A 144,179-nucleotide genomic window follows, 5' to 3' on the forward strand; every position below is an offset into this window, starting at 1 on the left:
GGCAGGAATAATAGATGTTATGGACATTTTCCAGGTTTGCTATAAAGTATGCAACACAATTGTAAAACAATATGAAGTGTACATTAGAGATAATATTTATTAAACTATTTTTCATTATGGTATACATAGGCATATTTATTAGCACAATCATGTCTACTGCCTTTGATCTGTGGCTCCTGATGCCTATGCGTATGCTAGTGTCACCTGTAAGTGTCAACTATGTGCACCAATCCCCTTATAAGCCATGCCACGCAGTAGACAATGATGCATGACTGGTGCAGGATTCATCTTACACACATCTTTTTGCTAGCACAATACCTTGACGCACTAGACAACGTTTATTTTGTTAAACTGAAACTAAATTATGTTGGGGAAAGCTTAATGGAATAATGGAAACATATAGTGGTTTTCCATATACTGTTTTATATATATATATATATATATATATATATATATATATACAATTTTAAAGTATTTGCGGATGATATTAAACTAAGCAGGGCAAAATCTTCTATGCAGGAAGTGGAAACCTTACAAGCAGACCTGAACAAAATAATGGGGTGGGCAACTACATGGAAGATGAGGTTTAATGTTGAAAAATGTAAAGTAATGCACTTGGGTGTCAGAAACACGAAAGCAAGCTACTCACTATGGGGGCAACCTCTGGGTTAATCTAAGATGGAAAAGGACCTGGGGGTCCTAGTGGACAACAGGCTTGACAGTGGCATGCAATGCCAAGCCAATGCAAACAAAGCCAACAAAATACTGGCATGTATAAAAAAGGGGATTCACTCCAGAAATAAAGAGATTATTCTCCCACTCTACAAGACTCTGGTCTGGCCACATCTAGAGTATTCCGTCCAGTTCTGGGCACCGGTTCTCAGAAAGGATGTGCTGGAACTGGAGAGAGTCCAGAGAAGGGCAACAAAAATAATTAGGGGAATGGAGGACATCAACTATGAGGAAAGACTACAAGCACTGAACTTATTCTCTCTGGAGAAGAGACGCTTGAGAGGGGATATGATATCAATGTACAAATACTGTACTGGTGATGACCCTAGCATAAGGAACAAACTTTTCAGAGAAAGGGAATACAATAAGACACGTGGCCACTCACTAAAACTAGAGGAAAACGGTTGAACCTTAAAATACGTAAGGGGTTCTTTACTGTCAGAGCCTTATTTTTTTATCGGTGTACAACTGGGGAAAATTTTCTTCTATAAACACAACAGGAAGAAGAAGACATTTCTTCAAAGTGTGGGAATCTTCCTATCAAATCGTTGTTACCAGAAACCCATTGGAAGATTTCCTTTGTAATCCTTTTTAATTTCAGTACCTGTTACAGTAGTCAGCAGGACAAAGTAAATCTCCCTTTGGGGACACAGACAACAATAAAAACTACATAAGGGCTCTAACCCCCCACCACTCTATCCAAAATGAAAAAAAAAAAATAGTTTGTCATAAGGTAGAAATAGAAGCAAATACTAGCTGGTGGAGTTATTGGATCCCTTGTATTTCCATTGTATATTACAGGCATTGTATATTACAGGCTCTCCCTTACTCCTTGCATTAAAAAAAGACTACTGTTTACAGATCCAAGATAAATAGATAGTAAAGTTGATCCAATGGGAACAATCCTGCCTGTAACATAATCTGTAGGTGGAGGAGAGAATCTGGTGACTGATCAGACTTACCTCCATGCACAATTTTTATTACAGACAGTTAAATCAGTGAAAGAACTTTTCAAAGTAGAGGAAAGGGCAGGAGGCGGCGTGTCCGCATTTGATAATTTTTAGTGCAACTGAGCTTGAAGACTCAAAGCTGTTGGCCCCCACAGCACTGAAAGTTCAGCAGCAGAAAGAGGGCAGGGTAGCCCTGTATTGAAGATTCCTACAGAATTCAGCAGCCTTCAAATTGCGGGACAAAGTTGATTATAGGCAAGTCTTGTAACAAAGCTGTGGAGAAAAAATATTTCTGAGCTAAATTTTAGCTTTATTTTTTATTTTTTGCAGAATAAAGATTGTGCACACATAATAAAAAGATATTAAGAACAGTTTGAAAATTGATAAACATAAAAAACATAACCATATTGCATTGCATGGCCTTTAGATTATGGATAGCAGGTTTAGAGGAAGGATATGAAAAGCTGACAAACTGCTTAGGGAGCAGCAAGGGTCAGGTAGGAATACCTACTTTAGTTCTGATTGCTATCTCTTTAAGCAATCAACCCTTTGCTGCTTTTTTTTTTTTTTTTTTAATTATTAAGGGTTTTTTTACTTTTATTTTATTGTGTGCTTGATATTAGGTAAGTGGTAACTTTTAGCTTCTGTTTTGTCCATAGAAACTTTTTTTTTTTTATTCCGGGGGTGGTATTTTGGGAGTTTAATTTATTTTGTGGTTATATTATTTAGTATTTAATGTTAAAAGGAACTTTATTTTACACTGATTTTTTGCAGCAAGGCTTCCAATAAAAATGGGCATTTTTTTTAGTAGGTATTTTTGGGTTTACATTTTGGGGGGTATATTGTGCTCTCAAGTTCTGATGTTGATGGAATCTTTTTTTTTTTTTTTAATGCTTTTATATCCCTTTACAAAGCTGGCTTTTTCGGGAGGTATTATTTTGGAAATTGCATTTTATTTGGTAGATTTTTATTTTTATTTTATGTTATTAGTCTTTAGTTTAAGTTTTGGGGTGCTCAAAGCACAACATTCATTTGTTACTGATAGGCTGTAGCTGCCTTTGTTCACTGCACCATATTGTAATGCTGCTACTGTATGTAGACTAAACTAATTGCCAGTGTACAGTGTCTCTGAACCTGTCTCAGTGAAAATCGTACTGTTCCATAACACTATGTACAGTACAGTTTAGGGAAATCCCAAATATTTATTTAAGGGTTTTGTATGTTCTCAATGTTGTCTTTGAAGCCACATGAAAAGACTCCCATGGCAGTGCCCAGCTCCCGATGACTTTTTTTTTTTTTTTTTACAAATAGTTTTTCCTAAAAATAGCCATTGTTTAATAATAAGGCTTAAATCCTTTAGACTCATTTGTTTTTAAATAACATACATGTTATACTTACCTCCTCTGTGCAGTGGGTTTTGCACAGAGCAGCCCAGATCCTCCTCTTCTCGGGTCCCTCAATCCTGCTCCTGTCCATTCCCCTCCCTCCTATTGAGTGCCCCCACAGCAAGCAGCTGGGTAACCTGAGCCGAGCTGCAGCTACATGTGTCCATTCAGATACATTCAGCCCCGCCCCTTCTCTTTCCTGATTGGCTCACAGACTTTGACAACTGTGGGAGCCAATGGTGCCGTGGCTGCTTCTCAGCCAATCGGGACGGAAAGTCCCAGGACGGCTGAGGGACTCGTGGACATCACTGGAAAGAGAGAGGGCACAGGTAAGTATTAGAGGCTGTTGGGGGGCTACTAAACACAGAAGGCTTTTTATCTTAATGCATAGAATGCAGTGAATTTTTGAAAATCAGTACATGCACTACTTTATTGTGCAATCCAGTTTCAACCCATTAAAATGAATGGGCTGCAAAATCGCACCACGATGGATCGTACAGGAATTGCATAGGAATGCGGACTGAATTCCTGTGTATTTCAGTTGTGAACTGGCCGTAATGAATATTAGAATAAATATATGTTTCAGCACCCATATGTAGGATATACATAATCTACAACAACGTGGGGAATGAGACATTGCTATTTGGTTGCTGCTCTCCCTCTACTGTGATATTAATGTTATGCTGCCCAGTCCATAGACTTCTATGCACAGTGCTGAGAATCCTAGGAGTTGTAGTTTGAGATGGAAGCCATATAATGGCTACACTATAATAGTTACACTATACATCCCAATAGGCACTGTGCAGTAGAAGTAGACAGATGATTATTTTAAACTGCTCAGAAAAGTTCTTCTTTTTGGAACTGTGGGAGTTAGAGAGAGAGCACCTCTGTCTAAATATTCACTAACCAGCGGGAGACCACACCATCAGAGATCGAGTCTGATACTGGGAGTGAGGATACCCAGGGGATAGGCCACACTGCTCATGTCACAGCAAGATCATCACTGCAGGGAAACTGGAGCATCCACTCATCCTTGACTTCCCACCACTGATCACTGAAGGCTTTTGGAGACAGCCTGAGGGCTCCTCCCCCCCCCCAATCTACAGCGAAATGTCACCACAGCATCTTAGAGACTGGTGAGAGGGTTCTTTGCCCATTGCTGATTCTGCTACCAGGGACTGAGCCACTGAGAGCAGGACACCAAGTGCACCCAATCCATACCTCACCCATACTGCACTCTATATGGAAAAGAAAAAGTTCTTCTGGGGTCGGGACTTTAAAGGCAATTGACCATCGTGAAAGTAAAAGTATATGCACAAATCTAAAAATATATAGATTTATTGAAGACATACAAGTTGGAAAGAACATACAGGAATAAAAAACAGTGCGGTGAGAATACATCACTGGGGAAACATGTAAGGCGAGAGTATATGGAGTCTCCCAAAACTAGATGCGTTTCGGGCAGAACCCTTTATCCGAAGGCCAATTGGGATACAATTCTATGTATGGATGGAAAAAACAAATTAGTTCTATCTCATAGTACAGTGCTTATTATCAGTATTGAGTTATTTAAATCAATGATAGATAATGGAAAAGGGTATGTATATATACGCACTGCTCGCCGAGTTTCCAGATGATTGCAACCGCATACAAAAGACTGCAGCAGTCCAAAGAGTCTGCAGCGCTGAATAGAAGCGCACCAGTCAGAGGGAGGCGAAAAAACCAAGGGGGAGAGGGAAGTAAGAGAACCAGCAGCAAATAGATCAGGTAAAAGTCATGTTGTAGCTTATTTGTTAGTTTTATTATGTTTGGGTCCTCCGTGGCCTATCCCGCGAGGATCTCAAAAGGCAAAGGTCGAGCCACAAAAGAGTATCTGAGTAAAAATTATATAACATTGAAGAATGTTGTTAGATATACATGAGGAAAAGTAAACGTGTATTGAAATGTAAGTGAGAAAAGGAGAGAAGAAAAATAAAAAATAAAAAGGGGGAGAGCTGAGAAGCTGAGAAAGAAGAGGGGAAGGGGGAGGTTGGTTAGTGATGAGAAAGGGGAGGGGGGGTAAAAAGAGTGAAAAAGGGGGAAAGGGAGGAAAACAGGGGGGGGGGGCGGAAAGAAGGAAGGGGAGGGGGGGAGAAAGGGAGGGTGTGGATGGAAAAAGCGGCAGATGAGAAAGGGGTGTGTAGGAAAGGAATGAAGAAGCAGGGAATGGTAAAAGGTGTGTGTGTAAGGTGGTGCCAGAATGGTAGGAAGGAGGTGATGACAAGGAGTGGTGGCTAAGTGGAAAGGGGAACATTGGGGAGGAAAAAAGAGGAGAGGAAAAAGAGAAAAAAGAGAATGACGGGGGGGGGGGGGATAAAGAGAAAGAGAAAGGAAAAGGGAAGGGGGGGGAAAGGGGGGAAGGCAGACAAAGGGAGTACGGAAGGGGAAAGTGTGGGGGAAGAGGCAGCAGATAAAATGACAATTCAAGATAGAGACCATGAATGTGGAGAAACCGCCACCATATGATTGTAAGCTCTTCTGAGCAGGGCCCTCTAAATCCTCTTGTATTTTATTGTATTGTATATGTACTGTCTCCCTCTAATATTGTAAAGCGCTGAGTAAATTGCTGGTGCTATAGAAATCCTTATTAATAATAATAATAATATGTGAAAGAGTGCAAAAACGGAGGGATAATCCAATGAAAAGTGCAAGGGTGGTGTGATGTGAGAATAGAGTCCACACAGAAAGTTGATATTAGAGAAATAATAATGTATACCGACCTACACTATAACGGAAGGCCACGGGAAATAGTGAGGCTGGTGGAAATTTGATATTTGATATATTTTGGAACTTTATATATATCGTATGCTACGGTCCACCTACCATACTCTAAACTCTAACTTAGTACCAAGAGCCTCAAATACTTCAACACCAAAAAATGTCTCTTATCAAATTGTGTGAAACACATTTCAACAGATACCACAGAGATTATATGCGTCATGTAGGTACAAATTAAAAAATAAAAATGTAAAATTAAAGAGGGGATGGGGGAAATTTCAGGTATGGATATTATGGTAGTGTCACGGAACCATGAACCAGACGTACAACAACAGATAAGTGAAAATAAGAAGGCTTTATTGAAAATCAAGCTGTAAAGCAAAAGTCCAAACGGATGGCAAAACCGAAGCAGAGTCTTTGCGAAGCCAGAGGTCAGGAGCCAGGAGGGTAGTCAGACGAAGCCGGGATCAGGAACCAGCAGGGTAGTCAGACGAAGCCAGGATCAGGAACCAGCAGGGTAGTCAGACGAAGCCAGGATCAGGAACCAGCAGGGTAATCAGACGAAGCCAGGATCAGGAACCAGAAGCAGCAGCAGTCTTAGAAGCATGTGAACACAGGAGGACCAAGCAAGGAACTGAAGCCACAGACCTCCTATATATATGAGCTAGGCATCCAGCTCCTCCCAGTGGGAAGGAGGAGCCGCAGAGTGGGAGGCTACAAGAAACCCAGAAACCAAGATGGCCGCCAGCACATGTCAAACGAAGGAGAACAGCAAGAAGGTAAGACCATGACAGTACCTCCCCATCAAGGGCCCCTCCTCCGCGGAGTAAAGAACGGTTTCTGAGGGAAGCGTGCGTGGAAGGCACGGAGCAAGGCAGGAGCATGGACATCTGCGGAGGGAACCCAGGAACGCTCCTCTGGACCATAACCACGCCAATGAACCAAAAACTGCACCCGACCACGGACCAGGCGTGAGTCCAGGATATTGCTCACCTCATACTCCTCACGATTGCCCACTTGGACCGGACGAGGCCGAGGAACCGAGGAAGTGAAACGATTACACACCAGTGGCTTCAACAGGGAGACATGAAACACGTTGGAGATCCGCATGCCAGGAGGAAGCGCAAGGGCATAGGCTACCGGGTTTACCCTGCGAAGCACTCAGAAGGGACCAACAAAGCGAGGCGCCAGCTTGGGAGTGGGCACTCGAAGGTTGAGGTTGCGGGTGGACAACCATACACGGTCTCCGGCCTGGTAGGAAGGAGCAGGCGCTCGTCTGCGATCAGCCTGGAGTTTCTGGCGCTGCGCAGAGACCTCAAGGGACTTCTGGATCTGTACCCAAGAAGCACGTAGGACGGAAAGGTGATCCTCCACAGCCGGAATATCCTGGGGAGAGAATACCTCCGGTAACACGGCAGGTTGGAACCCATAATTGGCCATGAAGGGAGACGTCCCAGAGGAAGAGTTCACCGCCGTGTTCCTGGCAAACTCAGCCCAAGGCAGGAGGTCAACCCAATTGTCTTGGTGATCGGAGACATAGCAACGAAGGAATTGCTCCAAGGCCTGATTGGATCGTTCTGCGGCCCCATTGGACTGAGGGTGGTAGGCAGAGGAGAAGGAGAGATGAATCCCCAACTGGGAGCAAAAGGCGCGCCAGAACCTGGACACAAACTGAATCCCCCGATCCGGCACAATCTCCTTGGGCAAACCGTGCAACCGGAAAACCTCCCTGGCAAAAATCGTGGCCAACTCCTGTGCAGAGGGTAACTTCTTGAGAGGAACACAGTGGCACATTTTGGAAAACCGATCCACAATCATGAGAATGACCGTATGGCCTCGGGATGCAGGGAGGTCCACAATGAAATCCATCCCCAGGTGTGACCATGGGCGCTCCCCGGTGGCTATGGGTTGCAGAAGGCCCAACGGAAGGTGCCGAGGGGACTTACTCTGGGCACAAACGGAGCATGCCGCTACATAAGACAGCTGAAACCTTCTCAGGATCCATGGAGAACCCCTCAGCGGAAATGATGTAACCTAAGAAGGTTACCTGGAATCGGTGAAATTCGCATTTCTCAAGCTTACCGAACAGCTTGTTCTCTCGTAACCGTTGCAACACTCGTCTGACATCCAGAATGTGGGTCTCCATGGATTCAGAATATACCAAGATGTCATCCAAATAGACCACCACACACTGCTGCAACAGGTCACGGAAAACATCGTTGATGAATTCCTGAAAGACTGCGGGCGCATTGCACAACCCAAAGGGCATAACCAAGGATTCATAATGACCGGTCCTGGTGTTAAACGCGGTCTTCCACTCATCGCCCGCCTTGATCCTTACGAGGTTATATGCCACCCTCAGGTCGAGTTTAGTAAAGACCGTGGCCCCTTTAAGGCGATCGAACAGCTCGGAAATCAAGGGTATCGGGTAAGCGTTCTTGATCGTGATGCGATTGAGACCCCTGTAATCGATGCAAGGCCTCAACTCACCGCCCTTCTTTTTCACAAAGAAAAATCCAGCCCCTGCCGGGGACGAGGATTTGCGAATGTGTCCGCGTGAAAGCGCCTCCTTCACGTACTCCTCCATGGCCTCATTCTCCGCTACCGACAGTGGATAGACCTTGCCACGAGGAGGAACGGCACCAGGTTGTAACTCGATGGCACAATCGTATGGGCGGTGCGGAGGTAGGGCAACCGCGCGCACCTTATCGAATACATCCCGGTACTCCTCGTATTCAGGAGGCAACAGAGAGTCCGAGGAAGTACACAGCAACTTGACAGGCCCATGGATGCAACTAGCCCCACACTGTGGTGACCACGAGAGGATCTCGGTCGATCTCCAATCGAAAGTCGGATTATGCTTCTGGAGCCAGGGGTACCCCAAGACCACCGAGTAGTGTGGAGACGAAATAACCTGGAAGCAGACCGACTCTCTGTGAACTGCACCAATGGCTATCCCCACTGGAAGGGTCTTATGAGTCACGTGTGGCGGCAGAAGGGGTCTGCCGTCTATCGCCTCAAGAGCCAGTGGAGAACCTCGGGCCTGCAGAGGAATGGAATTGGCGGCAGCGAACACACTATCAATGAACAAACCACCAGCACCAGAGTCCACCAACGCCTGGGTCGTCACTGAGCCCCCGACCCAGGAGAGGACAACAGTGATCAGTGGTTTGTCAACACGGGAAACCGGGGACGAGGAGACTCCACCCAAGATCTGCCCCGACAGGATCTCAGGTGCGAGCGTTTCCCGGACGGTTCGGACATGCCAACCGAAAATGCCCACCGAGACCACAGTACATGCATCGGCCCTCGCGTCTCCGGAGTACCCTCTCCCCCTCGGACAGGCGAGCAAAGCCCAGCTGCATGGGTTCATCCCCAGCCAAGTCATCCCCAGGAGGCGTGGGAGGAGAGGGAGGCACGGGTGGGACAGCAAAGGTAGGCGCCAATCTGTTAGGAGGCCTCCGCAGACTCTCCTTAAAGGAAGGTCTCTCCCTGAGTCTGGTGTCAATCAAAATCAGGAAAGAAATAAGAGACTCGAGCTCCACTGGTAGGTCCTTAGCTGCAACCTCATCCTTCAAGGCATCCGAGAGACCATGAGAGAAAGCAGCGACCAGAGCCTCATTATTCCAGCCCACCTCTGCTGCCAGGGTACGAAACTCAATGGCGTATTCAGCTACGGATCGTGAACCCTGTCTGATGGACATAAGGAGCTTCGCAGCAGAGGCAGCACGAGCCGGCACATCGAATACCCTCCGAAGAGAAGCAACAAAACCGGAAAACTCGGCAACCAAAACTCAATGGCGTATTCAGCTACGGATCGTGAACCCTGTCTGATGGACATAAGGAGCTTCGCAGCAGAGGCAGCACGAGCCGGCACATCGAATACCCTCCGAAGAGAAGCAACAAAACCGGAAAACTCGGCAACCACCGGATTGTTGTTCTCCCATAAAGGGCTGGCCCAGGCCAAGGCCTTGTCCGAGAGCAGCGAAATTAAGAAGCCCACCTTTGATCTCTCAGTAGGAAAGGCATGTGGCAGCAACTCGAAATAAATGCCCACCTGGTTGAGGAAACCTCGGCACTGAGTTGGCTCTCCCCCAAAGCGCTGTGGAAGGGGGGCAGAACCGGTCATACCCCGAAACACCGCAGGCGCAACAACAGGTGTCGGGGTAGACTCTGGCGCAACAACCGGAGCGGCAGTAGGAGCGGGCCCAGTAGCGACAACCGACCCATCGGCAATGGGAGCGAAATGAGCCGTGCGTTCAAGCAGGATTTGCAACGCCACGGCGAACTGACCCAACAGGTGATCCTGCTGATCAAGTCTGGCAACCAGCGTGGGTAGCGAGGATGGCCCTGTACCGTCAGAATTCATGGCTTGGTCCTAATGTCACAGAACCATGAACCAGACGTACAACAACAGATAAGTGAAAATAAGAAGGCTTTATTGAAAATCAAGCTGTAAAGCAAAAGTCCAAACGGATGGCAAAACCGAAGCAGAGTCTTTGCGAAGCCAGAGGTCAGGAGCCAGGAGGGTAGTCAGACGAAGCCGGGATCAGGAACCAGCAGGGTAGTCAGACGAAGCCAGGATCAGGAACCAGCAGGGTAGTCAGACGAAGCCAGGATCAGGAACCAGCAGGGTAATCAGACGAAGCCAGGATCAGGAACCAGAAGCAGCAGCAGTCTTAGAAGCATGTGAACACAGGAGGACCAAGCAAGGAACTGAAGCCACAGACCTCCTATATATATGAGCTAGGCATCCAGCTCCTCCCAGTGGGAAGGAGGAGCCGCAGAGTGGGAGGCTACAAGAAACCCAGAAACCAAGATGGCCGCCAGCACATGTCAAACGAAGGAGAACAGCAAGAAGGTAAGACCATGACAGGTAGGAGTTTTAAGGTTCCCAACTTCCTGAGGAGAAACCCTCTAGGAATGGTTTGAAACTGATGCTGTCATTAAGGCATGGTGGTATAGTGGCCTGTAGATAGTCAATCCATTTGGATTCCCTTTGAAGAAGGGTCTTGTCCCAATCTCCTCCTCCACTACTGGGGTGCACTCTGTCCAAAATTGTGAAATTAATATATGGAAAAATTCCATCATGAATATCACGGACATGTCTCCCAAGAGGGAGATCCGGGTTACACATCCGCATATTTGAGATATGGCGCTGAGATCTTTTGATGAATTCTTGTTTCGTCTTACCGATGTAAAAGCACCCACAGGAGCAGAGGAGGAGATAGACGACACCTATGGTCCTACAGTTGGCAGTATGCGTTGGTCTGTATTGTTTCCCATTAGGTAACATGATATTGTTGTTGGTATTCATGTACCGACATAAATGACATCCCCCACATCTAAAGGTGCCCGGTCTTTTGCAGGGGTCACATCTGTATCCACCTTCAAATTCACTGGTGACTAGATGGTCTTTGAGGGATCGCGCCTTGCGGTAGGTAATCTGCGGTCTGTCTGCAATGAAGGGGTTCAAATTTGGATCTACTGTAAGAAGATGCCAGTACTTGTTAATGATTTTGTTTATCTGTTTATGTTGTTTGGTGTACTTAGTAATGATGCATGTAGGATGAGGAGTTGGAGTTTGGGAGTCAGATTCCTTTTTTTGTTTTGAAGATGAGGTCCTGTCTAGTTGGTAGGATCGCTCCACGGTAAGCTTTTTTAAGACATGAATTGGAGTAACCACGTTGTAGGAGTCTATTTCTGAGGCCATCCGCTTCAGTCTTAAAAGAGGACTCATTAGAGCAGTTTCTGCGAAGACGCAGGTATTGGCCATACGGTATTGACCTAATTAGAGGTGTGGGGTGCGAGCTTGTGGCATGTAATATGGTGTTAGCTGCCGTAGGTTTGCGGAAAAGGGTAGTCGAGATATGGCCCTCATTGTCCTTCTTGATTGTGACATCCAAGAAGTTTATGCAATGTGTGTCATAGGTCATAGTAAAGCTTAAGTTGTATGCAGTAATATTCATATGTTTAATGCAATTCAGCAGTGTTTGTTTAGTACCCGTCCAAACCATCAGTGCATCGTCAATGTAACGATGCCAAGAAAGTATGTGGCATGTGAATTGGGACAGATGTTCATCCGACAAAAATTAATGCTCCCACTCCCCCAGGTACAGATTGGCGTATGATGGGGCACAGCAAGTCCCCATTGCAATGCCCTGTACCTGGAGGAAGTGGGAGCCATCATAAGAAAAGACATTATGTGTCAGTATATACTCTAAGGTCTGTAGGTTGAAGTTGTGTATTGGTGGTGAGTCGTGGTTGGATTGTAATAGGACTTGGCTGTCCTTGGCAGCCCAGATGCCCTGCTGGTGGGGAATATAGCTATATAGAGCTTCCACATAAATGGCCACCAGCAGGGCATCCGGGGGTACGTACAAGTCCTCAAGTATCTGAAGGAGGTGGATGGTGTCCTTTATGTAGGAGGGTAAACTTTGGACAAAAGGGGACAGTTTATTGTCGAAGTATTTACTCAAATTTTCAGTGATGTTGCCTTTTCCGGACACTATAGGTCTCCCGGGGGGGGGGGTCATGGGTGTTTTTATGTACCTTGGGGAGGCTATAGAAGGTAGAAACCTTAGGGTATTTAATCCTGATAAATTCCCAAGTGGGTTTGTCCAGGATGTTAGCCACATAGGCATTGTCAACCAAGGTATACAATTCGGTGTAGAACTTGTCAATTGTCTGTCTGGAAATGTTTTTGTACCAGCATGTTTTTATACTAATCATTAGACATCACCACAATATTTCCCCCCTTGTCCGAAGGCTTGATAGTAAGGTGAAACTGTTTGGATAGGGTATCAAGGGCAAGTTTCTCTTGGAAATTAAGGTTCGAGAGGGACCACAAGGGTTTTAATCTTTCAATTTCAGCAGAGGTCAGCATTACAAAAGCGACTAAGTTGGAATTTTGATTAAGAGCAGGAAATTTATCAGATTTTTTATGAAAGGTGGTGCCTATTCCTAGAGGTGTGGTAGAATCAATATTTTCCTGTTTGTTGAGCAAGGCCTCTAGATCAATTTTGTCAATGAGGTCCAAGTTTTCCTGTTCCTCTAGTAAGGAAATTAAAGAGTCCAACGCTTTTTATTCCAAGCGTTTGGATTTTGGTTGAAGAGCGCTGGGATTGAACCTCTGTGTGTGCTGGCTCTGAAGGAGCAACTTGCACGCAAAGAGGTTCAGGTCTTTTTTTACTTCAAATTTGTTGAAATTCGTAGCGGGGCAGAAACTCAGGCCCTTGCATAAAAGTGATTTTTTGTACGGTGTTAATCGGTATGTCGAAAGATTAATGATATCACTGTCAGTGTCTTCACATGGCATAGTGGGTTGGTGTGCAAAAGAATGGTCAGTTCATGAGGGATCATCACGAGTTGTCTCCTCAGGGGCCATAGCATGTGTGGTGTCAGTGATATTGGTGTGTTTGCCATCTGATGTTTTTTTATTGTAAGTGTTTGTGCTTACCATTCGACGTGTTTTGTTGGGGGTCGGAAGTATGGGTACTGGTCTATTTGTGATGGAAGGTCATTTTTTTAGAACTGTTAAAGCCCTCTGATGGGGGTGTGTGTTTTGTTTTATAAGATTTGGGTCGTCCATCAACCTGCTGTGAAGAAGAAGACAGTGAAAAGTTTAGAGAGGAGCTGGAACCCAATGATGATTCTGCTCCTTGAAATGCCCTCTGTTGGATTCTACTACGGGGCTGCTGCCACTTATATGCTTTTTTGTCCCTAAAAGCAATCCTGTCGCGGCATAATTTGTGTTCTTTTTACTGATGGTCTCTCTGATATTTTTGTCATGATAACTTTTGATGTTATTTTCCAAAGTTTTACATTTAGGTGACTCCTGAAATGGAGTGAGTTGTTCATATATTTTGTCAATTGTAACATCTAGAGCCTTTATTCTTTTTTGATACTCCTCTGTTAGGAGGAGCATCATGTTCTTAGAACATAACTGTAAATTGGCTTCCCATTTGTTTTTGAATGAGCCGTCAATATCCTCCAAAGTAGGAAAAATTTTAACTCTCAGTCCTAGAGGGTTCAAATTCTCTCTATTGTAGGTTTCAAAATTTTCAATATGTAGATAGAGATTGGTTTTTCTTTCCACCGCTCTTCTAAGTTGGAAGAAAAGAGATTCCATCTCTGTGTCCTGTGCTTCCCTTTTGGTATGTTCCCTATAGGTTAGCATCAAATTGTCAAAGCCAATACCCCTAAACATGATTGCGGTTCAAACAATATATATTAATATAAAGGTGAGAAAATATTCAAAAAAAATATATATATATATTTAAATGGACATTAGTGCATATCCTTAATGGATAAATAGAGTATAGTGAAGAATTGACAGCAAAGTCTGAGCAGCAGCGTGGAGTGGGTATTTATTACCCTAATAAGGTAAATATAGATTATGCTCGGGCGATGGTGTCTTGATGGAAAATTGCCGACATCCCTAATATGCACTGTATACAGCACTTATTCCACCTATACTGCACCTATAAAATCCTATAACACATCATACTGAACCTTTAATGCATTTGATCCACATCTACCTTGCACCTGTACTGAGACTATATCATACCTATGTGCTTATGTTGCATGCAGGTTAACTGGGACTGTCATCAAGTGCAACAACACTCTTAAAGGGCCACAGCAATAACTGGCAGAAAAACATCTTAAAGTACTGCCTTTCCCATAATAAATATTCTGCAAGCCCCCTTATTCCCCTGCCCCCTCCTCTGCCCATTCAGTCTAGGATCAGCATCAATGCCAAAAATGTTCTCTGGCAGTATAGTTCCAACACTCGGTAGATTAAACTGTACTACTGCTGTACTTGAGGTGGCCTTACTACTGTTTATGCTCATCTGGATGCAAAATGTCATCCTATGCCTAGTCCCTAGTGTTAATCAATTTTTATGCTAGATAGTGTTATTACCATTTTTATGCCATTTTATATTTGCCTAGTTACCAACCATATTAGGTGACAGTATATTAAGTTTGCCTAAACTGCCTGATTTGGTGCTTGTTTTTATTATACTACTGCCTATAATACCTGGTTAGGTATTTGTTTTCTTTGACATAGCAGTTCCATTAGGTACTAAGTATTACTTTAAGGCTGGGTTCAACCTTATGCAAATTGGATGCGGTTTTCTCCGCATCCAATTAGCATGACAGGAGATTGTGACCAGCTCTCAATGGAGCTGGTTCACACATCTGCGGGGCAGCTGTGGAGCAAATTGCACAGGGGTCCTGTGCATTTGTGGCTCCATTTCAGGTCCGAATTCAGGCAAATATTTGTCAGCCACGTCCAAATTAGGTGTGAACCCAACATCAGTGATGTCCTGATATTGTATGTTTGTACACTCAACCTGATGTGTCAGAGGGGCTGAGGCTCTTAAGAAGGTTAAAGCAAAGAACAGGGGACCTATCCAGTGGCTCCTACGCGGGTAGCACTACAATTGTAAGCATTAAAATAGATTATTAATAGACCCTTTCTAATACAGAATTATGTGAACTATGAGTTTCTGCCAAATCTATTTCTTTCTTTTACCAAATCACTCTGCCAGCCATTTGCCACCTCAATCAGCAAAGGGACACCACTATTGACAGGCTGACTCCCTAACTGCAACAACCAGCTCAAAAGAGTCACAAAACATCAGTTTAAACATGTCCAGTCAAGCTCCTAGATATTCTGGCCTTTCCAGGTCTACTCGATCACCAGCCACTCCATGTTAGTGTACAAAATTAAGGTTAGCAGATCTATTTTGACTTTAGACTCAAGAATCCCTGACCCATTTTTAGTAACACGTAGGAAGAATATCTTAGTGTTGGATCACCAGGTAAGGGAAAGAAGCCCAAATGGTCATGAGATTCTCCTTGATTATTCTGATAAGGGCTGTCATCTGGGAACAATTTTAATTCTCTGCCTGTATAGGCTGAATACTAAGTGGACTTTACCTTAAAAATGAGTATGTGTCGGGCATGATGTATGCTAAATATTAAGTTTAGAATGCGCAGGAGGATCATTGTTGCCATTCTGGATGCTTTACAATCCAAACAAGCCAAGATACAGCTACTATAGAAAGGATATTGCTAGTGCTGGTATAATCCCATAAAAACTGATAAAAAAAAAAAAAAGATAAATGCCGAAGAATTCCTACAAGTGCTAAGAGAAAGGGGGCAATAAATGCACCTAAAGAGACGAAGGTGCTCTTTATGGTTTTAGGTAACACCACATGTTGTGCTTGACATATGAAAGTACTGGCCTCAACTAAATGCCTTGCAATTGCAGTAGCAGTAGCCACCCTTTCCCCACTTTGCAGCATTGGATCCCCAGTGCTGCAAAGTGGGGTATGCAGATGGCTGTAGCTTACCACCCACACCTGATATCAATTCCTTCTTATTGTCACCATTAAAAAAATGTACACTATACCTGAATCAATTCTCTGGGCATTGCAGAACACTCACCTCTACAGTTCAACAGTTCAGTAACCCCCCCCCCCCCCAGTCTATTTCTTTTAGTTTCCCAACTGCTACTACCATTTATTCACAGATACTGTTAGATGGGATAGCAAGAATAAGATTTAAGATTACTATCAGTGTTTGTGGAAAGTCTCCATAGATGTAAAAGTTGGAAAATAATAGTTATTTCTGTTCTAGAGTATGACTTGTACAACATGCTGTCCAGGAGTTTTCTTTCTGGCCTCAGCAGAAGAGCCGATCAATAAAGAAGTAATTGCCCATTTTATTAGTAGGTAGCTTACCCATGCAGGATAATTCATTATTTACTGTTGACCACTTGTGGAGGAGTAGCCTTCAGATATATGTATTTGACACTGAATAGTAATTTATGGTGGGTTAAAAAAGGAAATGCTGTGTAAATGTGGCTCAGACTGAATAATTTGACTTCATGAACATTTTTTGAAAGGATATGCATTCTTAATCTAAAACTCATGGGAAAAAGACATTTTAGGCAAGGGACATTTTCATAATTATAATTTTTAGGTTCTTTTGTAGAAATGTGACTCTCATACAAACTCTACAAATGCTAGGTTTTGTTCTTTTAATGCAGCAGTAATGGGTATCAAGGTGTGAGAACCACATGTAGGGCCCAAGTTAAAAAGAGGACTTCTACTCTATTTCTACCAGACTGCTACCACTGTCCTGCACCTCCACATATAATTTCTATCCTGATATTTAGTGATGTCGCGAACATAAAATTTAATGTTCGCGAACGGTGAACGCGAACATCGGCAAATGTTCGCGAACCGGCGAACATTGCGAACCGCCATAGACTTCAATAGGCAGGCGAATTTTAAAACCCACAGGGACTCTTTCTGGCCACAATAGTGATGGAAAAGTTGTTTCAAGGGGACTAACACCTGGACTGTGGCATGCTGGAGGGGGATCCATGGCAAAACTCCCATGGAAAATTACGTAGTTGACGCAGAGTCGGGTTTTAATCCATAAAGGGCATAAATCACCTAACATTCCTAAATTGTTTGGAATAACATGCTTTAAAACATCCAGTGTGTGTATACAATCAGGTATGATGTTGTATCGATCAGGTAGTGTAAGGGTTACGCCCGCTTCACAGTGACAGACCAAACTCCCCGTTTAACGCACCGCAAACATCCGCAAACAGACCACAACCGACCAAAATGGGACAGGAACTGGGCTTTAAGGGTTAGGGTTTGGGTTAGGTTTAGTGTTAGGGGATAGGGTTAGGGTTATGGTGAGATACTTAGGGTTAGAGTTAGTAACCCTACCCCTATGCCTCTAACCCTAACCCTCTAACCCTAAGCACTAAAAATAACCCTAACCCTAGCCCTAACCCTAGCCCTAATCCTAACCCTAGCCCTAACCCTAATTCAAATTTTTTTTCTGGTTCTGGACATGCTACAGAGCTGAAACTTCACAGGTACACTTTTTAGACCCCCCCCAGACACCAAATCATACAAAAAAAGTTCTTAAAAATTGTCATTTTTGATAGAGAGCCAATTATTGGAAAAATAAAAAAAATAAAAAAAATGTCTTTGGATTTCGTGTCTGAGTGGTCTAAAAAGTGTACCTGTGAAGTTTCAGCTCTGTAGCATGCCCAGAACTAGAAAAAAATTACGAATTAGGGTTAGGGTTAGTGCTAGGGTTAGGGGGTTAAGTTTAAGGTTAGAGGGTTAGGTTTAGGATTAGGGCTAGGTTTAGGGTTAGGGTTATTTTTATGGCTAGGCTTAGATGGTTAGGGTTAAGGTTAGAGGGTTAGGGTTATGGTTAGAGGGTTAGGGTTAGGTTTAGTGTTAGGGGATAGGGTTAGGGTTACGGTGAGATACTTAGGGTTAGAGTTAGTAACCCTACCCCTCTAACCCTAACCCTCTAACCCTAAGCACTAAAAATAACCCTAACCTTAGCCCTGACCCTAACCCTAGCCCTAGCCCTAACCCTAACCCTAACCCTAGCCCTAATTCTATTTTTTTTTTCTGGTTCTGGACATGCTACAGAGCTGAAACTTCACAGGTACACTTTTTAGACCCCCAGACAATAAATCCAAATACATTTTTTTTTAAATTTTTTTTTAATTTTTCCAATAATTGGCTCTCTATCAAAAATGACAATTTTTAAGAACTTTTTTTTGTGTGTGATTTAGTGTCTGTGGGGTCTAAAAAGTGTACCTGTGAAGTTTCAGCTCTAGAGCAGGGATGGTGGGAACCCTCCTTTTACACCTATATGATCTTTTTTTTCTGGTTCTGGGCATGCTACAGAGCTGAAACTTCCCAGGTACACTTTTTAGACCCCCCCCCCCGACACTAATCCCAAAAAAGTCATGCCTGCCTCCAAAAATGCCTGATAAATATATATAAAAAAAATACTCAAATACCAGCCCTAAAAAGGGCTTTTGGGGACAATATATATATATATATATATATATATATATATATATATATATATAAAAAAAATTACACAAATACCAGCACTAAAAAGGGCTTTTCGGGGACAATATATATATATATATAAATATATATATATATAAAAGAAAACCTCAAATACCATCCCTAAGAAGGGTTTTTTTGGGGTGCTGTCCTTACAGCAGGAGTGTAAGGAGTGTAAGAACACTGACTAACAAGACCGGGAACACTGACTAACAACTGTCCCTAGCTATTAACAGCAGCAGCAGCAGCACTTTCCCTGCTCTCACTAACACACTGCTTCAGAATGATCTAAGATGGATGCTGCCCTTGCTTATTTATAGCAGGTGGGAGGGTGTGGGAGGGAGGTATGCTGATTGGCCTGGAATGTGTCTGCTGACTGTGAGGTTCAGGGTCAAAGTTTGCCTCAATGATGATGTATAGGAGGCGGACCGAACATCGCATATGTTCGCCCACCGAGGCGAACGCGAACATGCGAAGTTCGCCGGGAACTGTTCGCCGGCGAACAGTTCGGGACATCTCTACTGATATTACACTGAACAAAATTATAAATGCAACACTTTTGTTTTTGCCCCCATTTTTCATGAGCTGAACTCAAAGATCTAATACTTTTTCTATGTACACAAAAGGCCTATTTTTCTCAAATATTGTCCACAAATCTGTCTAAAGCTGTGTTAGTGAGCACTTCTCCTTTGCCGAGATAATCCATCCACCTCACAGGTGTGGCATATCAAGATGCTGATTAGACAGCATGATTATTGCACAGGTGTGCCTTAAGATGGCCACAATAAAAGGCTACTCTAAAACGTGCATTTTTCTCACACAGCACAATGCCACAGATGTCTGAAGTTTAGAGGGAACGTGCAATTGGCATGCTGACTCCAGGAAAGTTCACCAGAGCTGTTGTTGCCTGTAAATTGCATGTTAATTTCTCTACCATTGTAACGCTCCTGCGTTTTTGTTATAGGCTGGATTTGCAGCTGCAAAATCTCCACTCAGTAGTCATGTAGAGATGTGTTGAATACCAGATCCAACTCTCCAGGACTCATCACCGTGGGCCTGTCAGCTTCAACATACAGATATATACACACTCAATGAGATGTTCCTGGAGTGATAGGATGTATATGATAGTATGAAGGTGATGTGCTGAAGGGACAGGTGTGAACAGTGACAAGGATGGTAAGCACTTGATAGGTTTGTACAGGAGAGTTCAAGATGGTATTTAGGAATGCAGATAGGTTAGTATCGAGTATGCTAACAGGTGGTGAGGACAGCAGATGACAAATACAGGATAGACTAACCCAGTGCAAGGATAGATAGTAGTAGACAGGAGAGCTAGCAATCTATGCAGCAGTGCAGATGATAGATGGTAGTAGACAGGAGAGCTAGCAATCTATGCAGCAGTGCAGATGATAGATGGTAGTAGTCTCAAGAGCTAGCAATCTATGTAACAGTGCAGATGATAGGATAGTATGGATAGGTAGTAACAGTCCTTAATGCAATAGTAGTAGTGTAAGTTATGGAGGTTTCCCCTGCGGGGTACTTATCACTATAGTATAGTAGTAGAAGGGTCCGGTGATGAGGAAGTGATCCAGTAGCGAGATACAGGGATCAGTAGCGAGGTTCGGGTCTGAGGAAGTGATCCTGGTAGCGAGATACAGGGATCTGTAGCGAGGTTCCACAGCGAGACACGCTTGTAAGCATAGATGCAAGGCAGGTTGAACGAACATGTGAGTGAGAACGCCGGCGGTTGAAATAGCCGCTCTGCGGCGCTCAGTGATGACAGCATCGGTCTTAAAGGTGTATGCGCACCTACCAGAAGAGAATGGTGGGACGCATACACGGAATGGAAAGTGGAATAAGGGTACCAGAGGTACCAGAACATTACAACCATAAGCCGTCTCCAAAGGTGTTTTAGAGAATTTAGCAGTACATCCAACCCACCTCACAACCGCAGACCACGTGTAACCACACCAGCCAAGGACTTCCACATCCAGCATCTTCACCTCCAAGATCGTCTGAGACCAGCCACCCCAACAGCTGCTGCAAAAATCAGTTTGCATAACCAAAGAATTTCTGCACAAACTGTCAGAAACCATCTTAGGGAAGCTCATCTGCATGCTCGCCATCCTTATCGGGGCCTCGACCTGACTGCAGTTCGTTGTTGTATCCGACTTGAGTGGGCAAATGTTCACATTTGATGGCCTCTGCCACTTTGGAGAGGTGTTCTCTTCATGAATGAATCCCAGTTTTCTTAGATCTTTGAGTTCTGCTCATGAAAAATGGGGGCAAAAACAAGTGTTACGTTTATAATTTTTGTTCAGTACATATTCTCCCTGCCACTATAGTTACATAGTTACATAGTAGTTGAGGTTGAATAAAGACAATAGTCCATCCAGTTCAACCTGTGTAGGCACGCGTGGCCGTAATCATCTCTCATACCCCTTAATGTTCTGATCCTTGAGATGTACGTCCAAGAGTCTTTTGGAAGTAGCCATACTCCCCACAGAAACTACCTCTTGTGGTAGAGAATTCCACACTCTTGTAGCCCTAACAGTAAAGAACCCCCTGTGTTGCCTGAGGTCAAAACGCTTCTCCTCTAATTGCATTGTATGTCTTTGAGTCCTCATGCAATCCTTGCAACTGATCACCATTAGGGCATTTATAAATTGCTATCATGTCTCCTCTCAGGCGTCTCTTCTCCAGGGAGAATAAATTAAGCGATTGTAAATGCTCCTCATAGTTAAGGTCCTCCAATCCCCTAATTAGTTTAGTTGCCCTTCTCTGGACATTCTCCAGCTCCAACACATCCCTCCTGAGGACTGGTGACCAGAACTGGACAGAATACTCCAGATGCGGTCGGACCAGAGTTTTGTAAAGTGGTAGGATTATAGTTTTATCTCTGGAATACATCCCTTTCTTTATGCATGCTAATATTCTGCCAGCTTTGGCAGCTGTCGCTTGACATTGCATGCTATTGCTTAGTCTTTCTTCTACCAAGACTCCCAGGTCTTTCTCCATTTTTGATTCCCCCAAAGGTTCCCCCCCTAAAGTGTATTGTGCTTTTATGTTTTTAGGCTCCAAGTGCAAAACCTTACACTTCTCTACATGCAACCTCATTTGCCATGTCGTTGCCCACTCTGTTATTTTGTTCAGGTCATTCTGTAGGATATCTGCCTCATGCTGTGCAGTTATTGCCCTGCCCAATTTTGTGTCATCTGCAAAAACTGATATAGAACTACTGATCTTGTCCTCAATGTTATTTATGAATAAATTGAACAGGGTCGGTCCCAGAACTGAGCCTTGGGGGACCCCACTTACCACCCCAGACCAGTCTGAGTATGCGCTATTTATTACCACCCTTTGGGCACGCCCTTTTAGCCAGTTCCGTATCCAAGAGCAAACCTTGCGGTCGATGCCTGCAGACCTTATTTTATAAATTAAGCGCTTGTGGGGAACTGTATCAAACGCCTTAGCGAAAACCAGGTACACCACACCCACTGGTCTCCCCCTATCTAGCTCACAGCTCACCTCCTCGTAGAATGTTAACAGATTGGTTTGACAAGAATGCTCTTTAGTAAACCCGTGCTGATTTCTGCTGATGATGTTGTTGTCTTTAGCAAACTCTACAATATAGTCCCTTATCATCCCCTCCAGAAGTTTACATACTATCGATGTCAGACTGACTGGCCTATAATTTTCATTCATTTCATTTTCATTTCATGCCTCTGCCCTTTTTTGAATATCAGTATCAGCTTAGCTTTCCTCCAATCCCCCAGTACATTTCCTGTCATAATACTGTCAGCAAAGATCAGGAACAGTGATCTAGATATAGTTTTACAAAGTTCTTTGAGTAATCTCAGATGTACGCCATCTGGGCCTGGTGATTTATTTGTGTTAATTTTATCCAGCCTTTCCATGATTTCACCCTTTCTTAGCCATAGCGGCAAGTCCTGTGAATTACTGCTAACCATACAGTCATGGTAAGTGTACCCCTCCTTTTCCTGTGGTAAAGACTGAGGAGAAAAAAGCATTAGGCACGGTTGCCTTTTCAGTGTCCTCTGTAACCATCCTCCCTTCATCGTTAATTATGTGTGCAACATGCTCTGCCCTTGTTTTTTTGCTGTTGATATACAGTATTTAAAGAATTTCTTAGGGTTCTTTTTACTATCCTCCACTATTTGTCTCTCGAAGTTGATTTTAGCCATTTTGATTTCATATTTTCTTTTCTTATTTGCCTCCTTGTATTGCTGGAAAGCCGATAATGTGCTCTCTGATTTATATTTCTTGAAGGCCATTTTTTTTTCCCCTCATAAGTTTTTTAACATTACGGTTTAGCCAGCCAGGTTTGGCTTTGTCTCTTCTAAATGTATTTCCCATAGGAAAGCACTGCGAGATGCATTTGTTTAATATGTTCCTAAAGCATTCCCATTTTTCCTCCGTGGTCAGTGTTCCTAGGGTTTGGTCCCAGTTTACCCTTTCCATCATTGAGCACAATTTGGGAAAGTTTGCCCTTCTGAAGTTTAGGGTTCTTATGCTCCCCTCTTGCCTTGTTATATTGTTATTTACGCAAAATGTGATCATCCTGTGATCCTCCTAGGTTGTACTGGACTCCTACCTCCGAGATTAGGTTTGGGTCATTAGTGATCAATAGATGCAGCACTGCATTATCTCTAGTAGGAGAATCCATCAACTGAGATATGTAGTTGTCCTGTAAGGTTTTCATGAAGAGAAGGGCCTTCTGTGAGTGTGTAGTCCCCTCTTCCCAGTCAATGTCAGGATAATTAAAGTCCCCTAATATGATGACTGATCCCAGCTTTGCCGCTTTACCCAACAGTGATATAAATTCCAGCTCCACCTCCTCCCCTTGATTGGGTGGCCTATAACAAATCCCCACAATTACTTTTCCCTTTACTTCTTCCCTATGGAGTTCTACCCACACAGATTCTAACTCCGTAATCATCCCCTCCATAATATCATTCCTCTCTATCACCCTTACATTATTCTTGACATAGAGACATACCCCTCCCCCTCTTTTTCCTACCCTGTCCTTCCGGTACACAGAATACCCTTGGATATTGGCCAGCCAGTCATGTGAGGGGTCGAACCAAGTTTCTGTTATTCCCACAAGGTCAATGTCCTCTTCATGTACTAACATTTCCAATTCATCCATTCTATTGGCTAGGCTCCTGGCATTTGCATATACCCCTCTTAGATTTGTGGAAGTTGGTAGTAAATGGTGCTTATTCTTTTTCCTGTTTATATTCTTGTTTGGTCTGAGGTTTGCCTGCACATACCCCCCCCCCCCCCCACTATACCTCACTCCTACCCCTTTGGCATTTATAGAAGTGTGAAAACTTAAAATAAAACAGAGTGAAAACCCCTTGAAGCATTGTGTCAACTACAAAACAATCAAGTACCTCTTTTAAGAGGAGGCCAATATTGCTGCCACAAGCCCCCAACCCCCCCCCCCCTTTAAAAAACAAAACAAATACATAGTTTCTTCTTCAGTCTTTAGTCAAGGTAAACAGGATTCCCAAGAACAAGAAACCAATACAGATATATGCACATGCATGTGGGCACTGAGCTGCCCATACTTTTGGGCAATAGGGCAATGCCATACATACTGTGACAGGTTGGCGAACACTTGTACTTAACAATGGGTATGCACACTTGGTGCTCAATGCCCTATTTAAACTGATGTGTCACTAAGAGATGTTGCTAAATGGTCTTCAGCTTGTTCCTGTGTTTCCTGAGACCTGACCCCTGTATCTGCTTATCTGTATGACCCAGCTTTCCCCATGGGCTTTGCCTCTGCCTCTTGTCTCATTTCTGCTTATCTCATTTCTACTGACCTAAGCCTGTTTTTTGGACTTGCCTCTACCTTCTAAATTGTACTGCATTGCCTAGCTGCTACCTACCTTGGCCTGCTTCGTAGAATTTGCCCTGTTTGCTGAATTGGTCACAAGTTGCCAGGCTGTTGCTGACCTTGGCTTGTTCTGTGGTTTCTTTTTCTGCTCCTGCCCTTTTACCAAGCTGTTGATGTGTCCCATCCCGAGGTCTGTGGGTCCAGATTCTACTCATCTACCATGTGGATTCTGCCAGCCAGCCAATCCAGCTCTCACACTCTCTGTCTCCACTGGCAGGATTGTTGGTTAGGAAGTGCAAGGTAAGCCCCCTCAACTTTCCACTCTCTACCAGGGACATAATATTTGGTTCAGTGATGTGATGGGTCTTTCCTCTTTTCTTGGCAGTGACAGTGAGCGGTCCTTTCTCTCAGACTAAGCAGTGCTCAATTCGTTAATTGTTAGTAGCAATGACCACATTTGTCTGGGTAAGTTGGGCACTGCCATGAGGAACATGTTCCAAAACCAAAAGTAGGAAAAAAAAACAGTATCTCTGTATACAAAGAACTGTCAGCTTAACAGCTTGAACATACACAGACAATAAGGCAGTTATGATCCCACTGAGGAATGGAGTATAATTTCCTTCAATTTCTTGGCTTTTGTTATTTATCGGAGTGGGGAAAAGGCTATGCACTGCATTGTAGTTGTTACTAATAGGCAGAGGCATAGCTACCTGTGGTAGATGTGAACCCAAACTTCAACCATACTTGTGAGCCAGGAGTCATGTGGCTACTACAGATTTTGCAGCTGTGGTGGCAACTCAGCATATGCTCAGCTTTCAGTGAGTTTCTATGATGAGCATTTCTTCCTTATCCCATCTGAGCAGCCCATGTGACTATAGAATCACACATGTGGGCATATACACACCGGTAATTGACAGCCCACTTCCTTCCTCCTCCTACGTGCCCATTAACTAGCTAAACACAATAGGGAATATTACATGTAGATTAATGGAGGCTTCACCCCCTGTTATTCTAAGACACAGGCTGGAGAGAAGTAACGCAGCCTGTAACTGGCAGAAATCTGCTTACACCATGGTATTTTCACAAAGTAATAAAGATTTGATTTTAAATATATGTATATATATATACATATATGCCAGTGTAAAACAGTTTATTGATATTATTTATTTTTACTCTGTATTCTAAAGGCTATTTTTATTTTGAACATGTGACCAGCAGGAGAAGGCTAGAAGATCCTCCTGTTTATGCTTCCCTGCAGACAGGCTAGGAAAGAGCTGGGTCATGTGACAGCTGTATATCAATTAGAAAAAAGGTACTTAGATATTTTCTTTATGTTTTAAATAATTATTTTTAATAATAATTATAATTTTAATAATAATTTATGTATTTAATAATTACAATACCATTATCCACATACAGAAATAGAAAGGACAATGTAAATAAAACAGTGTGTGTTTAGTATCACTTTAGGTTTGCTCAGTTAAGCTTTGGCAAAAAAGAAACCTGGAAGCTGATTGGTTTCAATCCAGAGTTGCACCAGGTTTTGCACTCTCCAGGTTTAGTAAATCAATTCCAAAGTGTGTTTCTGATTTAGACACTGCAAGAAAACAGGTTTTATTCACTGAAGCCTAAAAGTTTCAGTTTATAAGTAAAATGCAATATGTTTTTTTTTCAACATTCAGAAAAAATGAATGTGATCATCATCTGCCAGCCAACAAGAGCACAAATTAGAAAATGTGTGCATTGATGTCAGTCAGTCTTTCAAAAAACAATCTTTAGATATTGGATTCTTCCATGCTCAACTGAACCACACAAAAGCATGAAACTGGCCCCGAATCTCATAACTCATAAACATATACATTTTGTTTTGAGCCTTGCTGTAAACTTTGGATAACCCATAACTCATATGGATAACCCATAACTCACAGCTGATCTTGTTTATTATTTAGTGCCTGTGGTTTGTTTTACAATGGCCATGTCATCAACCATAACTAGAAGAAGTACAGAAAAGTCAAAAGTCTGCAACAGCTAGTAAAGAGCATTGGGACTGTATGGCAAAGTGACAGCTGCCCTATTGAACACTGTATTGCATTGTGTGTGACTGGGGTTAACATGATGATGAATGAGACCAAGGCACTCCCAATGGACACTGTAATATGCATTTGATAAAGGGTGTATGCACCAATAAGACATATCCAGCTTCAAATATGCTATTGCAAATGTACTCCAGCAACACCTTTATATAGAACTGATGTCTAATGTCATCCTTATAGGTATATAGCAAGATCAGAAGATATGAAAAATGTTACAAGACCACATAAAAGGTGAGAAACGACATGGTTTCCCATTGAAAGAAATGAAACAAAACACACCCTGCCACTGCTTATAGAGCCGACTGCTAAGCACCTCTTGTCTTGTTGTTGGCCCATGTTTACCACTTAAATTGTGCCATCATTCTCAGCACAAATGCCATCTCACTCCACCCCATAATACCCAGTAAAAAAAAAAAGTATAGTCACAGCACCACAAACTGAAACCCATGTGACAACCACTAAAGCAAATGCAGCTGTAAAAGACAACAAATAGAGCCCGGTATAAGTTGTAGAAAACAATCAAAGGATATACAGCACAAACCCTCACACTATATTGTGGATGATAAATAACTATTGTAGATGTGTATTCAGATGTAATGACAATAACAATAGCAGTACATCCATGTAAGAGAGTTCATATCTGTAGGTGGAAACTATGGGACACACTAATAGATGGCAGTCTCTGTGTTTCCCTTTGGCTGTGCATCTTCTTTACAGTCTGGCTTTGGTTCCTCTCCCTCTCCCTGGCCAAGAGTAGAGTTGTGGGATTGCTCACCATCCATTTGGGACCTCCTCCCCAGACACATACAACTTAATGTTCATGTAAGTGGACAAAAAATGTTTTTTTTTACTAATAATTTGATCCATCCTGTTTTCAGCTATATACACAGACTATTGTGCACTGTATGACTCCATACAAGTTCCAAAACAGGTTGTAATAGCTCCTCTGAGCTCCCTGACAACTTTTAATGTATCCCATCGTTTCCACTTACAGATATGGACTCTCTTACATGGATGTACTGCTATTGTTATTTTCATTGAGTCTAATTTCAAATCTAAAATTGTTGTTTATCATCCACAATAAAGTGAGGGGGTTTGCGCTGTATATCCTTTGTTTGTTTTCCATAATAGCAAGTATTAATTCTCATTTTCTAACAGTAATAATAGTAATAGCAGTAGTCGATTTTAGCAGAATTATAACTGTTTTGTTCAATTTGCACACAATGATTATATTTCATTTTTGTAATGAGTGGCCATTACTTTTTGCATGAAAAGTAGTTCGTTTTTTTTAAAGATTTCTATTGTATATGAATGGTGCGCTTGTTGTGCAAATAATACTACCAGCCATCAGTGAGTAAATTGTCCGCTCACCTTTCAGATATGACCAAATGGTCCTACTTTCACAATATATTATTCTCCAGGGTTTAATATCCATTTGGATCAATGTATGGTGCCGTAAGCAGAACTCAAGAAAATGTATAAAATACTAACTTAAATAATTAAGTAATTTAAATTATTAAATAAATTGACACTACACTTGCATTGATGAAAACGGCCACAGCCTTTTTATTAAATTATATAAAGATGTTTGTGGCAATGACAACATAACATAGTATAGCTTGGCCATAGAGCCCAAACTAACCACTTTACTAAAACATATATATATATATATATATAAATACTATAGTCCAGCCCAAAAGCTCAGACTACACCAAATATTTGAAAACATCCCACACAAATAAAGACTGTGACAAACACCTACAGAGGGAGGGCGGGAGGGACGAATCTTCTTACTTCTGTATGCTGCTCCCGCTGACTGGATACCAATGGTTATTTCCCTTCCTTATATAGGGAAATTTTACATCCCAATATGATTCACCACTTGAAATTGGACCACTCCCATGTATGGAATTGCACAGACCAATTAAATACTAGGCTTAATAACCAATTGTTATTGTACTATAATAACCAATTAAATAGTGCATTTTACAACCAATAGCACCTTTTCTCTCTTTTTTTTTTTTTTTTAACCGTCATGCCACGTCCCCATAAATGAATGTCAGGTACATTTTGATCTGCCCTTCATTTTTTTGGTGCCGTAAGCAGAACTCAAGAAAATGTATAAAATACTAACTTAAATAATTAAGTAATTTAAATTATTAAATAAATTGACACTACACTTGCATTGATGAAAATGGCCACGGCCTTTTTATTAAATTATATAAAGATGTTTGTGGGAATGACAACATAACATAGTATAGCTTGGCCATAGAGCCCAAACTAACCACTTTACTAAAACATATATATTTATAAATACTATAGTCCAGCCCAAAAGCTCAGACTACACCAAATATTTGAAAACATCCCACAAGCCATGCTCAACAAGAGCATGGCACCACCACCAGGCCTAAGGCCATTTCAGTGCAAGTCTGAAGTCCTAAATTAAAAATATAATTTGCTATATCAGACAAATGAACTAAATCACTCCTATAAAAACCATCCAATAGACCTTCAAGGTCGGAGTGCCTGAAAGACATTCCGCCAATAGAAGGCATAAATTTAGCGATGGACCTATTAATTCGTTTGCGATTCTTCTCCAAAAAAACACGCTTTTCGGAGAACCATAGCAAACGAGAAATAATCTCCAAAAAAACAAGCCTACAGGAGGGGAAAACAGACTGAAAATGTAAGAAATCAGCCCTGACTTGTAAAATTATATCAATGTTTTTCCTAAACCCAAGATCATTTCCACCTGCATGAACAATAATAACATCAGGAACAGGCCATTTTGTACAAAGATCTGAAAAAACTGAATGAACATCAGTCCATGGAAGACCTCTTAAACCAAACCAAAAAAATTTCAGGGTAGCTGAAGAAAATCCTAGATTACTTCCATAATTCCTCAATACAGCTCTTCTGTGGGCCCAAAAAATAAAGGAATGCCCAAAGATCCATATTATCTTAGCACTACCTGAAAATTAAACACAAAGGTTAGGTCTGACATAGGACCGAAATGCATCAGAACGCCATCTGCCAATATTCCGAATTGTGCTGCCAGAAAAACCCGCCTGAGCGGCAGAAGTGGCAGCTTCAATCCTAAAAGAATGGGACGTGATTGGCAAATGGTCCAAATGCAAATACACTAAACATTTTTTCAAAACAGCAGTGAACTAAAAACTTGTAAGAGGGAGACCAGTCTGATGTATAAAAAATTGAGAATAAAACTCAGGCCTAACTCTTAAATACTGTTCTGCCAACCGCACAACACAGAAAGTTGAATCAGCTTGACGCCCCAAAGAAATTAAAAAACCCCTACCCTCCTGGTCAGTTTTACTGCGTCTCAAGCAGATTCTCAAGGAATCACCAACTAAAGATACATCAGCAAAATACAAACCATTAGCAGCTGAAGAAGAAGATGCAAACAATTCGGAGACTCTAAATGCCCCAAAGTAACATGTACAAAAAGCAACCCTGAACAACAATGATTCAAAATCGGTAAAACAGACCGAAGAAGTTGCAGCACACAAATCCAGCAGAAGAGACAAAGAAATGGCAAACCTTCTATCAGGAAGGACATGAGTCTTACGATATCCACGCAAAGCAACTTTCACCGAAAAATGATTAGCACAGGATGGATAACCACTCAACTGTGCAAAAAAAAAAGAGATGCCGGCCAAAGATTTAGATACATGGGCATATGAAAATTGTTTAGCAAATAAGCCATCCAAAAACAAAAGAATGGAAACTTCATCAATGGGAAGAACAGCCCTATCTCTGGATAACCAAAAAGAGGACCACATCCCCCAATGCGGACACATAGGACGTCCAAGTCGAAGGAGCCAAAGAAGCCTTAACAGCTGAAGCAACACTATTCAAACCAAGGTCCATAAATGGCTCGGGCAGGACAGGCCACTGGGATCTGCATCCGGCGCCAGCATACAAAATCTGTCGAACTGAAGGCGAGATAAAGAGTCGGCTATATCGTTAGCAAAACCAGGAATACATTTCGCCTTCAACCAAATATTCAGACGTAAACACTGCAGAACTAAAAAACGCAAGACAGAAATGACAGGCAGTGAACGGGAAGACAGGCAGTTAACAGCAAAGACAACGCCTTTATTATCTGAATGCAAAACAATCCTTTTATTAGCAAAATGATGACCCCACAATTCCAAGGCCACAATCACAGGAAACAATTCCAATAGCACAATGCTAGATGTTAAACCCCTACTAATCCAATCAAGAGGCCATGAATCAGCCGACCAGTGCCCTTCCCAGTAAGCACCAAAACCATTCGCAGCAGACGCATCTGTAAACAGATTAAGAGCAGAAGCAGAACAGAATTCCTCCTGCCAAACAGAAGACCCATTAAAACCATCCAAAAATTTCAACCAAACCACTAAATCCTCAGCAATTGCAGAAAAAATCCTAACAAAGTGAAGAGGAGAAGAAACCCCAGAGATGGCCCTGTACAAACGCTTACAAAAAGCTCTGCCCATAGGAAGAACCCGAGAGGCAAAATTCAGAAGACCCAAAAGTGACTGAATAGTCCTCAATTTAACTTTTTTCTTGCTCAAAATAAACTCCAACAAAAATGTAATCTTGGAAACCTTGGCAGCGGGTAGACGGAACACCATCAATACCGTGTCAATCTCAATACCTAAAATCTCAAGAGTAGTGGTAGGGTAGACAGTCTTCTCAGCAGCCAAAGGGATTCCAAATTCACCACAAAGATTCCTGAACTCGTTAAAAATTGTCAGGCAATCCATAGAATCAGCACTACCGACGAACAAAAAATCATCCAGGTAGTGCAAAATATTACTGGAGGATGTTCTACAAGATACAACCCATTCTAAGAAACAAGAAAAAAGTTCAAAATAAGAGCAGGACAACGAACACCCCATCGGCAAACACTTGTCAAAGAAAAATTGACCACGAAAGAAAAAGCCTAAAGAATTAAATGCGGTGGGGTGTATAGGCAACAGCCTAAACGCAGACTTCACATCAGACTTAGCCAACAAAGCAGAAGCCCCTACACCCCTAATCTTCACCAAGGCGTCCTCAAACGTAGAATAAGACACCGAACAAAGAGAAGGGTCAATCTCATCATTCAGAGATAGCCCATCCGGGTAAGATAAATGATGTATAAGGCGAAATTCTCCGGCCTCCTTTTTAGGGATAAGACCCAATGGAGAAATCCAAAATGCTAAAAAAGGGGGGGGAAGAAAATGGGCCTGCAACCCTATCAGCAGCTATTTCCTTTAGAATTTTTTCATGAACCACCTCAGGAAATTCAGCTACCGAGGGCAAATTGTCAACAACAAGGCAACCTGAACCTGAAAAAGCAGGCAAAGAAAAACCAAACCTAAAGCCATTATATAAAGTAATGGCCTTGCGATCATCTGGGTACTCCAGGAGCCATGGGAGCATTTTTTCCCAGCTCACCGGACTTGCCGCTCTTCTGAAAAAGCTGTTCCTTGGTAGAAGGGACAGAAGGCGGACCCTTTTTCTTAAAGCAATCTTCTTACTTCTGTATGCTGCTCCCGCTGACTGGATACCAACGGTTATTTCCCTTCCTTATACAGTATAGGGAAATTTTACATCCCAATATGATTCACCACTTGAAATTGGACCAATCCCATGTATGGAATTGCACAGACCAATTAAATACTAGGCTTAATAACCAATTGTTATTGTACTATAATAACCAATTAAATAGTGCATTTTACAACCAATAGCACCTTCTCTCTTTTTTTTTTTTTTTTTTTTAACCGTCATGCTACGTCCCCATAAATGAATGTCAGGTACATTTTGACCTGCCCTTCATTTTTTTCCACTAATAATAATCCCTCTGCTGAGTTTGCCTGCATCCACTCCACTCACCTCTAGTTTACTCAAATGAAAGAAAGAACTCATAGCGCAATATTGTTAAAATATATATCCTTTTTTAATGAGATAAAACTATGCACTCACAATAAAAACACTTGAAAATAGCATATGTATAAGACAGAGAGCTTGGCAGAACGCTGCCTTACTGACTGGTACCGGAGACACCGGACGTGATGTCACAGACCCGCCTGATGCATTACGTCATTTGTCACGTGACTTCTTTAGTCATATGGTCATATTTAAAAGGTAAGTTGCCAATTTACTCAATGGTGGCTGGTGGTGGATGTTTTTTCTGCATGAAGGATCACTACAGCACTTTTATTATAGAAGTGGATGTTGTTGGTCTTAGAGGATTATTTGCATACTTGCGGCAGACTTTATGTGCCTATTTGGACTGTTTTTGATTTTCCCTTTTTTAATCACTATATTGGATGTGGGCACATTATGGACTAATTAAGGATTTGTGTATTTTCATATCCAGTTTGAATTTATGTACTTTATGCCTTTATAAGAATTGCCATGTATAAATATTAGGTAGTATTATTTGCACAATTGCAGTATTCAAGTGCACAATTCAAATACAATATATTTCGCGATTTACAGTGTATGAATTCACTTTAGAAATGGTTGCAGCAGTTCACTAATAAGGTAGTTTGGAGTACTAAGGTTGTTTTTTACATAGCAGCACATCCAGTTTTTTACACTCCTTTTTTTTTTTTTTTAAGGTTTTTTACTTTATTCAAACATTGTGTATGTCATACAGTACATGTATGAGATAGCCAAATTTCAGCAAATGAATGTACATATATTTATTGCATGCAAAGTTGTGTTTATGTGAATATTTCTGGGGATGGGGTCCAAAGCTGTCATCAGATTCTTAAAGGTATTCTTGACTCAAAAAGAACCATTGTCCTAATCCACCCATACATGGATCAAAATTCAGCTGGTTCAGTAGGGACTGGTCAAATTTCAATCCATGTATGGGAAGGGTGGTTGTATAGATTTCAATCTATCAACTGACTTCTGTACAACTGTTCGGTTGGATTTTTGCTGCTAGATCAGCACGGCTAGCTACAGCCAGCAGTGCTGATCATTGTATTCAGATGGTGGGGAAGTCTCCCAACTGTTAGAATACAAAGACACAGCCGGGGGCGGACTGACAACTCATAGCGCCCTGGGCAATAGGAGATCATGGGGCCCCCTGTGTCCCCGCCTATACTCAAGCCCCAACCACACAAAGCCCCACCTACATATTGCATTGCCCACATTACATGTGTTCATCACAGAATTTTCCTACAGTATGTACAAAATAAATGTTTAATGAGTTAAGAAAATAAAGAAAGAGGGGCGCATGCGCGGCGCAATGCTGGACGGAAGCTAGGAACTTAGCTCCGCCAGAGGGGACAGAGAGAGGCTGCTTCCTCTGGGCTTTCAACACCAAATTTTAAACTGAAAATACTCCACACCCCTGTAGGAGACTATTGGGCATGCCGTCAGCCAAGAAAGGACAGCGAGGCCGCCCTCCTAAGCGCTCCTTGACCACATACCTGCTCCGGGCCAAAGAATCATCCAGGATGCCTCAAGATGGCGCCGCACCAGCTCCCACGCGCCAGAGCCGGATCCTGCTTCTCCACCAGTCACGCCGGCCACGCCAGCGACACACACGGCTAATCGTGAGTATTCTCAGTTGGTCAGAAAGCCGACTTGGATGCTGGCTTCGCTGCAGTGTACGAGAAGTTAGCAGATAAGTTCCAAACAGTGATTGACAAATCCACTAACACCTTAACGGCCGAAATTGCGGCTCTGGGGGGGCGCACTGACTTGCTCAAGGCCAAACATGATGAGCTTGCCATAGCCCACAATGATCTGCGAAAGGATTTTGAACAACTTTCCGATAATTAATCGATCTTACAATCCCAAGTTGAAGATCTAGATAACCGAAATCGCAGAAATAATCTGCGCCTTAGAGGTCTCCCTGAAACCATAGCAGATTTAACTCCTGCAGTGCTCAAACTGTTTGGGGACCTTTTACCAGACAGACCAGCCTCAGCATTTACATGCGATATGATCCACAGGGCTTTGAGCCCTAAACCCCCCCCAGATAAGCCACCGAGGGACGTTGTCCTATGCCTTAAGGACTTTCTCATCAAGGAAGATATCCTCCGAGCCTCTAGGAATACCCCTAATATTATCTACGAGGGCACAAGGATCCAGATATACCCGGACATTTCCCAAGCTACCCTGGATAAAAGGCGCAGAATGAAAGAGGTCACTTCGGTCCTGCAGGCTGCCAGGATCCGCTTTACATGGGGGTTTCCCTTTAAATTATCAGTCCCACACAATGGCACGACTTATGTGGTCTTTAATCTTGCAGAGGGAAAAGAGCTTCTCATTAAATTGGGCCTCATCATGGCTGAGCCTGTGTCACACCAGCACATCACTCCCAGGCCCTCTCCTATTTGGTCTACCCCTGCCTCCAGAAGAGACAGTCGCCGGAGTCGCAACCCTTTCAGGGATCCATCTGTTTGATCTAACTAGGTTGGAACGATTTGGCTCTACTTGTTTCCAGTTTTTGCTTTAAATATGATCCTAACTAGTGACACAGAGAAATCTCTCAGATGGTCCAAGGCCAGATTCATTTTACATAGCAATTCCCCTTCATCCATGTTCGCCAGAAAACTAGCTCAGAACATTAGGCCCACACATGTTTACAAACTAAGGAGACCAGACGGCAAAGTAGTTTAACAAAGGAGACCAGACGGCAAAGTAGTTTCTCATCCCAAACAGGTACTTAATATCTTCACCAAATTTTACAAAGACCTCTTATCCAAACCTTCATCATTCCCAGCAAATAAATTTGATACCTGGATCAATAAACTACATCTCCCAGCCCTTTCCCAGACAGACAGGGAAAAGATTGATGCTCCTTGTTCAGAGAAGGAGATATTACATATCATCAAATCCCTTAAAACCTCAACTGCCCCAGGTCCAGACGGTTTTTCAGCCACTTATTATAAAACCTTTGCCCAAACTCTCATCCCCAGGCTAACTAAACTTTTTAATGATGTCCTTCGGGGTGGTAGCTTTCCAAATGAGATGCTTCTAGCGAACATGTCCCTTATCCCAAAACCAGAAAAGGATCATACACTGCCACAGAACTTCCGACCCATATCGGTCATGAATAATGACCTCAAACTGTTTGGTAGACTCTTGGCTAACCGGCTGGCAGAACACATAACTAAATTGATTGCCCCAGACCAAACCGGTTTCATACCGGGAAGGCATCTGACAGATAATATAAGGCTCACGGCTAACATTATACAAGATGCGAATCGAAAAAAATCACCGACCTGCATGGTCAGTTTGTTTGGATATTCACAAAGCCTTTGATAATGTCAGCTGGGAATATATGGAAAACCTCATGCCAAAATATGGACTGGGTGAAAATTTTGTTCATGGTTTCAAGGCTTTATATGATTCTCCCCAAACAAGAGTCCGCATACCGGGATGTAATTCTGACTTTTTTTCTATTAACAGGGGCACGCGGCAGGGGTGCCCCCTCTCCCCCCTGTTGTTTGCTCTTGCCATTGAGCCCTTGGCATGCGCAATTAGAGGGAATCAAAAGATTAAAGGTTATAATAAAGAAAATAATGAGTATAAACTTAGTCTATATGCGGATGATGTTCTTTTATATCTGTCAGACCCTCACATCTCTCTACACATGTTCTAATTGAATTAGCGGAATTTCAGACGTTCTCTGGTTTGGGTGTCAACATCTCTAAATGCTCACTGATGCCACTGCACATGCCTCCCTGGATGCAGACATCCATTAGAGAGAGCTTTTCTTTCTCGTGGTGTTCTGGATCCTTTAAATACTTGGGCGTACTGATTACCCCCCACTTTGAATCCCTATACATTACTAATATTCCCCCTGTGTTTAAGAAACTAGGAGCTCTGCTTCAATTTTGGTCCTCTCACCATATCTCGCTACTGGGCAGTGGCGGCGGTGAAGATGGTGATTCTCCCGAAAATCCTTTTTTTTTTTAGAGCACTCCCGGTTTTGGTGCCTAAATCGCACATTTTGAGATTCCAGAGGGAGTTGTCCAGGTTTGTGTGGAACGGAAGGAAACCTAGGCTTGGTAGACAGGTTTCGCATGCACCACAGGATATGGGGGGGGGTTGGGTCTTCCTGACCTGTGGTCCTACTACCTGGCAACAAAGTATATACAGATTGCACATTGGCACTATGATGGGAATGATATACCCTGGTTTCATTTGAAAGGTCCTCTGTTGCGCCATATTCTTTGCCAGCTTGCCTCTGGTCAACATATAATATACTTAAAAACCGCCTTCAATCTAATAAACTCGTGCATAACCTCCTTCAATTATGGCATAAATATAAAGATACATGCTCTATGCTCTCACAAATTTCCCCATTGGCAACCTTTATGTCAGAGGTAGACTCACTGTCTTTCCCCATAGACAGGGACCTTCTTGGACCGTGGATTCGGAAGGGTCTAGTCTCCCTAAAGACTCTTTCCACGGGAAATGTATTCTATTCCTTTGACCAAATCCTAGCGATACATAAATTACCAGAATCCGAACGCGCCCACTATGAGGTCATTAGAGATTTCTTCAACTCAAACCATTCCTTAACATTACTCCCTCCCTTTACTTCTTTTGAAAACATATGTTGCTCATTCCCTAAAGGTAAAGGCCTAATCTCCCTGTTATATAATCATATCAATAACTCTTCTTTACCAGAGAAGCACAAGTACATGCTTAGATGGGAGGAGGAATTGAATACCTCCTTCTCCATTTTGGACTGGAGGTGTATGATAAAAAAACATGAGAGCCGGTACCAGATCATCTACAAGCAGAGAATCACCAATCAAACTGATTACCAGGTGGTATCTTACTCCCGCTCTGCTCCATTCATATTATGACTCAGTCTCCGCTAGGTGTTTTAGAGGATGTTCTGAGGAGGGCACTCTTTTGCACATATTTTGGGGGTGTAACCATCTCCAGCCTATCTGGAAAAATGTAAGCCGACTATTATCAATCATAGCTGATTCTGTTATTTCCCTCACGCCAAGCATGTGCATTCTGTATACCAACATCAGGGGAGCCCCATCCCAAAAAAACAAATTATTCTACACCCTTTTGTCTTCTGTTCAATGGATGGTGGCTTCCAACTGGAGGTCTGATCTGATTTCCTGGAAGCAGGTAGTCTCCAGAATGGAAAACATCAAAATGTCAGAAAAGGTGCTGCATTCAATTCAGGGTAGCATGTCAGTTTTCCACACTAAATGGGATATATGGGATAAATTTAACTGCTATCTACGTCCACAAGTTTATTTTATTTTTCATCCTTTGGATGGTTAACAATTTGAACGGAGATAATCCAGCATGCTTGACTTGTCTTTTTTCATCTATATGACTACCTAATGTCCTTTGTTCTCTGTACAATCTATGCAAATTTGCTTATATATATTGTACTGTTACTACATTGATCTCCATACTGTTGTATTGATCGTTTTGTTATTCTTGTATGACTTTCCAATAAAATATTTTATAAACAAAAAAGAAAATAAAGAAAAATACACTTGCATTACAGAAAGTGCAACTATGGTACATTTCCAAAATGTACCAAAAAGAAAAAAATCTGAGTGATCCATAGGATACTGTATTAAAAAACTGAACACAATTTAGAGCAAATTAGGAACAAAAATAAATATTTGGGGAAAATTTAAATTGCAGATTTTAAAAGAGCAAAAAAAAAACACATCTAAGTCTTTTCAATCTGCAAAACTATATTCCAATGTCCGAAGCATTAGAAAAATATAAACCAAATTACCTTAACCACTCGACCTCCTGAAGATTTTACCCCCTTCATGACTAGGGCATTTTTTGCTATTCAGCACTGCACTACTCTAACTGGTAATTACGTGGTCATGCAAAACTGTACCCAACTGTCATTTATGTCATTACTTTTTGCACAAATAAAGCTTTATTTTGGTGGTATTTGATTACCACTCGGTTTCTTATTTTTGGTAAATAAATAAAAAAGACGGACAATTTTGAAAAAAAAAAACAATATTTTTTTTCTGCTATAAATCATATCCAATAAAATATTAAAGGTACATTTCTTCATGAATTTAGACCAATATGTATTCTGGCACATGTCTTTGGTAAAAAAATAAAAAACCCAATAAGCGTATATATTATTTGATTTGCATGAAAGTTATAGCGTTTTGTATAGATACTGGAATTTTTTATTTATTTATTTTTTTATACTAGCAATGGCCGGTGATCAGCAACTTATAGTGCGACTGTGATAGTGCAGTGAGCAATCTGACACTAACTGGTGCTGGCTGGGGGGTACGCTAACTGACTAAATGCCACTGACATCAATAGGGACACTAATAGAGTGATCTGTGCTAATACTATAGACTGTCACTGTACTAATGACACTGGCTTGGAAGGAGTTCACATCTAGGGGTGATCAAAGGGTTAAATGTGTTCCTAACAATGTGTAATGTGTGTGTTATGCTGTGTTTTACTAAACGATCTTGCTGTTTTTATTTCCCTACTTTGCAGGGAATAAAAAAACAGCTAGATTGCCTGTCAGTGTCAATTACATCATTGGGTTTCCTACTGGCACCGGGCCCTCAGGCAGTATCCAAGTGCCTGAATGGTTAGTCCGCCCCTGGGTCTACCGAACGTCAGCTGCCATGTCCGTGGCATAAAAATGTTTTCTTTCCTGGAGCCAATCAATGGCAGCAAAGTAAACCCAGCTCCTTCCTAGTGTTGTACAGGGAATGGGCTGTAGTGCGGGTGTCAACCAGGGGCGGGATCAACCAGGGGCCCCATGAAAGAAAATGGCGCTGCGCATGGACACAGCAGCTGAGGTTTGGTAGTGACAGATCTCCCTCCTCCCCCTGTTGATGTAGATCCCGGGGCTCTCCCTAACCTGCCCTAACAGCTCATGAGTGGGAGGATGGGAAAGATGGGCTCTCCTCCTCCCTGCTGACAACCAGAGGAACGCAGCGCTGAGCCACAGCCATCACAGCCACCTACCTCCCGCTACCTGGGACATGAGCAGTTGCGACGATCGTAGCGTAGCTCAAGGGAAAAAGAAAGGCTGGGCCCAGAGTGGGGAGGAGAAAGGAACTGGTCAGGTGACACTGGGAGCAGTATTATAGCATGGTAGGGAGGTCAAGAAGAGGAGGAGGAACAGGGAGGGGGTCTCCATCAACTATTAGTGTGCTGTAAAAAAGAGAGAAAAGGAGGTGCAAACACCTGGTGCATTACCATTGGACACCTTTAAAACTTTTATTAAAAAGCCAAAAACATACTCACAGACATGAAGAACATATATTGCATAGAATGAGTCCACACATGTGGAGGTAGTCATCCATATCGTTGGACCGCTGATGCGTTTAGTGCACTGAAGAAGGGAGCGTGTCTCCTGAAACGCATCAGCGGTCCAACTATATGGACGACTACCTCCACATGTGTGGACTCATTCTATGCGATATATGTTCTTCATGTCTGTGAGTATGTTTTTGGCTTTTTAATAAAAGTTTTAAAAGTGTCCAAGGGTAATGCACCAGGTGTTTGCGCCTCCTTTTCTCTCTTTTTATGCACTTCAGATTGGAGTTTCCCGCCTGAGGAGAGAAGCACGCCTGTTATTCCCATTGGAGTGAGCGCTTGGGTGTTAAAGTTATTAGTGTGCTGTATAATATTACAATATGACTGAGACCAAGTTATGAAGGACAGCACACGCAACACTCAGTACTGATGGCACGCCTGCTGTTAGACATCATAGGGCCCAATACAGCCTACCTGTTGGGGCCCTAACCCCACCCCCTGATCCTGCTCATTTGCCTACCTCCAATGCGATCTGCAAAAAAAAACACGGAAGGAGATATGTCCTACGTCTAGGCGGATTTGAGGGTGGTTGAATGTAAACAGACATCAGAGTCCATTTACATCTAACTGCCCATAAAGCAGAGTTGGCTTGATCCTAGTGGACACTGACCTGTCATCCGTCCGCTCTGCTCTGCTCTGATCAATGGGGAATCAGTGGACAGATACCCCGCTGAGCAAAGTGGAGTTCCCCTTGTGTGATAGGGACCTAAGGATGCATTTAACTGTCCTTCAATGATAATCATACTGCCTCACTTATGTCAATCTGAGGAGGACTCATTTGGCATCTACTGTATGTCAGTGGGATGAAGGAGGGGAACTTGGATCTGTTGGAATGCATGAAACTAAGGGGCTCTAGGGGAACTCGAAGGAAGAAAGGGGGGCTAAAAGGACTTTAGGGGTTATTTGGATGGGTGGCTATTGTGGTGTTTGACAAGCAGTGAGGGGGCAATATGTCATTTACTCACCGCCTGTTTTTGCTGTAAAAATGCAGACCCACAATGTCCCAGCCATGTTCATCGAAGGCACTTGCAGGGTAGTTTTGGTGCATCCCATTAATGGTGATATACCATTTAATTTGCGCCATTGAACAGCACTGAGTGGCTGCATCCCCTTTTTCAGATGGGGTGGTCGGGGCTGGTAAAACTTCAGCTCAACTGTCTGCTTGTACTGCCCCATGTAGCTGTGTGAATGAGCTCCTAAGGTCTTCTTTACAAGTGTGGTCTCAGAGCTGGACATTCCTCTCTAGGGGTCCACACACTGACCGCCTGCCTGACACCCTTTCCATCCCAGATTACTTGTTATCTCTTCCAACTGTTCAGCAGTTCAGTTCATTATCTGCAGTCATCAAGGTGGCTGTAGAATAGATGATACATTTTTATTTCATTCCTACTACAGCCACTTTAAATTACTGCAGATAATGAACTGAGCTGCTGAACAGTTGGAAGAGATAACAAGTAATCTGGGATGGAAAGGGTGTCAGTCAGTGCTGGCAAAGGTCACATTTGAGGGAAGAGCAAACAAACAGGAGAAAGTGAAGAGGAGTGGGCGAGGATGGGTGTGATTATCTCATCTTACCCGGAAGATGTAGAGACTTGCACTACACGGAGAGAGGGGAAATAAAGTTGCAGGTGAAAGGTGCTGCTATAGTAGGAGTCATACAGAGCCTCACCTGTAACTTCTGCATCAGGAGGGAGAACATCACTGTGTATGATGTGTGCCCGCTGGCTCCTCCTCCCCTTCCTCTCTCCCTGAGCTCCTCTACTATCGCCGCAACTGCTCATGTCCCAGGTGGCCGGATGTAGGTGGCTGCGCTGGCCAGGGCTCCGCATGCTTTATCTGGCTGTCAGCAGGTGGAAGGAGAGCCGATACATCCCATTGTCCCACTCACTGAGCCTGAGCTTTTCAGTGCAGGCTAGGGAGAGCCCCTATATCAACACCGACCAGAGGAGGAGGATCTGTCACTATCACACCTCAGCCGCTCGTCATAATGGGGCCCCCTACTGGCCCGGCAGTGCCCAAATGGTCAGTCCACCCCTGGACATAGGGGAAGGACTCCCAAATCCACCTCAAAATGTGTGGATGGGGAATCAAGTCATTTATGGGCTTCTTTAGTCCATTGCATACAGTCAGGTCCATAAATATTGGGACATCAACGCAATTCTAATCTTTTTGGCTCTATACACCACCACAATTAATTTAAAATGAAACAAACAAGATGTGCTTTAACTGCAGACTTTCAGCTTTGATTTGAGGGTATTTACATCCAAATCAGGTGAACGGTGTAGGAATTACAACAGTTTGTATACAGTGGGTACGGAAAGTATTCAGACCCCCTTAAATTTTTCACTCTTTGTTATATTGCAGCCATTTGCTAAAATCATTTAAGTTCATTCTTCTTCCTCATGAATGTACACATAGCACCCCATACTGACAGAAAAATACAGAATTGTTGACATTGTTGCAGATTTTTTAAAAAAGAAAAACTGAAATATCACATGGTCCTAAGTATTCAGACCCTTTGCTCAGTATTTAGTAGAAGCCCCCTTTTGATCTAATACAGCCAGGAGTCTTTTTGGGAAAGATTCAACAAGTCTTTCACACCTGGATTTGGGGATCCTCTGCCATTCCTCCTTGCAGATCCTCTCCAGTTCTGTCAGGTTGGATGGTAAACGTTGGTGGACAGCCATTTTTAGGTCTCTCCAGAGATGCTCAATTGGGTTTAAGTCAGGGCTCTGGCTGGGCCATTCAAGAACAGTCACGGTGTTGTTGTGAAGCCACTCCTTCGTTATTTTAGCTGTGTGCTTAGGGTCATTGTCTTGTTGGAAGGTAAACCTTCGGCCCAGTCTGAGGTCCAGAGCACTCTGGAGAAGGTTTTTGTCCAGGATATCCCTGTACTTGGCCACATTCATCTTTCCCTCGATTGCAACCAGTCGTCCTGTCCCTGCAGCTGAAAAACACCCCCACAGCATGATGCTGCCACTACCATGCTTCACTGTTGGGACTGTATTGGACAGGTGATAAGCAGTGCCTGGTTTTCTCCACACATACCGCTTAGAATTAAGGCCAAAAAGTTCTATTTTGGTCTCATCAGACCAGAGAATCTTATTTCTCACCATCTTGGAGTCCTTCAGGTGTTTTTTAGCAAACTCCATGCGGGCTTTCATGTGTCTTACACTGAGGAGAGGCTTCCGTCGGGCCACTCTGCCATAAAGCCCCGACTGGTGGAGGGCTGCAGTGATGGTTGACTTTCTACAACTTTCTCCCATCTCCTGACTGCATCTCTGGAGCTCAGCCACAGTGATCTTTGGGTTCTTCTTTACCTCTCTCACCAAGGCTCTTCTCCCCCGATAGCTCAGTTTGGCCGGACGGCCAGCTCTAGGAAGGGTTCTGGTCATTCCCAAACGTCTTCCATTTGAGGATTATGGAGGCCACTGTGCTCTTAGGAACCTTAAGTGCAGCAGAAATCTTTTTGTAACCTTGGCCAGATCTGTGCCTTGCCACAATTCTGTCTCTGAGCTCTTCAGGCAGTTCCTTTGACCTCATGATTCTCATTTGCTCTGACATGCATTGTGATCTGGAAGGTCTTATATAGACAGGTGTGTAGCTTTCCTAATCAAGTCCAATCAGTATAATCAAACACAGCTGGACTCAAATGAAGGTGTAGAACCATCTCAAGGATGATCAGAAGAAATGGAAAGCACCTGAGTTAAATATATGAGTGTCACAGCAAAGGGTCTGAATACTTAGGACCATGTGATATTTCAGTTTTTCTTTTTTAATAAATCTTCAACAATGTCAACAATTCTGTGTTTTTCTGTCAGTATGGGGTGCTATGTGTACATTCATGAGGAAGAAGAATGAACTTAAATGATTTTAGCAAATGGCTGCAATGTAACAAAGAGTGAAAAATTTAAGGGGGTCTGAATAATTTCCGTACCCCCTGTATGTGCCTCCCACTTTTTAAGGGACCAAAAGTAATGGGACAGATTAACAATCATAAATCAAACTTTGACTTTTTAATACTTGGTTGCAAATCCTTTGCAGTCAATTTACAGCCTGAAGTTTGGAACGCATAGACATCACCAGACGCTGGGTTTCTTCCCTGGGGATGCTCTGCCAGGCCTCTACTGCAACTGTCTTCAATTCCTGCTTGTTCTTGGGGCATTTTCCCTTCAGTTTTGTCTTCAGCAAATTAAATGCATGCTCAATCGGATTCAGGTCAGGTGATTGACTTGGTCATTGCATAACATTCCGCTTCTTTCCCTTAAAAGACTCTTTGGTTGCTTTCGCAGTATGCTTCGGGTCATTGTCCATCTGCACTGTGAAGCGCCATCCAATGAGTTCTGAAGCATTTGGCTGAATATGAGCAGATAATATTGCCCGAAACACTTCAGAATTCATCCTGCTGCATTTGTCAGCAGTCACATCATCAATAAATGCAAGAGAACCAGTTCCATTGGCAGCCATACATGCCCACGCCATGACACTACCACCACCATGCTTCACTGATGAGGTGGTATGCTTTGGATCATGAGCAGTTCCTTTCCTTCTCCTTACTCTTCTCTTCCCATCACTCTGGTACAAGTTGACCTTGGTCTCATCTGTCCGTAAGAATTTGTTCCAGAAATGTGATTTTTAGATGTTGTTTGGCAAACTCTAATCTGGCCTTCCTGTTTTTGAGGCTCACCAATGGTTTACATCTTGTGGTGAACCCTCTGTATTCACTCTGGCAAAGTCTTCTCTTGATTGTTGACTTTGACACACATACACCTACCTCCTGGAGAGTGTTCTTGATCTGGCCAACTGTTGTGAAGGGTGTTTTCTTCACCAGGGAAAGAATTCTTCGGTCATCCACCACAGTTGTTTTCTGTGGTCTTCCGGAGGTTTTGGTTTTGCTGAGCTCACCGGTGCGTTCTTTCTTTTTTAAGGATGTTCCAAACTGTTTATTTGGCCACACCTAATGTTTTTGCTATCTCTCTGATGAGTTTGTTTTGTTTTTTCAGCCTAATGATGGCTTGCTTCACTGATAGTGACAGCTTTTGGATCTCATACTGAGAGTTGACAGCAACAGATTCCAAATGCAAATAGCACACTTGAAATTAACTCTGGACCTTTTATCTGCTCCTTGTAAATGTTATAATGAGTGAATAACACACACCTGGCCATGGAACAGCTGAGCAGCCAATTGTCCCATTACTTTTGGTCCCTTAAAAAGTGGGAGGCACATATACAAACTGTTGTAATTCCTACACCTTCCACCTGATTTGGATGTAAATACCCTCAAATTAAAGCTGAAAGTCTGCAGTTAACCACTTTAAGACCGGAAGATTTTGCTGCTTAATAACCAGGCCCTATTTTGCGATTCGGCACTGCGTTACTTTAACGGACAATTGCGCTGTTGTGCGACGCTGTACCCAAACAAAATTGACATCTTTTTTTCCCACAAATAGAGTTTTCTTTTAGTGGTATTAGATCACCTGCGCAATTTTTATTTTTTGCGCTATAAACAAAAAAATAGCAACAATTTTGAAAAAAAAAAAATATTTTTTTCACTATCTACTATATAACATTCCCCAAAAAAATGTAAAAATCTAAATTTTTTTAACATTGTAGGCCAATTTATTTTCTGCTACATATTTTTTGTTAAACAATCACAATAAGGGTATTTTGATTGGTTTGCGCAAAAGTTATTGCATTTACTAACTACGAGAAAGATTTATGTCATTTTTATTGTTTTTTTTTTATTAGCAATGGCGGCAATCTGCAATTTTTTGTGGCACTGCGACATTTTGGCGGACAGATCGGACTCCTAACTGACATTTTTGACACTTTTGGGGGTACCAGTGACATTACTACAGTAATCAGTGCTAAAAATATGCACTTTTATGTAATAATGACACTGGCAGGGAAGGGGTTAACAGTATTGGTGATCAAGGGGTTAAATGTGACCCTAGGGGCCTGATTCTAACTGTACGGCGGTTGGACTTGTGAAGTCATCACAGAGACATGCGATCCTATATAGCAGGATCACACGACATCTGTGATCACTTCAGGGAGAATGACGGACGGTTGTGTTTACATCAGCCATCCATCCTTTTCTGTAAGCGGGGAGAGATCGCCGGTGTCAAGCGGCCATCGGAGCCACCTGACACATGCACTGGCTTTCCCGCTGACGAGCGGGGGCGGGAGCGTTCTCCCCCTAGCTTCTCCCAGGTGAGCACCGTACATGTACAGGACTTTGCCTGGGAGAGCCAACCTGCCGCCGTACATCTGCAGCAGCTGGTCGGCAAGTGGTTAAAGCACATCTTGTTTGTTTCATTTCAAATCCATTGTGGTGGTGTATAGAGCCAAAAAGATTAGAATTGTGTTGATGTCCCAATATTTATGGACCTGACTGTAATTGGCTCATGTATCTAACCTCCAAGTAAAAAATTCAAACAAAGAACTTACCCATTGTGTGGACTATGCCCATACAGAATGTACCCATGCAATTAATTTGTAGATGATCAGGGTAATGCTACAAAGTACATGTGGCCATAGAATAGTATAAACTGATAAAAAATGTTTAAAATCAACTGGACAGCATTGTGACTGAGTAGTTAGCACCCTTACCTCCCTGTTAAAGATTCTAAGTTAAGATTTATTCAAGGACCATCAGTGTTAAGTTTGTACATTTATTGTGCATGGTTTTTCTCCTGTAAACCATAAACATATTGGTAATTTAACTAGCTAATAGCCCTACTGTGTGCATCAGTATGTTAGGAACATAAGTGAGTTTACTGATACAGAGTCACCGATTAATGTGAATTTGATGTGTACTCTATGAAGTGTTGCATATTATGATGGTGCTGAAATTATGCATAAAATAAATACATTTGCATTTTCTTCCATAAATATGAAATAAAAACAATCCCCACTAGATACATTAAGCATAGGAAATAAACTTTTCTTTTTCAGTTTCAGATAGAATTTGGAATTCTTAGGTTTTCTTTCTCTTTAACACACATTTGGAAATAAAGGCTATATTCAAGAAACCCTTTACAATAATATAATGAAAATTATTATGCAACCACATTCTTAATAATTGGAGGTAACTGTTTCTCTTCATTCAAGCAAAGAAATCTATTGAAAATGCTTAATGAGCACCCAAAAGGTTTTTTGTTGGAAAATATATATTTTTATTTTATATGTACATGCATTTTTGCCTAATAGCTCTGCAACAAAAAAGATTTAACCACTTGCCTATTGGGCACGTTTACCCTCTTCTTGCCCAGGCCAATTTTCAGCTTTTAGCATTGTCACACTTTGACTGAAAATTGCACGGTTATTCAGCACTGTACTCATATGAGATTTTTATCATTTTTTCACACAAATAGAGCTTTCTTTTAGTGGTATTTAATCACCACTGGGTTTTTTATTTTTTTGATAAATAAACCAAAAAACACCAACTTTTTGGGAAAAAAAAAACCCAAAAACCTTGTTCCTCGAGTCTGAATAGCAGACATGATCACTTAGACATAATATATATACATATCTGCATGACCACTATCCCCATTCTTGTGTATCAATACCCTCACCTGCCTCTGGAACATGCATTAGCCTTATAGGTCTAAGAGATGCTATGCCTTCCTGAACCCAAGAGGCAAATGATGGGCACCTATCATAATTCTTACTATTTCACGATTGGGCATCAATACTATTCAATTTAAGATACTTACTTTTAAAGATACACTGAATTCAAACTTTGGCAATAAACCACGGTTGGCCGCGTTGTTACTTTCCACAGGACACAGTTTTGCTCCCAAATGGGGTGTCCGGGATAGGAAGCAGCACCCCTACCATAAGATTAACACTGGTATTACTTTCAGAATTCAAATTTTAATTACTTTTACTCGACTTTAAGTCCACATAAACAATCTTTTGTTATACGTTCCTATGGATCCGGAGTATTCCACCTATGTTATTTGTTTGTACCTCTCTTTATAAAAACTCAATAAAAAAAAAATTTGAAATTAAAAAACCCCAAAAAACTTTTTTCATAGTTCCTATAACATTTTGCAAACAGGTAATTTTTTTCCTTCCCCGATGTGCGCTGATGAGGCTGCACTGATGGGCACTAATAGGCTGCACTGAAGGGCACTGATGAGGCAGCACTGAAGAGGTGGCAATAAAGGACACTGATAGGCAGAACTGATAGGCAGTACTAAGAGGAATTGATGGGCTCTGATGAGTGGCACTAATGGGCATTATAGGCAGCACTGATAGGTGACACTGATAAGGAGGCACTGATTGGCAGCACTGATGGGCGCTGATTGGCAGCACTGATTATCACTTATTGGCAGCACTGGTAGGTATTGATTATTGGCCAAAAAAGAAGCATATGGGGACCTGGATACTGCCGTGGGGGACATGAATCAATGCAAAAAATTTTTTTTTAAAACAATCGTTTTTACAAGAGCAGTGATTTTAGTAATGCTAAAAGTAAAAAACAATAAAAAAGAAAAATTCCTTTAAATATCATTCCCGGGGACCCCCCTTAATGTGCCTGCAAAGTAGCGCATTTGTGCAATGTTTGTAGTCTACTGCAGCAATACTGACATTTCTACAGGAAAAAATGTCATTTAACCACTTGCCTACAGTGCACTTTCACCCCCTTCCTGCCCAGACCGATTTTCAGCTTTCAGCGCTCTCACACTTTGACTGAGAATTACTCAGTCATGCAACACTTTACCCATACAAAAATTGTGTCCTTTTTTTCACACAAATAGAGCTTTCTTTTGATGGTATTTGATCAATACTGGGTTTTTTATTTTTTGTGCTATAAATAAAAAAAGACTGAAAATATCGTGAAAAAACACATTTTTCTTTGTTTCTGTCATAAAATTTTGCAAATTAGTCATTTTTCTTCACAAATTTTGGCCAAAATTTATACTGCTACTTATCTTTGGTAAAAAAAAAACCAAATAAGTGTATATTATTTGGTCTTTGTGAAAGTTATAGAGTCCACAAGTTATGGTGCTATTCATTGAAAATTGATCACACTTGATCACACCTGATGTACTGAAGGCCTATCTCATTTCTTGAGACACTAAAAGGTCAGGAAAGTACAAATACCCCCCAAATGACCCCTTTTTGGAAAGTAGACATTCCAAGGTATTTAATAAGGGGCATGGTGAGTTTTTTGAAGTTGTAATTTTTTCCCACAATGCTTTGCAAAATGAAGATTTTTTTTTTTTTATTTTTTATTTTTTACAAATTGCCGTATTAACAGGTTATTTCTCTCACACAGCACATGTATACTTGCAACTACACCCCAAAACACATTCTACTACTCCTCCTGAGTATGGCGATACCACATGTGTGAGACTTTTTCACAGCCTGGCCACATACAGAGGCCTAACATCCGAGTAGCAGCGTCCGGCATTCTAGGAGCACAAATTACACATATAATTTCCTGACAACCTATCGCACTTTTGAAGGCCCTGGAGCACCAGGACAATGGAAACCCCCATAAAATGACCCCATTTTGGAAAGCAAACAGCCCAACGTATAATTTTTGAGGCATAATGAGTCTTTTGAATATGTCATTTTTTTCCACAAGTTTTTGGAAAATGTGGAAAGAAAATGAAAACACATTTTTTTTTACACAAAGCTGTCCATTTATGCAATATTTCTAACACATCGCATGTACATAGCAAAACTTGCACCCCAAAATACATTCTGCTATTCCTCCTGAGTATGGCGATACCACATGTGTAACACTTTTTCACAGCCTGGCCACATACATAGGCCTCACATCCAAGTAGCGCTTTACACAAAGTTGTCCATTTATCCACTTTAAGACTGGGCCTATTTTTGACACTTGGTGTTTACAAGTTAAAATCATTTTTTTTGCTAGAAAACTACTTGGAACCCCCAAACATTATATATTTTTTTTTAGAAGAGACCCTAGAGAATAAAATGGAGATCGTTGCAATATTTTTTATCACACCATATTTGCGCAGCAGTCTTCCAAATGCGATTTTTTTGAAAAAAATTCACTTTTTTGAACTAAAAAATAAGAAAACAGTAAATTTAGCCCAATTTTTTTTCCATAATGTGAAAGATAATGTTACGCTGAGTAATTAGATACCCAACATGTCATGCTTCAAAATTGCGCATGCTCACAGAATGGCGCCAAACATTGGTACTTAAAAATCCCCATAGGCAACATTTTAAAAATTTCTGCAGGTTACTAGCTTAGAGTTACAGAGGAGTTCTAGGGCTCAAATTATTGCACTCGCTCTAACGATCGCGGCGATACCTCACATGTATGGTTTGAACACCGTTTACATATGTGGGCGGGACTTGCGTATGCGTTTGCTTCTGCGCGCGAGCTAACGGGGACAGGGCGCTTTAATTTTTTTTTTTTTTTTTTTTCCTATTTATTTTATTTATTATTTTTTTATTTTTACACAGTTTAAAAAAAAAAAATGTTTTGATCATTTTTATTCCTATTACAAGGAATGTAAACATCCCTTGTAATAGAAATAGGCATGACAGGTCCTCTTTATTGTGAGATCTGGGGTCAAAAAGACCTCACACCTCACAACTACACTAAAAAAGCAAAAAAAAAAAAAAAAAATTGTTGAAAGAGGAAAAAAAAAAAAAGCAAAAAAAAAAAGCGGCCCTTTAAACCTGTTGCTAGGCAACGTCTTTTGACGTAGCTCCGGTCCTCCAAGACCATAGAGTTGAGTGAGGGCCATCTTGCCCTCACTCGACTTCCTGTCTCTGAGGATCCGGGACCGGATAGTTTTCCCCGCTGCCGGCGGGTCCGGTAAGCTGGGAAAACGTCTGGGACGCGGCAGGAGGGGGGGGGGCACCTCTTCCCCTGCACCGTAAGGGTAATTCCGCGGCGAATCCGCCACTGGGACCACCCTTATCTGAAAGCCGACCGCCCGCCGTTTCAAAAAATACCGGGGTTATGGGGGCTATCTGCTGCCATAACCCCAGTATTTAGCTTTTAATGGCCGACGCATATAGTCGTTAGGCGGTCAGTAAGTGATTGCATGTATATGGCAAACAGGTGACGATGACTGACGGGGTGACAGGTGACGATGACTGATGGGGTGACAGGTGACGATGACTTATGGGGTGACAGGTGACGATGACTGATGGGGTGACAGGTGACGATGACTGATGGGGTGACAGGTGACGATGATTGATGAGGTGACAGGTGATGATGATTGATGAGGTGACAGGTGACGATGATTGATGGGGTGACAGGTGACGATGATTGATGGGGTGACAGGTGACAGTCACTGACGGGGTGACATATGACGATGATTGATGGGGTGACAAGTGACGATCACTGATGGGGTGTCAAGTGACGATGACTGATGGGGTGACAGGTGACGGTGATTGATGGGGTGACAGGTGACGGGCGATGGTCACTGATGGGTGACAGGTGACGGGCGATGGTCACTGATGGGTGACAGGTGACGGGCGATGGTGCACGGCGGTACTGATGGCAGTCTCTGGTGACCGGTGAACTTTCGGGCTACGTTCACATGTGAGCGTAGCGATCACGGGCAGAATCACTGCGATTCTGCCTGTGATCCAGAAATCATTGCAAATTGCGGGGCGCCTGTGCGTTGCCCGTGATTTGCAATAGCACCCCAAATGCTGTGCGATGTTGCTGCGATTTCTGCCTGCCGAATCGCAGTAACATCGCGCAAACAACGCATTACGCTCCAAAGAAGCTCTTGTACCTTTTTTGGGCGTCATGCGATGTTTGCGCGATGTTACCGCGATTCGGCAGGCGGAAATGGCGGCAACATCGCACAGCGTTTGGGGTGCTATTGCAAATCAGGGGCAACGCACAGGCGTCCCGCGATTTGCAATGATTTCCGGATCGCGGGCAGAATCGCAGTGATTCTGCCTGCGATCGCTGCGCTCACATGTGAACGTTATGGGTGTCAATTTCTGGGCACTGATGAGGTGACTGTTGGGTGACAGGTGACATTGGGGGGGGGGGGCTGAGGACTGTGTGGGGACCTTTATTAGTGTGATTTTTACTTTTGACAGGTGTACAGATCAGTAACTCACTATTTCTAGCTCTTCTCCCCTCATACTGGAAACTGTATGAGGGGAGAAGAGCTAGTAACACTGAGTTACTGCTCTTTGTTTACATTTTGTGATCGGCTGTGAATGGATTCACAGCCGATCACATAGTAAACAGTCACTGTCAGTGGGCGGCAAGCGGTTAAACTTGCTCTCGGCTGTAATGTATTGTCAGCCCCTGGCAATACAGATAAAAAAATGGAAAAAACGGTGTGGGGGTCCCCCCTAAAATCTATACCAGGCCCTTCGGGTCTGGTATGGTTTTTAAGGGGAACCCCACGCCAATTTTGTTTTAAAAAATGGCGTGGGGTTCCCCCTAAAATCCATACCAGACCCTTATCTGAGCACACAGCCTGGCTGGTCAGGATGGGGGTGGGGGGGAGCGAGCGCAATTTCCTGAAGCATCCCTTCCTGAACCATACCAGGCCACATGCCCTCAACATGGGGGGGTGGGTGCTTTGGGACAGGGAAGGCTCTGCCCCCCCCACTCCAAAGCCCCTAGCCCCCATGTTAATGGGGACAGGGGTCTCTTCCCAACAACCGTGTGCGGGAGTCTTATCGGAATCTGGAAGGCCCCTTTAATAATGGGGCCCCCAGATCCCGGCCCCTTCCTATGTGAAAGGATATCGGTTATATCATACCCCTGCCCAATCACCAAAAAAGTGTACAAAAAAAATAAAGACAAAAGCCAGTTTTGGAAAAGTCCTTTATTAAAAAATAAAAATAAAAAAAGAGTTAGTTGCACGCCCACCCGAAAAAAAAGAAAAAAAAAAAAAGCTCCTGCTTCTCCGGACACTTCCTGCACTATGAGCTGTTTTGAGTTTGACAGCTCTTTTATAGGGATCTGACATCACAAGCCACCCCACAATGCACTGCTCAGGTGCAGTGAATAAATTACATGATGTCAGTAATTTACTCCTCCTTGTTAAAGGGGGCTTCCAGTTTCCGATAAGCCTCCTCCCCGCAGAGCCCCACAACCACAGCCCATGGTTGTTGCGAAGAGACCCCTGTCCCCATCAACATGGGGGCATGGTGGGGGGACAGAGCCCCCCTTCCCCAAAGCACCCCCCCATGTTGAGGGTGTGTGGTCTGGTATGGTTCAGGGGGGGGTGCTCGCAAGCCCCCACCCCCATCCTGGCCAGCCAGGCTGTGTGCTCGGATAAGGGTCTGGTATGGATTTTTAGGGGGAACCCCACGCTATTTTTTTAAATTTGGGCATGAGGTTACCCTTAAAATCCATGCCACTGAAGTGCCTATATATATATATATATATATATATATATATATATATATATATATATAAAACTTTGTGGTATACACAAAAAATCTCTCTCCCTGCCAGCAATGTATTATTAACTATAGAATTCCACTTATAAATCAACCACTGGCCAAAGGATTTTTACCCACAACCTTGAAGTTGCAAGTCTGGTATTCTACCAGCTACACCACCGTCAAGCACGCTTAGGCTGAACACACTCTCCCTGCCTAACTAACTAACTCCTATCTCACCCTACAAACAGTGGATGAGATAAAAGTTAGGGTGAGTGCGTTCAGCTTAAGAAGGCTTAACAGTGGCGTAGGTGGTAGACTACCAGGCTTGCAATTGAGATGGCTGTGGGTTAGACTCCCCTGTCCAGCAGGTGATTTATTGAAATCAGAGGTCAGAGTCCATGATAATACAGGAAATCAAAGTTCCCGCGAAGAAGCCAATTTTTTCATCATTCGACGAATGAGCAAACAGCCAATGTTCGAGTCGACTCAAACTCGAAGCTCATCCCTAATCACCATACATTTACTTACATAAATTCACTATTGCCAGTGGAAAGTTAGCATTCACAACAGGAAAGTAAGCATATATTGGATTGTCAAAAATAACTGTGATTTGTATTGCTATTACTATGCAGATGTTGTAAAATGAAAGTGCATGCTGTAACCATAGATTTCCTTCAAATAAGCATTGTCAGAATGTCTATGTAACTGAACTTACATCTATTAACATTCTCTTGATATTTCTTTCCAACAGTAGCCTACTCTCTGGAGTGTAGATCATTTTGGACATTATTTATTAAGCCACTGGATCAATGTGAATATGATATACACCACTGATCAGTACACATAAGCATCTGGTTGAAGTGGTTGTCTTTGTTCCTAAGGAGCTGCTGAACAGAGTTTATTGTGGTAAAATAGAACACTTTAGTACTATATAATTATAACTAATTTCAAATCTTTGAATTAAATTTGTTTACATTTTCCCCAGTTTTTCAGCCTTTTTGTAGTAAGGCCAAATTACCCCCAAAAAACATTCAATTTTTTTTCTGGTATTTTAACCACTTAAGCCCCAGAGGATTTGGCTGCTCAAAGACCATGGCCTATTTTGCGATTCGGCACTGCTTGACTTTAACGGACAATTGCGCAGTCGCGCAATGCTGTACATAAAAGAATTTGACGGCCTTTTTTCCCACAAACAGAGCTTTCTTTTGGTGGTATTTGATCACCTGTGCGATTTTTATTTTTTGCGCTATAAACAAAAAAAGAGCGACAATTTTAAAAAAATAACAATATTTTTCACATTTTTTATATGAAATTCCCCCCAAAAAAATATAAAAATCAAAATGTTGTAAAATTTTAGGCCAATTTGTTTTCTGCTACATATTTTTGGTAAAAAAATCGCAATAAGTGTATTTTGATTGATTTGCGCAAAAGTTATTGCGTTTTCTAACTACGGGAAAGATTTATGTAATTTTTATTGTTTTTTTTTTTTAACTAGTAATGGAGGCGATCTGCAATTCTTTTTGCGGGACTGCGACATTGCGGCAGACAGATCGGACTCTTGACTGACATTTTTGACACTTTTGGGGGTACCAGTGACATTACTACAGTAATCAGTGCTATACATATGCACTGTTACTGTAAAAATGACACTGGCAGGGAAGGGGTTAACTTTATTGGTGATCAAGGGGTTAAGTGTGTCCCTAGGGGCGTGATTCTAACTGTCAAGGGGCATGGCTTGTTATATCATAACAGAGACATACGATCCTACATAGCAGGATCGCATAGCCTCTGTCATGATATAAGGGAGAATGACAGACGGCTGTGTTTACATCAGCTGTCTGCCTTTCTCCCTCTCCTGAGCGGGATTGCGAGTGGCCGGCGGACATCGGAGCCACCGGTCACTCGCGCGGGGATGCCCATGAACGAGCGGGGGCAGGAGCGTGCCTCCGACGGCGCGCGCTCGCCCCCTACAGGTGCCTGAGTGAGCAATGTAGTCCTACTTCGGTTTGCCCAGGGGAGGCTGACTGCCGCAGTAAATATACTGTGGGCGGTCGGCAAGTGGTTAAACGAACTTGAACAAACTCAGCTATCATTTACGTGACATGTAAAGGGACAATCAGGCATGATTTAAGAAAACGTGTTTAAAACCATAGCCAAAAAAATAACCAGGTTATTTAATAACCCCCATATCCTTTTTATGGTCAAATACTTGCATATAAGCTTTCAAAATGGGCATTTTTGATTTTTTTTTTTTTGTTCAGCTCCCATACACCTTTCAAGTTAGAACATTTCCCCCATTTGGGAGTTCTGCTGCAAACCAAACAGGGGGGTGTCCGGCCCATCCCTTGTGGCTGCACGTTCACCCCGCAGGGCCCCTGAACTGCTCCGCACACTAAACTGGAGAGCAACAGTTCTGTAAGTGGCTTGACTCAATTAACCCCCCTTACATATTTAAAACCAGGGTGCTATGTTGGTATCTTTGTTCTTACAAACCAGGATTACTTCTTTTATATTTCTATAAAACCACCAATTTTTTGTAGACCCTGCAGGAAAACTTCACATAAGAATTTTAGTATGCTTCTGTCCATGCTGTGTGCTTCATGATAGTGCCAAGCTTAATAATGTAAGGGTGAAATTCAAGTTGAATTCAAGAGCTATTCTCGAGTGGATAATCTGGATTCATTCATTTGCTTCATTAGCAATAGCTAAATTGGTCTTTGAGCTCATCAGCATTGAACAATCTGTTCCTAACAAACAAGGCACTCACAGGGAATACCAATGAAGCAAAATATTGGGTTGATGTAAAAAAAAAGACACTACACCTGATTATATTAAGACACCAAGTATAGATCAAAGATAAATTAGACTTTAGATAAATTGACATTTGCAGTATACAGTTTAGAGCAAGTCTAGTTTTTAACACTGCATACAGTATATTGCAGTGTGTAAATGGGGATTATGGTATTATGTGTATTAATGCACCATTATATAGCTTACATAATAATTCACTCTTTTTAGATTGTTTATTTAACTACTTCAGTACTGGGCACTTTTACCCCCTTCCTGTCCAGGCCAATTTTGAGCTTTAAGTGCTGTCACACTTTGAATGACAATTGCGCTATCATGCAACACTGTATCCATATGACATTTTTATTATTTTTTTCATACAGATAGAGCTTTCTTTTGGTGGTTAATCACCACTGGGTTTTTTATTTTGTAAGTTGTAATTTTTTCTTACATTTTAATTTTTTTTTAATAATGTATTTTACATACTGAGACCAGAGCAATTATACCATATTAAAACTGTACTACTATGGGAAGGTGATCAGGATTTTTTTTTAGTAGCTACAATGGAGGGGGGCAAAGTGGGACTTTAACGGTGCAAAATGATGGAGAAAAATCTGAATTCTCAAAAATTGTACATTTTATTACACATAGGAGGTGAGGACAAGACAGTACATCAATATAAAATGATAAAATCAAGAAAATGCACTCGAAAATATCAACTCACATGTTTCGCCATCTTCATAATAGCTTCTTCAGGAGTTTTCATAGACATTTCTCGAGAGTGAACATTTCTAGGTAACAAAAGGAAAGAACATAAAAGACATAGCATGTGTATATACATAGGGCTTATCTCAATGGTCCTAAAGTTGAGTGCCCAATTGATTTACATATTAGAAAGACAATGATACCAATAAAAGTACCTTAAGATGACCTGAACCCTTTCTTATGCCGAAGGTGGAGGCAATAAAGGTGACGCCACCCAAGCGAGCACAGAGGGGGAGGGGAACCGGGAAATCCAACCTCTTAAAGTTGACCCATAGAGAGGGTGACAGCCAAGCTAGGAATGATGGATAGAAATAATGAGACCAGAGCATGGAAATACACTTCAACCCAAGATTGCTATATCTCCAGTTGTATAGGACTAAATATCAGGTTGAAAAATTGCTAAAATATTCACCTGATTATAATGAATGTGCAGTTGATTCACTAGGTACCCCAATGTAAAAAAGCAGGGAGGGAAAACAAAGTTTCCTTGGTATCCCCAAATGGGAGGTATCCCTTAAAGAGAAAAATGGAGTTTATTAATGACAATGACAAACGCAATGCGGGTCTGTCAAGTTTTGAGGGTATGCATACTTACCCAAAATTGGCAAAATTGGGCACATGGATTCTCATGCAGTATTCAAAAATTCACCGCCATTGTGAATGAACAAATTTTCCAATAGTACGCTCAAAATGAAAGAGACTGCACGGGAGGAGAAAGAAGAGAGAGGCATGGAAGGACATAGTCAGCATCTAATATACAAAAGATGTAAGGAGAGAAGCAGGGTTTAGAAGATTTCATTTACCGCAAATGGTCTCGAAGCTCATATGTCGTTCCCCGGTGGTCTAGTGTGATACTGACCGTATTGCGCCGGCATTTATACACCCTCTCCACTCCCTCGGCGTCTGACGTCACCGAGGGAGTGAGAGCAAGGTACGCCCAGTGGTCCAATGGAGACCGAAGAGGAAGTGCGTCATCAAGACGCGACCGCATCGCATTGTTCCGCCGGAACCGGAAGGTCGGGGATGGCAACATCCGGTCCGGACATAATGTATGCAGAGGAGGTAGCAGATCGCCAGAGACAATCTGAAATGGATCCAAATGAAACTGACAGCATTATTAAAGGCCGGATTTCAAAAGATATATCCACAATGCCTGTATAATGGGGAAAATCTAAAGACACAAAAGGTCATAAAGAAGAAGATTAACCCAAGTAGTAAATCAGTCAGTATTGTGATAGAAATGAAAATTAGAAAGAAGAGGTTTTATGAAACTCCATTGAAGGACATCTGGGAGTTTGAAAGCGGTGCTGCTACTGACCAGGTTGGACCAATTTACCTGGAAAATAAGTGTAGGGCACCGCGGGTGCCCATATGGGCAACAAGGACAGAGGCTGGAAATAGGCTCGGATCCAATGGGTCCCCCAATGTGCTCACCTTAGGGTCTGCAACCCACAGTCGCATCCACATGACGGCAGGGGTCAGGAAAAAATATCCAATGGGCAAATCACAAAATGTTCTTGTTCTTTGAAAGGTAGATAAACTACATCTGAAAAAATAAACATATAATTGTTGTAAGGCAATTTTACCGAAATATATGTTATGTGCCAATATAGGCACCTAGAAAAAGGGGACTTTGTAACAAGGGTTCAAAATCCAAAATGCTGGCCAGCATCAGAAATCCTGTACTGAATCAGCAATAAATACAATTGACATTACCTAGCCAAGAAAGGGTTTGAAACTAATGGATTCATTTATACCAGGATACTGAATAGCCGATAAATTAAATATCCACTTGGTTTCACGTTGCAATAAATTTCTATCTACACTTCCACCTCTTTCATTGAGTGGGATGTGTTCCGATGTGTTCATAAACCCATATGTCGGCTAATGGGACTTTCGAACTTTTTGTTCTTGACAAGTTTGACATGGTCACGAATTCGATTAAAAAAATGCCTTTTTGTTTTGCCTATGTAGAAGGCTTTACAACTGCAATACATTATATAGACAATTCCTACTGTTTGACAGTTTGCATAGAAATTCGGTCTATACAATTTTCCATTGGGAAGAATAATTTCACTTAAATTAGGCAGATATCTGCAGAAATTGCATTTTCTGCAGGAATATGTGCCTGTAAGTGTTTTTTTACATTTATTTGAAGGAGCATAGTGACTATGAACCAATTGGTCCCTTAAGGAGCGAGACCTTTTAAAAGTTATCTGGGGGCGGGCATCAATAAATTTAGATACCTTTTCATCTGCCTCTAAGAGGTACCAAAATTTTTTAAGAATTGACCGTACCTGGTCATGTTGACCTGAATATCGTGTAATTAGACGTACCCCATCAGTATTGGTTTTATTCTTTGTCTTTTTGCCAAAAATCAAGTCAGTCCTGTTCCATTTTTTCGCTCTATGATAAGATTTTTTCAAACAGGCCCTACTATAGCCTCTACATAAAAGTCTCCTCTGTAAGTTTTTGGCTTCTCTCTCAAAATCTTCAGATTTCGTACAATTACGCCGTAATCTTAAATACTGGCTATATGGTATACTGGATACCAAAGGTTGAGGATGGGAACTGTCTGCCCTCAGTATAGTGTTACCTGCGGTGGTTTTACGGAAGAGGGTGGAACCCAAAATGCCATCTTCATCTACATAAATTGTAATATCCAAAAAGTCCAAAGACCTTTGGCTATAAGTGTAGGTAAATTTGAGATTGAAGTCATTGACTTTCAACACCTCAAAAAATCTCAACAGCATGCTTAGAGAACCTGTCCAAATCATAAAAATGTCATCAATAAATCTTCTCCAAAGGAGAAAAAAGGTCACGCTCCCATCCCCCCAGGTGCAGGTTGGCATATGAGGGGGCACACTTGGTTCCCAATAGCCACACCCTGCACCTGGAGGTAATGGGAGCCATTGAACAAGAAGACATTGCTGGACAAAATAAATCTAAGGAGTGAGATGACAAAGGCATTATATTCCACTGAAGAACCTCCTCTTTCTGATAAGAAGCCCTCCACAACTCGAACCCCACAATGATGTGGGATGGAGTTGTAGAGGGCCTCTACATCAATGCCCACTAGCCATGCCTCCTCAGGGACTTGGATGCCATCAATGGCTTTGATGAGATCACTGGTGTCCCTAATGTAGGAAGGCAAAGCCAGTACATGGGGACGCAGGTAATCATCCACTAATTGGCTTGCTCGTTCCGTTAGACAGCCATTGCCAGAGACTATTGGTCTCCCTGAGGTTTTTGTGGACCTTAGGTAAGGCGTACATAGTAGGGGTTTTAGGATCCTTGATATTCAAAAATTCCCAAGTTTTCTTGTCTATCAAGGCTCTAGAATAGGCTTCAAAGATAAGCTGACGATATTTGATGATTATTCTTGCTAGGAAACTTTCAGAAATTTTTCTATACCAATCTTTATTATTCAAAATGTCCAAAACCATAGCTTCATACCCTAATGTGTCCATTACAAGGACATTTCCGCCCTTGTCTGAGGGTTTTATTGTAAGGGAGGAGTCGTTTTGAAGTGATTGAATAGCCCTAATCTGACTATCATTCAGGTTAGAGGAATTCACATCTTTCCACTTAGTCTTCTGAATTTCCCTAATCACTTGTTGGGTAAAGGCCCAAATGTTAGGGTTAGATTGCAATATAGGAAAAAATTGGGATTTGGATTTATATAAGGATGGAGGAGGAAAAATAGGCTCCGCTTCAATTTTCTAGAGTGGCCATCTGATCAATTAATTAATCAGAAAAAGGCCAACCGGATGAGTCTCCTTCTTCCCAGAGTTCCATCAAATCATTGAGTGCCTGCATTTCGGCCAGAGACAGTTCCTGGTCTTGTGCAGGTAAGCAATTAGATTTGGTCAGTTGATCTGCTATGGATTGATTGTCTTTGTCATAATTTACTTTAAACATCAATCTATGGGCAAACAGGTGAACATCCTTAATTAGCTCGAAGATATCGATTTTTTGAGTAGGACAAAAGGTTAGACCAAGAGATAGAACATATATTTGGGTTTCATCAAGTTTTTTACTGGATAAATTAATAACTTTCAAGGCATCAGAATCTGAGGTCTGAAGCTCAGAAGGTAGTTGCTAACTAGATTGATTTTTCAAGGGCTGAAAAATAGGTGCCGTGCGAATTTTATTATTCACCACTGTGCTGTGACTCATCTTAAGAGAATGTGTAGCATTAAGACTTGGGGTAGCTACTGAATTTTCAATGGCTAACTCACCAAGATTTTGTGATAGTTGGGAGGGAGATTGGTGAAATTGCTGGTGATGTTCCGGAGGGAAAAGTGGGGTGCGTTTAGAAAAAGTGTTAGATTCTTTTTTGTTTTCTATTTTGCGCTTGTAGGAACCATTCATTTTTGTGTGACGTTGGGACTTAGTATGGGAAGATGATGTAGATGATTGGGATGATAAGTCCGAATCACTCACATCATTAGTGTTTATTTGTGAATGAAAAGAGCTTGAATGGGGGTTTTTATATGCATTTTTTGTTATACGTTTGTTATTTCTTTCTCTGGTCCAGTGATAAGCTTCATCCTGTTGATATGCTTGCTTATCTCTGGCAAATTTCTTTTCTTTAGTCTTGATCAAATTGCCTACAAAAATTTCTAATTGTTTTTGCATTTTGTTATCTCTCTGAGAGAAGGAGGGATCATTTAATAATGCTACACTGTCTAGATAGAGTTGTTTGATATCATTGTTCACAATTTCCAAATCTTTGGTATATTGTGAGCATAATAAATTCATCATTTTTAGAGAACAGGAATGTAGATTTGATTCCCATTCACTTTTTAATTCAGCGTTGACTGTTTTAATTAGAGGGAAAATCTGAATTCTTGGTCCCCAAGGGACCAGTTTTTCATCAATATACTTCAAAAAATATTTTTTATTCCAAAATATCTTGGATTTTTTTTCCAATAATCTGCGCAATCTCGAAAAGAAGTGGTCAAGGGTAATTCCTCCCACTGATGAACTTTGAGCCTGATGGAACTTGTCCATTAATCCATCGAAATCTTTCCCACAGTAGCCATGCATGGTTACAAGAACCGGGGCCACTGGGGGAGAGGTTTCTAAGTCACAATACCTCACAATAGGATTTTTTTTTCTTCACACTATCATTTCTTTTTACAGTAATTTTCACTGTTAAAAGCAACCATTTGTTTCAGAATGAAATGCTTTCATTCAGTGTTTACTATTGTAATTAGCTGCTGTGATTGGCCCGATCTGTAAGATGTGTCCACTCTGACCAATCACAGCAACACAAATGTACACAACAAGTGGCATTAATGGAAGCCATCAATTGTGTACAATTGTCATGTGAGCTACTGTGATTGGTCACAGCAATCACATGGTATCGGGAAAGAGGGTCGTTACAGTGATCTGTCATCGGCTATGTCCGGTAGACACAGCTGGTGGAAGATCACACCACAGTGCAGCCTGTGTGGCCCACACAAGGCAAATTTTGGGGAGGGCACCATATGATGTCCACCCAGAACAAGAGCACTTTTGCCCAGCTGTCATTTGCCAGATGAATGTTGTTTTTAAGTGTTCTGTGCAACTGTTTTGAAGGCTTTGTTTTTTTCCGCCAGACCAACTGTAAAATTCATCCTTGCTCCCAGTGCTATCTAAGCTATGTAACGGGATTAGCATTAAATTAGAACCCCTACTATGTTTTTAGTTTAGTGTCTACACTTGGTAGATGTACCCTGTCTGTCCTGGTGACCACTTTCACCAAAAGTAGGTTACAGAAAACCCAACATTTTACAAAACCATCACATGTGAGGGTAAATGTTCCAATGTGAAGACTTGTTTTGGTGACAGCTGTGTAAGAGGGAAGTTCCCTTCACTTTATAGAGACTTTCTTCCTTTCCCTTATGGGGCACACATAACAAAATCAAACTCACAGGGGTTTTTACTATTTTCTATTATATCAAAAAGTAAAAAAAAAACTTTTGCCTTGGCATACACTATAAGTCTATTTTTTGAGCTTTTCTTTATTTGGTCTATTTCTAAAGTCATGTCTCAACTCTGTATGTTTTGCCTTTTTGTTTTCTGTGATGCATTAAGTATGAGAGGGTCAATCCTGTTGTTAACATAAACTGCTGAAGTTATCCTGATATGGCCAATTTTAAATATGAATAGGAAAAAAACGACATAAACTGATAGATGGCACTTTTTTAGAGCAGGCTAGAAAGTGAAAGAAATGACTGACTGCTTTAGAAAACACAGAATTTTTCTAAAAGCGGGAGGGAAGAACAGAGCAGCGCCACCTAAGTGTAGTACTAAAACAGTCGTTTATTTCCATAAACAGTAATGCACTCACATAGATGTGTGGAAAACAGGCTTTTAGTCATATATCATCCGATCAGACAGCCTCTTTTATTTTTCTACATATTAGGGATGGAGATGCACGGGAATCCCCCCCTGTGTTTCATTTAAAGTCCCAAAATTCCCCCTTTTTTTAATATTGTATTGGGGATGGAGAGGCATGACCCTAACTGGCAGGTATGTATTTGTTTAATTGCTGATCTTTTTCTTTTTGTCCACGTAGGATGGGTTTTTTTCCCAAAGCCATCAATGTTGTATTAAAAAAAAACCCTTAGATCTGCTGGGGATTGTGTGCAATTACAATTTTTTCATCATGCGTTTATCAGACCTGTGTGCAACTTTGTTTTGCAGTATGTCTTCACCATGCTGCTTTTTTTTTTTATATATATATTCACATTGGCCTGTTGGACTGGTTGACTGTTGTTTTCCGGTCCCAGGAGTAACGATGCGCACCAGGAACCTCCCTCCCTCCCGTTGCTCATCCGACTCGGGGTAGTGGGTGGGCGTTACTGCTGTTCATCAGCGCCATGCCCCTCGCCTGCATGTGCTGTCATTAGTGGCACACCTGTGGCGGCTGTGTGTTCCACTCCCAGTGTGGTTCTGGCATCCCACCGGGCAGTTTCACCTCCTGTGTTCACTCTGGAGATCTTCCCAGCACACTAGTGCCACCCTATTCTGTCTGACGCACAACTATTTTGAGTTCAATGGGCAGTTCTACCTACAGACCCATGGTACAGCTAAGGGGACAAATTTTACCCCTAGCTATGCCAATCTTACCATGGATCTGTGGGAAAACAAATATATTTGGAACAATAACCCTTCCGCCTCCCGGCTGATCTACTATGGTTGCTACATAGATGACATAGTCATCATCTGGGATGGCGCACCATCCACTGTCCAGACGTCCATCGACCATTGTAATAAAAATTATATGGGATTGTTCTTCACGTCCTTCTGTGACCCCCAACACCCTGGCCCTCCTAGACCTTCTCCTATGCCATGATAACCAGATCATATTTGCTCAAAATTACATCTAACCGACAGCAGGGAATTCTTATCTACATTACAAAAGCTGTCACCATCCTCGTTGGATTAAGAACATCCCTAAGAGCCAATTCTGCAGGTTAAAACATAACTGCACTAGAACAACAGATTACATTAAGGATGGACATCACCTAAAAGACAAATTCTTGGAAAAAGGATACCTGGTTGAGGAGGCCTTCATGGTCTACCAACATAATCCACTCACCAGAAAAGAAAGAAGTCAACCAAAACAAAGGCACAGCCTTTGAGGTTTACTATTAACTTTCACACCCATTTCAGGAAAATGGAAGGCATATTCAGGAAGCATTGACCTATTCTTCAAGCTGATCAACACTTAAAATCGAGTATTCCAGACTCCCCTGTAGTGTCCTATAGAAGAGCCCGAAATTTGAAAAAATCAAATCGCACCAAGCAAAATAAAGACCACCTCATCCCTCACATCAAGCATCCCCCTTACCTTCTTCAACATGAAGGGCATGTATCAATGTTGGAAATCTCTTTGTCTCACCTGCAAACATGTCACACATGGCCAGAAAGATTTCCAAACCAAAGGGCCAGACATATATCATCTTTGATTTCCACACTTGCTCTTCGGAGTTTGTGGTCTATTGCTTATCTTGCCCCTTCTGCCTACTTTATGTAGGCCAAACCATACGTACTTTGCGAAAAAGATTTGGGGAACATAAACGCTTTGTTGAAGCTGGTTCTGAAAACATAGCATCCTCAAACATTTTACCAGCACCACCACCAGTCTTCTGTAGAACTGAAAGTATGGGTGATTGAGACCATGCCTAAAAGGTTCCAATGGCTTTGTGCTCGTGAATCTTATTGGATCTATCGTTTGGATACCTTGGCCCTTGGAGGTCTCACCAAAGAATTAGAGGTCAATCCGTTACTATGAACCTTATGATCACTGTATCTACAATTTTCTTTACTAAGTATGGTTTGTCCCACGTCCAATATGTGTATATGTACACGTGTACTAGCATATGCATACACATGTCTATGTATATAATCATACGCGTGTATGTATTAATCGACATCACAGATATATCATACCATTCCTTAGAGTAGTCCCTAATATACCTCCCAGGTCTCCTACCTGGATATCCCTACCAGGGTATTTCTGAATCATAGTCCTAAGATATACGCCTTTCTCCTTGATTTTATTTTATTTATTCATTTATTTTAGTTTACATCATCTTCTCCATCCAGTTTTTTTCTTTTATGAATTTATTTTTACCTCTCTTTCTTCTTCTCTTTTATCTACATCCTAGCTACATCTCCAATGCACCACTTCTGTTCCTCTTAGAACTGTAACATCCTTTGTATACATCTCTTGTAATTCCCCACGCCAACGTCCGAGCCGCCTCTTTGTTTCTATGATAATGAATGATGCTGACGTCGGCTCCCGCTGTACTATATAACCTACTGATTCCCATGGTTACCTGGCAATGCCTGAGGAAGGGGCACGCATGCCAGCACCTCCCTGCTTCCGCTGGATCTGACGAAGGAATAGTTCAGACGGCACCAGGATACCTGGAAGTGCCAGAAGCCACTGACACATGGACCAAGGGCTGTCCTCACCAGCGGATCAGATGACATATGACTAAAAGCCTGTTCCCCCCCCCCCGCTGCCCTCCAGTGCTTCTACTGGCTCGCCCATGTGATCAGCGAGCCAGAGAAGGAATCCGCCAGTGGCAGAAGTTTACCATAGAGCTGACCGAGGACCAGATGGTCCCCGGTCTTCTCTATGACTCTCAGAGGCCGAGAGAGGACTTCACGTTCGGCCCTGGCAGTTGTAAAGCCTCTGACCTCAGCCTAAAGGAGAGATTAAAAAGAAATTAAAGAAAATAAACAATAAAAAAAATTAAAGCTCCCCTGTCCCTTCGTGCTCGCACATAGAAGCGAACGCATACGTAGGTCGCATCCGCATATGTAAACAACGTTCAAACTACACTTTATAAGATTGCTGTGAACGTTATACCGAGAGCAATAATTCGAGCACAAGACCTCCTCTGTAACTCTAAACTGGTAACCTGTAAAAAAATGTTAAAGTCTAGCCTATGGAGAATTTTAGGTAGTTTGACGCCCTTCCACAAGTGTGTGACATGTTAGGTATCAACTTACTCAGTGTAACATCATCTTTGACATTATGCAAAAAATTGGGCTAACTTTACTGTTTTGTTTTTTTTTTATTCATGAAAGTGTTTTTTTTCCCAAAAAATTGCATTTGAAAAATTGCTGCACAAATACCGTGTGACATAAAAATGTGCAATGGCCACCGTTTTATTCCCTAGGGTCTCTGCTAAAAACATGTATATAATGTTTTGGGGTTCTGGGTAATTTTCTAGCAAAAAAAAGATGATTTTTACATTTAGGAGAGGAATGCCAGAATTCGCCTAATATGGAAGTGGCTAAGTGGACAAAAATATTATAAATGTAGACCATTGTTATAGTTCTGCACAAGAGCTTTTGTTTCCTGGTCTGCCTTTTTGTCTAGAGAGCAACAGCAAGAGGAGTTCTCTCAATTGAAAGACTCTTTTATTGTTTGGGACCGTCTCCAAAACTACTGTAGGTACATTCCTGAACAGAATACTAAAAGTGAAGATTTGGCTTCTTTGGGGAGTGAAAAACTTCCAAGTGCAATGCATAGATTGATTGGAATTGAATGATTAGGGGCTCAATGAAACAATAAGGAGTTCCTTTCCTATAAACATCTGAAAAATATGGGGGATTCAGAAGCTCACTGGCTAATGTGTTTTTTTCTATATATCGCTAATAAACAGGAAGACCTGGATGCAACAAAAGATGATTTCCACTTGGATAACCAAGCTAGCTGTAAAATATGAACATTTTAAACAATAAAATCTACAATGACTTGATTTGCAATCATACAATAACAAAGTAAATCAGTAAATGGATGCTGACAAACTTGACCAAATTTGACAAAGTGACTTGAATTAATCTGCAGTTTACACTGTGCTGCATGTCCAAAATTCAGTAGAGCTCAAAACTGCAGGTCAGTTAGTCTAGATATCAGTCAGCTAGATAGCTAGATGTGATCATGGGCCATCAAATACTGGTGGTGCGATCCAGGCTGAAGATACTCAAAAGGGTCCCCTGCTAACCAAGGAATGCCCCACCCCCTTTCATGCTAGACTGGCACTAAAGCTTAATACTTTCTGTGCTAACAGAAATAAAGGGAGTGCATGAATGAGCAGACAAAGCATATGTCCTGTAGTGTAGATTGTTCATCAATGTGTATGTGTTGGTCTTGATATCATTGTGCACCCTTCACTTCCTTACAGCATTATAATTGAGTTTAGATCCTGAACAAGGCCTGTGGGGGTATTACTTTTGTACATGCATGGCCTCCTCATTAACCAAAAGGAACATTTAGCCAGATGGTATCATTTCTAACATTAGCATCAAAGTTTGTCACAGTTTTGGAATATATATACAGCCATAATTTTATGACTACTGAGAGATTAAGTTAATAACATTGATGACCTCATTACAATGGCATTTGAAAATCAGTGGGATATATTAGACAGCAAGTAAACATGTTGTCCCAGAAGGTAATGTCTTGAAATCAGAAAAAAAATGGTATCACAGTTTGCTGTGTATGGGGCTGTGTAACCACAGACAGGTCAAGGTGCCCTTGCTGACCTGTGTCCACAGCCAAAAGCACCTACAATGGGCACGTGAGCATCAGAACTGGACCACAGAGCAGTGAAAGAAGGTGGCCTGGTCTGATGAATCACATTTTCTTTTACATCATGTGGATGGCCAGGTACATGTGCATCACTTACCTGTGGAAAAGATGGAACCAGGATGCAGTATGGGAAGAAAGCAAGCGGGTGGAGGCAGTTTGATCCTTGGGGCAATGTTATACTGGGAAACCTTGTGTCCTGCCGTTCATGTGGATGCTTCTTGACATGTACTGTACCACCTACCTAAACATTGTTTAAAAAAAGTACGCCCTTTCATGGAAATAGTATTTCCTGATGCCAGTGGTCTCTTTCAGCAGGACAATGTACCCTGCCACGCTGCAAAAAAGGTTCAAGAATTGTATGAGGGTCACAACAAGTCAAATGTGTCGACTTGGTCTCCAAATTCTCCAAATCTCAATCGAGCGTCTGTGGGATGTACTGGAAAAACAAGTCTGATGGAGGCCCCACCTCACAACCCACAGGACTTAATGGATCTGCTACTGATGGCTTGGTGCCAGATACTAGAGCATACTTTTAGAGGTGCAATTGTGGCCGTGCTTCAAAGAGGCTGGGCTGTTTTGGCGGCAAAAGGGGGACCTACTCAATATTAGGTGGGTGGTCTTAATCTTATGGCTGATCGATGCATGTGTATATACAGTACATGAATAAGGCTAAAATGCATAGACTTTTATCAGATTGCGACTCTTATGCCCCCCTTCTAATAACCCTACTAGTAAATAAGTAGTAATAGTAAAAAAAAAGATCTACAAACCCTCATTGACAAGGGATATAGAGATGGGAATTTAAACAAAAATGCCATGCGAATGAAGGCGACCTCTTGCACATCTGGTGGAATTGCCCTCTCATAGTAAACTTTTGGAAACAAGTCCACGAAATCATCCAAAATATCACTAACACTCATATAAGTCTCTCCCCCTCCACCTACCTCCTCCATCTACTTCCTACAGCCAATAAAAAACATTGCAAATCACTTAACATGTTTTTAATAAATGCGGCAAAACTTTGTATCCCAAGACATGCGGGGGCCCCCCAGACCCCTTCCATAAAATAATGGTACATTCAAGTCGACAAACTTGCAGAAATGGAAGAACTCATCGCAATATCTCATGACACTCCTACCAAGTTCGCCTCCACATGGAACCCCTGGTCCCTCTATAAAAAATTGAATGCTTACACACGAATTATGAGATAATCCGACTCCCAACCTTACAAAAAGCAGAATATTATTGACACTATCCTTTCTCTCTTCATTAAAATCCGACCTTTATTTACACCCATACAAACAGATCTTGAACCACATCTCACACCACATATATACTCTGCCCCCCCTCATTACCCCTCCCTTCCTTTCCCTCTCTTGTCCCTACCCCCCCCCCCCCCCACAGGGAAGGGCTGGTGCTGGTTGCCAACTCTCCCCACCCCCCCACCCCCCCCATACCCCCCCTTATTATCTAATTCTGGTATAAACAGGAGTTCATACATAATTCTCCACTAACATCATCACTAATATATATCCTCAACCTAAACTATGTGTATCAACTACCGTTACTTAAACATACCAATACCAATATATTGTTATGGAATGTTAAGATAACTTGCAAATTTATACTCATGTTCTTTGACTCATCTGTGTTCACATGTTGATGTTACCATGAACACCGAGAATGTTGATCGGTTTGTTCACCTGTTTGTGTATACTGCCATATTCTTTTATAATTTACAATAAAGACTTTTGGGGGGGGGGGGAAAAAAAAAGGAAAAAATGTTTTTTATTCCTAGTTTTAATTCCTTCCTTTGTAAGAAGAGATATTTTGCGTCTGGAGACCAGATAGATTTATAACCTGAAAACCCATGTCCCTTTTTGATTGAATATCAAATGGAACATTAACAATTGTATTAATAATAAAAGTAAATATACTTGTATATTTGTGTAGCATGCACAAATATGCAAACGTATATTAGCAATAAATGAGAACTGTTACTATTTGTGTGCTTTATTATGTTGATTTTATCTGTTTCTTTGTAGTTTCACATGCTTTACAGCTCCTGAAGAAGCAGGAAAGTGAAACATGTCGAGCAACCATAGGCGTGCGCAGCCTATTGCATTAGGGTGTGCACCCCAAAGCTCAAACACGCATGCGTGTATATATATATATATATATACATACATACACACACACACTTTGTACACATACACACACACTATATATATATATATATATATATATATATATATATATATATATATATATATATATATATACATATACATACACACACTTGTCAAAAGTATTGGGACGCCTGCCTTTACACACACATGAACTTTAATGGCATCCCAGTCTTAGTCCCTAGAGTTCAATATTGAGTTGACCCACCCTTTGCAATTATGCCAGCATCAACTCTTCTGGGAAGGTTGTCCACAAGGTTTAGGAGTGTGTCTATGGGAACGTTTGACCATTCTTCCAGAAGCAAATTAGTGACGTCAGGCACAGATGTTGGACGAGAAGGTCTGGCGCGCAGTCTTTGCTCTAATTCATCCCAAAGGTTTTCTATCGGGTTGAGGTCAGGACTCTGTGCAGGGCAGTCAAGTTCCTCCACCTCAAACTCACTCATCCATGTCTTTATGGACCTTGCTTTGTGCACTGGTCCACATCATTTGGTTGAGGGGGGATTATGGTGTGGGGTGATTTTCAGGGGTTGGGCTTGGCCTCTTAGACTCTTAGGGAGTCAGCATACCAAGACATTTTGGACAATTTCATGCTCCCAAATTTGTGGGAACAGTTTTGGGATGGCCCCTCCCTGTTCCAACGTGACTGCGCACCAGTGCACAAAGCAAGGTCCATAAAGACATGAACTTAGCATGGGTGGTGGAAAATTAACTTCAAGTGCAATCATTTACATTATAATAGTAACTAAAACATATAAAATTATGTGTAACAATCTAAAAAATAAAAATTCCAAAGTGTTCTACTGGTGTGAACCTTCCAACTAAAATGTTTTTGCACTTAAGTTAAATTGTATGGCAAATATCTGTAGAGGGGTTCCACCATCACTGCTGAGTTTTGAAAAAGATGTATGCCTTATTTTCCTTTTGATGTGTATTACAGGTGAAATTACATGTGAGGCACTGATATGGACTGATAGGCAGCACTAATAGGCACTTGTTCTCAGCACTGACTGGCACTGATGAGGCTGCACTGATGGGCACTGATTTGCAGCACTGAGAGGTGGCACTTATTGGCAGCACTGATGGGTACTGATAGGTGGCACTGATAGGCAGCACTTCTGGGCACTAATAGGCATCACTGATGGCTACTGATAGGCGGCTTTGGTGGGCACTGATTGGTGGCACTGATAGGAAGCACTGATAGGCACTGTTAGATGTCACTGATGGGCACTGATGAGGCGGCACTGGTGGGCACTGATAGGTGGCATTGATGAGGTGGCACTGCTGGGCACTGATAGGTGGCACTGATAGGCACTGATGAGGTGGCACTGCTGGGCACTGATAGGCACTATTAGGTGACACTGATGGGCACTGATGAGGCGGCACTGGTGGGCACTGATAGGTGGCACTGATGAGGCGGCACTGCTGGGCACTGATAGGTGGCACTGATTGGCACTGATGAGGTGGCACTGCTGGGCACTGATAGGCACTATTAGGTGACACTGATGGGCACTGATGAGGTGGCACTGATGAGGTGGCACTACTGGGCACTGATAGGTGACACTACCGGGCACCACTTATGGACACTAACAGGGGAGAGGGGGAGTTTCACATTCAGCAGACAGTGAGACTTGCAAGAAGCGCTCAGTCTGCCTGCAGGAAAAATAGGGAAATATGAATTCCTCTATATGCAGCTTCCCCATCCCCCTCTTATCCAGCACACACACTTGGGCAATGGGCACTCACCTTCTTCCCACCGAGGCTCCGCCTCCTTCTTCCCGCCTAGGCTCCGCCCCCTTCTTCCAGCTGAGGCTCCACCCCCTTATTCCCATCGCGGCTCCGCCCCCCGCTAGCAGCACGGACTGAAGGAGCTGCCACTGCAGCTGCCTTCACGCTGCGATGCGGGATCTCAGAGCACGCCGGCTGACACCCCACAGGGCTTGCCCACCCCATTGATACCCCACTGTGTGTGTGACACTTTCATGTATGTGCTGCTTTCAGGGAGAAAGACCAGCTGTAAACTCAGGGTGATGTCAGGGGTGGGCGGGATGAGCAGCTGTCAAACACCAGCCAATGATTGGGCTGCTTAAGAAAGGGGCGGAGCCACATAAACAAAGCGGCCGCCCAGACCCTATCCCATTGGCTGGTGTTTGATAGCTGTTCGGTCCCGCCCACCCCCGACATCACCCCTGAGTTTTGACAGCTCGTCTTTCCCCCTGCAAGCAGTAACATTACCTGACAGTGTCACACACACTGAGCGGCTCTGGCAAGCCTCACTATCTGCTGGAGCCAACAGCACAGCCGCCTCTCCACCGAGTATTTCACTACCCTCAGTGCCAAAGATGGAGATCTGGCCCTACACTAACAGACACAGGGTGATTAGGGTGTGCCCAGGCACACCCGGCACACCCCGTGCGCACGCCTATGCGAGCAACAAGCATTGGGACTGACACCGTTTGTCTATGCATAAGCATGTCTATATTGGATGAAAACATTTTTAATGCTTCATTAGGGAACAACTGTATACCCCATATCTTTTTTACACTTTGTTTTAAATACAAACATTTTTTTAACAATCTCTGTGTTGTGACATCATTAAAATCCCTTTATCTATACTTGTTCAAAAACTCAATCTTTCTGGGATGAAGGTGCCTTTGTTCAATGGATGTATGTGACTTATTCAGAGTCTTTTATTAACAATTAGTTAGGCGTATGTTTGGAAAATATGTATAGGTTTGTTGTAGTGCAGCATTTATTTTAGGAACCTATTTTAGGAACCCATCCTGAAATATTGAGGGTTTGTCTACAGTATATACTGTATATTAGCTACATGTTTTTGAATTATTAAGGAAAATTAATATTGTTTTGCATATTTATTCTTTACAAGTATTATTTGGAATAATATATACATTATTTTAACTAATGTTTATAATTGGCAGGCTGATTGCTTCATTTTTCTTTCTTTTTTTTTTGCATTTTTTATAATTTTATACCTCTCAAATGCGCTTCTGGAAGAATGGTCAAACATGTCCAAAGACACACTCCTTAACCTTGTGGACAGCCTTCCCAGAAGAGTTGAAGCTGTTATAGCTGCACAGGGTGGGCTAACTCAATATTGAACCCTACGGACTAAAACCGGGATGGCATTAAAGTTCATGTGTGTGTAAAGGCAGGCGTCTCAATATTTTTGGTAATATAATGTACTTCACGATGGGAGACGTTGGGATGTTTTTTTTTCATCCATTGGTGACATCGACTATCGAGGGCATTCATTTGCCATGGTGGAGCCATCCTTGGATAAGATGTGCTCAGCTTTTTAAGACCATTTATAACATGATGATCCATCTGATCTGGTAAGAGGCACTTTTAGTTTCAATACATTTTTATTTGGTTTTTACAAGAACCAAGTACAGAAAAAAAATAGCAAGAACATGCAAAACGGTAACAGTGCTTATAACAACAAGCAAACATGACAATATTACAGCCAATGGATATTTGTCAGTACAGACTTGGTAAGTACGTATCAAACGTATAGAGCTAGGTCGCCACTCCCCCTTCTCCCTCCCACGCCCCCCATATGGGATCAAACTGAGACAGAGGCAGGACCAGAGGAGCACTCGGTCCCAAAGTAGCAAGCCAGTTAAGAAACATGATGTGGCCCTTTCAGGCCCCCTTGAGTAACCAACCTGTTATGCTCGCAAAACTGTGCGTGCAAAATAGGAACTTGTTGACAGAAAAAAGAAGAGAGAGGAAGAAAGTAAAGATGGGAAGGGGGGAAATGGGGGTAACACACATGCAAGAGAGAAAGAAAGAAGAAAGAGAAATAGAGACTGTCTAAGTATAGCAGATAGATGTATATACCATTAAATCAAGATACAATTGTCTAGCGGAGCCGGCGAGCGAGGTGAATGGCAGCGTGAGCTCACAGCTCCTCGCTACACAGACAGTCCGGAGCTGATTAGAACGGAGAGGGTCACTCCACACATACCCAGCTGCGATCCGCACACCCGTGGGCACACTCCGGTCATGCATCGGAAGAGGAAGGATCGTGGAAAGCCGGGTAAGATGCTGAATTTCTTCACCCCGCACAACAACAGGCCGCGCAGCCAAGATGGCGCCGGCCCGCCGCGCTCCACACATCCCATGCCCGTACAATCCCCATGCTCGGAGGAGAGAGGGAGTACCTCGGGCACACTAAAAGGAGGTATGGGGACCCCTCCACAGTCTTCCCCGGCATCGCAATCTAACAGCCCCGTGAAGTCAAAGCAAAAGACTGATCACACAGCTGCGGCCTCTCAGCGGGGCCTCACCATAAATGACACCCTAGAATTTCAGGAAACAATGGCTGCTCTCCCTGCAAACGACCAGCCTGTCATGGCTTCTATGCTAAGGGACATGATGCTTTCACTGCGCTCGGCTATCCACTCTGATATGCTGCAGTTGATGTCCCAATGTAATACTGCGGTAGTTGCAGTGACTGACAGGGTGTCCACAATAGAGGACAAAATGGGGGAGTTTGCCACCACGTTCAACGATATGGTCGATGCCCATAACGAGCATGATGATGAAATAACATGGCTGAAATCCAAAGTTGCAGATCTTGAGGACCGTTCCAGACGGAACAATGTCAAGATAAGAGGCATCCCTGAATCTGTTAAGCCCCAAGATCTGGCAGACTACCTCACCTCCATAATGCAGGAGTTGCTACCGAATACAGCCATCTCTGATCTAGCAATAGACAGAATTCACAGGTTGCCTAAACCTAAACATATACCAGATAAGTACCCCAGAGATGCCATCGCTAGGATACATTTCTATACTGTGAAGGAGAGACTGATGGCACGGATGAGAAGGGCTGTGGATCTCCCAGACAGCGTGAAAGGCCTATCCTTCTTTGCAGATCTATCAGCACACACGATGAATCGCAGACGGAACTTAATGACCGTAACGAAACCGCTGAGGAATCATCATATACAGTACCGTTGGAACTACCCAGCTACGCTTTTGGTCACGAAGGGAGACAGGGAATTTAAAATAACGACCTTGGACTATGGAATTACACTGCTCCGCCAATGGGGCATTCTGGACTCTGATGACCCAGAAGATCAGCCCAATCCCCAGGGGTCTGATCACTCTCCTGCTACTTAAACAGTGGATGCTCCACAAATGTGCCCCATTGGCTCACACAGGAGTTGACCCTCCATATTCAAAACATGTCTACCCAACGGTATCCGGCAGTTCTGTTCGGCTTTTTGAAGAGTGTTTTATTCTAGTTGCCCCAAGTTAGCAGATTCCTAGTCTGCTCAGATTTCCATTCGGATATCGTCTAATTTTTACCAACAGGCGCGGCCTCTTTGGGCGCCTCTCGTTTTGTGTGTTTTTGTTTTCTTTTTCCCTGTTCCCCTGTCTACTTTGAAGGTTTAATTTTTTCTCTTCTCCTGCCTTGTCACAAGAGACCTATCACCAGTGATCTTCCATAAGGAGACCTTCGGCTGGCTTACATATACCAAGTCCTCCACGCAGAACCCTAGAATATCCAGCTGCTGAGCTCCTCATCCAAACCAAGGAGTGGGGTAGGGGCCGTCGTTTTTATTTTGCTTTGTACGTTTTTTTTTCCTTTTCCTTTTTCTCTGTAAATTTCTACCGAAGAGTACACATCACTCTTTTCCACCATGGCTTTTAAGCTGACATCTCTGAACGTCCGCGGTCTCAACAGTCCCTTTAAGAGACATATGTTGTGGAGAGAACTCAAGTCGCAAAAATGTGATGTCATACTACTACAGGAAACCCATTTCTGTGCTGCTGCACATCCCCTACTTAGAGCTAAGCAATTCCCTCATGCCTACTATGCTAACAGCCCCAAGAAAAAGGGGGGCGTGGCCATCCTCATCAAAGATACTGTGGTATTTAAATATATCTCACATCAGTCTGACCCAGATGGCCGCTTTCTTCTCCTTACATGTGAAATCAACAATGTTGCCTACTCCATTCTCAATGTGTATGCCCCAAATGTAAACCAAAGTGCCTTCTTGAGAAAATTGTGGAAACGCCTTAAACCTGGTATCAAGGGGTATGTACTTCTTGGGGGAGACCTGAATACGGTTGCAAATACCCGCCAGGACATATCCAGGGACAGCCCGATACACTCCCGCAGATCGGACCTCTCCTATTTTTTAAGAACCTCAGACTTACAAGATGTCTGGAGGTGTCATCATTCTACTGAACGGGACTTTTCATTTTTTTCTAAAGCACATTCCTCCTATTCCAGGATTGATATGATCTTAACAGACAAATTTTTGCTTCAGAAAGTGGTGGACTCGGCCATAGGCCAAATCACGTGGTCGGACCACGCTCCAGTTTCAGTGACTATTGGCCCCCAAGCATGCACGACTAGAGCCAATAGATGGAAAAATGATACCAGTATATTTTGTGATCCGGAGTCTTCCTCTGAAGCCCGTGGGGCTCTGGAGGAATTCTTCCGTATTAATGATGATGGGGATACGTGTCCACTCATAGTTTGGAATGCCCATAAGGCGTTTATGCGGGGATTTCTCATGTCTAAAAGTGCAGCTAAACGGAGGCAGGGGAGGCAGCAGATGGAGGACCTTTTAGCAAGAATCCAACGTTTAGAAACTATTAATAAGCGTGCCCCACTCCCTAACATTAGTGACCAACTATCCCACGCCCAAAATGAATTGCGCCTGCTTTTAATAGGACAATACCAGGCTCAGACCCGTAGACTTAAAGCTAACTTCTTTGTTCATGGGAACAAGGCTGGTAAACTTTTAGCTAACCACTTAAAAGACGAGCGAGCCCGCCATCGCATCTCTAAACTGACTCACCATTCCACTGGAGTGTCTTTAACCAACCCCAAAGACATTGCGGACGCTTTTAGCCACTACTACGGCTCACTTTACAATTTAAAGGACGACCTATCCACTCCCCAACCGTCCCCGGAGGACATAGATGGATTCCTAGCATCTATCTCCCTACCCAAATTGAAATCTTCGGATCTCGACGAACTGAACCTCCCTATATCTGAGGCAGAGATATCCAAAGCAATCCTATCACTACCTCTTAATAAGGCCCCTGGCCCCGACGGGTTTTCTTCAGAATATTATAGGCAATTTGTGCATATTTTGACTCCGAAACTTCAAGGGGTGTTCCACAGGGCTGCCTCGTCTGCCTCCTTTCCTCCAGAGATGTTGGAGGCTACTGTGATAACGTTACCTAAGCCGGGGAAGGTCCCGGACTGTGCGAAGAACTTCAGGCCCATATCCCTATTGAACGTGGACCTGAAGGTCTATGCAAAGATCTTGGCTAATCGAATATCTAGGTTCTTGCCGGACCTTATAAAGCAAGACCAGGTGGGCTTTGTCGTGGGTCGTCAGGCTACTGACGCCACGAGGCGCCTCCTGAATCTTATCCACCATGCCGAATCCACTCAAACGCCCACTGTATTCCTGTCCCTTGACGCCGAAAAGGCTTTTGACAGGATACATTGGGGATATCTACGCAAGGTCCTGCAACGTTTCGGCATGGTGGGTGGGATTTTGGACGCGGTCATGGCTCTATACACTAGACCATCTGCATATGTTTACACAGAAGGCCTGTTCTCCTTGAAATTTGATATTACTAATGGGACCAGGCAGGGATGCCCACTTTCCCCGTTGGTGTTTGCCCTCCTGATGGAACCCCTGGCAGAACGGATTAGAAGTCACCCTGGAATCCGGGGGTTAGACATTAAAAATATACCAAATAAGATCTCATTGTTCGCGGACGATGTTATCCTGTCGTTAACATCCCCCTTAACATCGTTAACAGCGGCTCAGGAAATCCTTCAGGAATTCCACTCTATTTCATACTACAAAGTTAACGATACTAAGTCACACATGCTGGGGGTAGCAATCAACAGCAAATTACAACAAGAGATCCAACACTTAGTGCCTTTCCAATGGGAGAAGGATCATATTGACTACTTAGGCACCAAATTAACTAGTAGCACGAAAGATCTATTCAAATATAATTTTGCACCGTTTCTTGCCACGTTAACTAGCGACTTCAATAAATATGGTAAACACTTTCTCTCTTGGTCAGGCAGAAATGCAGCATTTAAAATGCTGACATTCCCGAAGCTCCTATACTTATTCAGGGCGCTCCCCATCAAGATCCCACTATCGTTTTATCAAACGGTACAATCCATGGTATCCAAATTCCTTTGGGCTGGAAAAAGACCCCGCTGTTCTCACAAGCACCTAGTTAGGCATCCCCGGGTGGGGGGAATGGGTGTCCCAGATGTCAGGGACTACCACATGGCAGCTATTCTAGCTCAATCTCTTCATTGGTTGAATCCAACTCACGCACCCAACTGGAACCAGCTGGAGCAGTCGGTGGTTGCACCTGGAACGCTGGCCGATCTTATACTTAGTATTCCTATATCTAACCATAAATACCCTGTGACGCACCCGACGGTATTAGCCACGATATATGCGTGGCAATACTTTTTCGCCCACAGCACTACAGCAGTTCAGAGAATGGACATCCCTGTCCCTCTGACGGCTCTTTCCTTCCTTTCCCCGAACTTGAATCTAGCACACTGGTCCTCGTTTGGCCTGCATACAATTCAGGACGTCGCACAAACCCCCATGGGTTTTTCATTTAAGGAATGGTGTGATAGATTCCCCTCCTTTGCCAAGGAGTATCTCACATTCCACCGAGCTTCCCATTTAATCTCTGCCCTGGATACAACTAGCTTTTCTGTCCCAGCGCAGATCCACTCCCTATGCTTCGGGACTAACAAACACTTGAAGGGTATAGGCACATTCTACACTGCTCTTCAGGACAAAAATTCATTTAAGAAAAGCACCTACCATCATAAATGGGAGGGCGAACTTAGGCAGGAATTCTCGGAAGAGCAATGGCTGAGGTCTTACAAACTCACCTATGCACATACTAGATGCTCTAACTTTAGGGAAGGGCTTCAGAAAATACACCTCAGGTGGTATAAAACGCCATATACTATAGCCAAATTCTGTCAGGGGGCGTCCAGTCTTTGTTGGAGACAATGTGGGCAAGTGGGCACCTTGCTACATGTGCTGTGGTCGTGTATCTCCTTGAGAGGCTTCTGGACCTCTATATCCAAACTTGTAGCAGGGGTGACTGGGATGCTAAACAGAGTGACAGTGGAGCAGGCCCTTCTAGGAATCAACATTGACAGATACCCTCCCCAATTCAGAACGGTGGTCCAGAATATTCTCTTTGCCGCTAGACTTTCTATAGCTCGTAAGTGGAAAAGTAATGATCTCCCTTCCCAGAGGGAAGTTATCCAACTAGTGGGAGAATCATATATTTATGAAAAAACTTTAGCTATCAATGATTTTAAGATGCGACAATTTCAGGCCAGGTGGTCTATCTGGAATGAATTTATTCAAAAACCAGATTCACACTAGATATAATTGATATCTGGCGAAGTGAGAGGTTGAGCCCGGGTGGGAGGGGGGCCCATGGTGTAGTCGGGGGGCGCAGCATGTTCCCTGTATGGGGCGCCCACCCTATGGTGTTGAAGGATGTGGCTGAGCCCACTGTGTGAAATTGGAAAGTGGCTTCCCCCCTCCTCCCTCGGGCAGATATGCAACTATGTGCAACTTACTGCTTTAGATGACGGTACCTTACGGTGTTCGCTTGAGAAGGTTAAGTAAGTCAGAGGTTTACTCTCTTTGGGCCATATTCGTGGCCATATGCCATACATGTTTGTTTTACTGCATTGATGCTTTCTTTTTCTTTTTCCTTTATTATGTGACATTGCAATCTATGTATTTGTATTCACGTTTGCCTTGTTTATTTTTCTTGAAAACCAAATAAAAAGATTTGACTAAAAAAAAAGATACAATTGTCTAATTGTGCAATGCGTACCAACTTGTCCATGGACTCCACATGTCATTACTGTTTTATATGTGCCATTAGTTGAAGCGAACATGAGTTCATATGTATAGGCTGTTTGTATCGTGGAAATGACTTCTACTACCTGTGGTAGGGCAACCGTCTTCCATTTCCTAGTAATGTGCAATCTCGTGGCCATCAGTATGCTAGAAACCACCCCTCTAATGTGGTGTGGAAAGTCATCTATACCTAGATTTAGTATGGCCAGGCTAGGGGAAAGTTGTGTCCTAATCCCAGATACTTCCGACATGATATGGAAAATTTTTATCCAATAGGTGGCTAGTGTCCGGCAATCCCACATAATATGCCTATCTGGCCACAATTTCTTCAGCAATCATTGGTGGTGAGGGGGTACATTTTTGATAGCCGGTAAGGAGTGAGGTACCAGTGAAGCGTAAGTTTGTGCATCAATTCCCACAGGTTGGCACATTTAGTGGCCCTGTAAGTATAATACATTGCCTTTTTCCCATTGCCTATCAGTGAAGGATTCACCCAAGTCCCTCTTCCAGGCCAAAATATGTTCAGATTTGGTAAAGACATTTTTCCCATGGAGAGTGCCATAAATTAGAGATATACCGCCTTTTGGGGATGTAGATTTATATAGGTAGTTTACAAAATGCTGCGGGATTTCATGAAAGAGTGGGGTGGGTACGTAGCAGGGACCTGATTTGCAGGTATGTGAAATATTCTATGCATGGGAATTGGTATTGAGATTGGAGCACAGGGAAGAGCTTAATACTACCCCGGTGAAAGAAGTCCCTTACAGTTAATGAGAGATTAGGTATCACTGCTTGGCAAGCGGCCAATGAAATGTGCAGTTCCTTGCCTATAGTTGTGGACGTATTCTGAGTAAGCAACCTCCAAGCATGGAGGGAAGCTAAGATCGTAGGTGGTAAGGATTTGCCTATGGTATAATTGAAAGATTGAGTGAGTAGCAGGTCAGATATAGTAGTCCCCGACACCTGGTCAGCTTCCATTTCTGGCCACGTATGAGGGAGGTGTGAGCCATGCCAATGTTGCAGTTGAGCCAGTAAAGTTGCTACGTAATAGTCTTTGATATCCGTGTGACCTATGCCTCCCGCCAGTCTATGTTTGGTCAGTTTGTGAAATGCGCACCTCGCTCTCTTGTTTTGCCATAGATAGTGATTAATTACAGCTTGAAGCAATTTAAGGTATGTGTCAGGCACAAGGACAGGAACCATCCTAAAAATGTAAAGTATTAAGGGTAAAATCAGCATTTTAAATGCTGGCAGGCGGCCGGTCCAAGAAAGCTCAATCTTGCCTATATGGGAAAGAGTTAGCCGGACTCTGTCTAACAAGGGTGGGTGGTTTGCAGAGAACAGGTTTTTTGATTTGCCAGTAAGGGTGGTACTCAAGTAAGAAATACCCTCTTCACTCAATCTACGTATAGGGGAAAGCAGCTTGCATTTTTTGCTTCACCAGAGGGTCGAGGCCTACATTTAGTATAAAATATTTAGAAGAATTTACCTTATAGTATGATATTAACTGGAAAGATTGTAATTATTTTTGGACTGCTGTAAGGGAAGTATCAGGGTCAGTCAGCAATAGGATGATGTCATCCGCAAAGAGACCTATTTTGTGTTCACATTTATCAACTAGTATACCTGAGATGTTGGGGTTTGCACGAATGCGGGATGCAAGGGGTTCAATCAATAGATTGAAAATAAGAGGGGATAAAGGACACCCCTGCCTGGTCTCATTTGTAATAAGGAAAGGCTGGGACAAAACACCATTCATCAGAACTTTGGCAGAAGGGCACGTGTATAAGGCTAGGATAGAAGAAAGGATGTGACTGGAGAATCCAAATTTTTGAAGTACGGCTGTCAGATAGGACCAGTAAATATGGTTGAATGCTTTCTCCGCGTCTAGCACAAGAAGCAGAGAGGGCGCTTGATTGACCTCGGCACTATAAATGACATTGATCACCCTTTTGGTGGCGTCAGAGGTCTGTCTGCCCTTAATAAACTCGGATTGGTCCGAATGCACCAAGTCCGGCAACACCTCCATCAGTCTGAGAGCGATGAGCTTGGCATACAATTTAATGTCATTATTCAGGAGAGAGATTGGCCTAAAGTTCTGTGGATGAGTAGGCTCTTTACCAGGCTTAGGCAGGGTAACAATGGTTGCTGTCAACATCTCCTGTGGGAAGAAAGAGGAGGAGGCGGCTTCACTGAACACCTTCTCAAGTTGAGGAGCCAGGATATGTTCGAAAGTTTTGAAGTAATCCCCAGTATAGCCGTCCTGCCCCGGTGATTTGTTGCTAGGGAAGGTATCTATGGCCTTAGAGATTTCAGGTAACGTAAAAGGAGCATTCAGAATAGCCAATTGGTCTTGAGACAGGGTGGGGAGGTTTGTCTCAGCAAGAAACCTCTGTATATCCATCGAGGATGGTTGTGGAGTGGCAGGATCATCCTTCAGATTATAAAGAGATTTGTAATGGCTACTGAAGGCGTTAGCGATGCCGCAGGGGTCTAAAATTTTCGCATTTGAGTCGGCATGATGGATAAATAGAATTATAGACCTAGTCCTATGTGCCTGAAGCCTCCTAGCTAATAGTTTATTAGCTTTGTTACCACTGGTATAATATACCATTTGCAGACGTTTAGCCCGTTGCTCAAAGGATGTTAGAAGAAGGGTGCAGAGTTCCCTTCTAAGGTTGAGAAGAAGGTTGCCAGTCACCGGGGAGGGAGCTAACATATTAGCCTGCTCATGTGATTTGATATCTGTCAAAAGCTTATCCAATTGTTGCCGCCTTCTCCTCTTAACCCTCGCCCTCAGCTGAATGAAAATCCCACGCATGAATGCTTTGAGGGAATTCCATAAAATAAATGGATCACTAACAGAATTCTCATTCAACTTAAAATATTCAATCAAGTTACGTTCTAGAACCTCTTTAGTGTCTTTGCCCTGAATAAGCATGCCATTTTTCCTCCATATGTAGGAAGATTGAGGCACTAGAGCATCCTCTATCTCAACAGATATTGATGCGTGATCAGACCAAGAGATCAAGTTGATGTGAGAAGACTTAATCTTCGGTAGGAGCCACTTGTCGGCCAAAAACAAGTCAATCCTTGAGTACGTATTGTGTGCTGAAGACAGAAAGGTGTAATCTCTTTCAGATGAATGTAGGCATCTCCACACATCATTGAGGTCATACTGATGAAGGAGATGTTGGAGAGATGGGATTGATCTAGTATGGGACCCCGATGTGTCCATCTTTGGGTCTGGAGTAATGTTGAAGTCTCCGCAAATCAGAAAAGTACCCTGCCGTATTTTAGAACTTTTTTTGAATAACTTATTGAAGTAGCGAACTTGGTGAGTATTGGGGCCGTACACATTCACTAGGGTATATTTAGTAGCATTAAGGTCGATAAGGATCACATATCTGCCCTGTGGGTCCAGGATTTGTTTGTGCAGGTGGAAGGCCACAGAGTCTCGAACAGCTGTCATAACCCCCTTTTTTGACAGGAACAGAGGCCATGAAGACATGAGGGTAAGAGACATGGGTGCATTTGGGTGGATTTATCTGCGACAGATGAGTTTCCTGCACACAAAGAATGTCCGCATTACATGTTTTAGCCTCAGAGAGGATATCTTAGCAGGGTGGTTTAGGCCCTTCCCATTTATAGATAAAACGTTAACAGCCATTTGGGAGAGGCGTGAAAATGCTCCATGTGGGTGGCACAGTACTCACTGTTAGGCGTGTGATCACAGGATATGGATGCATGGTCTGAAGATCCAGAATGATAAAGGATGCAGACGATGTCGCCAGAGGACAGAGGGATGACATGATTTTCATGGTGCGTGACTTAGACTTAGAGACAAAAATAAAAAAAGTAATAGAAAGACACATTAAACTTGAAAACAAAATGTCAAGGATAAAACGGTGGACCGTACGATCCATGTGCAGTGAAACTGCAAATCTATAGGGGTGAAAGTTCGCTAGCAGAGATGGTGCCCCAAGCATGGGATCCAGGTTACAATTATGTGGTCAGAGTTGAAACCTTGTATTCATGTTGGTGTTGATTTGGACGCAGGTACCTCCTGCCATTCAGGAGTTAGACGGGTTGGTGAAGGGCCCCCTCGGCCAGCAGAGGTGGACGGGTCTAGTAATCTCTAGGATTTGAGAAGCTGAAAGTCTTTTTCCAACGAATGGATAAGGTGGGTTTCTCCATTGCTGTAAACGAGGAGTTTGGTGGGGTTGCCCCATTTGTACCTGATTCGGTGGTTCTGTAGGGATTTGGTGATTGTGTTAAGCTTCTTTTGCAGCTACATGGTGTGCTGAGACAGGTCTGCAAAGAATTGAAGCGTCTCATACGGTTGAGGAAAAGTGGGCATATTACAGGAAGTATGTAGGAGTCGCTCCTTAACGTGGAAAAAGTGCACCCGTAGCAATACATCCCTAGGAACATGTTCAGGTATAAAGGATAGCTTGGGTATATGGTGTATTCTATCGATAAACAGATCTGTCTCAGAAAGTGTTGGTATTAGAACACGAAACAAATCATTGGCATATTGCCGGAGGTTTTGGGGTTGCACAGACTCAGGGACCCCCCCCCCCCCGTATTTTCAAGTTATTTCTTCTGGAACGATCCTCCAGATCTGCCAATTTAGCTTTGAACCATGCATGTTCATCAGTATTGTCGTCATGAGCTTCCACCAGGTCATTGATGGTGTGGGCGAATTCATCCATTTTGGATTTAACATGGTGAACTCTGTTGGTGCCGTAAGCAGAACTCTTTCAATAAGGAATGAATAATTAAAATAACCCATACATTAGCTTTAAATATATAAAATTATGACACTACAAACTTACATTGGTACAAACGGCCACGGCCTTTATTAAATATTTTTAAAATACCATGTGGGATTTAAACAAAGGTATAGCTTGGCCCTAAAGCCCAAACTAACCACCACAAAACAAAATGTACACAATTACAAAATGTAAACAAATAATACATATATATACTGTAGGCTAGCCAAAAAGCACAGCCTATACCACAAAATAATATTAAACATCCCACAACCACTAAGCCGTGACAAAAACAGAAAAACAGGGCGGGCGGGAGGGACAAAAAGTCCTGAAGCTATTGTCTGTTGCTCCCGCTGCTGAATGAATTTTAACCGTTAGATTTCCTCTTTATATAGGGGAGTCCAAACGGCTCAAGGTGAAAATTCTGTCACTTTTGGACCAACCAACAACAGGTAATAAAAAAGTAACCAGTAATATTACATTGTCATTGTTCAATCAATAATAGAGTTAAATGACCAATCATATATTCTGTCTTATCAACCAATAGACTGTCTTTAATAACATGTAATTAAATCTTTTTTTTTTTCTATACCAACTGTCATGCTACGTCCCCACAAATGAATGACAGGTACATTTTATGACCTGTCCTTCATCTTTTTGGTGCCGTAAGCAGAACTCTTTCAATAAGGAATGAATAATTAAAATAACCCATACATTAGCTTTAAATATATAAAATTATGACACTACAAACTTACATTGGTACAAACGGCCACGGCCTTTATTAAATATTTTTAAAATACCATGTGGGATTTAAACAAAGGTATAGCTTGGCCCTAAAGCCCAAACTAACCACCACTGAAATGTAAACAAATAATACATATATATACTGTAGGCTAGCCAAAAAGCACAGCCTATACCACAAAATAATATTAAACATCCCACACGCCAAGCCCATTAAGGGGATGGCACCACCACAAGGCCTAAGGCCAACTCAATGCAAGATTGTAGGCCTACATTAAAAATATCATTCGCCACATCTGAAAAATGAACCAAATCACTTCTATAAAAACCGCCTAATACCCCCTCCAGGTCAGAGTGTCTATAAGACAGTCCACCTACAGAGGGCATAAATTTAGCCACGGATCGATTTACATGTTTGCGATTTTTCTCCAAAAACAATTTACCCTCAGAGAACCAAAGCAAACGCGAAACCATCTCCGAAAACACCAACCTACAGGAAGGAAAAATAGAATTAAAATACACTAAATCAGACCTGACTTGCAAAATAATATCAATATTCTTGCGATTCCCTAAATCATTACCACCTGCATGTAGAATAAAAATATAATGAACGGGCCACTTCATGCAAAGAGCAGAAAACATAGAACGCATATCAGTCCATAGAAGACCACGAACACCACACCAATATATTTTCACTGATGTAGAAGGAAATCCTAGATTACTGCCATAAGTCCTTAAAGCAGCTCTTCTGTGGGCCCAAAAAATATAGGAATGCCCGATAATCCATACAATTTTAGCACTACCTGCAATTTCAAAATGAAAGGTTAGGTCTAACATAAGATCTGAAAGCATTTGATCTCCACCTGCCAATATTTTGAATAGAGCCACTGGAAAAACCTGCAACAGAAGCATAAGTGGCAGCCCCAATCCTAAACGAATGAGACGTGATTGGCAAATGGTCCAAATGCAAGTGGGCCAAACATTTTTTAAGAATAGCACTAAATTGAAAGACAGTAACAGGAAGACCATTTTGGTGAATGAAAAATTGACCAAAAAACAGAGGCCTAACTTTCAAATACTGTTCCACCAGCAACACAACACAAATGGTAGTATCAACCTGTTTATTCAAGGAAATCAAAAAACCTTGTCCAGATTGGTCAGTTTTACTTTGCCTCAAGCAAATCCTCAAGGACCCGTCAACCAAAGATACATCTTGAAACAGCAAACCATTATTTGCTGTAGAAGACGAAGCAAATAACTTGGATACTCTAAAGGCTCCAAAATAACAGACACAAAAAGCAGTCTGAAACAATAAAGATTCAAAACTTGAAAAACAAACTGAAGAGGTAGCACCACAAAGACTTTTTAAAATGGACAATGATATGGCAAACCTCTTATCAGAAACAACATGAGCCTTACGATAACCACGCAAAACAACTTTCACAGAAAAATAACTAGCACATGATGGATAACCACTCAAATGTGCAAAAAATGAAATGCCAGCAAAAGAAAATTTTTTACTACATAAGTCATTCAAAAACAACATAACAGACCCCTCATCCACAGGAAGTACAGCCCTCCCTCTCGATAACCAGAAAGAGGACCATAACCCCCACGAGGACAGATAAGACGACCAAGTAGAAGGAGCCAATGAATTCCGAATAGCCGATGCAACGTCAGTCAAACAAGGGTCCACAAGTGGCTGGGGCAAGACAGGCCAATTGGAGCAGCCTGGGGCGCCAACATCCGAAACCTGTGGAACTGCAGGCGGGATAAAGAATCAGCTATATCATTCGAAAAACCTGGGATATACTTCGCTTTTAACCAAACATTCAATCGAAGACACTGCAAAACTAAGAAACGTAATAGAGAAATGACAGGTAAGGAACGAGAGGACAAACAGTTGACAGCAAATACAACTCATTGGTTGTCAGAATGTAAAATAATCCTCTTATTCCTAAATTGCTGTCCCCACAATTCCAATGCAACAAGTACAGGAAACAACTCCAAAAGCACTATACTAGAAGTCAAACCCCTACTAATCCAATCAGGATGCCAAGAAGCAGCAGACCAATTGCCATCCCAATAAGCCCCAAAATTGTGGGCGGCAGATGCATCTGTGAATAAATTAAGAGCAGAAGCAGAACAAAAATCATCCTGCCAAACTGAAGATCCATTAAAGTCATCCAAAAACCTTAACCACATCCGCAAATCCTCAGATATAGCAGAAGAAATTCTCACAAAATGAAAAGGGGATGAAAAACCAGAAATGGCTCTATACAAACGTTTACAAAAACCCTGCCCATAGGCAGCACTCGACAGGCAAAATTTAAAAGTCCCAGAAGAGACTGAATAGTCCTCAACTGGACTTTTTTCCTACACAAAATGAATTGCAACAAAAATTTTATCTTTGAGATCTTGGCAGCTGGGAGGCGAAATTCCATCAATACAGTGTCTATTTCAATACCCAAAAATTCAAGCCTGGTGGTAGGGAATACAGTCTTCTCAGTAGCCAAGGGGATCCCAAACTCATAACAAATAATTTTGAATTCAGTAAAGATTCTCAGACATTCCAGGGAATCAGCACCCCCAACGAACAAGAAATCATCAAGGTAATGTAAAACATTACCTGAAGACGCCCTACAGGATACTACCCATTCAACAAAACAAGAAAAGAGCTCAAAATAAGAGCAGGACAGCGAACACCCCATAGGCAAACATTTGTCGTAGAAAAACTGATCACAAAAAAAAATTCCTAAGGAGTTGAACGCAGAAGGGTGTATAGGCAAGAGTCTAAACGCAGACTTCACATCAGACTTGGCTAACAAAGCAGAGGCCCCAACACCCCTAATCTTCTTCAATGCATCTTCAAATGTGGAATAGGATACAGAACAAAGAGAAGGGTCAATGTCATCATTAAGAGACAGCCCGTCAGGGTAGGACAAGTGATGGATAAGGCGAAACTCGCCGACCTCCTTCTTTGGGATAAGCCCCAATGGGGAAATGCGGAAATCTGGAAAAGGGGGAGAAGAAAAAGGGCCAGCCATCCTACCAGCATCAATTTCTTTAAAAAGTTTTTCACGAACCAACTCTGGGAATTCACGTACAGAAGGCAAATTTTCAACGACAAAACATCCAGAACCAGAATATGCGGGCAAATAAAAACCAAATCTAAAACCCTCATACAAAATCAAAGCTTTGTCACTGTCTGGGTACACCATGAGCCAGGGAAGCATTCTTTCTCAGCTCACCGGAGTTGCCGCTCTTTTGAAAGAGCTGATCCTTAGCTGAAGGGACAGAAGGCGGATTATTATTTTTAAAACAACGAGAAATAGGGTGATTATTTGCACAATGTGAACACTCGTGTCTAAATTTGCAATTAGAACGAGAACACATGCCTTCATTAAAAGCAAAGCACACTCCCTTTCTTAATTGCCCAAAGTTGGAAGAAAGGGCAGATGATCTTGAAGGGGCAGATGATCTTTGTGGCAATAACAAATTAATCCACAACCCCACATCCTTTACTCCCCACTTTAAGGAATGATGAATAGAAAGCTTCTGTCTAAAAGATTCATCATAACCGTACCAACCAAATCCTTGAAAATGTTTGTAAGCCTCCAGGACAATGTCGAGATGTTGAAAAAGTCCTGAACATAATTCAGGACGCCTTTCACCTAAAACACTCGCAAAAATACAATAGCCCTGCAGCCAATTATTAAAAGACTTTGGAATATTCCTAAGTCTATCCTCAGACTGCTTCTCACCATCCTTACCTGCAGCTCTGTAATGAGGTAATAAAGTCAAAAGATCAACAAATTACCCCCTCCAAATCCGTTCTTTAACAGAAGAAGGTAAATGAAATCCTAAAGGTGAAATTTTGCATGGTATACTCTCCTTCATGCAAACAGTAGGTACCAAACGTGAAGAAACAGGAACAGAGGGGGTAGATACATCATGCAAAGCAGGGCGATCTGTAGGAAGCAACGCCTCAGACCAAACTTCGGTCAGAGGGTCCGCAACAGATGGCCCCTGGACAGGCACATTAGAAACAATAACCTTGTCAACAGGCATAGTAGAACCCACAGCAACAGGAGAAGACATTTGAGAACAAAAATCAGTCAACATAGCAAAGAAATTCCTGAGCATATGAGACTGACCTTCAGGTACTGCGTCATTAACGACCACAGTACCAGTAGAACACCCAGGCAGGATCCCTGAAGCAGAGCTGTCAGACGAGGAAACTGGAACGACATGAACCGGGATGGTATGCCGAGCCGCTGATACTTCCGGTCCGACAACCTTTTTTCCGGAATTCCTGCAGGAAGCGGCGACATCATCTCCAAAACGACCCGGTCGCTTCACCGAGCGGAGCGGGCGTCCATCTTGCCTCCTTGCGACCGTCGCCCGGAAATGACGATCCGGAACTGCGTCATCGGGGTCAAAGACCTGACGATCCGGAAATGCGTCACTGGGGTCACGGTCCCGACAGGCAGGAATTGCATCACCGGGGTCACGGGCAGCCATTCTGACTGGACGACCTCGGCCAACATGACCCGCATCAGCAGGGAGCGCCACAGACACAGGAGAAACGTCATCAGTAACAGCCGAAGAAGATCGGCAAGGCTCCACCGGCTCCGGGATCGAAGAAAAGGACAGGCAACGCCGCATCCATTCGACACCATCGGCTTCCCCGGCCCGGTTCAAGATCTGCTGGAGAAGGGATTCCATAGCAGGTCAGTAACAACAACAAAAAGTCCTGAAGCTATTGTCTGTTGCTCCCGCTGCTGAATGAATTTTAACCGTTAGATTTCCTCTTTATATAGGGGAGTCCAAACGGCTCAAGGTGAAAATTCTGTCACTTTTGGACCAACCAACAACAGGTAATAAAAAAGTAACCAGTAATATTACATTGTCATTGTTCAATCAATAATAGAGTTAAATGACCAATCATATATTCTGTCTTATCAACCAATAGACTGTCTTTAATAACATGTAATTAAATCTTTTTTTTTTTTTATACCAACTGTCATGCTACGTCCCCACAAATGAATGACAGGTACATTTTATGACCTGTCCTTCATCTTTTTTCCCATAGCCTGCATTTCACCAAAAAAATGCTTAGTGAGTTGAATGATATCTGCATGCAGGGTACTTTTCAAAGAAACCAGCCTGTGCTTTAAGGCATTTCTAAAACAGGCTGGTCAGTTGCTGGAAATTACATGATAGATTCAGGGAGATCCCTTGTTAAGTTTAGAGAGTCTGATATAGGAGAGCAATATGCCATCTCCTCCCCCTGTCTGTCTAGTCTGGGTTTAGACTTTGCAGGGCTCTCATGGGTGGGGGTGGATGCCGCTGGAGACATAGGAGAATAAAGAGAGGCACCCCTTGTAAATCTGTCTGCCTGCTGTGCAGGCTCAAGGGAGCGGCCTCCACGTGGAGCAGAGTGCGCAGTGGCGCCATCTTGTCCCCGGCCTGAGGGATGAAAGAAACTGGTTAGTTTTGTGGGGCGGTAAGAGTCTTTCTTGCGTCGGGGCATAGTGGCCACGTCAGCGGGAGTCAGGGTACCTGTTGGCGGCTTCTGGTGGTCTCCGGTCTGTTGCTTTCCTCCGTTTTACCGGCCCTGCAGTGGAGAGCACTCAGTCTACACATCCAGCACCATCGTGCGCTAGCCACGCCCCCTGGTAAGAGGCACTTTGAACTGTGTCACAAGGTGGGGGAATCTCATATATTATGGTGGACTATATAACAATAATTGATTAAAATTGATTTTTATTCACACTTTATGGAATGGATCCTACATGGAAGAGGAGTGTTAAAGAAAGGCTTTGTTGCTTTTCTTTTTCTTTTATTCACATTTTCAGTTGACTTTCCAATTTGGTGCTATTAATTAATACTTTTGTGTTACTTGGTCGTAGGGTGACATACTGTATATATTTTTTTTCTTGTACTTCATTTGATGTCTCACTTGTTTTGAATTTTAATTTTTCTCATTATATATTAGTAAATCATTCTTTTTTAGCGCTGCTTTTTGGTTTATAGTATGCACTATATACAGTGTGTATGTATGTATATACATATATATACAGCTACAAGAAAAAGTATGTGAACCCTTCGGTATGATATGGATTTCTGCACAAATTGGTCAGAAAATGTGATCTGATTATCATCTAAGTCACAACAATAGACAATCACAGTCTGCTTAACTAATCTGTATATATATATATATATATATATATATATATACACTTATACAGATATTATTAATTTTGACTACTATTTCTATATCAATAAGGATAAGTAGTAATTTGTATAAGAATTCTCAGTTGCAAGTGCTGATGGCCCCACTTTCATTAATATTATATAAACAAAAACCCAAATTATGCTCTTGGGCTATATTAGAGTTTAACAATAATGCGGAACATCTGTGCATTCAAACACTGTTTCCATATCCATTAGATAATTCATTTATTAAGTTAAGCCTACGCAGCGTCATTTACTAGAGGAAAATGGTTATTTTAAAAATGATATTTAAAGTTGCAATTGTTAACGAAACTGGTGTCAAAGTCAATCAATGTACAATATATAATTTTATGGAATGGAAGTAATCCTTTTAAAAACGTTAGATGGCTGTATACTATAAAAATTGCAATTGTCATCCTAAAAGATGTGTCAGCACGGAATGCACATTTACATTCAGTTGCACTCAGCGCACTAAGACAGGTACATAAAATCTACTCAGTGTGAATACAAAGCAAGGTTACAGACATAAATCACAGTGACCTTAATGCTTAATGCTGCCTTGAGAATATGTATCCGATCTTAACCCCATTTTCAGGTTTTCCTATACATCCTTTACCTGCACAATATATTTATAGATACAAGTTAGAGTATTTAAAGCAGAACTCCAGCCAAATATAACAAAATAAAAATACCTATTGAAATAGCAAATAAAAACGTTTTTTTTTTTTTACAAAATTCACTTTAAATCCAGAGTTCTCCTCCTCAGTTCTTCTTTTACACCATAGAGTTCCCTCAACATAATTTTCTCTCTTTCTCTGAGCCCAAACTGATCTAGACCCTCCTCTGGACTGGGCAGGGAGAAGAGAAGCAGCACTGTAATGAGCTCATCTCCCAGTCAGTCTGCTTTCTCTGCCAGCATGCTCCTTGTCAGTATATGAAAAGATTGTCTCCTTCTGTGGCGTCTTGCTTTCACACTCCAATCCTACTAAACAGGAACTGCAAGAAGCTGACACCAGGTCAAGATCAGGTACTTACATTGCTTGCATTTAACATGTTTACGTTATACAGTATTAACCACATTAAGACCGCCCACCACAGATGTACTGTGGCAGGCAGTGGCTCCTGGGCAAAGTGACGTAGGTATACGTCACTCGCTCTCAGGAGGCTAGGGGGCGAACGCGCGCCAGTGGGGAAGCCGATGCGTGTGTCAGGCAGCTCCAATTGCCGCCCAACACCTGCGATCGTTTCCTATTGAGAGAGAAGAATGGTCAGCTGCCCGTGCCGTTTCTTCAGAGCCCTGTGCCATGACCAGGGGCTCCTGTGTTCATGCGCAGGAATGACGTCACGCAGCTCCAGCCAGAGTCTGCAGACCCGGAAGGAAGATGGGTGAAGATGGATGCGGCCTCCAGCAGGGACGACGCGGGCTTCGTTTGCAGGTAAGTGTCACATAATGTAATATGCCTTGCATACTAGCACATTATGCATTTACTTTGCAGGTAAACAATTTTTTTTTTCAAGACTTCACTTTCTCTTAAATATGACAAAACAATAAAAAAACTTTAAGAAAAGTCAGCTGTATATATCTGAAAGCCACAGGTTCCTGGGACAAAGTTTAATCTGATTGCATTCATATTTTGCATTCAATATCATACCCAAATTTTTCAACTAGTTATTTCAAGGAGAAACCATTAATATGAATTTGGTAAAATTTAATTTTTTAGTCCTTATCCACTTGCCGACTGCCGCACGACTATTTACGTCGGCAGTCAGCCCCTCACAGGCAAAGTGATGTAGATCTACATCGCTAGCTTGTGAGGGTCTAGGGAGCGAGCGCGCACCCCCGGAGGTGCGCTCCCGCTCCCGCGTGGTCACGGACCCCCCCCCTGCGCGTGTGACCGGCGGACCCGATGTCCGCCAGTCACTTGGCGATCGTCGCTGCGGAGGGAGAAAGTCAGGCGGCTGATGTAAACAAGCCGCCTGTCATTCTCCCCTGTGTAGAAACAGTGATCATACGGTTCTACTATGTAGGACCGTTGATCACTGTTCCTACAGCTCAAGCCACAGCCAATCACAGTTAGAATCACACCCCTAGGGACACACACAGCCCCTCCCTCTCAAAAAAAGTTAGCCCCTTCACTGCCAGTGTAATTTTACAGTAACAGTGCATATGTATAGCACTGATTACTGTAGAAATGTCACTGGTAACCCCAAAAGTGTCAAAAATGTCAGTCAAGGGTCCGATCTGTCTGCCGGAATTTCGCCGTACCGCAAAAAAAATCGCAGATCGCCGCTGTTCCGTGAGAATTACCTACCCGTGAGAAAAACCTACCCTCGTCACTTCCGGTTGCACGGCAGTGTGTGTAATGCGGCGGTTACATTAAAACAGCTGTGCTGCAATATGAGTCATCTCCGCTCCTGTCACTGTCACTTCCCTGATCTCGGATACTAAATATAAAAGCGGCGGCGGCTCTATGAAAAGATAAATCACGGAGCCGAGAGCCGCTTTTATATTTACTAGCCCAGATCAGGGAAGTGACAGGGACAGAAGCGGAGATGACTCGTATTGCAGCAAAGCTGTTTTAATGTAACCGCCGCGTGGGTAGGTTTTTTTCACGGACACCGTGACCATTTCATCCTAGTGCGCATGCGCACTAGTCAGCTCCTCAGCTGCTCCATTACGTATCCGGGGCTGTGAGCATGCGCACTGCTGCGCTGCTCGGCTGTTTCTGGCAGGAAGTGACGAGGGTAGGTTTTTCTCACAGGGTAGGTAATTCTCACGTTACACCGCCATTACGCGTTAAAAAAAAAAACAACAAAGATGACAAAAATCTTTCCTTTTCTTAGTAAGCGCGATAACTTTTGCGCAAACCAATCAAAATACGCTTTTTGCGATTTTTTTTACCAAACATATGTAGCATAAAACAAATTGGCCGAAAATGTTAAAAAATTTTGATTTTTACATTTTTTTTGGGGGGGAATTTCATATAAAAAATGTGAAAAATATTGCTATTTTTGCAAAATTGACGCTCTTTTTTTGTTTATAGCGCATGATCAAAAAATCGCACAGGTGATCAAATACCACCAAAAGAAAGCTCTGTTTGTGGGAAAAAAAGGACGTCAAATTCATTTAGGTACAGCGTCGCACGACCGCGCAATTGTCCGTTAAAGTCACGCAGTTCCGAATCGCAAAATAGGCCCTGGTCAGGAAGGGGGTAAAATCTTCCGGGGCTTAAGTGGTTATACAAGGATGACAGAAAATAAGGGGTAAAGAAATGGTGCTTTGTTGTGTAATTATAGTAATGTGGACCTACAGCTAGTAAATAAAGGGTAATAGCAGTCTCATCTTATTGTCCAGGATAAATTGGTCACCCTTGACCCCCGGGGTATAATATAGAATATAATAGTTTATAAATAATATAGCTTTTCAGGGAAAAAAAAGAAAGGGAATCCCTGTGAGATGTCTGGTGCTCAGATATGCGCATGAGCATGTTATTTCCTGCAGGATGGCTAACAGGTGCATGTATGACCGCAAGAATTTGCGACTGCAAATACGCACGCACAGCATTTCTTAAATGTATTTTAAAGGATGCTCATGCTCATGTTCTGTGCTGACTGATCTTCAGCTGTTTCCTGCATTTATCCTGCATGATTCCTTTGTTGCTAACTCGGCTAGCTCCTAACCTGATCTTGGATTCTGCTTCTGATCTGTTATTAATTCATGACTTGGCTCTGTTCCTGACTTCAGCTTTGCTCATGATTTGTTACCTCGCTGCCCACCTGTTGATGACCCTGGCTATTCCTGTGACCACACTTCTGTCTCTGATTCTGGCTCCCTGTCCTGTTCAAGTGCCTGTTTGGCTGTCTGCTGTACTAGCTGTGTGCACTGATGAGTGTTCCTGCCTCAAGTCTGCTAAGAGCCCTGACAAGCTGCACGTCCTGAACCAACAGTGAAAGCGCAGTGCCCCTTTAACCTGGGCTAGACTTCTGAACACTACTACTGTTCCTGATCCATTGGTTCACCAGTCTCCTTGGAATCTCATCTCCTGCTGCTAGTTCTTCCATCAACAGGCACTTGTGTTCCTCCTGTCCCTCGGTACCCTCGGTACCCTCTGTTCCACCTTTAGTTGGGCCCAGGTTGGGGATAAAAGAAAGGCAGACCTCATCATTTCAGTCTCCTATTAGGTATGTGACAGATCAGTTCCATTGCATCTAGGGTCACTCTTGCTTTTACAGCTGAAAATCAAAATCCACCAGCTAATCCCTCAGCAATATATGGTCACTTAACTTTGTATTGCTAGAGAAAGAGAAAGTGTAGATGTACAGTAGTTATAGAAAATAACCCCCCCCCCCCTTCAAAATAATCACATGTTGTTGCTTTGCAGCCTGAAATGAAGATAGACACAGTTTCCAAAATCCAAGTAAAAGATATAACACCAACATGTAAGAAAAATCAAAAAAATCAAAAACAGAATCACTGAGTTGGAAAAAGAATCACCCCCTGGTGTCAGTATTTTGTTAAACCACCTTTTGTTTTAATTACAGCTTTTAGTCTGTTGGAATATGTCTCTACTAACTTTACATCTAGACTTTGCAATATTTTCCCACTCTTCTTTGCAGAATTGCTCAAGTTCAGTCAAATTTTATGGTTACTATTTGTGGACTGCAGTCTTCAAGTCATTCCACAGATTTTCAATGGATTTTAAGTCTGGATTCTGACTAGGCCATGCAAGGACATTCACCTTTTTCTCCTTCAACCACTGTGTGGTCATTTTTGCTGTGTGCTTTAGGTCATTGCCATGTGGAAAGGAAAACCTTCTTCCCATTGACAATTTTCTGGCAGAGGCCAGCAGATTTTCTTCAAGAATTTGACTGTATTTTGCCTCATCCATTTTTCCCTCTATCTTGACAAATGCTCCAGTCCCTGCTGCAGAGAAACACCCCCATAACATAATATTACCACCTCCATGCTTTACTGTAGAAATAGTGTTATTTTCATGGTGAGCTGTATTGTATTTCCACCAGACATATTCTTTGGTGTTGAATCCAAATAATGAAATTTTAGACTCATCCATCTATAAACATTTCTGTGGCCTCAGAATCTTCAAGGTGCGTTTTGGCAAAGCTCAGTCTTGACTGCATATGGCCTTTCTTGATGAGTGGATCTTTTCTTGCAACCCTCCCATGCAAGCCAAATTTGTGGAGAACTTGTGATATTGTTGTCACATGCACACAATAACCACTCATTGTCAAAAATGTCCTGCTAGTTTTTTCATGCAGTTTGGAGAGACGTCCTAATCCCGGGAGGGTCTGTGTTGTACCAAAGACCTTCCACTTCTTACTAATAGACTTCCCTGTGCTTCTAAACATTGATAAAGCCTTTGACATTTTTTTGTATCTATCTCCTGACTTGTGCCTGTCCACAACTTTATTCCAGAGATTTTTTGACTGTGCCTTGCCACCCATAGTTGAATTGTTTGCTTCAGTTGCACTACCATAGACTGAAATGCTCAAGGAAAGCTTTTTTCATGCTGAGCTAATCAAATGACCACAGCTGATAACAGCTGAAAGTCAAATGGCTTTGTGTGCCATTGAAAAGGTGATTAGCTACACCTGATTGAGTTTATAACTCATTTTTAGGAGGGGTAATCCTTTTTCCAACTCTGTTTTTGATTTTTTTTTTTATTATTTTCTGACATGTTGGTGTTATATCTTTAACCACTTTACCACCGGAGGATTTTGCAGCTTAAAGACCAGACCCCTTTTTTCAACTTGGCACTGAGTGAATTTAACTGATAATTGCGCGGTCATGCAATGCTGTACCTAAACGAAATTTACGTCCTTTTTTTTCCCACAAACAGAGCTTTCTTTTGGGAGTATTTGATCGCCTCTGCGCTTTTTATTTTTCGCGATATTAATAAAAAAAGAGCGAAAATTTTGCAAAAAAATTAAATTTTCAACTTTGTCTTTTAAAAAATATCCAATATACTCAATTTATGTCATTTTTTTTTTGGCCAAAATATATTTAGCTACATGTTTTTGACAAAAAAAAAATCAATGAGCGTATTTTTATTGGTTTGTGCAAAAGTTATAGCGTCTACAAACTATGGTGTAAATACTGAAATTTACGCAGCTTTAATTTCTGACTGCCTATCTCATTTCATGAAGTGCTAAAATGACAGGGCAGTACAAAACCCCCCCAAACTACCACTTTTTGGAAAGTAGACATCCCAAGGTATGTTCTGAAAGGCATGTTGAGCTCATTGAATATTTCATTTTTTTGTCACAGGTGTTTGAAAAATGACAAAAAAATTTTTTTACACAAAGTTGTCATTGAAATGATATATTGCTCACACAACACATGCCATGGGTATATGTGTAATTACACCCCAAAATATATTCTGCTGCTTCTCCTGAGTACAGGGATACCACATATGTGAGACTTTTTGGGAGCCTAGCTGTGTACGGGAGCCCGAAAACAAATCACCACCATCAGAATTTCAAAGGGCGTACATTTTTCATTGCATTTTCAAACTACCTATAACGGTTTAGGAGGCCCTGAAATGTCAATATACCACAAAACCCCCCCAAATGGCTCCATTTTGGAAAGTAGACACCCCAAGCTGTTTGCTGAGAGGCATGGTGAGTCCATGGAATATTTTATTTTTTGCCACAAGTTTTGGGAAAATTACAATTTTTTTTTTATTTATTTTTTTTACACAACGTTGTCACTAAAAGATACATTTCTCACACATGACATGGGTATATATGGAATGACACCCCAAAATACATTCTGCTGCTTGGGATACCCCATGTGTGAGACTTTTTGGGAGCCTAGCTGTGTACAGGACCGCAAAAGCCAATCAACACTCTCAGGTTTTCTAATGGCGTAAATTGTTCATGTCACCTCTGCACTACCTGTTACAGTTTCGGAGGCCCTAAAATTCCAAGATAGCACAAAACCCCCCCAAATGACCCCATTTTGGAAAGTAGACACCCCAAGCTATTTGCTGAGAGGCATGGTGAGTCCTTGGAATATTTTATATTTTGCCACAAGTTCCGGAAAATATATATATATATTTTTTTTACACAAAGTTGTCAGTAAATGATATATTGCTTACACATGCCATGGGTATATGTGAAATGACACCCCAAAATACATTCTGCTTCTTCTCCTGAGTACAGGGATACCCCATGTGTGAGACTTTTTTGCAGTCTAGCTGAGTACAGGACCCCGAAAACCAACCCCCACTTTCAGGCTTTCCAAGGGCCTAAATTGTTGATTTCACTCCTGACTACCTATCACAGTTTTGGAGGCCATGAAATGCCAAGACAGCACATCCCCCCCCCCCCCAAATGACCCCTTTTCGGAAAGTAGACACCCTAGGCTATTTGCAGAGAGGCATGTTGAGTGTTTTGCAGATCTCACTTTTTGGCACAAAGTTTTGGAAATTGAAAAAAAGAGGAAAAAAAATGCATTTTCCTGATTTTTCTTCATTTTCCAAAAAAAATGAGAGCTGCAAAATACTCACCATGCCTCTCAGCAAATAGAATGGAGTGTCTACTTTGAAAAATGGGGTCATTTGGGGGGGTTTTGTGCCATCTTGGCTTTTTATGGACTTCAAAAGTGTGATAGGTAGTAAGGAGTGAGATCAACAATTTACGCCCTTAGAAAGCCAAAAGGTGCGGATTGGTTTTCCGGGTCCTGTACGCGGCTAGACTGGCAAAAAGTCTCACACATGGGGTATCCTTGTACTCAGGAGAAGCAGCAGAATGTATTTTGGGGTGTCATTTCACATATACCCATGGCATGTGTGAGCATTATATCATTTATTGACAACTTTGTGTAAAAAAATAAAAAAAAAATAAAAAATTTTTCCCGAAACTTGTGGCAAAATATAAACTATTCCATGGACTCACCATGCTTCTCAGCCAATATCTTGGAGTGTCTACTTTGCAAAATGGGGTAATTTGGGGGGGGGGGGTTTGTGCTATCTTGAAATTTCAGGGCCTCTGAAACTGTGACAGGTAGTCAGGGGTAAAATCAGCAATTTACGCCATTAGAAAACCTGAAGATGTGGACTGGTTTTCGGGGTCGCGTACACAGCTAGGCTCCCAAAAAGTCTCACACATGTGGTATCCCTGTACTCAGGAGAAGCAAAATAATGTATTTTGGGGTGTCATTTCACATATTCCCATGGCATGCGTGAGCAATATATCATTGAGTGACAACAAAAAAAATAATAATAATTTTACCGAAACTTGTGGCAAAATATAAAATACTCCATGGACTCACCATGCCTCTCAGAAAATAGCTTTGGGTGTCTACTTTTCAAAAAGTGGTCATTTTGGGGGTGTTTGAACTGTCTCGGCATTTTATGCTCAATCTTATCCACACATCACCCACTCTTCTAACCACTTGAAAACCAAACCTTTTCTGTGCCTTTTTGTTTACATGAAAAAATATTTTTTTTACTAGAAAATTACTTTGAACCCCCAAACATTATATATTTCTTTAAAGCAGAGGCCCTATAGAATAAAATGGTGGATGTTGCAATTTTTTTTGTCACACGGTATTTGCGCACAGATTTTCCAAACGCAATTTTTGCGAAAAAATGTATATTTTTAATTTATTGCACAAATACACTATATAATTCCAATTTTATTTGGTAAAATTTAAAAGATGATCTTATGCCGAGTACATAGATACCAAACATGACATGCTTTAAAAAATGTGCACGCCTGCGCAGCGGCAACAACGTACGTACATTTTTAAAAACCTTTAAAAGTCTCTACAGGTTACCACTTTAGACTTACAGAGGAGGTCTACTGAAAGAATTACTGCACTCGATCTGGCGTTCGCGGCAATACCTCACATGCATGCTGCAATTGCGGTTTACATATGACACTAGCCCAACGCTTGCGTGCGCCATTGCGCGCAAGCACGGGGGGAAAGGGGGGGGGCTCGATTTTTTTTTCTTTTTTCTTTTGCTTTTTTATGTTATTTTGACACCTTTCCTTTAATTTTTTTTTTTAAATCATTTTTATTGTTATCACAGTGAATTTAAATATCCCCTATGATAGCAATCTGTAGTGACAGGTACTCTTTTTAAAAAAAATTGGGGTCTTTTAGACTCTAGATCTCTCCTCTGACCTTAACCCATCTGACCACATCAAAATTGGTGTGATAAAATACTTTCCCAATTTCCTAATGGCACTGTTTATTTCTGGCGAAACAGAAGTCATGAAATGCTCGTAGCTTCCGGTATCTTAGGCCATAGAGATGATTGGAGCCATTCTCATCTCCAATTAGCTCTATGGTTAGATAATTGAACCACCGGCTGCACTCTTGGGTTAACCGGTGGGACAGGAGAGCACATTGCTGGTCCTTGTTTGGCATATAGGTTTTTTTTTTTTTCATGCAGCCTGTGGGCTGAACGGAAAAAAAGAGAACCTATCAGAAATCAGCACAGGAATAATGCGTAGTATTACTCATCATTAACCGCCCAAACAACCACCCACTGAATTTAATGATGGGTATACACAACACTATCCACATATACCAAAATAGGATTTTAACTGCAGTGCTGAAATCAGAAAATCACCACAGCTGCTATCAGCAAAGGTATCCATATATGCTGAGCGCAAACACTGTTTGTGTCAGAAAATATAAAATCAATGTCATGGTAGCCGACGAGTACCTGCAAGAGAAACAGGTCACAAAAGTATGAAAAAACAAACAAAGGACATTAAAAGTACAGTAGGAAGAGTAGAAGAACATATAAAATGACTGACACAACAACAGTTTTTGGATTCTTTTATTTTTCTTTCTAACTGTTTCTTGATGTCTTGATTTGGGACTGCGATCTTCCAGATTGGGTCTCTCAAAATGTCGATGGACATCCAACATCCTTCGAGACCCTGTGTTTGTGTGCCCTACACTGTGTCGTGCTGTACCCTACACTAATTGCAAAAATAATATAAGAAAATTTCCGCGCTAATGTGACAATATAATGAGTGGAAAAACCAAAATATCAGCAGCTATACACAAAATCATCTAACAGTGACTCAAATGAACAATATAATACAAGCTAAGAATTCAATATATGTGAAAAAAATGATATGATAAATATAATAGTGTCCAAATAACTGAATAAGAACAGTCCCACGTAACTGGTGCAAAATAAAGGTGAATCCACATTTGGCGTCTTTATGGATGTGCAAAAATATGTCAGGAAACTGAACATCCAGAGATATATTATCTCTAACCCTACCCGTACTATAAATAATACTGACCATAGATATGTACACACATCTCTGGCTAACGCTTCCTTGTACAACCCTCTAGGTAAAATTGCTCCCTCAGTCCAGGTCTTTAGAGATTTGGTCTTTAAAGACATTGAGGACATCAAAGTAAAAAGGCCTTCCACTAGGGATGAATTCCACACGGGGCTTCAAAAACTCTGCGATAACAAAAATATTGTAATCCGCCCCGCCGACAAGGGGGGCGGTATAGTTGTTTTGGATAAAGAGGACTATATATCCGAAATGAGGAATATCTTAAATGATAGAGACACTTATAAGGTCCTTGCTTCCAATCCTACTCCTAAATACAAAAAGGAATTACAATCCCTGGTGGACAAGGCGCATGAAGAAGGAATTTTAAATAAAAAAGAAAAACTATTTTTAATTCCCTCTGCTCCCCGTTTACCCATTATTTATTTTTTACCTAAAGTGCACAAAAATCCCGTGAAACCTCCGGGACGCCCCATAATTAGCGGGATAGATTCCCTGTGTTCCCGGATAGGCAAATATGCAGATGAGTTTTTACAACCCCTTGTCCAACAAATTCCGTCTTATCTCAAAGACACCACCCATGTTTTAAATATTCTTCAGGATGTCCCTTGGAAAGAAGGGTATATCATGGCTACAGCCGACGTAGCGTCGCTGTACACCGTAATTGACCATGAACAGGGACTTGAAGCTGTACGATACTATTTAGACCTATGGAGTCCTTTACTCCAAGAACAAAAGAGCTTTATAGTGGACATTATCAAATTTGCCATGTCACACAACCTGTTTTGGTTTAATAACACTTTTTATTTACAAAATAGGGGAGTCGCGATGGGGGCAAAATTTGCCCCCAGCTTGGCTAATCTCTTTATGGCCAAGTGGGAGGAGGATGTCGTCCTGGCCAACCGACCGCCACAACTTATTTCTCATTTAAACATCAACAATAGAGGTATTAAACTGGATCATACCAGTAGCTCTACACAAATCACATTTCTTGATTTGAATTTGGTGGTACATGATGATAAAATAATAACCACCACCCACTTCAAGAAAACGGATCGGAACAGCTTCATTCCACGTGATAGCTGTCATCACCGATCATGGCTCAATGCTGTCCCTAAGGGACAGTTCCTGCGATTACGCAGAAACTGTACCCGACAGGATGATTTTCTACAACAGGCTAATGCCCTTAAAATTAAATTTTTAGAGAAAGGGTATGACGCTAACCAACTTAATGCCACCATCAGAGACACATTAGCTGTTGATAGACCATCCTTACTATGCCCAAGGTTGAAAGGGAATAACAACGATAGTTTCAAAAACTCATTTGTTACTTCTTACTCAACTCAACATTTTCTAGTCAAGAATATCATTAAAAAACATTGGCCGGTTTTAAAAAATGACCGGATTCTGGGCCCTATTTTATCTGAGCATCCCAAAATCATTTTCAGGGGTGTCCCTTCCTTGAGACACAAAATAGCACAAAATGTTATTGAAAGACCCATCCAACCTACTTTTTTTGGGGATTTAAAAGGTTTTTATCCTTGCCATAGATGCCAGATTTGCTCCCTCAATTCTTTCAAAGGAAGAAAAATCGAAAAGTTTGTATCCTCCGCAACTGGACGAGAATACAAGATTGACTCATTCATTACTTGCTCGTCCACCAATGTTGTGTATATGCTTCAATGTAAGTGCGGCCAACAATATGTTGGACGTACTACGAGGAAACTACAGATTAGGTTGGGGGAACATGTGGGCAATATCAGGAAGGGCTTCCCAGGTCACAGTGTGTCAAAGCACTATGACCACTGCCACCACAAGAACCCTAAAAATACACTTTTTATAGGGATAGATAAGTTTTTGCCTCATTGGAGGGGATCCAATGCGAGACGTGAAATATCAAGAATGGAAACTCGCTGGATCTACATTTTAAAGACGTATACTCCTCATGGGTTAAATGTGGAATGGGATGTAAATGCTTTTATTAATAATAGCTGATTTTAATCCTTTTTTAACCTTTTAACATATTTTAAAATTTTATGATTGATGCTTTTACTGGAAAGATTTGTGGAGAGATTGTAATATATTATGTCTGTTGTGGCTTACATCCCGCTGCTATAATTTTGCACTAGCACTTTATTTAGATATGATCTTCAATGATCTGTTTTTTAGCACTTATATATTTATATGTGATCTTCAATGATCCTTGGGATTTAAAAAAAAATTTTTTACACTTATGTTTCTATTTTTATATTTTCTAATATGTGGGGTCATACACACACATGTTCACATCATATGATGAACAATTTTTATTAATTCACTTTTTCATTTTTTGTGTCACATTTACCATCTTTGTATTTGATTCATGTTTGGCCACTAGATGGCGTTCTTATTTGGAGCAGCGAGATGTAACGACATAATATTACCTATTCTATATTGTGATAATTAATTCCATGAGATTATTTGAATTTATACATTTTTCCTTCTTTTTTACTGTAATAATGCCAGACGTTCCACTCAGATGCGATTAACCAGTGTGCCGACCTCATTTGGATATATATAATATTATCTATCCATGGTGCATAGTCAGTATGTAGTAGCCCAAGGTTCACCAATGGGGGAGATTCACGGACCAACTGGTCTTTTTTTCGCATGTTCGTGGTAACGTCGAGGCTCTTTTTTGATTTATTATTGTCTGTATCCTTCACGTGACGTGCTGCGAACATCACTTCCTTGGTGTGACAACCAATGGGAGGTGCAGTGAGTCACGTCCTGTTTACATTCCTCCGCCGACGGGCCAATTGACTTCCGCCGCTGGGCGTCATTGGCGGACGCACGCCACATCCGTTCACGGCCACGTGACTTCCGATGTTGAGCGTGAGCGGTGATTGGCGGACGCACATCACACCCGCCCACAGCGAGTGCGCAGTGATTGGCGGCAGACGGCCGCTCGGCGGTGATTCGGGGGTACATAGGCGTGTGTGTTGCGTCTGGAGTCACGCCCAGACGACGTCTTTTGATGACGAAACGTTGGCGACTCCAGACGCAACGTCCACACGCCCCCTGGATATAGCCGGCCTTTCTGTGTATAATCGTTTGCTGCTTGGGAAATTGGCGGGACACCGCACTTTTGACCCTTTGTTCAGCCTTTTCGATATGCCTGATTTTCATCTGTAAATTGTGAGTAATTTCCTTTAAATAAATATTGCCTTAGTTTATACGGGATCACGCTATGGGCCTTTTTTCTTCTTCTTCACATATGCATTTATGGTTGATGGAGTCCACTAGGGAGTACTAAGCCTGACATCCCCCTATCATATCGGTTCCACCACCCATCTGGAAGAGGCAATCCCCCCTTTTTTGGAAAGTAACCACGGGGCTCTGGAATACTCGAGTCTAATTCCTGATCATATTAGTTTTGATTACAAGCCGGGAGAGGCTGACTCATTCATTTGAGCAGCCACGGAATTTTGGTAAGCTGCTTATTACACTTGAGCACAGAGGTGTCCCTTCCTTACACTTACCCTTGGTGTCACGGGAGAGAATTCCCCCCTTGGAATAATTTGCATGTGGATTCACCTTTAATTTGCACTAGTTACGTGGGACTGTTCTTATTCAGTTATTTGGACACTATTATATTCATCATATAATTTTTTTCACATATATTGAATTCTTAGCACTGCACTTTTGTATTATATATACCCTACACTAATACTCCACTAGTGTATGGTAGCGCTCAAAACATTCCCCCGATGCAGAGACCAGGTTGGTCAGGACATTTGGGACAATAATAACGGGTGTCACGCCTACATCCGCGCCTGCTACAGACACAACATATTTTTTGGGGGTATCTTTGGGTAGGGGTACTCGGGAGGACATAAGAAAAATGTCTCTCATGCAGCCGCCTCACTGCATCTGGAAGGGGAAGTTGGGCAGGCATGCCTCCTGGGTACAGGTAGGCAAGGATGATCTCTTCCTGGAATTCCCGGAAGGATCCAGTTCGTCCTGACACCCTGTATAGGACAAAGGCGTTCAGCATAACCAATTGGTAAAGGTAAACAGACACTTTTTTGTACCAGCGTCTGGCTTTATGGGCAACTAAATAAGGCGCCAAAAGCTGGTCGTTAAGGTCCACCCCTCCCATATTAAGGTTATATTCGTGGACACAGAGGGGTTTCTCCACAACGCCAGTTGCCGTAGGGATTTGGATCGTCGTGTCTGCGTGAAGGGAGGACAGAACATAAACATCCCGTGTATCCTTCCACTTCACCGCAAGCAATTTGTCCGTTTTCAAGCAGGCTCTCGCCCCCGACTAAGACAGGAATTTACAAGCCGTTGGGGGAAGCCCCGGCGATTAGGTCGCATGGTGCCACATGCGCCAATTTGTAAATCGAGAAGGTGACTAAATAGTGGCACGCTTGTGTAAAAGTTGTCCACATACAAATGGTACCCCTTTCCGGATAAGGGTGACACCAAGTCCCAAACAATCTTACCGCTGCTCCCTATGTAGTCTGGGCAGTTCGGGGGCTCCACAGTGCTATCTTTTCCCTCATAGACCCAGAAACTAACTGTATAGCCTGTGGCCCTGTCACACAATTTATACAGTTTGACCCCGTCCTTGGCACGCTTGCTGGGGAGGTACTGTTTCATAGCAAGGTGGCCAGTAAATTTAATCAGGGACTCGTCAACGCAGACAACTTGTTCGGGGGTAAACAAGGCCGAATTTTGTGGAGCCGATCGTATTCAGGGTCTCCCCGAGGACGACAGATTTCATTGTCGCTGAAATGCATAAATCGCAGAATTTGCTCGTATCTCCCCCCCTGGACATGGAGGCAGAGTACATGCACATATGGTGAACTGGGCTAGTGGACCAATATAGCCGCAATTCACTCTGTTTAGTTATGCCCATGTGGAGGGAAAGGCCCAGAAAGATTTTAAATTCGGAAACCGTTATAGGTTTCCAACCGAATTGTCTGGCAAGGGGCGAATTTGGGTTGGCGGCGATGAACTGTTGTGCATATAAATTTGATTGATCCACAATAGATCTGTAAAGATCTTCCATGAAGAACAGCTCATAAAAGTTCAGGGGCGTAAAACCAGCTGTCTCCACGTGGATTCCAGGTTGGGCAGTGAATGGGGGAAGTACTGGCGCTGTAGAATCAGTGGGTTGCCAATTGGGATATGCCAGCGCATCAGGGAGGGCACTATGGGCTCTACGGGCCTGTCTATGAATACGCGGTGGCTGCGGGCCACTACTTGTGCTAGCCACCGCACCAGCTTCAATTGCACTTAGGGGACTTGCCACGTCACCAGGTGATACTGCAGTGCTGGTTGTACTAGGTCCAGGTTGTACTAGGCCGCTGGCGCTTGCCAGGTCGCCAGAAAAATGAGCGGCACTAGTAACCACACTCTGCTCCATACGAGCACCCTGTGATTCCTGCATCTCAACAACTCCAGAATGGGGTCGGGTACGCCTGGGTCTAAGAGGGACCCATCTGTCGTCGGAGCTATCTGTCAGGGAGTCGCTGCTGTCATCAGGTTCATATACTGACACTAATTCGGTCATTGTAGCTTCCCCATCGCTATCAGATGACATGGCCAGTATATTATATACCTCTTCACCACTGTACCAACGTTTGGTAATTTTGGTAACTAAATTTACCGGTACAGTGGTGCGACTCACAGGTAATAAAAGCACCTGGTTGTCAAGGAATATTTCAAGCGCTACCAAAAAACTGCTAATGCTAGCAGGGATCAGGCCTCACTCTGCTAACACAGCGGTTTTGTGTGTTGTGTTTTTTTGTAAGTGACAGTAATCTATTGATTACTACACTTGCCTGGGTGAAAGGGTTAAACGCAGGTGCTGGCCGGAATCAGTGCTGATCGTGCAAACACCGTGTTTTGGGAACCCTAAACTATGGGGGCGCTAGTATAGTTCTGATCAGATCAGATATTGATCTGTTCAAACACTATACTAGTAATGGAAGTGTATGTGCGTACGTGCGTGTGTGTGTGTGTGTGTGGTAATCAAGGGGTTATTTCTAACTATGCGCCGGGGATCTGGGGAGGGGGTGGCGGGGACCCTAAACCTCCTTTGGGATAGAAACGAACTCGCTAGCGCAACCTCAAGTCACAATCACACTAATACAAAATACAGTAAAAACAGTATATTATGTGTGTATTAGTGTGCAATGTGACAGGGGGGAAGGGGTTAACTGGATGTGATCGGGGGGTTAAATCTTTATTGGAAGGGGCTGGTGGGTATCCTAAGGATAAAAGGAACGGTGGCAAGCGCTAAACCTGGTCACAAGTCACACTTATACGGGTATATAGAAAATGCTATACACTGTATACAGTGTGTGTTGTGGCAGGTGGTGTAGGGGTGATCAGGGGGGGTCAGGGGGTTAAATCTTTATTGGGTGGGTGGCGGGGACCCTAAACCTTCTTGGGACAGAAACTTAGTCGCCTACGGTAATTCTGATCACAATCACACTAATACAAAAATACAAAAACACTGTATATTACGTTTGTATTAGTGCTGATGTGACAGCGGGGTAGGGGTTAACTGGCGGTGATCAGGGGGGGATCAGGGGGGATCAGGGGGGTTAAATCTTTATTAGGGGGGGTGGCGGGTAATTCAAGTGGAAAAGGGGGGGTCGCAAGCGCTACACCTGACCACAAATCACACTTATATGGGTATATAGGAAAATGCTATATACTGTATACGGTGAGTGTTGTGGCAGGGGGTGTAGGGGTAATTAGGGGGGGGGTCAGGGGGTTAAATCTTTATTGGGTGGGTGGCGGGGACCCTAAACCTTCTTGGGACAGAAACTCAGTCGCCTGCGCTAATTCTGATCACAATCACACTAATACAAAAATACAAAAACATTGTATATTACGTTTGTATTAGTGTTGATGTGACAGAGGGTGTAGGGGTTAACTGGCGGTGATCAGGGGGGGGTCAGGGGGGATCAGGGGGTTAAATCTTTATTAGGGGGGGTGGCCGGTAATTCAAGTGGAAAAGGGGGGGGGGGGGCGCAAGCGCTACACCTGACCACAAATCACACTTATACAGGTATATAGGAAAATGCTATATGCTGTATACAGTGTGTGTTGTGTCAGGGGCTGTAGGGGTTAATCGGGGGGGCGATTGGGGGGTAAATGTGCCTATCTAGCTGTGTGTGACTGTGTTTGATGCAGTACTTACAATTAGATGTGCTCTCCTCTCGAGATGAATCCAAAAAGGATCAAGGGAGAGGAGGGCACGTCTTTTCTGAGCCTGTGTTTACATTTCACAGGCTCAGAACAGGATCTGATTGGGCAGGACCGATCTACAGGTCCAGGCCAAAAATCATTGGCCTGGACCTGATGACTGATCGATTCTGAACCCAATCGAGCCATCGGTGTCGGCGGGGACGCGCGGGAGCGTGCACAGGACTGGCAGGAAGTAGCGACGTAGACCTACGTCACTCTGTCTGGCCGGGGCTGACTGCCGCAGTAAATATATTGTGCGCAGTCGGCAAGTGGTTAATTTGGATGTTATACGTTGCACTGAGTAAAGACAGCTGGATAAAACAAAAACTGTGCCTGTCTTTAATTCAGGCTGCTAAGCACCAAAATGTTATTATTTTTAAGAGGGGTGATTATTTTCTTTACCCATTGTAATTCTGACCTTGGGTCTGCATGATACTGGAAATGCCTTCAACCTTAATGTAGAGACTTTAGCAGGTATTGATGGCTTATTGTCCATGCTACATAATCAAAAAATCATAACCGCAAAAGAGCTTCTCCTTGCATGCCACCTGTTTTTCCATTTAACAGAATATTTCTGTGCCATCTTATTACGTAATGCATGTATAGATTTTGTTGGTCTATATGGGAGTTCTTATTCTTGGTCAATTTAGACATGCATTGTTTAATTAAAAAAATTACCAGGAAAAAAATGAAGTAATTTAACATAATTTGCTCTACTATTTTATAAGACAAAAATAGCAAGAAAGTTATTCTACTGAATTTTCATAACTAATTAACAGTGTATTTTGTTCCAGTAAAATGAATATATATACTGTGTGCTTCTATGATTAATAACATTAATTATCTATTCAATACTAATTAAATCTTGGATTTGTTTTTATATTTTCAACGTTTACCCTCATATTTCAACAATATCTCCTTTAGTGTGAACAGAGGGCTTTGAAAGAACGAAAACAATCTAAATCTTTACTTCTTTTTTTATACTACAATAGTACTGGCAGTAAGTCAGATCATTAGGAAAGTCCAGTGTGGGAGATTTCCTTTTTTTTTAGCTAAACTCCAGGATAATAGCTAAATGCACAGTTGAAATAAATTTACTAGACCTGCTTTACCTGTTACTGTAAATGATTTGTGAAATTTATAAAACCCTGCTAGACAGCACAGTCAAGCTGATCTGATTTTTCTTTATCGAGGTTGGATAATGCCACCCTGTCCTCAGCCTGTGATTGAACAACAAAGGAACAGCAGCCTTCTTCTTTCAAAACTTATCCTTTGAAAGCTTAAATAAAACTTATAGAAAGTATACACCAAATCAATGCAGATGAAGTAAACGTATGGGGTTCAATATTCTCAAATTGCATTGCGTGTAACCTTACTGAGTATCACTAGAGAACAAGATTCTAATAGCTAGATAGAGCAATTGTCTATCATTCTATCTTTCTCAGCTTTTGTTCCAAAAAAAATCTCCAGTACTCTCTGCAAGCATAGCTACTTTATGCTTGATTAATGAAGGCTAGCATAGGATAATAGACATTAATAATAGATATTCTGTACCAGCTTGGCATGAATGACAAGAACATTTTGCAGCACTTCCTTATAATAAAGTTATCATTTAGAACAGAAATCTAGTAGAATATTCAAAAAGACTAATATAAAATGACGTTTTAAAGCCTAATGCCAACCAAAACATTTTTTTTTTCTTTAAATATTATTTTTATTGAAATTTAACAGCATACAGGAAACAAACCATAACATTGTCAAGTACATTGCAAGAATAGAAATGCAACAGTCGCAAAAATGGGGGTAGAAGAAGGGAGGGAGGGGAGGGGAGGAAGGGGATCCGGCATAACGACATACAGTTACCACTATCATTATAAAAAAACACCAATAGCAACAAACGCAGTAGACATATCCCCACTCTAAGATAGTCAGGAAGGAGGAGGACCCAGTGGGAACATACGTGCCATGAGGGTGGCACCCACTCACCCCTCTACTTATTCAAAAGACATTCAGGGATAGTATCTCCAGCATTGCCACACCTTCGCAAACTGCGTATAGGAAAGAGAGTTCAATGCCAACGCCTTTTCTAGAACATAGTTGTCATTGACAGTTGCAACCACTTCAGAGAAATTTGGTACGTCAAGAGATCGCCACCTGCGCAGGATCAGAGCCCTAGAGGTCAGAAGGGTGTGGATAACGACCTGTCTGTATTGGACAGGATATGTATCAATAGCGACATTCAACAGAGCTAGTTCCTTCCTAGGGGGACCTAATATACCCACACATTCCGCTATACACCCAAAGATCCTGTTCCAGTAACTTGTCAACGAGGGACATTCCCACAGAACATGTGCCAACGTTCCCCTGTGGCCACATTTGCACCAGCAGAGGTCAGGAACTGAGGGGAAAATCTTAGACAACCTATATGGGGTATAATACCACCTGTTCACAATTTTTAGCATCATCTCCCAATGCGACGTACAGTGGGAGTACTGGTAGGTAGAGGTAAGGGCACCTGACCATTGTTCCGGGGTAACACTCAGGTCCAGATCACGCTACCATCTCCGCATGGAGGCGGAGATCGGAGGGTCCGGCCTGTGCAATAGTAAATCATAGAACAGAGATATGCCCTTGACCTTTTTCTGTGCCGAATGGTAGGTAAAATGGCCAGGCTTTCATAGGGACCTGTGTGGTCTTGAGGGGATGCTTTCTAAGGAAGCTAAAATCTGCAATATAGAAAGAAACAAGGAAGAGGGCACTCGGAAACGGTGTATCAGAAGCTGAGGGGTCAGCAATGTGTCTTTATCATGAAAATGGGAGAGTTCGGAGATGCCCAGTTTAAGCAAGCGAGACATTGGTAAAGAGGGCATGTGTGCTTCCAGAACAGTCACAGGTAAGGACGAAGAGGAATGGGGAGCCACCCTAGCACTCCCCACACAAGCATCTCCCAATTTCCTCCACGCCAAGAGGGCCTCCCGCAATGTTGGGGGGAGCCCAGACAGCGGCCACTGTATCCAGAGGTCGCTCAAGAGTAACATCCGAAGGTCCTTGGTAGGTGCCAAATGACTTTCCAGAGATTTCCAAGGGAAACTGTTCCCATGGTCGAACCAAGACCTCAATTGGTCCAGCCTAGTGGACCAATAGTACGTGTAAAGGTCCGGGAGTTTGGCGCCCCCCAAGGCCCCCCTAAAGATTTTGAGGCGTTGACCTTGTGGTAAGAGATCGCCCCAAAGGTCAAGAGTATCCGGTGGACTGCCGGTAGAGACTTAACTGGATTTGTCAGGATAACCACTATGTCGTCCGCAAACAAGTTAACTTTATGGACGGTGTCTCCCATCCGGAACCCCTCCACCCCGTCTTCAGAACGAATAGCCTCCGCCAATGGTTCAATCATAAGATTAAAAATCGCTGGGGAGAGAGGACAACCCTGGCGGGTGCCATTGGTCATAACGAATGGGGCCGAGGCAGTGCCCAAAGCGAGAACCTGGGCCGATGGACAAGAATAGAGAGCCAACACAGCAGATAAGATGCCACCCGAGAAGCCAAACTTCTCCAAGGTCATTCTCATATAGAGCCAATTTACCCTATCGAACGCCTTCTCTGCGTCCAGGGTAAGGAGCAGAGAAGGCGTTCAGGAGCTCTCAGCCAAATGCACCAGGTCAATAATACGCCTGGTAGCATCTGACGTCTGTCTGCCCGGCATAAATCCCGTATGATCATTTTTGATTAAGTAAGGGAGAATGGTCTGTAAGCGGGCAGCTAGTATTTTAGCGTAAATTTTAGTGTCGCTATTCAGAAGGGAGATGGGCCTGTAATTAGCTGGGAGACTAGGATCCTTGCCCGGCTTGGGGATGGTAGTGATGTAGGCACCCAACATTTCCCGTGGAAAGGTGGACGTTGACATAGCCTTGTTAAACACTTGGGCAAGAAACGGGCTAAGGGTATGGTTATGGAGCTTATAGTATCCGTTGCCTAATCCATCGGGGCCCGGGGATTTGCCATTAGGGAGGGATTGTATTGCTCTAGACACCTCTGGCACAGTTATGGGAGCTGAAAGGGATTGAAGGTGAGTTTCAGAAAGGGAGGGGAGGGATAACTTATCCAGGAAGCTCTGGATGGCCTCCGTGCTGGGTTGGATGGTAGAGGAGTCTTGGGACAAATTGTAAAGAGAACTATAGAACGTTGCAAACTCGTTCGCGGTGTCCTTAGGGTGCGTAAGTTTGGCCTTAGAAGCATGGTGCGTTAAGTGGGAAATGCGAGCAGACGCCCGCTTTTGTTTGACTCTGGAAACTAAAACTTTACCCGCTCTATTAGTGTGAGCATAGTAACGAAGCCTAAGGGATTTGAGGTGGCGATCATAGCGTTCCATGAGATGGGACTTATGGGACTCCCTCCTTTGGGTCAGATCCCTAGCCACTGGAGCAGTAGGATCCCGCTTGTGGATGGTCTCCAACTCCCGAATCTCCGCGAGGAGATCCGTTAGCTTCCGATTATAGGCCTTGCGCAGCCAGGCCGTTTGTTGGATACACACTCCACGAATGAAAGCTTTGTGCGTCCCCCACAGTGACCAAGGATCCGAAACCGAAGAAGTGTTGATTTGGAAGAACTCTGACAATTGATTCCCAATAACCTTGCCTGTGGCTGCATCCTGGAGAACTTTAGTATCACAACGCCATATGGAAGTCCGTTCCCTGGGTCCGCCCTCCTCCAGAACCATCTCCACAGCCACATGGTCAGACCATGTGGTGTTTCTGACAGCCGAGGAGGAGACCTTACCCAGTAAAGGGAGATCCGTCAAAAACATGTCAATACGAGAGTATGAACGATGCCTGGAGGAGTAGTGAGAATAACCCCTTTCCAAGCCATGTTGGCACCTCCAGACATCGTAGAGCTGTTCCCTGTGGAGAAGGGAGTGCAAAGAAAATTGTCGCCCCCGGGCGGGCACAGATGCGTCAAGCCCCGGGTCGACCACCGTATTGAAATCGCCACACAGTACAAGATTACCATATACATTAGCGGATACCTGCCGAAGCAGCCTAAAGAGAAACCACTTCTGGTGACTGTTCGGAGCATACAATACCACTAGAGTCAGAGGAAGAGAGTTGAAGTCCCCTAGTAGGATCAAGAAGCGACCATCTGGATCACTGATCTGGTCTTTGAGGGTGAAGGCCACTGTATCCCTGATCGCCCCCAAGACTCCCCTTTTTTTCTCGGGAGCATTCGCAAAGAAAATATGTGGAAAGTTCCTATGGGAGAATCACGGTGCCTGGGTGGCTTTGAAGTGGGTCTCCTGGAGCGCTACTACATCAGCTCGACTAGTACACAGTTCAGTCCATAAGGAATGGCGCTTGACAGGATGATTCAATCCGTTGACATTCAAGGAGAGAAATTTAATGGTCATGGTGGATGACTCAGGGGGATACGTCCAAGCCAGGTGAGGGCAATGTAATAGGTCTCAATGTGGAGCAGGGTGAGGAGCACTGGAGTAAACAAGGTAACCAAGAGTGCGAAAGTCAATCCAACGTCGGAGCAGGGACAGGAGGAGAGAGGGGTGTCGGGCGTAACCCGAAGCATAAAAAAAAGTTCAAAAGCAGGAGGAACCTGCAACAGGTAACGAGGGGCCAGGAGGATATGAGTCATCCTAGGCCTGAGACTAATTTGGAGACTGTGGGAAGACATTCTCACCTCTAGTTGAGCGTTGACTGGAGTTGGAACGCTTGCGTGATGCTATCTGCCATTCTCCTGAAAGAGGTGTAGGTGAAGGAGTCGTAGAGGGTCGAGGTGACGAATGATGTGCCAACGTCGCAGAAGAGACAGACCCTCCTCCATAGTAGAAATGGTGACTGTAGAACCATTGTGTGTTATGGACAGGAAAGCCAGGTGCTTCCACTTATGTGGCATGTGATGATTCCGCAGGGCCTTTGTCACCGTGGCCAGGTTTCTACGTTTTTGTAAGGTGTGCCTGGACAGATCAGGAAGAATCTGGAGCTGAGGGAACTCTCCCGGCAAAGATTGCAACTTTCTGGATGCCATGAGCACTTTGTCCTTAGTTTGAAAAAAATGGACACGGAGCAGTACGTCCCGAGGCAGGTCCTGGGCGATGAAGCTGGGTTTGGGTATCCTGTGTATCCTGTCGATCTCAAGCTCTGCTGCAGAGAGAGATGGGACCAGTGCAATGAAAAGGTCCTTGGTCATTTTTTCCAAGTGTTGTGGCGACACAGATTCAGGGACACCCCTGAGCTTTAAGTTGTTCCTGCGGGACCTGTCCTCCAGGTCCGCAACTTTGTCTTTTAGCCAGGTTATGTCCCCAGAATGGCTATTGTGGGCTGCCACCAGGGTGTTAAGGGACAGAGAACACTTGTCCATGGAGGCTTCAACAGTATCCACCCGCTCACCAAGATGGCGGACCTGCACCATCTGTGTGTATGGAGGACCACAGAGATCGTAGCATATCTTTTAACAGGGAAGCTGACACAGGCTGGTCTCCAGCAGGGAAGGCAGCAAAGGGATCTGCCATTGCTGCAGGCTGGGTCTGAGAGTGTTCAGGAGCTGCTGTTAGGTCCATGTGCTGCTAGGTCCATCCATTTTATTTGGGTACAGGGTCACACGTCCGTGCAATTGTCAGTTAAAGTAACGCAGTACCGTATCGCAAAAAATGGCCTGGCCATTAAGGGGGTAAAACCTTCTAATCCTTAAGTGGTTAATAGGGCTAACTTGATCAGACACCAAATGGTACCATGCATCTGACATAAAACTGTACCACCTGGACCAAAGCTATACAAACTTTGAAATCCATACAGATGTTAAATAGATAGAGTTCCTGTGGGAATCAAGTACACATGGATAGCTAAAAAGTGTATGCACCAGTATGGGAACGTACTTAGCTAATTGGTGCATAACTAAAATAAAATGGGATTTTTGTTGTTATATTTTTGATATTTTATAGCTATTTATCATATGCATTTTACACAGGAAAAACACCGCATGTAGTGTGCACCGGTATCACTGATTAAGTGTAAATAAAACTGACTGTATATGTTTTTCAGAGACAGGTGCATGTACACAAATTCTTAGGTTTTTTTTTTTAAATAAGAAATCCTATTTGCAATGATAATTACTTGCATGATGATTAATATTTTTCAGGACCTTGGTGTACAATTTTATTTTTAAATTGTTCTTTTTGTTTGGCACATCTGCCTTTCATAACTGAGTGGAAAATCCTGGTTCTTCCCTTTTGCTGAGTCTGAATACACATTTACTTACCCTTTGTCTGCACACAAGGAACAAAAACATCCTTCTTTCAATGTTCAACGTCCACTGCAAACTACTTGCGTCAAGCTTCCAATCAATGTGTAATCCCGTTTTTTTAACTTCTCTAAGCTAAGTGAACATTGTAAGCCTTTTTAGTAAATTAAACGCTTGGTAAGGATTTACAAAAAAAAGTGACTAGAGGTGAAGTACAGTACAAAAAATAGTATTAAAGTAAAGACGTAAAAAATAGAGCTAAAGATATGTGCAATTTACTTCAAGCCCTAATTTAACTCTGTCCCCCACTCAGTGGTGTATTTAGGTTTTGTGCTGCCCTAGGCCTGACTAAACTTGTGCACCCCCTAATTTAAATAACATACTGGCAGGTAGCAATGTGACCGCTTTATGGGGGTGCCAGACTGATTTGCCTCCTGGACCTTGCCCTCAGGCCCAATTCGCCCCATAAGACTGGCACTATACTAAAAGTGTAGCGCAAGCCAGCGGGGACCCTTTTCATGCGGGAGTCCGGAGGAGGCTGTTTTTTTCTTTCTTTTTTTTTCAGTGCAAAGTGCCACCCTAGGCCTGGGCCTTGTAAGCCTAGGCCAAGATACAGCACTGCCCCCACTGACACCTTCCCCCTAACCCCCCAGCCCACTCCGCTTGGAGCAACTTTCCAGGTGTCTTTCATCCTGTAATGAACTGCTGCCATTGAATCTTCATCTAGTGGTGGACAGGTCCTTGATGTTGTAGAGAGTTTCTTAACCTGATGACCACACAAGGTGGGAATCTTTGACACCTTGAGCTGGAACTAAATTTGTGGGGGACAACACCAGAGAGCAGGTAAGTATTACAGAGCTTTTAATTCTCTTCTTGCTGCAACTTAGTAAAAATGAGTTTTCTTGGAATGGTTTGTACTGTTTCTAAAATCATGATGCCATTTTAAAGAATAATACAGCTCAGTGGATTTCTAGATGTCAAATTACCTAATAAAATATGTAGGATATAACAGCTTATTCACTTAACTGGTTTTGGTTAAAAACAAAGGCACTGATTTTTCTTTTACATAATAAATACCTCTGTTGAAGCTCATTAAATTGAAAAAGTACCTGCTAACAATAATACTTTTCAGTGGCAGCAGTGGGACACATAAACTGATCTGTTATATTTTTTTATTTAATCACTGTTTCACCGGATTCTATTTAACTACATGAAATGTACAAGTAGTGAAATAAAACACCACTGATAGCTCCTCTAAAAATGTCTCTGTGTTTTGTGTTACAGCAAAGCTTGCCTATGATATACCCTTAGGAAATTATCCAAATCAATTTAGCAATATTCTTGTTGTGCCTTTGGGTTCCTTAAAGCTTACTAGTAGAAGTCAAAGAGCTTATCTTACCCTCAGATAATTCCATAACAGATTGTTTTGCTTTGACTGAGTCCTGAGCATGAAAAAGATCATTATTGTTTACTCATAAAGAAGAGGAATTGATATCTGATTGTCTACCAATAACCTCTTTTTTTGCTTTGGGTTGAAACAATACATAAAAAATGAACCCATTATCCCCTAGATATTCATGCAGATGAAAAATGTGAAAGCTTTTCATGCAATTATTTTTTCAGCAATATGCTTCCATGAAGATTATCTAGGAATAAAATGGATATATTAAATGACATACTAAAGAGGTCCTAGCTCTTCCTGGTTTGGTGCGGAAGTCTCGAAAACCAGACCCTAACTACGTATGTTTGTTCTCCCTACTCATTGGCCACTCCTACCTTAGCTTCTGGGCTTCTTTCTGCCCTCTCTCTTTTGTTTTAAAACTTTAGCTCAATTCACACATTGCATGGTTCTGGAATGTGCAATCCTTCAAAATCCTGGCCATTGAGACACAGTGTTCACGGTCTTTAGAATGAAAGTGTTGCTTTTATTATGATGAGTGTTGTTTTCACAATTGGCTGATACCAATCACTGTATTTACTTTATTTTTGTATAGTCTTAGACCCTTGGGTCCATGTACCTGCACTTCCCTTCAAATAAAGTGTTTGTGATATTAAAATTTCATAAGGCAGTGCTCCTCCCTCTCTTTGGCTCTGAAAAGCTTAATTGCCGAATATCTCTCTGCAGTAAGACCAGTCCCACAAAGCGGATTATCTTCTCAGCTTGACTGGTAGCAGTCTTTTCAAATGTACAATGCAGGACCAGCAGTCCTGTATTTGCATGGGGATGTCAAAGGCCCACCCACATACCGGACGTGAAGGAGTGTCTAGTAGAGTACCAGCTGCAGGGAACCAAACTAAATGTTCTGTCCTACAACAGGAAATGAGAGGAAAACTCTTCAAAAGTTGGAGGGAAATCCCCTTTCAAACAGTTGTCACTGAAGCAAGTGTCCTCATTGGATTTCAGTTCTATCAGTCTTGAAGACTCAGCATCAGATCTGTCAATACCTTGGGCAGTCTTCATTCAACTGCACTTTTCTAGGAGTGTCAGAACCTAAGAGCTAACTCCTCCTGACTCTCAAGAGCCATCTCACTGCATGTATTGTAGCTGAGGACTCTAGCAGAATGCTAAATCAGGGTGTTTTCGGACACCCTGATGACTTTTCCCACCAGATATGATCTGCTTGCATTGCATAGAAAAGCACAGATACCCAATTATGATGTTATGGAAACTGAATTTTTTAATAAAAATTTGATTCGCACGTTAAAAGGAATAACCAGGAATGGCAAAAAATAAGCAGTTTAAACTTCTTAAGCACTTAACCTTCTTAGCGGTATTCCCGAGCGTGGCTCGGGGTTAAATTTCAGAGCCAAAAGTGGTAACCCTGAGCCACACTCGGGGTACCGCCAGAAGCATCGCTGGATCCTGTAAAAGAGGTTACTTACCTTGTCACTGGGATCCAGCGATGTATCTCAGCGGTATGCGGCGGTGGATCTTCCTCCCGATCCTCTCCGTTCCCCCGGCTTCTGTCTCCTGCGACGTGACGTTCGCAGGGGGGTGGAACCGGCGGCAAATTCAAATGTAAAACACACCAAACACACTGATACCATTCAAAATAAAATAAATTCACATTACGTTGCCCCCCCCAGTGCCCTTTCCTGCAGTTTTACTGTACTTTTTATGTATATATATATATATATATATATATATATATATATATATATATATATAAGTATATATATATATACGTATATATATATATATATATATATATATATACAGTATATATATATATATATATATATATATACAGTATATATATATATGTATACATACATCCTTTAACTTATTTATAGTTTTTTATTATAATATAATTTATGATTTTGTGTCTCAAACTTTATCATACCCGAGATGTTATAAAGAAGAACGCACAGTAAAAAAAAAAAAAATATGTAAATAGTTGGTTTGGGCTGCTCATTCTGAAGAATTACATGCAAAATAATGGTACCGCTTTCAGCACCTAAAATCCGAAAGAATCATACCGCCATGGAGGTTAAGTGGCTAGTACAGAGACTAGATGGATAGTACTGCCACTTTGTACTAGTTCTGGGTTCATTCCTCAGTAGAAGCATTTTTTTTTTGCATGGAGTTTGTAGTTTGTATGCTCACCTCATGTTGGTGGGGTTTTCCTCAAGTTATTCAAGTTCCCACTTATGATAGTATATAGATAAGTTAATCAGATTCTATTCACTTTTACTTTTGTATATGTGTACCCATATGACCACAGTAATAATATTTGAATTTAAAGTGCTACTAAGATCATTATTTTTTCTAAAACAAGCAGTGGTATCAGCAGGGAGTATCGATAGTTTCAAAAAATGATTAGACAGTCACCCTAAAGACCATAACGTACAGGGGTATACAATGTACTGTTAACATCAAACACACACACACACATCATAGGTTGAACTGGATGGACTAATGTCTTTTTTCAACCTCACTAACTATGTAATACGTCTTTCTTAAGTCCAGTCTGGATATTAGTTTATTGCTATATAATTTACCAATGAAAAGTCAATGTAGTGTGTGCTAGAAGCAGAGATGTTGCACGCTGTGAGTTTTTTCGGCACCTTGGTCACTGCACTATGCACACCTTTTTCACACCTGCCTCTTGGGACAGGCCTTTTGGCTTGCACCAGAGGAATTTTTTTAATCCGGCTGGAAGGCCTGCCTTGGTCCCTCACATGGCACCATCGCACTTTCCCCACTTCCCTTTCCCCACCTTTGTGTTTGTTTGTCTTTTTCTTTGGAGTCCGTCACTGCACTGTCACCTTTTTTTCTTTATTTGTACAGACTGGAGTGTGTGGGTCCTCGGGCCCAGCCTTAAGTCTTGGGAGGGGGTGGATATGGCCTTTTGGCTTAGTTCGCCCTCTCCCATGGGGTCTCCCTTCGGGGGAGCCCTACTTAGTACTCGGTGGGGGCTGTTTCGGCAGTCCCCCTGAAGAACGGGGTCTGTCTGGTTTTGGCCAGACAGACCATGAGTACCTTATGTCCCTGTCAGGAGTCTTGCGCCCCGGGGGATTGAGGTTTCGGGTCCTACCTCTTCGGAGGGAAGACCATACGTTGTCGCACACCCTGTGCTTTTTTGTGTTCTCACTTTGTGTGTGTGCACTTTTTTATGCACCGGGTGGAGTCTTTTGAGTGTGTTGCACACGCTACGGGCTTTAAAAAAAAAAAAAAAAAAAAAGAGATGTTGCAATTTACATGGGAGTGTCCTCCTCAATGCCCTGGTTCTCTGGCCTGGGGTTAATGCCAGATGAGGGTTAGGGCATAATGACTCAGTTCTTGGACAGTGCACCAGACAAGGGGGAAAAGACCAAAGAGAGAAAAGCAATTAGAAAGGTTAAGGGAGAGAGAAGGGGGGCAGGAATCAACCCCACCCACTGTTTGCTAATTTATGCTTCAAGCTCCACAGCTATTATTGCAGGTGCCCAGAGGAGCACTGGGTCTTTTAGGACTCTAGAATCAAGCCTTTCGTAAGAAGGCCAGAAAGAAACAACAAACTGTAAAATCATATTGAATTTCTAAAAAAGTAAAAAAATAAAAGACGAGATTTTAAATTGTGCAATTCTTTATTTTTAAAGTACATAATTTCACTTTTAAAACTTTAATCTATAGGTCCCAAAGATGCCTCTCATAATACCCACTATTCCAGTATGGAGAATAATATGTTAAAAACTCCATTATTTAATAGCTGTATCAATAATATGAAACTCACCCCAGTGTTGAGATTGAAGAGTGTATAATGAATCACTTCCCATGCATTGATTTTGTTTCCAATGCGTTTCAGAATGCAGTTCCAAATAATTCATGGCATGGATTTTATTGACTATTTGCCAATAAATTGCAATGGTGACAAATTTGATATACATTTCATTATATTTATGATAAAGCTTAATCATTTGTTAGGAAAAATGTAATTCTTTATTTACCTGAAGCTTGATATTAAATATCCAAAGTTGAAGAGGTATTTAATTTCCTCACTGAAAACATATTAGGATGTCTTGTGACTGACATTGCTCACAAAGTAGCTGCATAATGTGTGTTCTGCAGAACAGTCAATATTGTATACATAAGAATAATAACTACACAGGATTAAAAAGATGTATGATCGATCAATATGGGAGCAAGAATATACTGTACATTTAACACCACTGGGAAATAATTTGCAAGTAGGTACTCAGGAGAAAAATAATATTACATGCATGCAAATACTCAAAACAAATTTGATAAGTACTGTATTGCAAGCAAACATGTCTGAAAAAATAAGCACTCTTATCTCATGTAGTGCTTTTTTTATCCTTTACTAGCATGTTACTACAGTATATATAAAAAAAAAAATAAAAAACTGATAATAAAATGGACCACTATAGTCTTTTCGTCGCTCAGTTGCCTTGTTGCATTCAGTTTGCTTAGAGCAAAGTTGCTAAGAAAGAGTCGCGTGTAGACTGGCAGTTATGGTTTAATAATACACCTGTCTTCATAATACACCAACACTCACCATTTCAAGACCTAGTGAATATAACCTAGGCATTGAAAAAGCTTTCAGTCATAAACGTCACTGGTTCTTTGCTTTAATGCAAACAATGGGCTTTTATGATCACATAATTAATTTCCTTCAAAGTATGTACGCTGCCCTGACAACCAGAATTAGTACTTAGGGATGTTTATGACCTGTTTTCATGCTATAAAAGGTCAAGGCTCAGTTGTAACTTGCAGTTGAACTATAATCTCCAGGTAATTATATTCAACAGATAAACTCAATGGCACCAGCATAGGTAATATGGACTTATAATAAGAAAAAGTGTGTAGTGTCAAAAGTAAATAAACAACAATGAAATGTGAATACTGTGTTATAAATGGACAACACATTGAAATAAAGTCCAAAAAAGTGCTAAAGTGAAAAAATTTATATATATATATATATATATATATATATATATATATATATATATATATACAACCAATCTTGAATGAAAATCAACAATAAAAAACCAATATAGTGAGAAATATAGATTTAAATGCACAGTTCCATTATAGGATCAGCAATATAAACGTATTGGTGAAAGCACAAAGTTCAGTGCATAGATGTGCACACAAAAAATTGGTGGTGACTTGAAAAGTGAAGAAGTGATCCATTACAGTGTTCCAGAATCATCCACCACACCCCTGTGAAATGGACACTCACCGGAAAAGCTGGCTTCCATTACAGCAGCAAACATGCACTTACTGTAGATCCACCATCTGCTGTGGGGTGGGCAGCAACTCTGTAGTGTTTATTGGATTTGTACGTTAAAAGCCAAAATAAAATAAATCAAAAAACCATATGACAATAGGTGTCACTACCGATCCGGTATTAGACAGTGGCCTGACATCAGCATTAGTGCCTCCTCCCCAAAGTGTTTCATCCTCTAGTGTCAGACATCAAACTACTTTGTATAGCCTCTCAAATCTGCTTAAAGAGGTTGTAAACCGAGAAAAAAAATTTTTCTCTTCTTTACATCCTGAAAGAGAAACACATAATGAGCTAGTATGCATCGCATAGTAGCTCATTATGAAATACTTACCTTAGAACGAGCCCCCGCCGTGCCGTCCGCTTACCTGTATGACGGGCGACATGTATAGTCGCCCGTCTTCCGGGATCGCGGCATCCGGCCATCTGATTGGCCGGAGCCGCGGTGACGTCACTCCCGCGCACGCGCGCGGGAGCCGACGGTCACGGCACGGGGCTCTGAAGGAACGGCACGATCTGCCGTTCCTTCAGAGCGCATGCGCCAGTGACGTCACTGGCTGCATTAAAGGTAAATATCTCCTAAACGGTGCATGTTTAGGAGATATTTACAGTACCTATAGGTAAGCCTTAATATAGGCTTACCTATAGGTACAACTTCCTGAGGAGGGTTTACTTCCTCTTTAAATCACGGTGTCTCCTGTGTCTCCTTAGAAAAATTGCAGACAGGAAGTGATGCATCGGCCATTTTGCCGGTGACCCTGTCAGATATAGATTTAAATCTATATTTTTCACTGTGTTGTTTTTTTATTGCTGATTTTCATTCAAGATTGGACTTATATATACATTTGTTTTTCACTTTAGCACTTTATGGACTTTATTTCAAAAGTTTCACAGTATTCACATTTCATTGTTGTTCATATACTTTTGGTGCTACACACTTTTTCTTAAGATGATTTATAAGTTTGGTATATTACTTATCTGTGTCAGCTACCACTCCACCACAGCACAGAGATACACTTTTTTTTTTCCCGTTAATATGGACTTATGGTGACATACTCTTGTTCATGTCCTGACAACATTTAAAGTGGTTGTAAAGGCTAAAGGCTGTTTACATTCATGCATTCTATGCAAGGTGATAAAAAAAAAAAAAAACCCTTCTGTATGCTGCCCCTCCCTGAGCCATTGGCTCCTACTGCTGTCAATAACAGCTAGTGAGCTAGTGAGGATAGAGCAGTGGGAAGGAGTCGTGGCTCTATGTGTCTTATGGATGCATAGAACGGGGCTCGGGAGCGAGCACACACCATTGCCTCCATAGCAAGTGGCTTGCAATTGGGGGCACTAGTCAAGGAGGAGGAGCCAGGAGTGCCCAAGAAGAAAAAGATCAGGGCTGCTCTGTGCAAAACCAATGCACAAAGCAGGTAAGTAGAACATTTTTTTTAAAAAAGAACCCTTCGAATCACTTTAAGTGTTCCAAAACATTTTTGGCAGAATATGGCTCTTTCTCGGGTTTACATATTCAATTCTCTTTAATAGAATGAAAGATTTTACCCTTCCCAGAATATGGCTATTTTTCAGGTTTACATATGAATTTCTCTTTATTATGAAGATAGATTTTACCCTTTGCATACATTTAAGATAGAACATGGACAAACCACTCAATTGTCACTACAGCATGGATAACATTACATACCTAAGGATTAAGACTGGCAAAATGCCTTCATCATTTTAATGTCTACTATCCGCCATTTTTTAATTGGATTGTGAGGAAACTAGTCAGGATGATAATTATGCCTATGAGGATCCACTAGTAATGTGGATATCCAATGAGATATGGTTGACTTACCTAAGAAGTTAAGGTGGACAGTCAATTCAAAGTAGAGCAGAGCACCATGAGAAACATTAGACTTGAGAGCTGGATCTGTAGTAAGAACCACACTGTTGCATATTGGAAGAGGAATGTCCTGGAGATGGGACAAGGATAACTTTGGAAAGGATAAGATCTAATAGTTGGATCAGGACTTGCTGAAGTAGGAGGAAAGCATGAAAGCAGGTGACACAGGACACAGGACCCCCCCAGGGAATGGAGTCCAAGAGCCAGCTGAATTTCAACAGGGACCCCCTCATAGGGGTTTGGGCTTTGCCACATGCAAATCTACTGTTGCATCCCCCAGGTTCACCCTGCATGAGTTGGTCTTCACCAGGAACAGTCCAATGGTCAGAGTTGGCTGTGGACATGGATGGACAGGAGCAAAGCAGTGATTAGGGTGGGTGGCAGACAATAATAACCAGGAATGAGACAGAGGTCAAGATTGGGGGTAGACACAGATAACCATGAACCAGCCAAAGTTAAGGATGGATAGCTGACATGATAATCAGAAATTAGAAGTCAGTACACAGGAATCAAAGGAAGATGCAGAGGATAATTAGGAACTAGTCAGAAGTCGGTACACAGGACCTAATGGAGGACACAGGCTGGGTAGCAGAGGCTCAGCAGCTAGCTTGCAAAATAATTGCTTAGGCAATGAGCTGGAAACTGTACCAAGTTTAATAAGGCCCTCTAACAGCAGGAGGTAAATTGTATGTTACTTTCATAAACAATAGGAAAAAAGGCAGATATGAAGAGAAGAGGTGAGAAAACGGAATTAAACAAGCCATCTTGGAAAATCAATCAGTGACAACCTAAAATATAGTATTGTTTATTAAAGGAGGAAGATCCATAATAAAGTCTATGGCAATGTGGGACCAGGGTTCATTAAGAACTGGTAAGGGCTCAAGATAAATGGCAGGGAAGTGGGCAATGAAAGTATAATTTGGATGTGGGTTCTGTGAGAAGTCTGAGTTTTCAAGAAGATGAGGAATTTTGGAACATTTTGGGGGTATTCATGATTCCTGTGCCTGATGTTAAAGGCAGTCTTCTATTCATTGTCATGTTGTAAAGGGTTAAAGTTATACGCACCCCTGAAATTTAATTCAGTAAAAATGGAAGCCCCTTTAAGCCCATCAAAGACCTCAGATATTATTAGCAACGGAAACTCATTCCAAATGGTAACATAATTTAAGCAACTATGGCATAGTCAATGCATGGTCTCAGGGGGCTGTCAACAAAGAAGAAGCTCTCAGGGGTGAAGATTTGTAAATAAATACTTTTTTGCAAGATCTCAGCAATATATTCCAACTTGGGATGGATAAAGGGTAGATACCTGGGTGGGATGGCGCTGGGAATGAGAGTAATGACACAGTTAAAAGGTCTGTGGGGAGGGGCTACTCAAGCCAATTTATTACAAAAGACATCCCAGAAGTCATTGTCATTGTGTAGGAGGGAGGGCAAAATCAACAAAAAGCTTCTTGCCCAGAGCAACTTTGGCTAAGCTCGATAAGAACCCTAGGCCACAACATGCACAGATACCCAATAAACATTTTTTTTTTTTTTTTTGCATTGCACTTTATTTTTGCACATCTACCTCACAATATCTTTTATGAAATTTAATGATTTGCATATTATTGTACAGTTGGTTGAATAATTTTTGAATTGCACTTTATATATATTTTTCAGTAAGAGGGTCAATTTTTGCTTCACATAGATATTACCCCATATATGGTTATTGTGGTATTTATAGATATATATTTTTTTGCACTTGCACTTTTTTGCTTAAAGGCACACTGAATTGTGTTGTGGAATGGTAGATCACTACCTATAATTCATACCATCTGGGAATTATTAAGTATTGCACTGATTGTTTTTTCACTTATTTCTATGCAGACATTTGCAATGAATTAGCAGCAATTACTTACCCCTAGATTGGTCAGTATTTAAAACTCCGTAGTCCTAGGCGCTTGATTATATTATTCCTTACAAAATCAACAAAAAGCTTCTTACCCAGAGCAACTTTGGTTAAGCTTGATAAGAACCCTAGGCCACAACATGCACAGATGCCCAATAAACATAAGCAAAATTAAGCTGGATCCAGGACAACTGGAGCTGATACTTTAGGTAATATGCCTATGGATATCATCTGGTGTTGGAGTCTCCCCACAAACATTTTTATGGCACAAATCTGGAAGAGGATGGGTACCCCTGGGAGATCAGTGCCATCAATGGCTGAGACCAAAAGTAGGGAAGAAAAAGGATATATGGATACCTTTAGTGATGTCTCCATTCTCCAGTTCATAAAGTTACCAGCAGCCCCAGAATCTATGTAGATTAAAAGAAAAAGAGGACTGGATTCAGCATGAAGGAGCATGGGCAAAAGGAGTTTTACAAAGTAAGGTCCAAAAATACATGGGTGAGTGAGTTTGAGGTGGAGGAACCTGCACAGAGTCCTGACCTTAACCTGATAGAACACCTTTGGGATGAATTAGAGGGGAGACTGTGAGCCAGGCCTTCTCGTCCAAAGTCAATCCCTGACCTCACAAATGCGCTTCTGGAAGATTGGTGAAACATGCCCATTGACACACTCCTAAACCTTGTGGACAGCCTTTCCAGAAGAGTTGAAACTGTTATAGCAGCAAAGAGTGGGCCAGCTCATTATTGAACCCTTTGGACTAGGACTGGAAATGCATGTAAAGGCAGGCATCCCAATACTTTTGACAATATAATGTACTTAAAATGAGAAGAAACAAAAAGAGGAGAAAACAAAAAGAAAAAGAAAGAAAAGATAAGATAGAGTGTGTGAAGAAATGTGCCCCACCGCTTCATCCTTTCTGAAAGTCCATCTTGCAACGCTATTCATTGTTCCCATGGGATATGTTGTAACCGTGGGTGCCATATTTTTTCAAATAAAGGGATTTTGTCATTCAAAATGGCAGATAATTTTTCATTTATCATTATCCACAATCAGTGACAGGATAGACAATGATCTATATGATCTCTCGAATTGTTTGGACAATACAAGCTTTTTTGGGACTTTGCTTGTTTTACCCCTTACATTCTGTATGCTCGATGGTTTTTAACCGCTTGCCGACCGCCGCACGACTATTTACTGCGTCGCTAGCCTGTGAGGCTCTAGGGAGCAAGCAAGCGCCGCCGGGCACTCGCGATCGTCCGTTACACCGGAAGAAAGGCAGGCTGCTAATGTAAACAAAGCCGCCTGTCATTCTTCCCTGTGTAAGAATGAAGATCACACAGTTCTACTATGTAGGACCATTGATCTCTGTTCTTACACTAGTAGCCACAGCCAATCACAGTTAGAAACACACCCCTAGGGACACACTTAACCCCTCCCTCTCCAATAGAGTTAACTCCTTCACTGCCAATGTCATTTTTGCAGTAAACGTGCATATGTATAGCACTGATTACTGCAGTAATGTCACTGGTAACCCCAAAAGTGTCAAAAATGTCAGTCAAGGGTCCGATCTGTCCGCCGAAATGTTGCAGTCCCGCAAAAAAAAATTGCAGATCGCCGTCATTACTCGTTAAAAAAAAACAACAAAAATGACAAAAATCTTTCCCTTAGTTAGTAAACGCAATAACTTTTGTGCAAACCAATCAAAATATGCTTTTTGTGATTTTTTTTTTTTACCAAACATAGGTAGCATAAAACAAATTGGCCTAAAATGTTAAAAAAATTAGATTTTTACATTTTTTTGGGGAGGAATTTCATATAAAAAAATGTGAACAATATTGTTATTTTTGCAAAATTGTCGCTCTTTTTTTGTTTATAGCGCATGATCAAAAAATCGCACAGGTGATCAAATACCACCAAAAGAAAGCTGGGGAAAAAAGGACGTTAAATTCATTTAGGTACAGCGTCGCATGACTGCGCAATTGTCCGTTAAAGTCACGCAGTACCGAATCGCAAAATAGGCCCTGGTCAGGAAGGGGGTAAAATCTTCCGGGGCTTAAGTGGTTAATATATCTTTTTGCTATTAAAATGTAAATTTTTTGAGACATAACATATTTGATTGCAGGAAGCTTTTTGCACTTTGTGGTTTGTTTTTTGTTGTATGTAGTACACCAGTCTTTATTTGGTGCCCATAGCAGCAACTACCTGTAATAGGATTTTTCCATTGGATGGTAAGTGAAGTTTTGGCACCTTAGGATGGGGGTTCTGTTTATGATCTAGTGATTGCCTTTCTAGCAGCTAGGAATATAAAGATGTCATATTTTTGGTTTTTAGGACGCCGGCAGCTAGAAGGTCATAATGGTGCAAAATGAAAACCTGGCTTTGCGTACTAAAAAGCAGGCTTCATCCACATGCTGACTTGTATACTATTTAGAATAGAAGAACCTCTTCTATTGGTTGCCCCAATAGGACTTGCCAGATGGATTTATTGGGGTTGGTCTGAGTTTTAGAGTATATAAAGTTTTAGAATTGAATCCAAAATCTTTTTAACTCTCATGCATGTCAACTTAGAAGCCAGAAGGGCCAACTTATGTCACTCAGTAATATCTAAATCTTCGTCCAAATCCTACTTCCACTTTATTATGTATTGTAGTTTATCAAGGTTCGAACTAAGGATAGAATACAGTGTATTGCCAAAATGTGGCCAGGAATTTTGCAATATTTTTTCATAAGTGCTCCATGGGCGTCATGGTATTTACACCTGAGTGATGTGCCAGGGTCTGTAGAAAATGCTTTATCTGTGTGTAGTAATAATGTTCTGCTGAAGGTAGCTTATTTTTGTCTTGTAAGGTTTGTTTCAACAGGATACCCCATTCATAACAAAAATCTGCTATTATGAGAAATCCTTTCTTCATCCACCACAGAAATGTATTGTGAGTAAGACCCAGGGTAAAAGTTGGGGGCTAAATGACCATGAGAAGATTTACATTTATATATCTTAGGACAGCCTTTTTCAACCGGGGTGCCCAGGCACCCTGGGGTGCCTTGAGATTTCCTCAGGGGTGACTTGTCAAAATGCCTAAAAATTACCCCAAAATAGTATACAAGTCAGCATGTGGATGAAGCCTGCTTTTTAGTACGCAAAGCCAGGTTTTCATTTTGCACCATTATGACCTTCTAGCTGCCGGCGTCCTAAAAACCAATGATGTCATCAATTGATAAGGAGGATGTTGGTTGTCTGCACAGCATCCTTATTTAACCCTCCCTTGCCCTTCTCTGTCAGCTTTGGGGTCACATTAGCTTAGTGATGGAGAAAAAGGGAGAATAGAAACATTGGAATACTAGCCACTACCAGTGTGAAAAAGCGTATTGGATTTGGAAGAATAAATCACTTCAAAAGTTGGGTGTCCTACGTGTGTGGATGTTGATGTATTATGCAAAACCATTAGAATCGTTTTTTTACATTTCAGAATGGGGTGCCTTGAGACTGTCCATGATTTTAAAGGGTGCCTTGACTGAAAAAAGGTTGAGAAACACTATCTTAGGATACCAGCAGCTGCTGGCTTCCTAGGGCCCCTTTCACATGTGGCGGCCCCTGCTAGGGCTCTGTCCGCTGATCCCCACAGAGCAGGCAGATGGCTGGTCTGCATTTGCTCTGCTTATGCAGAGCAGACACAGACGCAGCCTGCTCTCCTCTGTGGGCAGTCATATGTCAATGGCCCACCTGTCTGATTACACCCAACTGCCATCTGATCCACTAGACAGAAGAGGAGTGGATCCCAATCCATCTTTTTATAGTAGATCAGAATGGATGTCAGCAGGGCCGCTGATAGGGGGGAACCACCGGTCCTCTTGTAGGGGGCCGGAGCACACAGGGGGCCCACACAGGGAGGGGGATTCATGATGAACGGCATTTACAGACATTTTCCTCTAGCAACTGAAAGCTGATCTCTCCCCTTCTCCCTGCTGCCAGCATTTATCTGCTGAGAAAGAGACAGTTGTCCCTCACTAATACCCCTCCATGTGTGGGCCCCCCTCCCTGGCTTTAATCTTAGCTCTGCTCAGGAGTTTCTCAGCAGTTCTTCCTATACTTCTTGTCCCAGACTGTATATTTTCTTCATCTCTCTACCCATAGCTCTATCTTCCTGAGACAGTCACAGCTGGTCAGCTGCACTTCCATGGGGTGAAGAATTTACTGTTACACCGGTTCCATAGATGCCTGTAATGTTGTCCCAGTGCAGTTTAGTGTGCATTATGTAGCTGGGCTTCCCACTTCTCTCCCCCAGGCCCCTTTCATACTTGTGCAGCTTGTCCTGAGATTTGGAACTGTAAAGTCGCATGACAAGTCATACTCCATGATTTCCAATGAGTAACGTCCAAATCTGTAGGACTTCAAGTCGCAGTGACTTCAAAGTAGTTCCTGTACTACTTTGGGCCAATTGTAATGCTTTTTGAGGTCCAAAGACATAGGCATTGCTTCAAGTCCAGTCAAAATCGTGTCAAAATTGCTAAAAATTTGTGCAACTTTTAGGTCGCACAAGTGTGAAAGGGGCCCCAGACTACTTCCTAAACTATGCAATTTTTCTTCTCCTCCCCTTCACTGTCAGTTCCCTCTGCATCCATGTATCAACTAGTTCTATTTACCCATTTACTAACTGATCTGGCAGTAGTAAACTTCATGTTTTATCTTGTATATACAGGTAAGCCTATAATAGGACTTACCTGTAGTTTCAATGAATATCTTATAAAGGTAGCAGCCGGTGATAGTACCAGCACATGTGCACTGCGCTCTCATTGGATGACATACCATCCAATGAGAGAGCTGTGCTGTGACCATGACACCCGCGCGTATGCATGTGAGTTACATCATCACAGTTTGGCCAAATGACTGGAGCCCATGAAACCAGAGAGAAGACCAGACGAAGATGGAATCTCTCGTAGTAGTGACAGCACACTGCTAGAGAGATCTGTTTTTTACATTAGAAAAATATAGCTAAGGGCTCATTTACACAGGTACTCTGGCTGTGTGAAGGAGAGGTTTGGGCTGGAGCCACCTGTCATTCTAGGGGGATGCAGTGCCTGTATGAACACACCTGCAGGCCCTACTTGGACAGGTGTGCAGGTGAGTGGCCCCCAAATGCACACTGTCTGTGTTCAGGCTGTACACCTGCATCCCCACGCCTGTCAAATTAGGACCTGCACCTGTGTTTGTACAGATCCAGTTGGATCAAGCCACATAAATGAACCACTGATTCACACAGTACAGGCCACAAAACCCATGTGCGTGACCCCCAACACCCCCCCCCCCCCAACACACAGAGATTTATTTATCAACCCAGTTTCATCTTTTAGATTTAGCAGGAATTCTGTGAGTTATGTTGTGTTTGTGTCTGCTAATAATGATTTTATTGTATTTTTATTGAAATATAGCTTTAATATTTTCTTGGGGGGGGGACCTGTTTGTTGTCTGTACAGGGCCCCACAATTTCTATCAGCAGCCATGGATGTCGGCAGGTGTAAATGGACACATTCTCTTTTACACACTCCATAGAGGAGAACGGAGGGTCCGATCAGGTCTCAGGTCTGCCTGAAAAACTGACAGGTGGGCCCAATCGTTCTGCTCGTGTAAAAGGGGCCTCACAACCAACCGAAGGAGAAGTGATCACATTTAGCAGCTGTGGTATTACTGCTTTTAAATGATTCACTTCCTGATGTCATAAGAGTCAGACACCAATCTAGTTTAGCCATTTGTCAAAATTCTGGAAAAAACAAAAACAAATTCTGCCTGGTATTAGGGTAAGATCAAACCATCAGCTCATACCTAGTTGCTGGGACCACCCCTTGTCATAGCAACCATCTACTGTATGTCCTTGTCAACATGCACAGTTTTGTAGCACCTTCCTTCTGTCCAGACCTGTTTCGCCTCCCACCCTCCGCCATGCTGAAAGGAAGCTGTGCAAGATAGGACTGTGAAGGGGTGTGATGTGAAGAGGGCTAAGGACACTAACATGAAGGGGAGGTAGATGTGATGTAAAGGTGGCTGAGGAAATGGATGAAGAGGGGAGACTGTGATGTGAAGGGGATTGTAAAGTAAAAGGTGCTGTGATGTGAATAAAAGGCTGTAATGTGTAGCGGGCTGTGATGTGAAGGGGGGGGGCTGTGATGTGAAGGGGGGGCTGTGATGTGAAGGGGGGCTGTGATGTGAAGGGGGTCTGTGATGTGAAGGGAATTGTGATGTGAAGGGGGGGCTGTGATGTGAAGGGGGTCTGTGATGTGAAGGGAATTGTGATGTGAAGGGGGAGCTGTGATGTTATGGGGATGGCTGTCATGTGAAGGAAAGGCTTTGATGTGAAGGGGTCGGTGATGTTAGGGAGGCTGTGATGTGAAGGAGAGCTCTGATGTTATGGGAATGGCTGTAATGTGATGGAAAGGCTATGATGTGGAGGGGTCTGTCATGTTAGGGGGGCTGTGATGTGAAGGTGAGCTGTGATGTTATGGGAATGGCTGTGATGTGATGGAAAGGCTATGATGTGAAGGGGGCTGTGATGTTATGGGGATGGCTGTGATGTGAAGGAAAGGCTATGATGTGAAGGAAGTCTGTGATGTGAGGGGGGCTGTGATGTAAAGGGTAGGCTGTGATATGAACGGGACTCAAGAAACTCATGAAAAGAGGGAGATATTAATATAAAGGGTACTGTGATTTGAAGGGGAGATATAAAGGGAGAGCTGTGACATGAAGAGGGGCTGAGGAACCTAATGTGAGAGGGGGGCTGTGATATGAAGGGTATCTGTGTTGTGAGGGGCTGTTATGTGAAGGGGGGATGTGTTGGAAAGGGGGGGCTGTGATGTGAAGGTGGACTGAAGATATTGATGTAAAGGGGGGTCCTGATGTAAAGGAGGAACTCTGATGTAAAGGGGAGTTCTAATGTGAAGGGGACTGTGATGTGCAGGAAAGGCTGTAATGTGAAGAGGGTCTGTTATGTGAGGGGGGCTGTGATGTAAATGGGGACTATGATGCAATAGGGAGGCTGTGATGTGAATGGGGACTGAAAAAACTCATGAGAGAAGAGGGGTCCCTAATGTAAAATGGACTGTTATGTGAAGGGGAGTGCTGTGACATGAAGAGGGGCTGAGGAACCTGATGTGAAAGGGGGACTGTGATATAAAGGGGATCTGTGCTGTGAGGGGCTGTTATGTGAAGGAGGGACGTGCTGGGAAGGGTGGGCTGTGATGTGAAGGTTGACTGAGGATATTGATGTAAAGGGGGAACCTAATGTGAAGGAGAAATTCTGATGTAATGGGGAGTCCTAATGTGAAAGGGACTGTGATATGATGGGGATCTGTGTTGTGAGGGGCTGTTATGTGAAGGAGGAATGTGCTGGGAAGGGTGGGATGTGATGTGAAGGTGGACTGAGGATAATAATGTAAAGGGGGAACCTGATGTGGAGGAGGAACTCTGATATAAAGGGGAGTTCTAATGTGAAGGGGATTGTGATGTGCAGGAAAGGCTGTGATGGGAACATGGTCTGTTATGTGGGGGGGCTGTGATGTAAAGGGGGATTGTGATGTGTAAGGAAGGCTGTGATGTGAATGGGGACTGAAGAAACTCATGAGAGAAGAAGGGTCTCAAATGTAATGTGGACTGTGATGTGAAGGGGAGTTCTAATGTGAAAGGGACTGTGATGTGAAGTGGAGGAGTGAGTTTGTTATATGAAGTGGGCTCCTGATGTAAAGGTGAGACTCCTGATGTAAAATTGGGTGCTCTGTTGTAAAGAGGGGACTCTGATGTGAAAGGGGGCTGTGATGTAAATAAATTAGGCTGTGATGTAAAGAAGAGGATGACATGATCTGTCAGTGCAGATGTCAGTGTCATTCAGCCCATTAAACACAGTGTCAGATGTTGTGACAAGGGCACAATTTCAGTGCTTGCTATACACACTATGGTAAGAACTAATGATGTGTCAATGACATGTTGAAGCAAGTCATCATGGTAAAACAGCATAACAGTCATGAAATTAGCATGTTCAAAAAAGGGGTCATCAGTAATAGCCTTTACACTTTTCCAAGCACAAATTTCCTTTACATTGATTTGGAATTCTCTGTACAGCAATTCTGGCAATTGAATCTGATTTAATACTCTAGATTGTATCTGCCTACTAAGAGCAAGCGTCCTTTTGTCATGGTAACAACAGCGCTGTCATCATACTTTATTGCTCTCTACATCAGCCAGTATACTGCCCAGAAAAGATTACTATTGTAGCATATAGTTAAAATGTGCCTCACAAGCCATTTAGAAAATCTAGCCTCATTAGCACAACATGAGGAAAATCTTAATTTACAGTTAAATAACATATATCGCAGTTTTGACATTTTTAATAATTTAACCTTCTCATGCTGTAAGCTGTTCCTTACTTTATTATCCTGGCCACTGGTAAAGTCAGGGACAGGCAAAATATAAAATAGCCCCACCACCATCCAAAAACCACCAACCAAATGTGCTTATACATCATGCTCTGTTACATGTAACAGCTGCTCTGCTTGGACTTTTCTTTGCACACTGCTTTTATTCTTTCAAGCTCTGATGTTACTTTCAAGGCGGTTTAAACTTTTTCTGTTTGTGCTATATACCACCACAAGATGCAGTTCAGCCATGCCTCTTACATCTACGTGAATGGAAAACCTGACATTACATCCTACTCTCTTTTTTCAGCATTCCTGAAGTTTTTCAGACCATCCTGTCTATTTATTTTGATCAACTCAATCTATTTAGGTATTTATACTTACCTCTAGATTTACCTTTATATCATTTTATTACTTTATATTTGCCACTGTATTCACCGTGAAAACCTTTTTTTTATATTAACCCATTATCCTTACCTATATAGATATCCTTGGAGATCCATACCTTGATATCATCTCTTAAACATTTTTGTCACCCTTATGACATTATGGAATGCCTATGTGGTATGCCTTCGGCCTCAGTCTGGGCCCCTACAGCTCCCGGAACAGACTTCTTTGACCCTTTGGGAGTACCCATCCACAACATTCTGTTTGAAATGATTTTCCCTTGAAATGTTGATTTGGGGTGCACTTGGCTCCTGACGAGTGGAATGTATCCACGAAACGCGTCGAGCCTATTATGGATGCACTCTTTACCAATATTAACATGTTATCTTTTAAATTTGTTTTTATCAATGATCTACTTCTCCCATTGTATATTCCATGAGTCATGATCTGGTATTACCCTTGGATTGTGTCATTTTACATATGCAGTGTTGATGTAATTTGTACTAATGTGTTTATGTTATATGTGCATACTTCTATATGACATACATTAAAATCTTTATTTCCATATGACTGTATCCTTTCATTGTGACCACCGACTCCACACACCTCATTTAAAGTCCCGCTTTGTCCCCCTTTCCCGTTTTACTTTACTATATTATATAGGGTATCAGCTTTTTTAAGATTAAATTTAACATTATGTTATGTTATGTATATACATATATTTTTTGTACCATATAATACGGATCTTACCAATATGCCGGTCCCCCAATTACCCTTTTTATCCATTTTTTATCCATTTTATTCCCCTTCCCCCTTTTTTATACATGATACTATAAGATAGATCTATGTGAATGGAATGTGTCTTCAGTCCCTATAACATCTGCACATCACACCCCTACCACCAGAGTCCTACATTACACAGCATGGAATAGGGTGGGATCTGGGAGATGAATCTGGACACTACAGTGTGGCTGGACAAGGTGGTGAAAAAGTAGTGGAGAAAGAGAGACACACAGGCTGCTGAATGGCGTGGATGCAGTGGTGAGATAAAGACTGTCACTCAGACCGGGTCCAGACCACATTCTGCCATTAAGTGATACCTAATCTCAGGCATTTAGCATATTTGTTGATATCTGGGAACTAATTAATGAAGTTATATACTGTATGTATGTTATTATCTGTTTGATTGCTTTTTTTCTTTTATTACTTTATTTTTTTTCTTTATGGTGTTTCTGTTCAGGTCAGGAGAGTTCTGATCCAGCCCCAATGCACCTGTGCAGAAACAGTTCACTTATTATGGTGATCTATTGTTCTCTGTTATCAGCAATAGGTGGCCATCCCTTCTATGTATAGATGTCTGCTGGAACTCACAGGAGGTTTCAATGACAATCTGAATGGTTCAACCCCCAAGTGCTGGACTGTGGCTGCCATTGACAACTTGTGATTCCAACAATAAACACCCATGGGACTTGCAACATTCACTGAGACCATCTTTAAAACTGGAGTTAGGACTGCAGGTAATACAGGGTGCCGTGAAGTGGGCTTGCAGCTTACTCGTGCGTTTGAAAATGTGTGCTAACTAAACTCCTTTTTTGTTTTTAACGCATACTGTTAGACAGGTTAATTCAGTTGGTAAGCAAACTGGTTGGTGAGTTGAGCTCGGAATATTTCGGGTTTTGTCTCGCATGCATTGCCTTTCCATGTGCTCCTTGCTGTGTAGGCCAGTTATAGGTGGGGGCAGTGGCCATTTTGTTTGTTATTGATGTATAATGGTGAGGGGACACGCTGGATGCCTTTGCTGCCATTGTTCTATGTGCTGGGCATCCATTGTGCCCCTGTGCCTTTAAGGAGAGTTGAGCTACCTCCAGGCCCACCTCCCCCCTATCTATCCATTAGAATGCATGTGCTTCCAATGTGGAGACTCTAACAGATTTACAGGGGTTAGGACTGCAGGTAATACAGGGTGCCGTGAAGTGGCCCTGCAGCTTAAGCATGTGTTTGCAAATGTGTGCTAACAAAACCCCTGTTTGTAAACGCATACTGTTGGACAGATACATTTCGGTTGGTAAGCAAACTGGTTGGTGACTTGAGCTGGGAATTTTTCTGCTTTTGTCTTGCATCTTTAAAACAGCACTGCAACAAACAAGGGTAATCCTAATGCTGTTTTGAATGGTACCTCGGGCAAAAGATAAAATGGTCTGCTCATATTCCACTGAATTTGGGATAATCTGTATTCCTAACAATAAATATACAAAGCTTTTTTTTTTTTTAACAACAACATATACAGAATAACAATGCGTAGTCATTTATAGCAGCCAATCGACTTTTATTTTTCATAACTTCAAGCTAATAGGAACAGTCATATTTTACTTCTGATTGGTTGCTATGGACCACTGCAGTTTGCATTTTTGTGTTGCCATTTAAATTGATTAATCAGTAAACTATGCATGCAAAAATAAATGTAAATTCTCACATTCTATGAACAAAATTACAAACAGCAACATGTTCAAATATAGAATACCTAGAGAGGTACAGCAAAGACTGTCTCATGAAAAACCTGCCATCCGTGTGGTTAAACAAGATTTTCCCTACTGAAGACTGTGGCCTTTCAGCTGGAAATGCATTGTACTCAATGCCCACATGACATCTACCTAATTCTTTATTTGTTACAGATTGTACTAGTAGTCTAGGGCTTTGCTGCAGGAGACATAGAAAGCTCAATTAAAATTGTATATCAAACAGCAGTAAGCTGTTCTCTAGTGCCTTCTGTCATCCTTTCTTCTCCACTGACATTGATGTTCCCTTGTGCACCATTGGATTCGTGTGCATTTCCGGAAGATCTGCAGAGCACAAAGTTAAAGAAGAAGAAAATATACTACTACTGTATATTGAGCATTCAGAGAAGACACAGATGGCAGGTGCCACGGTATGTCAAAAGTATATGAACATTATTATGCAACTTTTGTGTTAAGAAAATAATACGAACATACAGTTGCTGCAGGGCACACAGGAAAGGAAGTTTGCCTTATTGGATACTACATACTTTATCTGAAATTTTCTTCCTTCGAGATTATCTATAGCATGGAAAATCAGCACACAACTCATATTGTTCATTCATTTTCTATAGATAAAATGGGTGAAATTGATTGAAACTCATTTTAACTTACAACCTGCAAAAACAAAGTCATAAGTTGTGGAGAGTCAACATTTTGCATCTTCATTTTAAAGGATAAATATCCAAGCCCATGCCTCCCCTGATACAAAAAAAAAAAAAAAAAAATATTCATACTGCACCGCTACTTTTTATTTGCACTTCATCAAGAAAGAGTAATTTGATATACTAAACAGCAGCATCAATTGCTGAACAATATAACTATTTTCTTCAGTTCATGCTTAATAATGACAATAGATCTGAAGAGGAATTTACAGAGCATTTTTCTGTTGTAAAAGGTCTATATGTTTGAGAACTGTCATACAAGAACATTTACTTAATATTATAAAAAAAAAGGAATTAAGCCTCCCATGTTGTGTTGAGATAGAGTATAATGAGGTTGATTTACTAAAACTGGAAACATCTGGTGCAGCTCTGCATAGAACCCAATCAGCTCCCAGTTTTTTTTTTTTTTTTATTTGTCAACGCCTAATAATTGAACAAGTTGAAGTTAGAAGTTGAGTGGTTACTATGCACAGCTGCATCAGATTTTGCACTCTCCAGTTTTAGTATATACACCCCAGTGTGCTAAAATTGGATGTGTCTGTCATCCATAATAAATACTAATATAAAATAGGTTTGAATATGAATTGGAATAGAAGATGGATAGGTTGTAACTAATGCACCTATGTTTTTTGCCTCTCTAAGTAATAGTAATAATAATTTGGATTGAATAGGGTTTTAAAATGAATTATGGACCTTTAGGAAATGTGTTTTCCTGACGTCAACATGGAAGCATACACATGATATAGCTCCGCCCCTATATCCACCCACAGGACCTGTTTAAATCTATAAAAGCATGACTGGGAGCAATCTCCCCATTCTCCTTTTTGTCCTCAAAAGATCAACACCTACAGACCGTTATATTCAAGAGGAATGATCTTACCTGCCGACTACGTCGATGTCCGTCTGGGTTCAGCCTCTCCAAGGTCGCAGTCCCACATCTTAGGCTGCTAAAGGCGGCGACAAGGTAGGGAACCCCTTCTGGGGTGAGGAGTTCTCCTTGTAGAGATGGTGTCCCTCTTGTGGTATCCATGTTGTGAAGTCTGATTACAGCAGCAGGAGCAGCATGTATTTTATCTCTTTCTCTCTTTGCATTCTCTCTCTCTTTTGTTTGTTTCCTAGGTTATGAATTGGTTCTAAATGCTCTTTTTTTCATTATATTGACTGCATAATGTTTAAAAAAAAAAAAAAAAAGGTGGAGAGCCAGGAGCCTGAGAGATTACTTGTCTCATCCAAATTGAAGAGGAATCAGTTTCAGTTGGGGGCAAAGCAACATTCTACATTCCAGGTAAGTAAAAAATGTTTTAAATATGTGTGGATTTGTGTATATGTGGGTAAAAAAAAAAAAAACAGTGTGTGTGTGTGTATATATATATATATATATATATATATATATATATGAAATACGGTATTCTATTTAATTTTATGAAATGTTTATATATTGTTAAATGTGTATATAAAATGCTGGGATATATATATATATATATATATATATATATATATATATATATATATATATATATATTTTTTTTTTTTATTATTATCATTATTATACAGGATTTATATAGCGCCAACAGTTTGCGCAGCGCTTTACAATGTGAGGGAAGACAATACAGTTACAATACAGTTCAAAACAGGAGGAACTAGAGGGCCTTGCTCGTTAGAGCTTACAATCTAGAAGGGAGGGTCAAGTGAAACAAAAGGCAATAACCGTTGGGGATGGGTTGATGGAGAAATGGAGGTACATTTTTTAGGGGTTGGTAGGATAGGCTTCTCTGAAAAGGAGGGTTTTCAGAGATCGCCTAAAAGGTAATAGAGTGGGAGATAATTGGACAGATAAGGGTAAGGAGTTCCACAGGATTGGAGAGGCTCTGGAAAAGTCCTGGAGGCGAGCATGGGAGGAGGTGACGAGGGGGCTAGAGAGCAGGAGGTTTTGAGAGGAACGAAGAGATCGATTAGGTTGGTATTTTGAGACGAGGCTGGTGATGTAGCTAGGGGCTAAGCTGTGGATTGCTTTGTAAGATGTTGTAAGTATTTTGAATTTAATTTGTTGGATGAGCGGAAGCCAGTGGAGGGCTTGACAGAGAGGAGCAGCGGACACTGAGCGATTGGTGAGGTGGATGAGTCTGGCGGCAGAATTCATGATGGAATGAAGGGGGGATAGCCTGTGTAGAGGTATGCCAATGAGAAGGGACAATACCTAGGACCTTGGCATGCGGGGATGGGCTGATAGTAATGCCATCGATATTGACTGAGAAATCAGGGGAAGGGGCACGTGGTGGAGGAAAAATTATAAGCTCAGTTTTGGATGGATTGAGTTTGAGGAAGTGGTGAGACATCCAGACCGATATATCTGATAGTAAATTAGTGATAGGTGAGGAGACTGAGGGAGAGAGCTGAGGGGTGGATAGATAGATTTGGGTATCACCAGCGTAGAGATGGTATTGGAAGCCGTGGGAGGCTATCAACTGACCCAGAGAGGAGGTGTAGATTGAAAATAGGAGGGGTCCAAGAACAGAGCCTTGGGGGACCCCAACAGAGAAGGGAAGAGGAGAGGAGGAAGTAGAATTGTACGTAACGCTAAAGGTGCGGTTGGATAAGTAGGAAGATAACCAGTGAAGAGTACAATCACGGAGACAAAAGGCATGGAGTTTTTTGAGGAGGAGGGGATGGTCAACCATATCAAAGGCAGCAGAAAGGTCCAGAAGTAGGAGTACAGGATAGTGTCCATTGGTTTTGGCCGTTAGTAGATCGTTTGTCAGTTTTAGGAGAGCAGTTTCAGTGGAGTGTTGAGGCCGAAATCCAGACTGAAGGGGATAAAGGAGGCTATTCTCGGCAAGGTGGTCGCACGGTCGGTTGTAGACTAGACGTTCGAGGAGTTTGGATGAAAAGGGGAGCAAGGAAATAGGGCGTAGGTTGAGGAAGATGCCAGAAGAGAGAGAGAGATTGAAGATGTGGGTTAGAGAGCGTAGAATAGGACCAGAAGGTGAACGTAGCATTTGTGAGGGAACAGGATCCAGAGGGCAGGTGGTTAAGTGGACATTAGCAAGTAGTTTAGCAACCGCATCTGTAGTGGCGGGGTTAAATGAGGGAAGTAATGATCGCATCTGTGGGCATGAAGCATAAGGCATGGAAGGTATCTGAACAGCAACGATCTCCTTACGAATTTTATCAATCTTCTGTTTGAAGTGGTAGGCAATCTCCTGGGCAGTGAGTGAGTCGGTGGGAGGGGGTAGTGGAGGACGGAGTAGAGAGTTAAAGGTAGCAAAGAGTTTCCGGGGTGTGATGACAGGCTGTTAACGAGAGTGATAAAAATAGGTCTGTTTGGCAGTGTGGAGACTGGAATTGTATCTTTGGAGGGCAGATTTATATTGGTTGAAATCCTTCTGAGACCGAGTCTTAAGCCCCGTACACACGTACCGATCGTCGGCCGACAGAACGTCCTACAAATGTTCGCGGCTGGTGTGTTTGTTGTTTGTCTGTTGAAAAGTGCTCAAAACTTGCCCAGGACATTTGTCTTCCGACAGAAAATGACGTCACTACGTTCCACGCACGTTCGCCGCTACAAAAGAGGAAGTGAGTGTTTGGCCGTGACCCTTCTGGGCATCTCGCGCTGATTTCGGTAGCATTTGTTTGGTTGACGACATTTCGCTATTTTCCGAGACATCGTTCGAGAATTTATTATGGCGACCATGAATTCGTCCGTTGCTGTCGTTAGTGTTGGAGTTTTGGCTCTGAGACGACGTACGAGCAATAGGAAGAAGAAGCGGACCTCCTGGACGAAAAATTGGTTGCTTAACCGTGATCAATTTTCTCATATGTCCTTGCTGAGGGAGCTCCAGGAAAATAATCCTGATGACTTTAGGAATTATTTGAGGATGACGGATCCCATCTTTTACCGTCTTCTTGCCCTGGTGTCCCCATATATTCTGAAGCAGGATACTTGTATGCGGCTTGCAATTACTCCTGAGCAAAGGTTAATTGCGACGTTGAGGTATCTTGCAACAGGGAGAAGCCTGCAGGATCTGAAGTTCACCACAGGCATCTCCCCCCAAGCTCTTGGTATCATCATCCCTGAGACCTGCTCTGCCATCATCAAGGTCTTGCAGAAGGACTATATCAAGGTATGTTTGATTTTTTACATTACATTACATGTATTACTAGTTTCACCCGAATTATGATGTTTTTGGATGTACAGCAATTGACACAGGCCATTATTTGTAAACTACCCTCTGTCCGCATGCACATAGTAGTAAAGATGTAGATTATCTTTAACCATTTGTAAAATTACCCACTAACCACCCCACCATTCTCTCCTATGTGTCCCTAAACGCATTGCCTGTTAACAGTATGTCGAATTTTTCAAATTTTATTGCTTTCCCTCAAACAATTATTCCTTGGCCAATGTTTTAGTACCTAGTTAATGATTTATCTAAAATACATCAGTCCATCCATTCCCACCTATGATTCTGTATGTTTATGTAATGATGTTAAAACCTTCACTGACCACAAGCCCTTATTGATGTATAAATGCCCAGTTTTACTTACCCATCCCCCACCCACATGCTAAATCTCAAAGTCAGCATATACCAAAGCTCAAGTTCAGAGGTCTTCAAACTATGGCCCTCCAGTTGTTCACGAACTTCAATTTCCATCATGCCTAGTCATGTCTGTGAATGTCAGAGAATTACAAGGCCTCATGGGATGTGTAGTTCTGCAACAGCTGGAGGGCCGTAGTTTGTAAATCTCAGCTCTAGCTGGTGAGTATAATGGGCCATACACACTAGAAGATTGTCAGAACAATTTATCCTTCCGATTTACCAAAACCAAATAATATGAGGTCCAACAAACACTTTCAAATCCTATGCAATCTGGTAGGCCCTTGCACTACATAGAAAAGGTAAATCTGCACGAAAAAGTCTTCAGAGAATCTTCTAGTGTGTATG

Source organism: Pelophylax lessonae (genome assembly GCF_965119305.1).
Source record: "Pelophylax lessonae genome assembly, chromosome: 1".
NCBI lineage: Eukaryota > Metazoa > Chordata > Amphibia > Anura > Ranidae > Pelophylax > Pelophylax lessonae.